Here is a 142,253-nt window from a genome sequence, read left to right on the forward strand (position 1 = left end):
TTGCCCCTTCCCCTTCCTGAACTGTGCCTTTCATTCTTTAGCCTTATTGCCTCCTGCCTCCGCTGTTCCTCCGCCCTGCTCTGTATCCTTGACTTTCTCTAGCCCTCCAGTCTTCATAGGATCATAGAAATGTAGGACTAGATGGGACCTTGAGAGCTCATCAAATCCACCCCCCGTGCTGAAGCAGGACCAAGTAAACCTAGACAAACACCTGTCAGGGATGGTCTAACTTGTTTCTAAAAGCTTCTTGTGATGGTGACTCCACGAACTCCCTCAGAAGCCTATTCTAGTGCTTAACTACCCTTACAGTTAGAAAGTTTTTCCTAATATTAACCAAGATCTCCCTGGCTGCAGATTAAGGCCAGGACTTCTTGTCCTACCACCAGTGGACATGGAGAATAACTGATCACCCTTCTCTTTATAACAGTTCTTGACATGTTTGAAGAGTATCAGGTCCCCCCTCAGGCTTCTTCTCTCAAGACTAAACATGCCCAGTTTTTTCAACCTTTCCTCATAGGTCAGGTTTTCTAAACCTTTTGTCATTTTTGTTGCTCTTCTTTGGATGCTCTAATTTGTCCACATCTTTCCTAAATTGCAGTGCTCAGAACTGGACCCAGTCCTCCAGCTGAGCCTCACCAGTGCTGAGTAGAGCAGAAGAGCCATCTCCTGTGCCTTACATATGACACTCCTGTTAATACACCCCAGAATGGTATTAGCCTTTTTTGCAGCTGCATCACATTGTTCACTCATTCAATTTGTGATCCACTATCACCCCCCGATTGTTCATCTCTCTCCCAATCTCCCCCAACCTCATCCATGATTTTTTTGACGCCCGGACTTTGACAGAGCACTGTCATCCAGGCAGAGCTCCTCCTCTCCTGCTGCCTGTGCTCATGGAGAGGTCACTACTGCACGTGGTTTCCAGCCCAGCCTCTGTACCCCTTGCCAGGAGACTGCCACACATGGGCCTGGGAGGAGAGGACAGCGGCAGCAGCAGCCACCAGAGCTGGGAGTTTAGTGCAGACGATCTGGTATTTGCTGGAGTGGGGAGCTGTGGGCTTCTGTGAACAGTGCTGTGAGCATTTGGTGGCTGCAAACATGCCAGGAACTAATAAGCACTCCTTACTCAGACCTCCACGCACATCACAAACAATAATTAACACTCAACACAGACAGGGGGCAGGTAAGTGGTTTACAAATGCAGCAGCTCCTTCACCGCATATGGCAATGCTACATATCAGCGTAGGATCAGAAAAGAACACTGTAGCCCACTGGAAATGCAGGGGGCATTTAGGGAGACAGGACAGTGCAGGTTAACACCCAACCACCTGGCTAATGCTGCAGGATACTGAGAGAATGTCTTCTCTGAAGAGTTAACTCAAGTTACCTACCCTGGAGTGGCTACAGCGGGAAGTAACACTAGAGCCGCTGCATCCACGCTGGTGCTGTACTCATTCATCTGTGGTGCGAAGACTTCTGGGGGGCATATCCACGGATCTTCGTGCTGCAGGAAGCGGAGTCCCTCTGAATTGTTGGCCAGTACGTTGTGGGAGAACTCGTCTGTGCTTGTCGCATGGGGAAACTGCAGGAAGGCACTGGAGGACCAGTGGCACTAGCCTACATCCACACTGCAGAGAGGTTGTATTAGCACAGCTCACCAGCTGCTGACTCAGAATTTAGGCTACACCCCATGACAGGCCAGCCAACTCAAGCACCACTGCACGCTGAGTCAAGGGTTTGTGTGTGAGGATGGGACTTGAGTTAGGGACAACACTCGAGTTAACTTTGAAGTGGAGACAAGTCCTTAGGGACCACAGCCAAGACATCCATTTCACATTTCTTCTGAAAGACACCACCACCGTCTAGCAGCAAAAAGTCCCCCCCGCAGTGCCAGGCTGCAATATCTGTTCAGTACTGGCATGGGAGGAGAAGAGAGCTACCTACCTAATCACCAGTACTAGTTTCTAGAGCACCTGGGCTTCCCCTGGAGGTGATCCATCCAAGTACTGACCCGCCCAGACAACACTTGGCTTGTGAGCTAGGATGGGATCGCGGCACAAGGTCTGATTTCTTATGCAACTAGACAAGTTATTAGCAACAGGGACAACCTGTGAAATCCTATAGAACGTTCTGGTAAATCTATTTGGTAGAGTATGAAATTAAGATTACTTTACACAAGGCATAAGAACCAGAAGTGGAAACTGAACATTAAATAAAAGGTTTGACTTTTATTTAAAATAAAATGCATTTGTACATAGTCTTTAAACCACAGACTATCGGAACACAATACTGGTTATTCCTTGGCATTGGGCAGGGCAGGAGCTCCCTTAATAGTGTTAATTCTGCACTGGTGCAACATATGGGGACACCCAGACTCCAGGCATTAGAGTTAAGGACAGTGTGGCACAACTATAACAAAAAGTCATACTTAACTTAGATAAAAATGTATTGTACGGCAATTTTCCGCCCCCCTAAATTGCTATCCATATCTTTTAAAAGCACTATATAGTTAATGCTGACACACTAGATCTATGCAAAATTCTAGTTGGCTTGTGAGACTAGTTAAAAAAAACTGTACAATTTTATAAAATTTGTGTTTTTACATAAGTTACACAAAACCTATACTTCATAGACCTTTACTTCATATTGTAATGAAAAAAATTGCATATCATAGGCAGACAGTGAGTATGCTGGTGAGTACTAAGAGTGTTGTAATACAATACGGTGTAAAAGTAAAAAAAAAAAAAAAATAAAAGACAATATAAATGATTATCCAAAGGAAAAAGTTAACACATAAACCAAATTATAACAGACTAACAGAGGACTGTTCTTCAAGGCCCCACATAACTATCTTCAAAATAATGTCAGGCATCTGCAACTGTCCTGATTCATGTAGTGTGAAAATAGAGATCAAAATTCTACTCAAAGGGAGGAGGACTTCAAAAACAGGAGGTCAAATTTACAGTATTAAAAAAAAAAAACACTAAAGAAAAAACATGCATTAAACATGATAAATAGACTTCATATAGTTTAAGCCCTGGATAGCTTTATAGTAGATGGCTTAGAATTCTCTTAATAATTTGGCTATCTTAAATCAGTCAACTCTGATAGTGATCTGCCCACTGCATCTAAAGACCAGAGACAGAATTTGCTACATTATGTAGCCTATAAACTGTCTCTTCATAGCAGATTAACGGAAGTGCTCGTTAGTGCACATACATTAACTGGTCTGGTAATGCAAAAATGTCCATGATTTAAAAAAACAGATACATTTCAAGCTTACTTTATTAAGCAGCATATTTCAAATAACAGCTTTTAAAAGTTAAATATTAATATGGCCATGGGGTTTCTCTCAGTATACAGTACATCAAACTCACACCCAACCACTGGTAAGTTTGTAGAACATCTCTTCGTCTAAACTTTCATTCTGGTCTTTTGCTCGCGTTGACAAGAAGATGTAGCCACCAATGAATTCATGAACCACTTTGCAATCCACCTCCGTGCAAATGAAGGACACTCTTACATCATCTGCAAACTCTACGGTTACCTACAGTGCAAAACACACTGGATTAGGATCAACAAGATGGTCACGTTATATTATACCAACTTCAGGAGTTCTCCCTCTCCACATTTCTATGCTTCTCCATTAGCCCAGATGTATTCTGTATTGTCTAAGCAAACAGTTATGTAGCTTAAGATGAAGCAAATATTTTTCTTGTCCAAACATTTTAAAACTCCTTTGCCCGGATGGAATAAGTCTGCCTTGTAGCAAACAACTGTTTAAAGTTTCATGCTTGATATTCTGTGTCTATTTTCTGAAGAGAAAAAGTGATTGGATACGGAACTATTAGGGGGAAGGATTTGCCCCCCAAATTACTAGTTCCCCCTCAAGAAGCCTATTGTGGTTCTATTAACAAAGTCTCTAATTTGAAGTCTTCAGAAAAATTTCCTTCGGGTGATGTACGGTTTATTAACTCGTGAGTGTTGCTAGCCCACACCAGTCAGACTCTGGGACAAGTGAAGCCAACAAGTTCCTTGCAGAGCATCTAGTCTGAACAACCTGAGATACAGGAACTCCTCACTTAACGTTGTAGTTATGTTCCTGAAAAATGCAACTTTAAGTGAAACGATGTTAAAAGAATCCAATTTTCCCATAAGATTTCATGTAAATGCGGGGGGTTAGGTTGCAAGGAAATTTGGGGGGTGGGGGGCCGACAAAAGGCATTATATACAGTACTGTATGGTGGTGGGGAGGTGCCCCGTCTTACCCCTGGGGTTCAGGGCTGGGGGTGCAGGGCCTGGGAGGGAGTTAGGGTGCAGGAGGGCACTCAGGGCTGGGGCAGGCAGGAGGTGCAGAGCACTTACCTGGGGCAGCTCCTGTTTGGTGCACGGGGTGTGCAGCTGGGTCTGCGCAGAGTGGCACCGCCCCATGGCTGTGATTCTGGGAGCTGCCCCCCGGCAGGCAAGGCCACCCGGAACACAGGGGCTTTAGGAGCTGCAGGGCCCTGGGTTAAGGGGGCCCCTGGCCTGCAGCTCTAAAGCCCCTTTTGGAATGCGGCCCTGCGAGCATGGGCTGGAGGACTCAGGAGGAGCAGGGGCAGCCGTGCAGCCAACGGCCGGAGAGAAGCGTTGCTGTCCCCTTCAAAGGAACTTGTGCAATGCTCCCTTGTAAAGTCAGCCAAACAATGTTATAAGGGAGCATTGCTCAACTTTAAACGAGCATGTTCCCTAATGGAGCAGCGACGTAACTTTGAAACAACGTTAAGCGAGAGGATGTTAAGTGAGGTGTTACTGTACTGTGGCTTAAGGAACTGGCTAAAAAAATCCAAACCGCCCCAAAATTAAAAAGCTACTGGGATGTATTTTCAGCCCTCAGCCTCTAGTTGTGCTTGGGTATTCACAGGGCACGTGTCCTTTAAATAATCTACCACAACAGTGGGAAGTTTTAACCAAGCGTTGCACCTGCAAAGTGCTGGCGGGAGTTTGTGCATGTATGAGTAAAAGCTGGTTAGAGGACCAGCCCAATGTTTACACAACAGCATCTGATACTGACTGCCCATTAGTTCCACCGAACTCTAAGTTGGTCTGCAAATAAAAAAAGTGAAAACTAAAACAACAAAACAAAATCTAGGTAATTTAGCTGTATGCAGTAAGCAGTCCAGCATTACCCTCTTAGACCAGAAATTTGATTATGCTTAGGTATCGGGCTGCGTATTTGCACACAGACTAGAAACATCTGCGGAGTAATAAGGGTCTAACTGGGGTTTAGTGAAAAAAGGTCACTGAATAGTTTTTAAACACTGTTTTTTTTAAAGATTCTCTTGTTGGAGTCAGAAGGAGCTTTTTTGCTGACTTTAATGGAAGTAGGATAGGTCCCCAAATGATAAACATTGATTATACATTAGAGCTAAATGTCTTCCTAGAAATAGCTTCATAAAAAAATAAAATCAGAAAACTTTACTAGATCACCGAGACACATAGCCACCCAATCTAGACAATCACCAGGCCCACTTAGGTGGGGGAGGTGTGATACAGTCCTTATTTCCAAGAAGGTAATAAAATCTTAAGTGGATTCCTTATAGTGTATAAGAAACTCTTGGGGATGCTGTAAATGAATTAGCTTACACAAGACTGAATTGCACTCAAAAACCCTACACAAACTATAACTAGTTTAAGAAGAAATCTTGGACTCAAAGGAGAGAAAGAGAGAAATAGTTTATGAAACCAGTGTCCTCTCATGTAACAAAATCATGAGGAACCCTCAGGCTAAATCTAAGTCATGTGTAGTTCTTATCAAAAAAGACGCCTTACAATGGACATTTGGGCAAATAACAGTGTCTCCCCAGCTCTGTAAATGCAACCTTGCTTACCATTTTTATTTCCCAGTTTACATTCCACTGTTTCATGTTGCTGAATCGCCACGTTTTAATTGCATCTCCTGTGCTTGCATCCATTCTGATCAGTCTGTTGTACGCAATTCCAATCAGCTCTTCTTTCTTGCCCCCTTGGAATCTACGACATTTAGATTTATAAAAGGGAAACCTTACACAGATGTAGAAATGGTGTGTGTTCAATGATTGAACTGACTCATAAAACAACCTGAACCAATGTAAATTTAATTTTTCTTTCCAGTGCTGACGCAACTTATTACTTCAGAGCTACAGAGAAAGAATCAATAAATGCAGCAATAGAATAAAATTCTTCCCCACACATTTAAATCGAATTCTAACTATTACATGCAGATAATGTTGCATGTGAAGTTGTAATTATGCATACTGAAGCATTTTACAGAAGTTGTTTGTCTAAATGACACCGTTCCCAGCTAGAAATATCTCATGGTAGCTTCAAATATAAGAGAATAATCTACTCATTTGTACATGAAATTTTACCTTATTACTTAAGCAGAACCACTGACCTTGCAATAAAGTGTGTGATGCCAAATTCAGGTAGAGACTGCCAAGCTTGAATAAATCGCATCTTGGCTTCAATTAGACTCATCTGAGCTACATTCTGATGGGCCTCCAATATCCTGGCTGTGATCTGAATGTGATTAGACACAGTCTTCAGGCAACCGTTGTACGTTTGAAATATAGTGTAAGCCATGCCCCCACCCAAAACCATAACCAAACTAAAACAAGCAAAAAAACCTACACATCCAAAACCACTCATAAGATGTCAGACTCCCTGTTGGGAATTTTAGTAAGTTAATTACACTATCAAAGAGATGTTCTGCAGTTTCTAAACTGCGTCATATGTCATCGGACATGAAATGGAGTATGTCACAGAAAACAGCTGCCATTCTTGCCATAGTTAATAAAAGATAAATATGGAGCTGCTTTTACCTAAGCACCACTAAATATTTGTGCGTATTATTTTTATATACCAGGTATGATTATAGATGCAAACGTTTTGGGCACACATTCAGTTTTAAGATGCACAATAGGAATCAACTCCTGAAATGTACATTTCTAGTATAAAGGATTCTTATTAGCAGATTGACAGCATAAAATCACTGGGGATCAGCATTAAAACTAAAAGAGTTATGTTCCTCTAGGTGTTTTGTTTTAGGACTACTCTCCATGTGAAAGGGTTTTAAAACTATTTTTTAAAATTAAATTTATCTGAATTTTATTTTATTTATTTTTACTGTCACTTACCAAGTCTCTTATATAGCCTGGCTGTAGATGACAATGCGAATAAAGGAAAAGGAAGCAGAAAGAAAAAAAAAGCAAATCAGAAATATGGCAACAAGCAAAGAAAAAAGTGCAAATTATCTGCAAACTGAAGTTCAAGCAAAAAACATGCAAATTTTCTTAGGAAGGAAAACAGCAAAAAGTGAATGCAAGCATGAAAAAGGGAACAAGGAAACAGAACCATCCCTCATTCTACAGCCATCAAAAATTAGGAATGTCTCATTCATCTAGAATGATTCATGTATGTTTTATAGGCGTTTCAGAATTCAACTGGTGGCCAAAGTCAAAAATAGAGTGAAAATTCCCATCATCAGCCTTCTTTCAAGGTCTTTGGTTGAATGAGATTCAGGTTTACTTCTCTTCAGTGTGCAAAGCCATTTACCATTTAAAAACCCAGTAGCTTCTGTCACTTTAGATATGAGGAAAATATCCCCATAGTACCCTTCTCAGAGAATAAATTAAAAAAAAGTGCCCCAAACAGTTCAGTGACTACAAAGATTCTAAAATTATACAAGGAAAGCAAAAATTAAAATTGCTATCTGCTTTATGCATCCTCTTTCCTGAAGATACAACTACACTAAGGACTGCAACCGTCAATGCGGTCTTCTGTTTATATTGGACTGAATATTTCTTAGATGTAAAACCACAGAAATTCATTGCTCTGAGCAGAGTAAATGCCACAAAACCAAATCAGAATTCACACATTAATATTTAAAGACTATGAACCTATTGTGTTTCTGTCTTAGCACTTCCTAAATCCATTTGCAAACCTGTAATATTGCAAATATGTTAGTTTACAGTAAAACCATGAACCAGTTAGAGGGCTGGTTTGTAAACCAAGTGTCCATATCACCACAGCCCTAAGCAGACCAACTCATCCAGCTGATACAATATTTAACATGATCAATGACATTCACATTATATTGACCTACTGAGATCATTAGTCCAATAATGAGACTATATGGGTTAGTGAAAACTTCACATTTATCTTTAATGGATCAATGGATATTGTAAATGTACATTTCAGATAAATCTGCACTTGGTGAGAAGTTTTCCCCTCAAAATTACCCAATTGAATATATTGCAGTAGCTTGGTGTTCTTTTTTAGCTGGCAGTCTACATTCCATGAATTCCCTGAGGGGAGCATTTTCTCCATTCTCCATTACTCCCCCATCACATGATGCTGTGGGATAAACAGCCTCAATGCAACTTACACAACCTCCAGGACACCAAGAAGAAGGAAACTAATAAAATGCAAAAGGAGCAAAACTGCGGAACATTCTTGCTGCCTTTCTAAATAAAAAGATCTATTTATACTTAACTAATCTTCTAAAGGGATCTGTGGCTTCAGAATTGTTGGCCTGGCTTTTTACAAGTATTTAACTGCTATCTCCAGCGTTGCGCCTATTGCTTCTTAACCAAGATATAAACACACTGGGTAAATAATACAAGTTAATATTTTCCCCCAGTGTCTATTTTACTAAGCTCAAGTCTACAATGCTTTATATGTTGTTATTTGTTATATATGCAATCCTTCCCCATCCCCATGGATATAAAGGCTTATTCGGAGAATAAAAAGGGCTATAGAAAATGAAATTCCACTGCCAGGAAATCATACTGTGCCAATAAATAGCTACATTTTCCCGCTTCTTTGCATGGCAACCCCCCTTCTGATTTCCAGAGACAGGATTCAGACACAGTAATTTAACTACAGATTAACAATCAGTGTACTTGAGTTTACTAAACCTTTAAAGAGACACTGAGCAATGCTTTAGTTATTTTTGCAACTTTAGCCAAATACTGTGTGACTTTGTGCAACCCATGTATTTGTTTGTTTTGTGGTAGAAATAATTTGATTCTACCATGCACTGACTAGATATAGATTACGACTCAAAAATTAAGTCACAGTTCTTTAAAAATACATATTTTCAATGGCTGGTATTTCATCTATTTACAAGTGTTGGAACAGTGTGAATAAAAAATACAGACTACATTACAGCAAAGCCTGCATGGAACACTTTGTAAACAATGGGAACCTAAATTAATCCCAAGAATTCCTTCGTGAGCTTTGAGCAAGTAAACTGAACTAAAAATCAATTCCTGCTGTTGATTTACTCTGCCACAAACATCCCATTACACTAATATTAAGAGGTACACAGAACTGACCAATGTACTGATGTGCAGATGTTCTATAATATGGTATATAGAAAAGAAGTTCCAAAAATGTGCGTAAAATAACTGACTCCCATTGTTCAGACTCTGGGAGACTGTCAATGTCTGCTATCTCATTGCAAATTTGACATACGTACTCTGAATAAAACAGTTAAGATCACTGGGACCACATGCTCCAATCACTTGATATTGGACCAAAACCACAAACTAGATTGACACACGATTTAAGTAGTAGGATTGTCAAATTCTGTTAAAATGCATCAATATCTGATGTACTTAGGATGAAATCTTAACCCCACTGAAGTCATCTACTGACTTCAGACATAGGTTAGGGGTTTGTTACAGGAGTGGATGGGTGAGATTCTGTGGCCTGCATTGTGCAGAAGGTCAGACTAGATGATCATAATGGTCCCTTCTGACCTTAAAGTCTATGAGTCTATGACAAAACTCCCATTGACTTCAGTGGGGCCAGGATTTCACTCTTTGGGTTAAACACAAGATTTCTGGAAAACGACTAAACCCCAGTACCTGTTTGTTCTTGTACTTTTTCAGGTAGCGAGGTGAAACCAGACATTCTGGATTAATGTCAGTTGTGACTTGTTCTGGGATTAACTGTGGATCTGGGTTCAAATGCTGCATCTTCAAAAATGACAGAATATTCTGAACTTCTAAGTTGTACGAGCTGTCCGCCATGGTCTTGCCCTTGGAAGCTAGCCTGCAGGCTGCCATCCAGTGTGCATACTGCTTCTCCTGCAATTAAAGGGAAAGGGGCACTCAAAAGGAAGGCAAATCTTTCTTTTTTCTGTTCAAACAAAGCTCTGTCGAATTTTTCAGTACAAGAATCGAACTGAAACATACCAAGAGAGGTACAATGGGCCAAAAATCCGACCAAAGTGTAGGATATAACAACGGTACATAAGGAAAAGGAGTAAGGGCCAGTCTTGTACATTACATCTATATATGCACAATGCTGTGTGTGTCTCAAAAGAATATGAACAGCCTATCAAAACGCAAGCCATGGTGGAGCAGTATATTGGGGGCAACAAGAAAACACAACGCCAATCACAGACTTACATTATCACAGCGAAGCCAGATTTCATTCATACCATCTGCAACTGGAATCAGAAGTTTGATATTAAACTTCTGACCAGAGATGTTTACATCAGGAGTAACCTCGCACCCTGTAATAAAAGAGCTAGTGATTAGTGTGTATGGAGACACACATGCTCTAAAAAAATAACCACCCCAGTCTAATAGTATTAAAACAAACAGTGTCCCAGGGATATGATGTGTTAGAACCTGGCTGAAGAATGTACACCATGCTTTGTTTTTAAAGCAGGTAAAAAATTAAGGGAAATCAGAACATGGTGTTAGGAGTAAACTGATGTCTTGCAGCTAAAGCCAGAGCTATCTGCCTGGTTGCAAAGGGTGTGGTACTGCAGATAATAACATAAGACCACACTGCGGGATTTAGCTAACTGTTTAAATTACAATCTAGGCTATAACATTTCAGCTTCTGTGGTGAATCATCTCCAAGATGATGGAAGGAAAAATGAAAAGCAAGATCTATTTCGAGGGAGAACAACAAAAACCCGATACAAGTTCAATTAAATTTGGCATTACACAATTTGCTTGACCCTTCATTTCCTCTCAAAATGGACCAAAATTTTGAACGGAATTACCTAGTCTAATAATTCCCTTATAACAGCAAAACCAGGTGTCAGGTTGGGTGTCACTAATCCAAAACTATCACTCTGTAAAAATTACGTGGGTTGGGTGTGCTGCTTATATCTTCAGCGGTGAGGCGCTAGTTTTCTTCAAATCTAGTTGCTGAAAAGTCTTAAAACGTTTATATTAAATGTTAGGCATTCTGAGAACTCCAGTTTCTTGAAAACATCCAAGTTAACGTGGGCTTCATTTCAACTCAGTCTCCAAGATTCTTTTAAAATGCAGTCAGGAGCAGCAACGTCAAAAGCTCCCAAAAAGGTATTCCAGGCTACACATCTCCGTAACTATAGTCTGAGGTCATTTGGCAGCCTGTCTGTTGTTGCTTTCATGGTAAAAAAATTAAAGCTGTCCGTAGCTTCTGCTGTTCCATAGCCCTCTGAGCTGGAATAGTTGACTTGTGAATATAAGAAAGGCCAGCAGCCTTAGGAATTTTAAACATAATGTGCAAGTCTTGCAGACCGTGTTTGAGTAAGGGCTTGTCTACACTGGCACTTCACAGCACTGCAACTTTCTTGCTCAGGGGTGTGAAAAAACACCCCCTGGAGCGCTGCAAGTTTCAGCGCTGTAATGTGCCAGTACAGACCGTGCACCAGCGCTGGTTGTTGCTACGCCCCTCCTGTAGGTTGTTTTAGAGCGCTGGGAGAGCTCTCTCAGCGCTGTGCCGTGACTACACAAGCCTTGTTAAAGAGCTGCTGTGGCAGTGCTTTAACGTTGCCAGTGAAGACGTGCCCTAAGACTTGTGTGTTTACATAATAGGGGAAAGGAAAAAAAGGTTGCATTTGAAGAGAAAATAATGCTATTTACAACTCATTTGCTGAAGTCTAAAAACTTGTTTATTTCAATAAATCCATCACAAAAAAAATAGGATTACAAAATACATAGCTCCTATATGCTCTAACTTATTTTTGCTTCACTCTAAAAGCCAGACACATGAACCATCAATTAAAATAAATGCAGATCTCAACAGTGAACTTTTAATATTTTTACTGTGTGAAAACATGCGAAGTTAGGGTGACCAGATGACAAGAACAAAATATCGGGACACATGGGGGGGGCAGCCACAGGCTCACCTCCCACTGGAGCCACGGGGGAAGGGGGGATACAAAGCCTGAGGAAACCACGGGCCAGGGGTGCACGGCCCTGAATCTGGACACAGCCCTGTTGCAGGTTGGGGGTGCAGGGCCCCAGCTTCTGCTGCAGCCCCACCACAGGTTGGGGGCACAGGGCCCCGGCCGCATCCCTGCTGCGGGTTGGGGGCTCATGGTCCCCACTCCAGCCCTGCTGCAAGCCGCGGGCTGGGGGAGCATTGGCCCCGGCCCTCGCCACAAGCACACGGCCCTGGCTCCCGCTCGCAGCCCAACCGCAGGCACAGTGCCCCCGCCGCAGCCCCACTGCTTACCTGGGGGATGGGTTCCACCCACTGGAAAGCACCTGGCAGGTTCCTCTGGCTCCTAAGGTCAGCTGCGGCCAGCAGGTCTCCACTCCACGTGCTGCACCTGCCACAAGCACTGGCTCCAAGCTGCCATTGGCTGGAAGCTATGGGGGTGGGACTTACGTGAGTAGCACGCAGCACCCCAGGGTCAGGGGCAGTGAGGGGGGGAGAGGGGTGTCTGTGCCCTGTCCGCGCCTGCCGCTCCCATTGGCCGCGATGGAGCCAGTGCTTGTGGTAGGTGCAGCATGCAGAGATCCCCCTGGTCACCCCTGTGCCTAGGGGCTGCAGGGTCCTGCTGCCTGCCGTTTCCTGGGAGCCGCCCCAAATAAGCACTGCTCGGACCCCAGGTGAGTGCTCACCAATGTACTCCTCCAGCCCCGAGCCAAAATATCAGGACAAATGGTGTCCGGTCAGGACGTGGGACAAACAACTAAATATCGGGACAGTCACAACTTTATTGGGACGTCTGGTCACCCTACGCTAAGTTTTCCACGAGCCTTCTGGTCCATACAGTATTATTTGTGCCATAATCACAATCGCTTATTTAGAAGTGTATTTTTACATCATACTTAGAAACCTCAGTCACTTTTCCTTTAATACTCAACACTAGAATGACATCTGAAGTGTAAATCGAAAGAAATAAACGTCGAAATAAATGGTGACAATGACAGACTTGTTTGGATAACGTTACTAGAACGGCATGCGTCTCTCCTTACCTCTTAAGTTCATTTGGTGAGCTGGAGTCCCACTGGATTCATCTTTGCTTTTATAGCAGGAAATGGATGTATCTTTGAAGGTGCACCAGTATTGCTTGTAACCTTTTAGCGTCAGTTTCTTAGGCCTGCCAGACAGGTTGATGATATTACTACATTAGATCTGCAATTCACTTGGGTAATAGTGCTTAGTTTAAGGGACACCACAGGTAGCTGGGCTCTTAAGCTGATCTTCTGTACTTTGAACATGTCCCACATTGAAGTTCTTATATTCAGAATGTCAGATACGCAGCTTTTCCCTTTGCTTATCTCCCCAACCAAATCTTGCTTCAGCTGCCATTTGCTGCGGATTTAAACCCCCCCACCTTACAATGATGTACAGTAAACAAAATGATGCACGAGTGATCCCACTGGATCAGTAACTGAGTTGCACAGTTATATGTACACTTATTTTCCGTTACCCTCTTACAGAGAAGATTTGTTCAAGAAAAATAAAATAAGGTTACAGTCTTGGACTTTTGAATCCAAGTACTTCCATAGGGGACAAGTATCAGGGTAGCTCCTACTAACGCCTATAAAAAGCTTCCATGAATCATGGAAAAAGGTTTTCTCTTCTGTAATATTAAAAGAAAGTTATTTATTACTTTGAAAGTTAATGCTTTGATAATTAAAATCACAATGCTTGTTAAACAAAAAAAATCAGCAGCCAACCATATGTAATCTCTTTTAGGCACCTGATTTCACATGGTTTATTACAGCTTGTCTCTCTTGCTTGCCCCTTACAAAGGGGTCAGTCTAGTGAAAGGTTTTGGTTCCCTCTCTATGGGAGTCATGGACGCTAGCTCCAAAACTGGCCACTTCACTCAGCAAATGGCAGCTGAAGCCCTTCATGATATTGTGTCCCACCGAGCCACAAGGAGATGTAGAAGCAGCCATCCACACGAGTGAAACCCACAGAATTCTAATCCCCACCCCACTGGATTTTACATTTCACTCCAGTGGATCAAGTTATTTTAGTTGCTAACGAGTGAACTTCGAGAAAGGTTTAGGAGTCTCATTCCAGCCCCCTCCGGCTTGCTCAGCCGCTGTCCTCAGAAGCTGAGCCTGGGCAGGGGGCAGCCTACTACTGCTGCAGCCAGGCATTCTCCCAGTCGCCTGGGATGCTGCACTGCACCGGGGAGCACGGCTGGAAGAGGCTCTGGCCCTGCCCCTTCACCTCCCAACCCGGAGCTGGCTGCTGGGGGGACCACTTGACTGCTGGGGGGCGAGGGGGAGGACAACACTTGACCCTTTGTGACCCTCCCACGAGTCACCAGCTACTTCTCTGCTTGTCCTACTGCCTCCATTTCAAGGGCAGAGAGCACTATGGCGCTCAATGAGCCTCGGACTGCACTGTTCAATTCCCAACATGTGAAATGTAAAGAGGAAATGCCCAGGAAACAGCAGGAAAACAACTGACTCCTCCTGTCAAGTCTAAAGACTGTAGGGAGTGAGTCGTTCTTGGTATTGGAGGAAGCCTGGAAATGTGGGGGAAGGGTTAGGAGGAAGTCAGGAGGTGTGGGAGAAAAGCACAGCCAAAGGCCCAGCTGTCTCAATGATTTGTTCCCAAACATTTAAATGACCTTTTGGTTTCGGGATGAGCAGATGTCTGGTCTCGTTCATATTTTGCCTTTCCAGTTTTCTCCATCCTAAAGTTCTAAGACACCACAATAGCCCTGTGTGTGGTTGTGGGAAAGAAGGCTCAGTTTCAAAAAGTTTGCCACCGCCCCCTCAGTTTTCATTTTAAGATGCTCAGCCTCTAGCCAGAGAAGAAGAGTGAGCATGTTTTTCCGTTGTTTGTCTGTGTGCCTTGGATCCACATTTCCTTTTGCAACTCTCATTTTATTCCTTTAACCTGCAAGTGGCAAGGCAGGGCACTTTGGCTACTAAGCTTCGTCATCAGGCTGGTAGGTGTGAGATAAGTCTCTCAAGCCCCAGGGACAACAGTGCTTCTTTCATGAATTAGTATTGCAACTTCTACACTGTAAAACATGCCCGAAGAATGCAAAGGACATGTCCCATCCAAGACTGGGCCAATTTATACATAGTCATTTCAGTATATTTCTTATGACATACTGCCTGGCCCCATTTTTTTAAAATAAGTTCTCACAATACACTCTAGTCTCTTTATAGGTGAGGTAAGTCTTTTACATTTAAGATACAGATGCTCCCTGGGTTACGCAAACCCAACTTACGGAAATTCGCACTTACGGAAAAAGTTCCGTAAGTTCCGTAAGCTCTTTTTTTTTTTTTTTTGGCATAATTGTCGGAGATATGTTCCCGACTTGCGCAAAATTCGACTTACGCAAGGCGTTCCATAATGGAACGCCTTGCGTAAGTCGGAGAGCTTCTGTATTCTATTTAAGAAACCAGATGCATATAGGAACACACCTTGGTTTCAATCTATATCATCTACTGCCTGTTGAGTAGTCGCAGCTTGAGCTGAAGCCATTCTCAGCACCTCAGACACACTTGGCTTTTTCTTTGGTGGAAGGCTAAAGAAATGTAACAAAGCCCCGGTTTGTCCAAACTGCAGCAACAAATTTGACTGAAATGCAACTACTTAAAATGAAGCAGATGCTGTAACTCAAGTGAATACAAAGATGATGATTATACCACGGTCTGGAGAATTTAGGATCCTCGACCACCCAGTGCTTTGTCTTATAGATTTTTTATATTTGTTTAACTTTTCTGTATATTAAAAATTCAATTCAATTCACCTCCTCTTTCCTTAGGCACATGGATCCAAGAGAGTCTAGTGAGTCTAACACCTTCCAAAAGGTGAACGATGTTTGTCTCAACTGGAATTCTAGTTAGCCAGTCAGCTAGCTTCCCAAGTTATGCCTTTTTTATTAAAAAGTATATCAAACTATCAAAAACCAAGACTCTCTTTTTTAAAAGAGAATTCACATAGATGGATAGAGACACTAGCCCTGAAACTGTGCTCTAGTAATCAAAATACACCACAGATACCCCGATTGAGTTAGGTACTATAGTAAACTTGATAAATATGCATTACAAGATGGACAAAAACTTTTTCAGTAAACAAATGACAGGCTATGGTTCAAGAAAACAACTCATTAGACAATAAAGGTTAATTACAACCCTGTTCTCATGCAGTTGCTTTTCTTCTGTTCCTAACCCATGAAGTTTCACTGAGATCTATGCAAAGATTCCAGAACTTTCATCATCTCCCTAACATAGTGCATATTGAATTGCAAGAGACGGCCACGACTGCCAAAATATTAGTCAAGATTCAAACATGACTATTCCCAGTTTCCATATGCCATGATCCAATTTACAACTAAAAAAGCACTACATGAGCTGTAAGAGGCTCCTTTTGGCAGCCAGAAAAGAACAGGCAGATTAGAAGGACGCTTGATTATTATTATTCATCTAGTCTCTCAAACCAAGAAAAGCACTTGAGTAAGGTTTCTAGTTACATGACACAGTTCTAATTTTAGGATAGCTTGATTAACTTACTGGCATAACATAATATAAACATTTCAGCACCAGCTACCGGTGAAGAGTAGCCAAAGCATGTCCCCTCCCCCAACTCCAGTGGGGTATGGGTGGAAGGATGGGGAGGGGTATGGAGCAATGAAAGACAGCAGTTATACATTTGAAGAATTGAATCACTGTACTAAAAAAATGTAGTAAAGCTATACCTGAGTCCTTTAAATAATGTTAAGTGGCCAGTGTATAGGATAGGTGCAAAATAAAGTGGAAATAAACAGGAAGTTTTAATATTTAGAGCACTGTGGTATTTTAGCTAGTCTGCAACGATGAAGTCAATGTGTTCGAAGACATTTCACACAAATCCAAGCAGTGGCATGCAGCAAAGAATCCAGACAGCAGGGTAGAAAGGGAATTATGCAGTGCTGTCATTATTTATTCATTGACATCAGTTTCACAAGCGCCTCTTCCCCATCAGTACTTACTTGAACACTTTAATGTAGTCAGCAAGCTCAGGAATCGAAGTGATGTCACCCTGAAAATAAAAGATCATTCATTTGATTTGTCTGCCTGATACAAGACTCAGTTCTAGGCTGGTAGGATCCGAAAACGGGGCACTGGGGACAGTGATTCAGTTTATAGGACAATGCCACGCAATTACTCAAAGGCAATTTCCTCAGTGATATGGGGGGAAAAAAGCTTGATAAAACTTCATTGTCAAATGTCAAGGGCTCACAGATCACAGTCTACTTTATTAGACTACAGTTTATTTCACAGACTGAGAAGTAAATTCATTCCAAAGAAGTGCTGCTTTGAAACTCTTTTTCTCAACACACAAGTAGTAGAGAATTGACTCATTAATATAGGTTTTTAAAAGGTCAGTACTGCACTTCAAGTTCTAGAGTGGATTCTACACACACACACACACACACAATTGAAGTAGTTTAGGACTGGCCTGGTGTTTGAGAATAAGCATAGGTTCTTTACAACATCAGAGCTTTTTCCTTGAATCCGAGCCCCAAAAAAGATGCTGCTTTAAAATATCACGGAGGGTTGTTTAATTGCTTTCGAATTGTTTAAAATGGCAATCTTTCAGTATTTTCACATTTGACTATATCCCCAGAACATATCTATGGATTTCAGATTAAACAAAACAAACAAAATATTCATCCCGAGGCAGATACTGAAATGGACAGTCTCAACCAATGTTTCATTTCTAAATTTCTTAATTCTTATCTGGCAGGGTAGGCTCCTCAATATTATGGTTTAAATCACTTTCAGTGGCACTGAAATCTGAAGATTCCTCCTATTAAAAAGCCACTATTTATGTAGCATCTGACAATTTTCTTCTTCCCACTGTACATCCATCAGAAGCAGCACAAGTTAATACTTCTAATGCTCTGTTATCAATGATACCTCAGCAAGCAAAAAAATCCATGTTAATTTCAAAGATCACTATAAATAGTTTAAAAATATATTTAAGATGGCTGCTAAAAGAGAGAAAAAAAAAACATTTGAAGGTTTTGGTCTTTTGTCTCGGAAGGGTTAGAACATAAACACGTGAATTCAGAGCCGGCACAAGTGTGTGATACTCCACTGACTGGAGTTGCCCCTCTGAATGAAGATACCGAAACCTTTCAAGATCGGCATTTGGCCTTAATTCTTCTTTCACAGTTCTAGTCTATGGAAGAGCCAAATACTACAATATTACTGTTTTAGAAGTTTTATCATTTGAAACTAGTCCTGGTTGGACTAGGGCTCCTAGGTGCTATGGTAATACAAACATGTGATACAGAAAAAACCCCAAACAACTCTGAAATATATTAAGCTACTTAAAGCCAAAAACACTATCCAAATTATATTTTCACCATAAACTTATTATGAAAGTTATATGTGAAGAAGCACGGTGGCTATTTTTGGCACTGTAAAGCTTTGTTAATTAATTAAGGAATAGTGGAAAAAACCGAAATCTATTCAGAACTGAGTATTTTCTAAGCAAGTAGAAGAAACAGAAATTCATGTATTTCATTTGAGTTTTCCTTGAGACTGCTGTATTTCACACATATTATAATGGCTCAAGTTTTAGTGAGGCCATACTTCACCAAGTTTTCCAGCTGGGTAAGCTAAAGCTTATGGAGGCCACTGTGACTCGCCCGTGGTCACACGGGCAACTTGTGGTTCATATGGGATTAGAATCTAATAATCTTCATGCCTCACAGTTTGTTGCTATAGCCACAAATGTATTGTTATACTTAATTTCTACAGGAGGATCTTTATATGCTAGCTGATTGGGCAACACTGTGACAGGTAACATTTGGTGTAAAGGGATACACATTAGAACAAACAACTTGAACTATTGATACATGTCAATGGGTTCTAAATTAACTGTAAATACTCAGGACAGAGAAAGGAGGTATCTGAACAGCTCAGTGAAATCATCTGCTCAATAACAGTGTTGGCCAAAGAGTATTATATTCCATTTAGGGTTAGAGCACAATGCCATAAATACTACACCTTCACACTATGTGGCAACCCTATGCTTATTTCTAATCAATCCTTCTTGTATCCAATACAGCAGAAACAGCGTCCAGGGAGGGATAGCGAAAACAATCAGAGGCATGGAAAAGATTTCCAGCCGAGGAGCAATTAAAAAGATTAGGCCTATTTAGTGCAGAGAGGAGACAAATAAGAAGGGACCAAAGAAGGAATGTTGCTTCATCAGCAAACTTCCTATAGTACCACTGTTAAGTCTGTCTGACCACAAGCATTTATTCAACTTTAAGAAGAAGTGATTAACTCTTACCAAAATTGTTGATGTTTTACCACCTTCTAAAGTAATTTCCAAATCAGACAGGGCAGCGTCAACTTCATCAACTTCTTTGTCACTGTTGTTCAAGTGATTTTCTGATGACATGATTGATAGTTTGTTGATGTGGTACTGAAACACAAGTTAGAGACCTTGTTGATTTTAAATATACTGTATTTAAATTTAACAGACTAATAAAACACCTATCTGACCTAGCAGAAATCTCACTACCGTCACATTCATTGTCACCCACTTAAATAGCTGTAAGGAAATACCAAAAAGAAAACCATGGTACAATAGGATAGCCCCAGGGATCACACTGCATGACCAGAGCAACGACATTCAGAGAAGAGACTGGCAATCCATTTGAGATGAGTGCTGTGCTGTTCTACATTACAGTAACCAGAAGATAATACAGCTAAGTTATTGCCCTATGCTCCCATTTAAAACATTGTACTACAAGCACAATTGCACAAACTTCCATAGACTCTACTGGGCAAACAATGGACTAGCCAGTTACAAAACCAGGCTACATTCTATCACCAGTACACCAGAGTTCACAGGTGGAGGTCTGAAGCACAGAGCTAATGGGTGGGATTTCTAAAGCATGCTCCACATTGGCCTAGCTCAGCTCCCACTGCAGTCAATAGGAGATTTACCATTAACTTAAATGGGAGCCGAGTCAGGCCAATGCTAAGTGTTTTTGCAAATTCCACTCAAAGTGACCTGGCCAGGATCACAGGGAAACCATGACTGAGTCAGAAATTGAACCCAGATCTGAGTCTCAATCCAGGACCTTAATCACAAACCCATCTTTCCGTACTCAGCTTATAGTATGTGAATGACATAGTTGGCTCTACACAGGTTTGGGTCCAGACAACATGGTTAACATGTGGCAGACGATGGCATAAAGCTCTTTGTGTAACCATAAAACACTTTGCTGTATGGTGCTAGTGAAACTAGTCTGGCTGATCCTCATCCCTTCTAGCTTTCCGTGTGACAGAACATCTCAGAATGCACTGCCTCAAGCGTTGCTGGTGCTGCTTTGTGAATTCTAGGAGCTATCTCCCAGGCAATACGGGATGGCTACCAGATTGCTTGTCCCAGTTTATTTTGGGAAAAGCTTAACTAGATTGTGTGATAACTGAACATGCAAGCCCAGCTGACATGTGACTTTGTTGTGAAAAGACTGCTGTGCAGACACCGCAAACATGGACTTTGTAATAGGGTCCAATGATTACAATTCTGGTTTGTAACTAGGTCATGCTATACTCAGTGTAGACATAAGCACATCTCAACTCTTGTTATAGACTTCTCTGGATTTTGCAGGACAGACAACCAAAAACCCCCCAAAATGACAACCTAATAATCTATTCTAGGCTACTACAAAGTTTATCCAATTACTCATTCTATACCAGAAAGGTGCAATGAGAAATGCAAACTTGAAATGCAAATGGCTGGTCTTATGACATTATTACATCCTTCCCACACCAATATTGGGGCACAGGGTGGAAACTAGTCTCTTCCATTCCTCTGTCATTTGTGGCTGCTTCCATCTGCTCTAGGGTGTTGGGAGATCAACTGTTCTGCCCTCCTTGCTAGGGTTCTTAGTTTTCTCTTCGGACCCTTGTTTCTTCACATCAGTTGGCTTCCACTTGACAGCCTCACGGGGAATCTGTGGGTTGGCATCCACAGTGCATGCCTCAAATATGTCCAGCAATTCCTGAAGAGTTGCTGATTAGTGATTTCTCAGCTCTCTCCATTGGTGATGAAGTCTTTCCAACAGTGCCTAGAAAAGATTCTGGGCACTTGTTTTCAAAGGCATCTGGTTTACTATCTAATATTTTGGTAGATCTCCACCTCACAGCCCTATGCTAGCACTGAGATTATGTTTACATTAAAAATCCTCGGTTTTGTTCTAGCGCTGTATATCTTTGATTTCCATATCTTGCTGAGTCTAATAAATGCCGGGGGTGCCTTTCCTATCCTTGATGTCACTTCCTTCTTGAGGTCTCCATTAGCCAATATGATGCTGCCCAGGTATGTTCTATTTTCTTGATATTTCTGTATTCTAATTTTATATTACTGCTTGATGCGTGGGTTTCAAGGATGTTTGTTTTAGCATAACTAGTTTTGAGCCCTACTTGGCTGCTATTTTTGCCATATTGTATGTGTAATTTTTTGGGGAGGATGTCATTCAGTTGCACAATATCAGCAGCAAAGTCTAGGTCTTCTAAGCATTTGCCACCTACCCACACTATACCAGTGTTTGTATTGCTAATACACTATTATTATGCATTATTATAACAAAAAGAATGGCTGGGATTGCTATTTCAGCAACTGCTACTATCTACAATTCCTTCTTTGTATTGTCTTGCAATAAAAGCAGCATTGTGCACATTCAGAAAAGTATTCATGCTCCTTAAAGATAGTGGCATAGAAAAAACATTGAGATCTACAACAAATCTATCATACTAGAAGCAATTCTTCAAAGCAGTTAGTGGATCAGCTGCATTAGAGATTGCATCTCCAGCTATGTAGCTCTAAGATGGTTGCGCGCCTCTGGGTCAATTGAGATCACAGAGCCCAGCAGAAAGCACACAAAGCATCTCAGCTGAGGGGATATGGTTGTGGAATGAACTTCCAAAGGAGTATAGACAAATCTAACCAGCTTCAGGAAATGTTGCAAAATCTATTTGATAAAGCTTTTTTTAATCATAACCAGAATGGCATTCATAGCAGGATCTGCTCCCTCTTTTACCGCACCAGAAAAAAACAAACAAAAAATCCTACACCCCCAGCATTTATAATAACCTGAGGAAGAACAAGAGCCAGAAATTCCATGAAGTCCACTAGGGACTTTGCTACTGCCAATCTATTTCATGCAGCAGGCACTCACGCACTAGGGCAATGAGCAGCAGTACAAAACCCTAAAATAGAAGTGATCTTTCTAGGGGAGAGCTATTTTCTCTGGTGTTCATTCAATAAGTATTTTTGAAGGAAGAAACTTGTGACTAAGTAGTATAATCCAGAGAGGATATAATTGCCACAGCAATACCACACTTAAATCTACAAAGCTGAAACTGTTAATGTCACAGTGGATGTCAAACATCATGCATCTTGGGTTGCTCTTACAGGAAAACTGGAGGATGAACTTATACATTCTTGCTTTCTTTATTCTTTTTTGCAAAATGACTACTATGGATTGAAATCCATATAGCCCCGGATCTGCTAGGCCAGGGATGTTTTTGCATGGGTGAGGAGGAGAGAAGCAGCCTGGCTGCCAGACACAGACTTAGGACCACCCTTAGACTCAGTTTACAATCAGTCTTATGGAAATGAATGGTAAAAGCATTCATAGGTGTATTACCTATGCCAAATTTGCACATAATATTCTCCACAACAGATAAATAAATAGTTCTGGGAAACCCACAGATTATCGCCAGCTGTTCTAGAGGCAAAGAGCCAGAAACATACAGTTCAGTAACCTAATGTACTTGTATTTTTTTTTAAAAAGGCAAAAATTAAGAGTCAAGATAGATACAAACAACTTTGGGGAAAATAATGTAAATTCCTTTTCATGTGAAGTAATAAGAAGCAAATATTTAAATTACCTAAAAAGTTTAAGTAAACACTAGAGACTAGGAAACCAGCCAAGTTTCATTAGAACAGAAAGTTCAGCTTCCTGACAAAGATAGAGCAAGGCTGTTAATGAACTAGTTGCAGGGCAGTTTAGCTTCAATCCACCCCTTGATTTAAAGCCTACAGAAGGCTAAAAAATTGCAACTGAGTTTGATTTTTAAAAAAGGTCTTTTACCTGCAATGCTGCGAACATCATCATTTCTTCTTCCGTACATTCTATTTCTTCTAAAAGAATAGCCCATTTAGATTGCTCATAAAGCTGGTTGATTCTGATTGCATCGTACTATAGTGAAACACAAACACACACAACACACATATAAAGCACCTGCAAAAGAAGGCCTGGGGCCCTTTACACTTCAAACATATCTAATTAAAAGAGAATAAACATCACAAGAGACTTATTTTTACATCCAAATTTCTACTTGAGATTTAAATGCTAAACCACTTTGACACTGAAACAACCAGAATTCCCTGAACAGATGCTCAGGCAACCACCTGATTTTGTTCATTTGGCAGAGTCTTGATGTGTAAACAAACAGAATCAAATGATACATACAATGTAAGACACAGGATCACATTTTCAAAGACCGGCCGCTGAGCAGTTGCCCATACAAATAGGCATGCAGGCATTCTGAATGCAGACACTGGTCTCCACTTTTTGAACGTTTGGCCATATGTACAAGACAGAAATAACGCAGTACCTTTGGATTCAAGTCAAAAAAGTTGTAGTACTTGAACCGGAGCAGTAAGGCCTCATTTTCTTTCACATCTTGTTCCATGAGCGATCTTGATGAATCCAGCCATCTGCAAGTTGTCAACAATAGAGAACAAAAAAGGTCCGGTTGAGTCTTTGTAACCGTTTTAAGAATACAGCTTAAGTTTTTAAATACATGTCTTTAAACTCACCCTTGGTTGATCTTGGCTTTATCGAGAAGTGCTTGTGGCTTGTACATTTTTGCTAAGATTTCTGGGGATGTAATTGGCTGGCTGACAGCAAGTATACCAGGATTCCCTTCTGATAAAGCACTATCTCCAAACCAAGCTGAAGTTGGAGACAGAGGGCTTCCATCATGAGAATCATAGGTGGGCGTCATGGTTTTGCTATAAAGTCCTGGACTTGAATATATGCTTCCTAACAGAACAGGAATAAACATGTGAAGTTAGCTTATGTTCTGTACACTCAATGCAAAACTAATACAGTAAATAGATTTTAAAAATCATGTGACTTAAAAAAAAACCCCCGACGCTGCACTGCTTGTTTTCCTATAAAAAGCTAACCTATTTTAACTATCCTTGATAAACAAGACAGATAGAAAGTTCACTTTACATTTAACCCATGTGAAAATTCTCAGAAATCCATTCTTAGGGGTATGAACTGTGCCTGCTTATCTTTCTCCAGCACCTAGCACATTGGGGGTACTACTGGAGACAATCATCATAGGCAATCCGTTGCTTATGAATTTTGAAAGTTAAAGTTTAGAGGAGTAGGAAAATAAGGAGACAGCCAAAGAAATCACAGGAGACGGGGACAAAAGTCCTAATGAGGTGGGGCTCACCTTTCACTGGGCCGATGTAAAGAACATCAGTGCCTACAGAGAAGGAAAGAAAGGAAATGAGAAGGCAAGAGGGAGACAATGAGAGAAGTCAGAAACAAAAAGGGACAGAAGGTGAAAAACATGCACAACTGTAAAAGACTTAGAATATTCTGGTTACGTTATGTCATAATCGTTTGTTTTCACAAGTTGGATTTCAAACCAAAACTACCCTGTTTAAATCATGCCCTAATTAAGCCAATTTTGACAGCCTCCATACATGTGAGATGTATCAGTAAGAGTAGCTGTTGCGATCTCTGACTGAACTTACTGCTGCTTACTCTTCAGAACAGTGTGTGGTCGCCTAGCCTTAAGACCTGCCTTTTAAAAATAGCTGATAATTATTCCATTGAGTCTGGTAAATTTTTCAAGCCCACAAATTCTATTTGAAGGAAGTTTTCAATAACCCGGGGAGTGGTGTATGGGTCATTCACCACATTTTTTACGTTCTGACTCCTCACCTGTGTAACAAGTTATGAAAGTCTGTTAGACCTGATCATCACTTGCTCTCTTCAGCAGTGATCACTCTTCCCATTGTGTTTATTTGTACTGAACATTGGAACAAAGGTGTAAACCTGAGAAGGGTATATTTAAATAGATTCTTGGTCTTAAAACTAGAGACGATATGGTGAATTGGATATACAAAAATCTTTATTTTTTTATTAATAAAATGTCTTTGATTATACACCAATGGCCTGGATTTTCTGAACTCTGTAATGACAATCTGAACAGTTTATTGAACTGCCAAGACACTGGGAGTTAAGATTTCTCAAAACGACTGCAAATTGTCTTGCCTCTTTACTGCGCTTAATGCCGATGAGAGTCCAGCTACCCAGATGCAAAACAGTTCCTATTTAGTAGTTTTCAAGATACTTGTTCACCTTGCCACAGTGTGTTGATCATCTCAGCTGTTTTTGAAAGGGAAGAAATATGCAGTTGATCTGTATTCTTTGCCTTTCTCCAATCCTTGGCATATCTCTCAAAAGCAGAATTTTAAATAAACCAACAGGTCACTTTGTAAAGGCTGCTTATTTTCACTTGAAAATGTGCGAGTCAGATTATGTGTGTATTAAGTGGGGTTGTTATAGGTTTTTTGTGTAGAAAACAGTAAATCTGACATGCATATTCCTCCAAAGTGTGTAGTATTTGGCAGGTTTGAGCTCAGCATGAAAGCTGCTATATAACAATTAGACTTTTCAACCAAGTCCCAGCAAGAGCAGAGAGAAATTGAATCTTTTGGTTCAACTATTTGACTTAAGACTGCTGGTTCCTGCAGAACTTTCAACAGTACATGGAAGGGTTTTCTCTCACTGTACGTTCAGGCAAACCTGATACTTGGATAAAAAATAAAAACTCTCTCCTTATTGTTTTTCTAGAGAATGTTCATAAATAAATGGCCAATGTTTTGGCAGGCTGGCTTTCATCAGGGCACACAGACCAAATGAAGTCCCAACTTCAGAATATTATTTATGCTGCAATTACAGGAATCAATCCTCAGGGGGTTTATTTGAGAAAAAAATATCTCCTTCTAAAAGAGTGACAAAAGCTGTAGAATTTAAGGGCCAGCTTAAGCAGCTCCCTGAAAAGTTAACAAAATATTCCGACCTGTTTAAAAGCAGGATGTCAAGAGTACAGAGGTTACTTTACTCATTCATTTTGTGAGTTAGGGGAGGGAGACTTTTTTGCAAGGTGGCGATGGATGGAGAAAGTGAAGAAATGAAAGCAGAGAGAGACGAGAGATTGGATTTGTATTAAAACAACATCTATTTCCGCCTTCAGTTAGGTTATTCATTCATATTGCAAGATGCTTTCCTCAATTCAAAGCAGTTGGTCCAGAATTCTTTAAAAAGCTGTTCTGTGTACTCCAAATCTCGCTGTCACAGTACTATCCTTTCTTTAATTCACCAGTGTAAAATACCTGCTCTTCAGAATAAACTTTTCTTAAGTAAGATATGCAACTGGCCCCTATGTCAGATTCAGGAAAAAAGGGTGGTTTTCCTTTTAAAAAGGAAACAAAGTTTTCTAGCTCACAAGGTTACAAAGGAAAGATTCCAAATGTGAAAAGGAGGAAACTGCTGTAGAGCTAGCTTCCTAAGTCTGCAGATATCTGGAAATAACTGAGAAGTAAACCGTCTCCATCTCTCTCACTGAGGTATTCCTTTTAATTATCACACTAAGATCCAGACTTTCAAAACTGAGGTACAACAACTACACACCTAGTTTGCTAGCATCCGAAGAAGTGGGTATTCACCCACGAAAGCTCATGCTGCAAAACATCTGTTAGTCTATAAGGTGCCACAGGATTCTTTGCTGCTTCTACAGAACCAGACTAACACGGCTACCCCTCTGATACTACACACCTAATGAGTATTATTACAATTGTGTCTGCAAATCAGGCAAATGAGTTTGATATATTTTATTTATACTAAAACAATATTACCAACGTCTTGTACCCATTGGATAGCTCTACACTGGCACAGCTGCACCAATGCAGCTGCACCGCTGTAGCATGTCTGGTGATGATGTGCTATGCTGACGGGAGAGTGTTCTCCTGTAAGCAGAATTACTCCATTTCTGTGCGAGGCGGAAAGCTATCTTGAAGGGACAGCGTCTCCCGCCAACATAGCACTGGTGTGGACAGCGCTTAGATAGCTGTAACTTGCATCGCTCCTGGGGGTGTCTTTTTCACACCCGAGTGATGCAAGTTAAATCGACTTAAGCAGTAGTGTAGATCTGCCTACTGTTTTTCTTCTCTGAGGATTCAATTCCATTATTAGCTCTTTATTGCTTCTATACCAGAGGTGGGCAAACTACGGCCCGCGGGCCACATCCAGCCCGTGGGACTGTCCTGCCCGGCCCCTGAGCTCCCGGCTGGGGAGGCTAGCCCCCACCCCTCCTCCATCCCCCACTCTGGCTGGGCGGCGTGGCTGCCAGACATGCTGCTCTGAGCAGCATGTTAAGTGGGCCAGGGAGTCCGGGGGGGCAGTCAGGGGACAGGGAGCAGGGGGTGGTTGGATGGGGCGGAGGTTCTGTGGGGGGGCAGTCAGGGGACAGGGGGTTTGGATAGGCATGGGGTTCGGGGGGGGTGGGCGATTAGGGGATAAGGAGCGGGGGCAGTCAGGGGGTGGGAAGTGGGAGGGTGAGGATAGGGGGTGGGGAGGCACAGCCTTCCCTACCCAGCCCTCCATACAGTTTTGCAACCCAATGTGCCCCTTGGGCCAAAAAGTTTGCCCAGTGCTGTTCTATACTGATAGCCCAGTGGTCAGTCTCTCTGTTCAGTGTTTTTCATGCCTTCTTTTAAAAGTATCACCATTGTGAAATGGAAGTGCAATTTAGTCACTTTCGTACGGCTACACTGGTGCTCCTGACACTCAATTAAACCACATTCAAAGTGCTTCTACGGTCACAAGAATGACTGTGTAAAATCAGTGCCATTTAATGCAGAAGATCCACACCCTGTACTCAGTCACATCCCCTTGATTTCTGTCACACATACATCCTAACTACTACTATCTGTGTTGGGGAGGAGATCCTTCTACAGCGGAGTGAGCCAGCTTCTTTTCATGCCTGCAAATGCCATGGACTTCAATGGCATCAGGCACCAACCAACACTGACTACTGGAGAAAATCCCACCCTAAAATGTCTCAAGCAATCAGTTCTCCACTGCTCTTAGGAATTTAAAGCCTTGCCTTCACTAGGAAAAGAGGTGTGTCTTAACACATGCTAAAACCCTAGTGTAGACAAGGCAGTTTGTTAGTTTTAATACATTAGCTGGCTGAAAGGAAACCGTAATGGGGAGTTCAGGTTTACCTTGACCAACTACTACAAATTAAAGCTACAAACTTGTGTTGTTTACACTAGGATACTGTTCACCAACGGGTGCTAAAAATACACCTTCTTAAAATACATCACCATCAAGTTTACACATTTGTTCCAATGTGCAATACAAATATACACAACGGGAAGCGTGCTTACTGCTGGAGCGAGTGTGTGCAGTTATTCATCGAATTGCTGCTTAAGAGGCAAGCCTTGTGCTCGTCTTCCTCCCTTCCCGCTTTTTCGGCGGGCATGGAAGATCCTTGAGAGTACAGCTGCCAGTGGAGTGGGATATTGCTGGATACTGGGAACCTGCATAGGGGATTTACACTCAAAGCCTGCCACAGAATCGCAGCTCCTAGATGATCCTTTCTCAAAAGGCTCCTAGAATGCAGAAGGATCAGGGCATCAAAAATTACATGGAAAAGCTGGCTGCATCCCTTGTTGGAACGGCAAACAGTGAGGAAAGAAGCTACTGCAGCCACAAGGTAGTAACAGCAGCTGCAGTACAGCTCTACTGTCACACTAGAGCCTAGGGGATGATTGCATTCCTTTTCTCCCTAGCTCAGGGCCACCATCTGCCCTTAAGGGATTACAATATATATAAAATTGCATCCACACACACGGGCGAGGACACACACACACACACACACACACACACACACACACACCCTCCCCCCTCATTAAGGCTGCAAAGTCAAGCACTCAAATAGTAGGAAATACAATTCAATTTTTCTGTACAAAGTTTTTCCTGCCTCCGCGCATCCCTGCCTCCTGCTGAATCCATGTTTAAACAGAAACATGAGAATGACAAATGGGAATGATAAATGGGAACTGTTTAACAACATTTTGCTAGGTGCCCAAAAAACAAACCTGGCTAAGGGAAGAGAGCAGCAATAATAAAAATTATATCTGTAAGACGCAGAAAAAATGGGAATTTGATAGCAATTAATAACAAAGAGTCCTGTGGCACCTAATAGACTAACAGACGTATTGGAGCACGAGCTTTCGTGGGTGAATACCCACTTCGTCGGATGCATGTAGTGGAAATATTTCCACTACATGCATCCGACGAAGTGGGTATTCACCCATGAAAGCTCGTGCTCCAATACGTCTGTTAGTCTATAAGGTGCCACAGGACTCTTTGCTGCTTTTACAGATCCAGACTAACACGGCTACCCCTCTGATACTTGATAGCAATTAATGTAACTCAGAAGTTAGAAATTATAGAAAATTGTTAAGGGGTACAAAAGAACACAGAATTTATGGCCAGTAGAGTTAAGGACAGTAAGAAAGCAGGTTGTTTTTGTGTGCTTTTGTTTGATTGTTTTTTAAAGCATACAAGGAACAAAAGGAACCCTGAAAATGGCACTGGTCCACTATTAAATGGAAATGGTAGAGTTATTGATAATAATGCAGAAGAGGCAGAAGAATGGAAAACCTGTCATATGAAAGGAGACTCAAAGAGCTTGGCTTGTTTAGCCTAACCAAAAGAAGGCTGAGAGGAGATATGATTGCTCTATATAAATATATCAGAGAGATAAAAATCAGGGAGGGAGAGGAATTATTTAAGCTTAGTACCAATGTGGACACAAGAAATGGATATAAACTGGACATTAGGATGTTTAGATTTGAAATCAGATGAAGGTTTCTAACCATTAGAGGAGTGAAGTTCTGGAACAGCCTTCCAAGGGGAGTAGTGGGGGCAAAAGACATATCTGGCTTCAAGACTAAGCTTGATAAGTTTATGGAGGGGATGGTATGATGGATAACCTAATTTTGGCAATTAATTGATCTTTATTAGCAGGTAAATATGCCCAGTGGTCTGTGATAGGATGTCAGATGGGGTAGGATCCGAGTTACTACAGAGAATTCTTTCCTGGGTGCTGGCTGGTGTGTCTTAGCCACATTCTCAGGTTTTAATTGATTGCCATATTTTGGGTCGGGAAGGAATTTTCCTCCAGGGCAGATTGGCAGAGGCCCTGGAGGTTTTTCACCTTCCTCTGCACGGGTCACTTGGAGGATTCTCTGCACCTTGAGGTCTTTAAACCACGATTTGAGGACTTCAATAACTCAGACATAGGTTAGGGATTTGTTACAGGAGTGGGTGGGTGAGATTCTGTGGCCTGCGTTGTGCAGGAGGTCAGACTAGATTATCATAATGGTTCCTTCTGACGTTAAAGTCTATGAGTCTGAGTCTCACATGCTAATTTGGGGCACCCAATCTGAGACACTGAAAACATGATTTTTCAGGGTATGTAGTATTATAGAACACGGTATATGTTCAGAGCATTGCTCCCACTGACTTCAGTTACAGTTATGAGTGCTCAGCACTCCTGCAAATCAGACACCCAGAATAGGTGTAAGGCACTCAGAGTAAGACACCCAAAAAATGAGGAACACACAGCTAGTGGCTACCTGTGAAAAGTTTGGTTTAAGTGACTTGCCTATAGCATCACACAGAAATTGTGTGACAGAGGCAGGCATAGAACACAATTGCCCAGAGCAACATTCAACTGCCTTAACTACTTACCCATCCTTTCTCTTCCTGCAACCCCTTGCCTCATTCACCTTACACCTTCCAACTTCTGCAACAAATGAGACAGCGATCCTTCAGACAACTGACTCTTCACTGTACAACTCTGAGCTTGGGCCTGCCTGTCTGTCCCAGCAGTTGCAATGGGTATACATCCCATTGCCAGGGATACACTGTGCACTGAATGAAACAGGGCTCCTGTGGAAGAGAGACTATGTGATCACGTAACTAAAGATGGTATCGTAATGTATCTGCACAAAGGGGTAAATTAAGGCAACCTTAGTTCTGGCATTTCCTAACTTCTGAGTGCTTGACTTTGCATTCTTAGGCTTTGGCTACACTTACACTTCAAAGCGCTGCCGCGGCAGCGCTTTGAAGCGCTAAGTGTAGTCAAAGCGCCAGCGCTGGGAGAAAGCTCTCCCAGCGCTGTCCGTACTCCACCTCCGTGTGGGGAATAACGTACAGCGCTGGGAGCCGCGCTCCCAGCGCTGGGGCTTTGACCACACTGGCGCTTTGCAGCGCCGCAATTTGCAGCACTGGAGAGGGTATGTTTTGCAGCGCTGCAGCAGGGTGTGAAATTTGTAAGTGTAGCCAAGCCCTTAATGTGCTATTTCCTTTCTTCAAAAAAGCATTCGGTGGTGTGTCATCATATTGTCACCCACAAGGGACATCAGCAGGGTTGGAATTTTTAGATCCACCACACAGACCTTGGCTCTTGTGCTAATGGCATAACTGACAGCAGTACCATGTTGTAATCATTTATGTGCACCAGCAGTAGAAAAAGGTGAGACTCTTTGCCAGAGGATTTCATAGACACTTACTGACTGTAGAGGAACAGTGAGATTCAGCGATTGTGGGTTTCATTTCAAGTTCTGTAGTGGAGTGTACTTTAGTAGGCAGAGACTCTTCTGCCCATTTTCTCTCCCTCTCCCCAGTCTCCAATCATCCCCTTGTTCCTCAGCCTCACGGACTCCGAGTGCCAGTCTCCCTCCCCCAGACACCTCGTCCAATATCTCAGTGCCTCCCCCAAATCCAGCTCCTTGTCCCACTCTCTTCGCCCAGCCTCTCCCTGCACCCTGGCTCCCTGTAAGATCTGGCTCCCCTCCCTCCTAACCCACTGATACCCAGTCTCAGTCTCCTTGTCCAGCCAGTAAGTGTCTCATCTTCTGGTTCCCAGTTCCCCTCTTCAACTCCCAGTAACCTCCAGTCTGGGTCTTCCCAGGGTCCTAAATCTACTCGCCCCCTCACTGGCTCTGGTCCCCTCTCAATTTGAATCAGGTGGATTCCTCTTCTTTGCTGACTGGGTGTGAACAAAAGGGGGCATTAAGAGCAGAGAAGAGACAAGCTCTCTGCTCTCATTTTCTGTGTCTGGACCCACTACAGTCTGGAACTGCTAGGAATTTCAACTACAAGGAAGTTCTGCTTAGTCTGCTGCAGCATTGCCTGAAACATGTCCAGTGTGAACAGAATCTTCAGGGAATTAAGCTGCAAAGCTCTAGCAAGTCGCTACTGAATATGTCTGAACTGTGATTTTTCAAATGCTTGTAAGTAGGACAAATTTGAGCAGATTTTCTCAGGGATGGCAAGAAGCACAGTCCTCACAAGGCCATAACCTCTGCCAAATGTCAAGTTCCGGCTCCAAATCATGGGAGGCGCTAGAGTTTCCTCTGTAATAAATGTCGGGCAACCTTAGATAGCAGCAGCACTATCAGCTTTGCCTACAATGATCTGCCTATAAGCCCAGCATTTACTGGTCAGGGTATCTCAATGTGCAGAATGTACCTCTGTAAATCCATAAGCACAGAGAGAGGCATGACCTGAAATGATTACTCACATCATGTCAGTACTCAATAGCACAGAAATGGTATCAGTGCAGTACCAATGCAAACTGAACAACAACAACTGTTAATTACGGCGAGGTTATTCAAGTTAAATATATGCAATTTCTATTTAACGGGATAGAAATTTACAGTTAAATGCATTTAATTAAATCGCAAACAAAACATAGGTTCATACACTGAACTAAAGGCAGCAATTAAAGATGCAGAGATGCCTTAACTCTACACCAGACCTGGATAGCTAATCACTTTGGAGGGAAGGGGAGGAAACAAACTATTTTCCCTTGATTCCCTTGCTAGTCCAGAATCATTGGCGGTTCTGATACTGTCAGGGTTATGTCCACCTCTGGTATTTTAAGACCAATTAAGGAAGATGTTACAAGTGTAACTTCTTGTCTCCACTTCCCTTCCTTTGCTTGATTAATAAGCAACATCTTTAGAAGACATGCAGTTCTGAAATATGCAGAGAGCTAGTATGTACTGCTGAAAGCGTTTGTAAAGGTCCATTCTAGTTTAAGGTTCTCATGACTGGTGCAATATTCTCCTTCAGCTACTGGATTTACACCACCACCAAGGTGAAAGCAGATCTGATGAACAACAGTTCAATTTTTCGAACAGAGACTGTATGTCTGGCTCAATTTACCACTCATAGTAAGTATACTTTCTCTGTAGCGGCATTGTTCTGTTTCTGTAAGCCACTGTTCAAACTATCTACCAGATATGTAAACTATTCCACCATTAGAAATTATACAATGAACAAAGAACATGAGGTTACTTTTAATATTAAAGTCTGAAGCTTGTGCCTTTATATAAGGAATACTAATACAAGTAAAACTCTTTCAAGCTTTCTGGAATCTGCTTATAATAGAGAACACCCATTGTTCAGCCTTTCATAATTCATACAAAGACATAATTCCTGCAGTAACACAGTGACAAAGCCAACATGTAAGTCATTCTATATCCAAGTGCAGCCAGGTATTTATGATAATATGGGACAAGAAAAAGCTTAGAAATTAAGAAAACACATCAGTAACATATCCTAGACCAGGGATGACCAACCTGAGCCTGAAAAGGAGCCAGGATTTACCAGTGTACATTGCCAAAGAGTCACAGCAATACGTCAGCGGCCCCCCATCAGCTCCCCCTACCCCCGCTTCCAGCGCCTCCCATCCACTGGCAGCCCCACCGATCGGCTGTTTCGTGGCATGCAGGAGGCTCTGGGGGAAGGAGTGAGGGGGCGGGAAGGGGTGGAGTGGGAGCAGGGCCTGTGGCAGAGCCAGGGGCTGAGCAGTGAACACCCCCCAGCACATTGGAAAGTTGGCGCCTGTAGCTCCAGCCCTGGAGTCGGTGCCTGTACAAGGAGCTGCATCTTAACTTCTGAAGAGCCGCATGTGGCTCCGGAGCCACAGGTTGGCCACCCCGCCCTAGACACTAAAAGAATCAGGCTCAACTTAAAAAAAAAAAATTGGCATTGTTCTATTTTTACATATGTAAAAGCATTTAGAATTCATTCATAGAACAATTACTATATAGCTCTCAGATGACTTCTGCAGAGTTTATTTGCAATGTATTTCTTGTGCAGGCATCAATGGATTAGGTGTGACCAATACATCTTTCCTTTTAACATCTGCTCCAGTGTAACTACTTGACCTTCCCTCCCCCTTCCTCTTGCTCCTTTCCCTTCCCAGCCACCTTCCCCCAAATAACTCCAGAAACAAGCCTAGGCTCACCTGATCCTGGAGTGATTAATGGTCCCTCCAGTTCAAGCGCCTCATCTTCACTTTGGTCATCTATCTTTCTCTTTTTCTTCTTTGTTGGATCCCTGGGTTTCCTCAAGAGAGAGAGTTCTTCTGGATGTCTGATGTCTGAGGAGAAAATTACCAATTTAATAAAAAAAATTGTTTCCACTATTGACAAATTCAAATAACTTGCAGACTTTAACCTGGGAAATTGTCCTGCAAACAAGGCTGTGCATGTGGAAAGAAAGATTTGGTAACACTTCTCAGTATGGAATTTTCAAATTAGCCTTTTTTTTTTTTTTTCCTTTCTTGGCTTAAAAGGAAACAAACCTGCAATTGTTTCCTGGCCAGATTTCCTGATGGAAACCCTTTCATTTTTCTGACCACTAAGAGGCTGAGGATGGATTTCTTATGAGCCAGTCCAGGTGCAGTTTCTGGGTTTGACTCCTATTACCTGAACCAACTGTGCTATTTGTACAGGTAATCACACCTTTCACATAAATAGGTACAGTACATTATGCTGAAACATTTCAAATACGCGTAAGTCAGACTGGTTGCTGTGGCAAAAAAAGACTCATGGTATGATGCAAAGCATTTCAACTACTGACCAAGATTTTAAGAAATGGTTTAAATGATTGGCCAGAGCAGCACTTCTGAAAAATCAAACCACTTATTTAGGTGTCATACAGATTTAGAAACCTATCTTGAAGAACCAAGTTTTAAAAATCTTGGCCATTGTGTTTATTTTCTATTATAGAAGTAACACTCCACAATACCTATAGAATATATACCCGCATTTTATAGAACACTGACTATTATGCCTCAGTTTGATAAAGCCTGTATATCAGCAAAATGTAACATGGATTTACAGATTTCCCATAATCTCTAAAGCACATTATACAAAGAAAAGGGCTAACAAAACCTTATGATTTTTTTTAAATGAAGCCCCTCTAAGAGTCAGAATTTGTGTCTCAGAAATTATGACCATGACAAATATGCAGGCTTTACGTCTACTCTTATATTAGTTACTTTGAGTTTTGGCTTTGTTCTGGGGCAAGAGATGTTTTGGGGCACTACATTTCTCACCGGCTGCAGAGGAGACCAAGGGATAGATTCACAAAGGTACTTAGGCACCTACATCCAATTTTTAGGCACCACTGAGATTAAAAAACCCCACTCAGCCATCACCTAGCCCTGTAGACACTGAAATTCACTCGGCACCTATGTTTTTGCCTGTGAGCATGCATACTGCCTCCCTCTAGACATCCAGGCGCCTGCCTAAACCCCAGAGCGACCCATGCACCAAGGGAAGACAGGCACTCCTCCATCTAACTCGCTTGCAGGGCCTGGGCCAATAGGTGTATTCAGAGGCCACCTAACTCCACCCAAAACATCCAGAGCCAGAGAGAATGAGTGTACAGCCTGGTGGGTGGGATGCTCACCTGAGAGAAGAGAGGCCCAGGGTCCAGTCTCTCTGCTTCAATGACTATTTATCCAAAGTGGAACAGTTTCAATGGGAGACTGAGGTAGACACACATGAGAATATGCCATATCTCAATGGTTAGGGTACCTACCTGAGAGGGGGCAGATGCAGATGCCTCGTCAAATCCCACCACTTCTCATGAGGTGAAGAGAGAATTTCAACTGGTCTCCCACATCCCAGGTGAGTACTGAATCACTGGGCTAAAGGTTATGCAGGAGGTCTACTCCTCCTCCTCCCCCCACTGGCCTCTTTCAAGAAGCTCCTTAGGCACCTAACTCCAGGAGAAGGTTCACACCTGAGAATCGCAAGCAGAACCAGGCCCCTCCCTGCAACCCAGCCTTAAGCACCTAGCTCTATGAGAGGGATGGGGCTTAGCACACACCCTTGTCATCAGCATCTCCCATTAGGTAGCCTGTGAATCGCAGTCTAAGGTGCTCTCGCTCTACCTTCACTGTATAGGGAATTGAGGTGCCTAACTCAGGCTCTGTAAGTCAGTGTTGTTCCTGTGACTTCTCGCCTGAGTCCCTTTGTGAGTTTAGTCCCTAGAAATCAATACAAGCAAACTGACATCTGAAAAAGGGAAAAGGTGGATGAGGTAATATCTTTTATTGGACCAACTTCTGTTGGCGAGACAGAGAAGCTTTTGAGCCACACAGAGCTCTTCCTCACAGACCTGAAGCCACAGACCTGTGGCTCAAAAGCTTGTCTCTCTCACAAACAGAAGTTGGTCCAATAAGAGTTATTACCTCATCCACCTTGTCTCTCTAACATCCTAGGACCGACACGGCTACAGCACTGCATACATCTAAACAAGAACATACAAAGATGGCTTATTTTGATGAACTGGACAAGAATGTACAGGGAAGGATTTCAGGTGGGGCTGACAAAATGGAAAAACATAAGAACAGCCGTACCGGGTCAGACCAAAGGTCCATCTAGCCCAGTATCGGTCTACCGACAGTGGCCAATGCCAGGTGCCCCAGAGGGAGTGACCTTAACAGGCAATGATCAAGTGATCGCTCTCCTGCCATCCATCTCCATCCTCTGACAAACAGAGGCTAGGGACACCATTTCTTAGCCAGGATGGGTAACAGCCATTTATGGACTTAGCCACCATGAATTTATCCAGTTCTCTTTTAAATGCTGTTATAGTCCTAGCCTTCACAACCTACTCAGGTAAGGAGTTCCACAAGTTGACTGTGCGCTGCGTGAAGAACTTCCTTTTATTTGTTTTAAACCTGATGCCTATTAATTTCATTTGGTGACCCCTAGTTCTTGTATTATGGGAATAAGTGAGTTTATCAATTAATTCCAAAACTTCCTCTAGTGACACTTTAATCTGTGACAGTTCCTCAGATCTGTCACCTACAAAAGCCAGCTCAGGTTTGGGAATCTCCCTAACATCCTCAGCCGTGAAGACTGAAGCAAAGAACCCATTTAGTTTCTCCGCAATGACTTTATCATCTTTAAGCGTTCCTTTTGTCTCTCGATCATCAAGGGGCCCCACTGGTTGTTTAGCAGGCTTCCTGCTTCTGATGTACTTAAAAAACATTTTGTTATTACCTTTGGAGTTTTTGGCTAGCCTTTCTTCAAACTCCTCTTTGGCTTTTCTTATTATACTCTTGCACTTAAATTTGGCAGTGTTTATGCTCCTTTCTATTTGCCTCACTAGGATTTGACTTCCACTTTTTAAAGGAAGTCTTTTTATCTCTCACTGCTTCTTTTACATGGTTGTTAAGCCCCGGTGACTCTTTTTTAGTTCTTTTACTGTGTTTCTTAATTTGGGGGTATACACTGAAGTTGGGCCTTTATTATGGTGTCTTTAAAAAGCGTCCATGCAGCTTGCAGGGATTTCACTTTAGTCACTGTACCTTTGAACTTCTGTTTAACTAACCCCCTCATTTTTGCATAGTTCCCCCTTTTGAAATTAAATGCCACAGTGTTGGGCTGTTGAGATGTTCTTCCCACCACAGGGATGTTGAATGCTACTGTATTATGATCACTATTTCCAAGCAGTCCTGCCATATAGTTACCTCTTGGACCAGCTCCTGTGCATTAAATCTAGAGTTGCCTCTCCCCTTGTGGGTTCCCGTACCAGCTGCTCCATGAAGCAGTCATTTAAAGTATCGAGAAATTTTATCTCTGCATTTTGTCGTGAAGTGAAATGTTCCCAGTCAATATGGGGATAATTGAAATCCCCCACTATTATTGGGTTCTTAATTTTGATAGCCTCTCTAATTTCCCTTAGCATTTCGTCATCACTATTACTGTCCTGGTCAGGTGGTCGATAATAGATCTGTAATGTTATATTTTTATTAGAGCCTGAAATTTCTATCCATAGAGACTCTATGGAACATGTGGATTCGCTTAAGATTTTTACTTCATCTGAATCTACATTTTCTTTTACATATAGTGCCACTTCCCCCCACCCCACCCCACCCCCCGCACGACCTGTTCTGTCCTTCCGATATATTTTATACCCCGGAATGATTGTGTACCATTGATTGCTCTCAGTCCACCAGGTTTCTGTGATGCCTGTTATATCAATATCCTCCTTTATCACAAGGCACTCTAGTTCACCCATCTTCTTATTTAGACTTCTAGCATTTGTGTACAAGCACTTTAAAAATTGTCCCTGTTTATTTGTTTTCCATTTTCTGATGTTCAGATTCTTTTTTATGTGACTGTTTATCATCTGATCTGGCCCTTACATTATCCTCTTCCATCCTCTGCTCCTGACTATAACCTGGAGATTCTCTATCATTAGACTCTCCCCTAAGAGAAGTCTGTGTCCGATCCACATGCTCCTCTGCAGCAGTTGGCTTTCCCCCATCTCCTAGTTTAAAAACTGCTCTACAACCTTTTTAATGTTAAGTGCCAGCAATCTGGTTCCACTTTGGTTTAGGTGGAGCTTATCTCTCCTGTATAGGCTCCTCCCATCCCAAAAGTTTCCCCAGTTCCTAATGAACGTAAACCCCTCCTCTCTACACCATTGTCTCATCCACGCGTTGAGACTCTGAAGCTCTGCCTGCCTACCTGGCCCTGCGCGTGGAACTGGGAGCATTTCTGAGAATGCCACCATAGAGGTCCTGGATTTCAGTCTCTTCCCTAGCGGACTAAATTTGGCTTCCAGGACATCTCTCCTACCCTTCCCTATGTCATTGGTACCTACATGTACCACGACCACCGGCTCCTCCCCAGCACTACACATAAGTCTGTCTAGATGCCTCGAGAGATCCGCAACCTTCGCACCAGGGAGGCAAGTCACCATACGGTTCTCCCGGTCATCACAGACCCAGCTATCTACGTTTCTAATAATCGAATCTCCCATTACTAACACCTGCCTTTTCCTAGAAACTGGAGTTCCCTTCCGCAGGGAGATAACCTCAGTGCGAGAGGCAACCCCAGCACTATCTGGAAAGAGGTTCCCAAATACAGGAAGGTTTCCCTCTGCTCTCATTGACTGCTCTGCTTCCCTGGGCCTTTCATCCTCCTCAACAGTGCAGGGGCTGTCTGAGTGGAGGTGGGACAATTCTACAGTGTCCCGGAAAGCCTCATCAACATACCTCTCTGCATCTCTTAGCTCCTTCAGTTCCGCCACCCTGGCCTCCAAAGTCCGTACGTGGTCTCTGAGGGCCAGGAGCTCCTTGCACCGACTGCACACATGCGCCACCCTGCCCACAGGGCAGGTAATCATACATGCTACACTCAGTGCAATAAACTGGATAGGCCCCACTCTGCAGCTGGGCTTCCGCCTGCATTGTCTCCTAGTTAATGGAAGGGTTGTTTAAAGCAAGAAGTTTTGAATGTAGTTTGGTTTATAGGTTTTAAGGGGACTAAAGGAACACAGATAGGACCGACAAGGGACCCCTGCTCCCTTCCCACTCCCTTGCAAAACTCCCTGTTAGCAGCCCCGGTCGCTTGTGCGCGGCTTTATAAAGCCCTGGCCTGTGTGAATGCCCCGCCCACGGATTAAGGCTCAGCCAATTACCAGAGGCTTCTAGCTTTCAAAGTTAAGCCCTCTACTCTGCTCACACAACTGAAGATTTACACATCTTCCAAAGCACAGAAATAACAATTTGTTCCTTCAGTCATGTGTGTGACAAGGATACTGGATGATTCTGAATTAGAGAGGAGAGGTTGATTTAATTTGACAATTAGTAATTCTGTTACACAGAAAACCCTCCCAACCCAGATTTAAAGCAACAGTGAACATAAGAACAGCCATACTGGGTCAGATCAAAGGTCCATCAAACCCAGTATCCTGTCCTCTGACAGTGGCCAATGGCAGGTGCCTCAAAGAGAATGAACAGACAGGTTATCATCAAGTGATCCATGCCCTGTCACCCAATCCCAGCTTCTGGCAAACAGAGGCTAGGAGCACCATTCCTGCCCATCCTGGCTTATAGCCATTGATGGACCTATCTTCCATGAATCTATCTAGCTCCCTTCTGAACCCTGTTATAGTATTGGCCTTCACAACACCCTCTGACAAGAAGTTCCAGAGGTTGACAGGGCGTTGGGTGAAAAAATGTCAATTTAATTTTTTGACTTGACAAATTTCAAAAGATTTAATTTTCTGATATCAAAGGGGCGCTATGGTACGATAAAAGATTAAAAGAGTAAACCCCTGAGAAACATGTTTTTTCTGTTTCCCTATTGGTGTTTAAGGGTCTTCATTTAGCCAATAACTTCTCCCTTGTTAACTGACTACAGAACTGCACCAAAAGGTACCAATAGTGAACACACTAGACAGGCTGATGTTAACAACCTGTTATCTACACCCATCCTGAGCAGGGTTAATTAAAATGCTGGCAATATACACTAATACTACCACAGGCAGAGCTGCACCACAGGAAGAGTTTAGAAATAATGATAGCGCAGGCACAGGCAAAGTGTCTAACCCAAAGCAGCTGTCAGCAAAATATATACACTAACTAACCCATAAGATCAGTTCAGACAAAGATGGTGCTTTGCTAATACCTGTCTGCACCAAACTCTTACTGGGAAACACCTCTATAAGAAAATGAAGTCCACTATCTGTCAGAACATAGAACTAATCCATAAACAAATTAGATGGCATTCAGAATTCCCTTGCTGAAACCAGAAGGAAAAAAAAGAAGTTATATGGGATTGATATTTGAGTAACTAGAGCTGGAAAAGCATTCACCTGGGCATGAAGCCATTTTAATGTAAGGATCAAAGACAGCAACATGCAGATCTAAGCTATAAAATATGTGTGAAGATTACGAATAAGCATGGAAAGTGGAGTTTCAGCTGCAGAAGAGCTCTATCTGTGCTCTGAACTCCATTGATTGCTTTTAACTCTAGTTTCAGCAGACCCTGCATGACAATGGCAGGTAATACGGAGATAGCACCATGCAAGACTCAATTCTTGGAGTAGTAACAGGTTTCAGTGGTAGCCATGTTAGTCTGTATCAGCAAAAAAACCAAGGAGTAAATTGGACACAAATCTGACATCAGGAATCATAACATCAAAAAACCAGTAGGAGAACATTTCAATAACAGACCTCAAAGTGGCAATTCTTCAACAAAAAAACTTCAAAAACAGAGTCCAATGTGAAGCTGCAGAACTGGAATTAATTTGCAAACTAGATACCATCATATTAGGTCTGAATAAAGACTAGGAGTGGTTGGGTCATTACAAAACCTAAACGTAATTTCCCCAATACTAATTTCTCCCTACTGTTACTCACACTTTCTTGTCAACTGTCTGTAATGGGACACTCTTTTACCACTTCAAAAGTTATTTTTCCTCCCTTGGTATTCTGCTGTTAATTGATTTCATCTCGTTAGACTGACCTAACACTTGGTAAAGCACCCCCATCCTTTCATGTATTTATACCTGCTCTTGTATTTTTTACTTCATACATCTGATGAAGTGGGTAGAAGGTTACCCCAGCCACAGCACTATAATTAAAATCAGAATTTGGCCCTCACCACATAATGAGTTGGCACATCTACACTATGCTCCATTGAGACATAGGTGTTTCTGGATGATTTCCATACTTATTGGCATCTTCCTGCACTAGAAACTTGCTAGTGAAACACCAGGATAAAAAGTAACAATCACGGACACATTCTGAACTAATTGCACAGTGTTTGATCCTCAACTATCATTAATTGCTGTAAAGCAGATTGCAGCAGAGTAGAGCAGCTGACTAGCTATAGCTGTCTAACTAACCTGAGGGTTTGTCTACATTTACAGCACTTCAGCGGCACAGCTTACTGAAGACACTATGGCGGTGGAAGAGCTTCTCCCATCGGTGTAGGTATTCCACCTTCCTGAGAGGCAGTAGCTGTGTCGACAGGAGACGCCCTCTCGTCGACATAGTGCTGTCTATACCAGGAGTTAGGTTGGTATAAGTGTGTTGCTCCGAGGTGTGGATTTTCAAACACCCCTCAGTAACACACTTATACTGACATAAGTTTGTAGTGTAGACCAGGGCTAGGTGTTTAAACCCCAGGACTGCTCCTTTTAGGCCTGATTCTCCAGTATAAATATCCGTGCTTGTCATCACATTTGAAGTAAGATGACTAACAACTTATTCACATTTTTTGTGTCTTGCATTTTAAATATAGTGCTATTATGATGCTGTTGGGGTTTTCCCCTGTGCAGTACTCAGTGAAAAAGAGTGAGGAAAATACAAATTAAATAAAGAGAAATTACAAGTTACAAAGAAAAATATTTGCTGCATTCTCCTAGATAAGATGGCTATTATTGGTCTGCCTTTTGATATTTAGTATTTGTATTTTATTTTTGTTTGTTTTTTTAAGCTACAGACCCAGTGACAGGATAGATCATGTTTCCTCTGCACTGCTGGGGCTTCTTGTGCCAATAATCTGACTGTTAAAGCACCCCAAATACTGACTTCAATAGTTATGCAGAAGCTGTTCTGTTCCATCACATCAATTTAAGGATTAAGCGTTTCCTGCAGCACACATTAATAACATTGTAATGCTCCAACAACCAACTGTGTGAATGAAACACACTTTTAGAAGCTGAGTTTCTTTTATGTAAGCCACTGTGAACTATAAGCACTGTGTGTTTTTTTGTTTTCAGGCTCTGATTTAGACAAAAACCACAAGGCGACCTTCTGTCCTAGATTTTCTCAAATCTCTAAGTGAGAATTTGCTTAGCATACACAAGGTATTCCCAAAACACTGTCATTGTGTGGACCACAGCATACAAGATTGTTTCAGACCACCATACATCCTATTTATGATAGTCCAACATCCTTGTGGTAAACACTGCAACTGCTTCTATGGAAAATGGTAAAGTATTTCTGAGTTTTAGTGGTCTTAAGCCTTTTCAGAAAGGACTAAATATGTTAAAATCAGTCTACTTTTGCCACTTTCCCCTCTTCCTTGACTTAAGCCTCCTTAATTTACTTATTCTTACTTAAAAAAAACAAAACACAAATTAAACACCCTAAAGAAACACCCACACATGCTTTAGATACCTTGATACAGTTAAGTTTAGCATCACTAAACACATGTATTTTGTGACTTATTCAAAGTCACTAGGTAAAACTAGGGTGTATATGTATGACAAATTATTGTACACAGTATAGATACATACACTATGCAAAATCTGTTGGAATATCTAAGATTGTGATGCCAGAGATAGTTAATCTAGAAATAGCATTAAAAAAAAATCAAGGCAACTGCAATTTTACATTCCTATGTTTGTTTACAGTACATTAGCGACCGGTATTCCCTTTCAGCTGAAAGCTAGCATTCGTTTCTGGAGCAAGAAATCATTCAAATGAGATTCAAGAGACAAATAGAGGCTTCCAAAGGATGGGCTATAAGCCAACCTAGTCTTCTGAAAGCAATTCATTTTGGAAATTAACCAACTTTGACCATCTGATTTCAAAGCAAGTTTTTACAGTTTTCTCCCAGTCACTTATGATACTCTCTTCAGATGTCAAGTATCAGAGGGGTAGCCGTGTTAGTCTGGTTCTGTAGAAGCAGCAAAACAAACATCTGTTAGTCTATAAGGTGCCACAGGATTCTTTGCTGCTTCTCTTCAGATGGCAATATTATTGAGATTACAGATAGAAAGTTTTAGGAAGCTGCCTTAAAATGTGTTACCAGATCACTAGTAAAAGGTAGATATTTATTTCAAAAACTAAAATGGAATTCTTATTATCTTATTACCCTTAAAAGTTTGACAACTTCTAGCACTGTTAAACTACTGGCACAGATTCCACAGCCATTATATCCATTTCTCAGTAGCCTCATAAATTTAGCATTGCTTACCCAGAACTCTAAGAATTTTTGCCCATTAGATAGCCATTTTAAGTGTATTTTTTTCCACCTCAGAACCTGTAATAGGTTCAATGTGACTACTAAGTCAAGTCTTCCCCCAAGAGTAATTCTAAAGGAATTCCTTAAGGAAAAACTAGCGACATGATTTTAACTTAAGTTAGAAGTATGAAACAAAATTGACGTAGAAAGCAACAATCAATAAAAAACATTTTATTGAAGTACTTTTTAATCATTCAGTAAATTACTGGTGGGTTGGGGGGAGGGGGAAGGTCTGTGTTCTATCACGTATGATTAATACATTTACCGAGGATCCTAAAACATGTTTTGAATAAAGAAACTGTCTTGGCAAACATGATGTTTAGTTTCTGTAGCTAAAGCAAAGAAATTCCAGGAGTTTAAGGACTACCAGATGGCAGTACTGTAGTTAATTAGAAACTGGGACAAGGAGTAGCTATATAGCTCCAGATCCAGATACTAGTACTTATTTTAACCATATAAAGCTAGAGAGACTCCCTTAATGAGCAGAAGTGGTATAAAATTCTTTAAGCCCTTCAAATAGGTTTCCACTTTTAACCAAGTTTCAGGTCATTTGACACCTGTATAGGCTGGTTTGCTGAAATAATTTGCTGTTAAATATATCCAGTGAATGGGGTAAAATATATCAAAGCCATGATCTCAGTGGGAAGTGAATAATTAAAGTCAACTGGATTTCTTCACTTTATTTCAGTGGAAGCAGGATCTCACCCGCATAAAGTCACTTTGAAGGGACAGTGCTCCAGTAAACAGTAGGCAATTCAGAATAAATGTCATTGTGATCATCTGTGAGGAAGCTGTACTGAAAGAACTAGTATTTTTAAAGCTATGCCAGTCCTACTCTATGATCTGTAATTCTGTAACCATGAGGTTGTGGGGTTTTTTAAGTCTATCATTGTGCATAAGAAACAACAGGATTGTACGAGACAAAGTTCATTCAGAATTGGCTTAAGTTCAAACTAGATTTTTGTATGTTTCTAAAGTTTATAAGGGCTTGTTGCTTTACACTATATGATTATTCTTTTAAGTAAATGTACTAAAGCCCAGCTGTTAATTCGCTCATACAGATATGCTGGCAAACCCTGCAAGATTATGTTGTGAATGTGCCACTAAAAACAGTCTTCAAAATTATGTTGCAGTGCACATGGAATATGAAAAAGTTGTGGATTGAAAACTAGACACAGGTTTCTACAGATGCCTATATCAGTTATTTGTTTAAAAAAAGTCTCCACTATACTTCTGTAAAGGTCTATGATTAGTTTGCAACAGAAATAGTGTCTTAGAACACTACAATTTGACAGTTTCACCCGCTCCGGCCCCTAATAGGAAAAAAAGCCAGATCCCTTTAGCAATCAGCCATTTGGCTTGGGTAGAATAATCCATGCTACTCAAATATTTTAAAAGAAGGAAAAACAAAACAAAAAAAACCCCACAATGATTACCAAAGAAGACTACACTCGTGAGGACTGTTTATTTTTCAATCAAGAAAGATCCCTCTTGTAAAAAAGTAGAGTACAAACATTTCAGAGTGTTTATTTCAGAAATATAGGTGGGAAAATGTCCCACCAACTTAAAACGCTCATGCTTTTATTATCCTCTTCAGCCTGTGGGTCAAGTGGCTTAACCTTCCCCTTCATTGTATCTTGATTTCCAAGGGCCTGAAATAGCTTGTCACTGACCAGAGGCTCCAACTCCGGTGGGAGACATTTCCTTAGTCTTTGCCTTTTGTTTAGTCTTCATCTTCTTTTCGAGCCTTTGTGGTGGGAATTTCTCTTCACCCACACACCTTATATATTAGACAGAATTTCAAGTACTCAGTGCTATTACCAATATTTGTAATTTCATGGACCACTACCCCAACTAGTTCCAGGGGACTGGGATTTAAAGAAAAGAAAAATGTACCTTCAGAGTCTAGACTTGGTATATGAACTTTAGACAGACTCTACCCAGAAGCAATAAGGTGTTGGGATTAGGACTTTTAAAGTTTACACCATTTGGGACCTGCCTAGCTAAGAAGACTGGTCCTTCTCTCACCTCCCTCCACTGATAGCAAAGTAGCTTACATCAGTAGAAGGATTTAAGCAGAAACCCTTGGTTTAAATGGGAAGGGGTGAGTGGCAGGGTGTTCTTTCTACACCAGCTCTCCTCCCCCCAATCTGTTAGTGCCTATATTGGTTAACTTTCAGGGCACATAGCAAAGCACTGACACCCCCCCCCCCTTGCCCTTCCTCCCCAGGTTTTTGAGGAAACATTGTTTGAGGAATATGAAGGGAGAGTGATGAGAGGACTGTGTTTTTTTTAAACTGAGCCTTTAGGCTCACATTCTCCATGGTTTGAGAAATCCCTGCCTGCAGACTTGCACGGTTCTCGTATTATTTGTGATAACAGCTTGGGAAAGGAGAGGTGAAAATAAATGAATCATGGGTTGTCTGATCTGAACTGCCTGCCTGAAGAGGCAAGGTTATCAGTCATGAGAAGATTAACAGAACTCTAGTTGCAGATTTTAACATGCTTGATAAGATTTTTGTCTTATCTTAGAAGCTCTGCAAACATAAGTCACATCAGATCTAAAGGGGGGGGGGGGGGAAGAGCTACTTTTAAATAAAGGATACAACTACACAATGTATTTCTATTTCTTACAGAGTTTTAGTCTAAATGTGCATGCACAAATCAACGTAAGTGATGTTGAAAATATAGATAAACATTCAACTGATGACACATTTCTACAGTCTGAGTATGTACTAAGAACCTCCTTCAAAACTTTGAAATTGTTAACATTTATGCTAGTTTTCCATAGCTTAAAACCTAGTTAGAAAAATGAACTGAGAAAAATCTTTTTCATGGTATGAATTTATTCAGACTCCCCATGCCTGGGATGTCTAAAGGACAAGAAAGTGTCCAGATATTTAGACATACAAAAACCTCTACAAACTTTATTTTTCAAAGCTATAGACTACAGCACAGTCAGTCAGTGCCTAGGAGAAATCCTCGCTTTAGTGCTGAAGCCATTCCCTAAAGTAGGAAGTGTGTTTTGGATTTGGAATGTTTCTCAGCTACGTCACCATTGTCTGGAACCAATGAGTCATAAAAGTTACGCTGTTACACATCAGCATGACAATTCTTGGAAAAATGAAACCTCAAAAGCCACCCCATCTCTATTTCAGACTTAAAACTCTGCTTTTTCTGAATGCAAGTGAAGTTCTATGGATCATATTTCATGGCTTAAGTTTATGCAGTTATGGACTTGTCTTTATAATAAAATAATACTGGATAAAGTTTTATAGTACATGCCAAGGGCAAAAAAAATTGCTTTTCAAGTCACTTGAGGTGATAAGACTGTAGCTATGTTAGAAGTTGTATGGTGTAATAATGTACAACAGGTCAGAATATGCTCTTAATGAGATTTACTAGCGTCAGAGATAGTAACAGACAGGGCTTGAATAGACGGTGGGGCAGTGCACGTAAGTGGGGTGTGAATTCTAATGTGCACCCAGTCCTGCATTAACTGGCCCACGTAGACCTTGCTGGCATGCACTAAAAGTTCCTCAGTGCATCATAACAGTCCCATTTTGAACAGTACTATGTTACCACGCACTGAGGAACTTTCAGTGCATGCCAGCATGGTCTACCTGGGCCACTTTGTGCACAACATGGTGCGCTTTAGAATTCACACCCCACTGATGCGCATGGCCTCACTGTAGTCAGTACATTTATTATAGATTGTGCAGCTGGCCAACTGTTTAGATATTTATTTAGGCTTAGGCCAATTGTTCCCTTGCCTCTAAAGTAGAAGCAGCAATCTGAGGACAGTTCTCCCAAGGAAAGGTCTCTTGAAGTGTCCAATAACCTCTGAGGATGCAGGACAAATTGGATCTGGTTCCAACCCTCTGAAAAATGTGGCAATAAGAAATTAAAAAGACTGATGAGGTTAAGGAGAGCAAGAGAGGGACTAGAACAGGTACTCCTTCTCTCCAGCCTCTAACACTGCAGCAACCATGCAGCTCCTCAAGTCAATTAAAAAAAAAAAAAAGCTATGGCCATCATATTCCTAGCCCATCGCTTAGATCATTAGGAGGGGAGGAGATGATCTCATGAACATCAGGTTTTTATTATGGGGAAAAGTAGTTTTGTCCTTGCTATCCTTTCATATAAAAATAGCAGGTGTTTTGCTCAAGCTTCAACACACAGAATATAGTTCACACCTGGGCAGAGATCAGAAGTGGAAAATTTTAGCCCAAAAGGCTTAAAGTTATGAGACTCTAAACGGAATGAAAATGCCTAGGGAAGTTTCACTACAGCTGTTGTAATACACCAGTTATAATATAATTTTAAATGATTTTTATTAAGATACCTCCCCGTTGCTCCATACTGAAATCTTCCATTCCTGCCACTTACTGTCTATGAAGTGATGAAAGAAGCCATGAGCCATGCAGAATTAAAAGGGGCTTAGGAGGAGAAAAGAAGGACTGCAGCAATGCCAAGTGTATTATGTCACATCATAAGAAGGTCCAGAAATAGAATAGTCTGCTATTGTTAAACATTTTGATGATTTCCACAAGTGGGATAAGATCCCCATTTTACCTCAAGTTCTCTAAAGGCATCTAGCTAGCACACACATCCCTCCCTTCCCCACAAAATCCCCTTTTGCTTAAAAAAACCCACCAACCAAACCTCTTAAAGTGTAGTGAAGAGTTTAATTAAGCACTTGTTAGAGTAAACGAAGTGAATAAATCCAGTTCTTCTCTGCACCAGACCATACAAAAAAATTTAAGAACTGCAAAAATACCAAGTTTGCCAGCATTTACTGGTGCCTTCAGAACATGATCCACACAGTCTATTTTAAAAACAGGCCATGTCAATTTCACAGTAAGGGAGAAAAAAAAATCCACTGATTCTTGTTACATGTAACCTAAGGTTACCTGACAGGAAGAAGAGAGGGAGAGAAGGGAAATCTATTTTTGCTCCCCACCTTGGTTGCTTTGTGGATAGTCAGTTGTATTATTTTCCTTTGTCAGTTTTGTATGTTTGCCTGGGATTATCACACAGCAATACATATGAGAAAAGCCATCTAAATATAGGAAATAGGAAAATGCAACTGCAAAAGCCCACAAAAACTGACTGGGGCAGATTTAGTACTTAGAATTTAAAAAACCGACTACATTTAAAGTTGACAGTGACCCTTTAAATGGAAAGGGTCTCTTCCATTCCTATCCCCCTCCAACACATTTGGGGATTGTTACACTATTACCAGATCCTCTCCTGGTAGCAAGACTGCAAACATATGCTTTGTTAATTCTTCATTTACGCTCGGTCTAGAATGGATACTGATAAACCAGGGGTTGGCAACCTGCGGCACGTGAGCTGATTTTTAGCGACACTCTGCTGCCAGCCGGGGTCCCAGCCGCCGGCCCTGCTCAGCCCACTGCCAGCCTGGATGGATGGAACCCTGGGCTGGCAACGGGCTGAGCGGGGCTGGTGGCCGGGACCCCAGCTGGAAGGAGCCGGGGGACGGAACCCCAGACCGGCAGCGGGCTGAGCGTGTCAGCCCGCTGCCAGTCTGGGGTTCCGTCTGCTGGCCCCTGTAAATGTAAAATGTATTACTGGCATGCAAAACCTTAAATTAATGAAGACTTGGCACACCACTTCTCAAAGGTTGCCGACCCCTGTGGTATACTCTTTAGTTCTCAAGTGCTTTTTTCTTTGAGCAATTAATGACACTGGGAAAGCCTCTAGAGTCATAAGGACTTTCATTAGATCCATGCTGTATACCCTGGGGCACTCAAAAAGCTCTCTCAGGATTCCATTTTGGTCCTGACATTTTAAGATAAATACTACCTCATTATTTTGTAGCTAACAGGTGCCTTCTTCCTAGAAGGAATTCCAAAGAGCATATTTACAACCATGAGCAATGAAAGACAGAAGCAGTGATGGTACAAGAACTGATCACTAGATACAATAGGAACATGTCCTATTATTGAGCAGGGAAGGGAAGAACAAGGCTATGGTCATTATGGCTTTCCAGCCTCTCTCACTTTGCAATGGAAGTTTAAAATTACCTCTGCAGAAGAGCAGAGGGGAAAGCCTTATATTTTTGTCTCCAGAAAGCAACTGAAAGACGGGAACACCAGGACGAGGCTGCCTTTGGAGCAGTTTTAGGGAAGGAGCTGCACTTATGATCAGTTAGGCCATTTGCAGTCTTTAAGAAAAGTAGAGACTGAGCTAGTGTTGGAAAACCCTAAGATATACAGACGCAACAACATGCTACTTAGAGATCAATGACAAGACTTCTTTATGTTTGCAACAGAAGCAGGACAAGTACTATATAAACATTCTCCCCCACCGCACTACTTATAGGTCAAATTTGGTGTCTAGACCAGGGATCGGCAACCTTTGGCACACGGCTCACCAGGGTAAGCACCTTGGCGAGCCAGGCCGGTTTGTTTACCTGCCGCGTCTGCACGTTAGGCCAATCGCTCCTGCTGGCCGCAGTTCGCCACTCTAGGCCAATGGAGGCTGCGGGAAGCAGCGCAGGCCAGTGGGGGCTGCGATTGGCCGAACCTGCGGACGTGGCAGGTAAACAAACCGGCTCGGCCCACCAGGGTGCTTACCCTGGCGAGCCGCATGCCAAAGGTTGCTGATCCCTGGTCAGACTACTTGACTATATCCCTTTGAGAAGATTTGTGTTCCACAGCCCCGCTTGCATCATTGCCCTTCAAAATGCCTGTGCCACACAGTATCAGGTTGCATTTAGTGGTCGTATGCAACAGTAGTTTGTTAGGAATGAACCAGATTTTAGTCCTCTTAGCTTTCCCCTTGTCCATCAATCACACAGTGTATGGCAGCTTGTTATATTAAATTAAGTGTCCTCTCCCAATAGATTGCAACACCAGAACTAATAAAAGAACAGACATGTCAGCAGTGAGAATTTCAGCATGAGTAGACTGCAGTCATTTAATTAACCTGTATTGCTGGATTAAGTTAGCGTCTCTGCAGAATACAGGAGGATGTACATTTTAATAGCAATGTATTTGAGTTCTGTCAAAGAATCGCACTAATACAGATAGCTGAACAAACATGGAAAGTGTCCCCCTTATGTGCCTTTTCTGCACAGCTTCCCTTTCCTTGTGCCCATGCATCATCCCTCTCCAATTTCATTTCCTACTTCGGGGGGGGAGCGTATAGCCAAACGCTCCCTCCTCCCAGTGGAGAAGTGTGACATCCCTGTAGTGTTCAGTAACTTCTGACCCAGGGAACAAATGACATTTCATCTTCCACCAAGGATGATACGTTTGGGGGCTGAACTACTGAAGGATAAGAATTTTTCAAGGCTGCGGTACCCTTACGGTACATCTCCTCACTCTAGTTGGGTCAGTCTCCTCTTATATTTTGGTTCCCCCAATGATAGTATCTCCCCTTGTGTAGAAGATAATGGTATTACAGTCAGCCTCACTCTACTGCTCCAGGACCAGACTATGGGCAGGAACAGCAGAAGCACTGGAGAAATCCTTTGCATTTGCAATTTACTGTTTGCTTTTCCTCTCACATGTGCCCACGCAGCAGCAGACAAGTTTCCTGCCTTAGGCCTCTTATTCCTTCCAGAATACTGGCAAATGCTGTAGGCAGCCACAGTGTAAGTGGGAGCCTCCTGCAAGGAGGCTGTAAAAGGGCATGGGAATACGCAAGGTTTCCATGGCCCCATAATCAAATAAAGCCATTATGCAATGCAGGCTGTTTCTGTGAATAGTTATATGATGCATTCAGCCACCTAAGACTTCTGCAATCTTATATACAGAGTTATTTCTCTTTGTGCATCAGTAGTGCTGTACAATGCATGGCAGTCATGTTCTCTGCCCTCAAGAGCTTACAGTCTAAATTGGAGAGAGATTTTCCCCATTCACACTGCAAACTCCTGCACAAGAAAGGGCTGTCCAAACTCCACAGCTATATCCTAAAACGCATCGGAATGTTTTAGGAGTTGTTTGCTGTATAGAAAGGTCCATCAGATGAGGCTGTGATAGGAGAAGGCACATACTCTCCTTATCTGACTCAGAAGTATAGTGTACCTTACAATACTGCATCTCCCATCAATCTGTATCTAGGGTAGGGCAAGCTAAGAATACAAAACTGCAAAGGTGTTATCCTTGGAGGCAGGATCTCACACAGGCACACAAAAATAGTTTAAAAAGCAGAGTTTTAAACTTTCTCTATAGTCCTTACTGGGAGATTGAAATCTGCACTTGAAAAATTAGTCTTCAGCACCCTATTGCCCTACAGGCTCTGTTCCAAAATGAACTGTCAGCAAGAACACCTGCCTGAGAAATGCTATCGCTGGACACGCACAGTCTATTTATCAAGGGCAAGCAGAGATTAGGCACACACACAAACTGTTACATAAAGTTGCTTGAACTTTGCTCGTTCAGCTGGAGAAGCAAAACCCTGTGCCCCTGTTTTAGTGTTCTAATGGGGAAAAATAGGATGAGGCAGAAAGCCTGAGCACTCTTTTCACAACTCCCCCTCCCCCAAACAGCCTCAGCTTTCAGGTCCCCACCCCAAAACAGGAGGTAGGTATAGACACTCCGCTGCCCAGTCCTATAGATAGGACTCACTTCTATTCTCACAGGCCCTACTCTGGGAATTATATTCCCATGTTTTGAGGTAATTGGGGAGGCATCTGGCAGATTCTACCCTTTGGGCCATTAGACCCTTCACTTGTCTGGTAAAGCCCATTCAGTTCTACAGGGCCTTCAGCACAGCAGGGTGGCAGGAAGCCAGATCATGCAAATTGCAGCAGCAAGTTCTACTCACTCCTGCCACTAGAGGCCAGAACTGAGAAGTTTAAAAAAAAAAAAAAGGGTCCCAAATCTCTTGGGCAAGCTCCTAGGAAGTCCAAGTCTACAGTCTAGCACCCAGACAAAAGGGTCATGATTCCTGCCATACCTTCCAATCTCACAAGATCATATGTGCATAGCTGCTCTCATGAGGTGACCTGGCCACCAGATCCAATGGGGGAGGAAGCAACACCTGCTGTCTCAGAAGAGCATCAAAGGAAAAGAAGAGAGGGTAGAAGTCACCTGTCAATGACAGTAGTAGTCCTTGGGAATTACTTTATCCTATTTATCTTGTGCAGCCTAATCAATTACCTGTCTATATTAATAGACTAGAAGGGTACAGTGGTTTTAAAAGTGGAGTTTAAAAATGTTTCTAGAAGTCTAGAGGACAACTAATACATATCACAAAAGACTTTTGTCAAGACTTCATGAGCTAGTCTACTAAGTTCCAGCTCTTGGTTTTTTTAAACAAAGTGGCTACTGTAATAGATATGATGCTGCTCGCTATAAGAAACTATAGCTAATTGACTGTATTGAAACCAGTATGCTAGGCCCCTTGAGACCTTGACTGCAAAGAAGGCTGTAATTGTAATGGAAGCAGTGCCAGAAGTTTACAATGCATTCATTTTATAAACTGCTGGAAGACAATAGTTCCCTACTATTAAGGCCTGTTCCAGAAAATGGGTTCATAGCAAAAATCAGTCATGCACTGCATCATCACATTCACTGCAAGACAGAAGAATTATGGTAACACTGACATAATAAACATCCAGGTCCAAGTAATTAATTTATATTCAGTGAAATTGCACTGCCAGCCATGACACGTAGCATACCTCAAAAAATAATGGTAGTTCACAAGGTACTTGCACTAACAGTATAGAGTGCAACAGCTAGTTATTCCATGCCTAGCTACGCAGTTCCATTGATTAGAAAACAAACAAAAACACCAAAAAACCCAAACCACCACATTCCTGGTCTGTTACTCTTTGACACATTTTCTTCTAGTGCAGTAAATTCTGCCCAAGATTTTTAGCCTTACCATTTTTGTTCTGAGGAAGAAATCTCCCCTTTCGCCCTCTCAACAGTGACTAAAAACCACCTAAACAAGCCACTTAAGGTAACTGCAAGGTACAGAAGAGTGGCCTTCCCCATGTTCCAAGAGTCAGCTTTTGAACATTGCTGCCCATCACGGAGTCTTCAGATTCAAGCAAGAAATATCCATACTAGCTAAAGTGGATCTTTTTGGCCCCTTTTCTTTTTTCTGTTCTGTAACACTCTCTCAAGCATGGCTCTCTTCTCCCCCCCACCCCCCGCAAAAAAAAAAAAAGCCATGGAAATTTTTGTGTCAGGCCCTCACGTCTGTCTTATTGGACAAGCTTAGCAAAATTTTGATGACCTGAATAGCAATGACACGTGGTGCTATAGCTCTCCATGGGAGAGGTTTAAAATAAATATCCCCTCCCTAAGGGAAAAGTTACCGTTCAAATTACAGCTTTTTGCCATAATTATTAAGGTCCTTCTGAACAAACATGGCAAGAAGCTAAATTTCTAACAGGAGGAAAGCAAGCAGAAAATATTCTTGCCACAAAAGAGAGGCTGATGTCAGGGGAGTTACTGTGCCAGGTACATGCCCGCACTCATGGCTCCGTGGAGAAGCTGCCTACTAATATCCCTATAGGGCTGTGGAACCAGTGTGGAGTAAAGGCTGGTCCATAGGGGTTCCTTACCCTCCTCAGGTGGCAGCAGGTCCTACCAGTTGGTGTCAGACAGGACACGACGGTGAGGAAGTGGATGGTAAGAAGCACACGCACTCTCTCTCATCATAGTCCAGGAGGTCAGAGTCTGGTACCACCAACCAGAACCATCCTCTGGTGCACCAATGGGGGCTCCGCCACCTGCACACTACAGTGTGGATTGTGTAGCAGGGATCCTGCTAGGAGTTCCTCCCCCTCAGCAGCTGCTATGGACCTGGTTGCTGAGACTAGCTTCCAGGTCCTGATAGAAGGACCAGCAGCTCAGACAGGTCTCCGGCTGGAAGACATGTAGTGAATGACACAGGGGATTAGAGGAAGAGAAAGAATGGTCTCATGGGTAAGGCAGTTAAATATTGCCCTGGGGAACTGAATCCTATCGCTTCCTATTCCAGAGTTCCTATGTGATGCTAGCCAAATTGCTTAAACAAACAAGAACTTTCCAGAGATGGTCACTATTTGTGTATTCCTCATTTTCTGGGTGCTTGAATTGAGACTGTGGGGTCTGATCTGCAGACATGCAGAACACTCTCAATTGCACCTGAAATCAGTGGGAGTTGTGCTCTGAAAGTGCTCTACAATGCTAAGTAAACCCAGGGGTGGGGGGAGGGAAAACAGATCCAAGAGATTCCAAAGTGGGTGCTCAGAATTAGTGGATACTTTTGACCTTTGTCTTCGTGCCTCAGATCCTTATCTATAAAATGGGGACAGTAATACCACCTCATCTCAAGGGGGCCTGTGAAAATAAATGATTTGTGAAGCACTAAGATACTGCAATGATAAGCACCACAGAAGCCCTCATGAGGAAATTAATACTTCTGCTCTGAAGGCAGGGATTGTATAGTGTGCAATCAATAAGGGATGGAGACACACTGAACACAGAGAAAACAAAAATATCCTATTACTGCTCATTAAGTGAGCACTGACCATCCTGTACATGGAATTGAACAGGGGTCATTTGGAAAAAGAAAAAAAATAGTATGTGATCACGTAATTAAGAACTGTATCATAATGCATGTATGCATGCAAGGGGCCAAATTAAGGTGCCCTGTGCAACCTTAATTCTGGCATTTCATAACTTTAATAAATAAATTCACCTTTCAAATTCACCAACAATACACCTTTTCACATGTAATGTTCTAAAAACATAACTACTTAACTTACTCACTATGATTCACAGCATCAAGGATTACAGCCACTTAATCATTCCATACTTAGCTATACAATTCAGTGAATCTTAAGTGTTCTGGGGGTTAAAAGAGAGCATACCATTACAGCCAAAACAGAAAGGAGTGATTTAATCATTAAGACAGTTTTTCTCCTGCACTCTGATTCAGACAACACTGGATTATAAATTGCTCCATTTTTAAAGTCAAATAAAAAAAGGGACACTGCAGGTAGGTAAGTACCACTGGTGTGATTACTATCTGCTGTTTTCAGGGCTAAACTGGACAAATCTCAAAATAATCAGCAAAATACTGGCTACAAGAATTAGCCACTCCCCCATCCGCACTCAGATACTACAAAGATTGGCAGCAGTAGAAAACTGCAACATAGGAAATGCTTTTTAAGCCATGATCTCCTTTCTCTTTCTCCTGACCTGGGAAAAGGGGAGGGGAGATACTATTCTGGGGAGCAAAGGAAGCTCAATGAAAAAACAAACAGGATACCCTTGGGAAATGATGGAAAATGACTCAAGAAGCCAAGAAGATGGCTTCCCACTGGGTTGAAAAATAAAATGCAACCTCTTTCAGACTTGCCTTGATGCAAGTAGAAGGGAGATAGCCGATTGCTCGAAGCCTTTGAGCCCATGCTTAGGGCTGAGAAGGAAGGCTTGGGCTTACTACCTGGTATACAAAGGAAACAGTTTCTGTTTCCCAAAACTGGAACCAGATGTACGTTTCTTTTCTGGGAAGCTAAACTTGGTGCCCGACATGTCAATTAGGGTAAAATCCAGGGGGTTCTTTAAAAAGAGAGGAATCTCCTCCACCCACAACTCCATGCCCCAGGAGAAGAGGTGTTGTAAAAAGCTGGGATGAGCTAGCCACCCTAATGCAAAGTCTAATGCTCAGCGAGCCACTAGGGAAGAAAAGAGGATGCTGGTGGAAGCCCTTAATGTTTTGAGCAACATAGTTCAGATTGTTCGCCCAAGGGGCTTAGTTAGATACCTGCTACTCACACCCTTTACGGGAAGTCAAAAACCAGAACCTTCACCTCATCTAGCCAGCTAATAACTAGTTTGGTCACAAAGTGGCCAGACAGATGCCAAGAACAGCAGGGCACTCGATCTTCTAGTGAGACCCCATTCTCACACCCAGGGGACCTTTCAGATTCTTTTCTGAGTAAGAAAAATGTGAATCCATGCTTGGGATAACTGGCTCTCTCCCCTCAGACATTCAGTAACAAAATACTCCCTGGGCAGATTTGACAAGACAAAACAATCAGCCCACTTACCCAGTGGGCATTCTCTGTGGTCTCTTGGACTGGGAAGAAATTCTGCAAAAGCAACATGCCTCAGTACTCAAACTCTTCAAAAGCTTGAGGGGGGAGGGAAAGAAGAGAGGCAGGAGATGCAGGAAACAACTCCCAATAACTGCATAGCAGCCAGTTACAATGAAGTTACCTCTCACCTCACAGAAGGTTGCAGTTGGGTTAGTTGGGTAGGATGGAGGAAAAGTTATTTCCCAACACTCCCTTAGTTTGAGAATTTCCTTCTTAAAATATACCCAAAACCAACAAAATAAGTACTACAATTTAAGTCCTTTTAAGGTTCTGAATGTTCTGTGGCACTAGCTAGTAAGAAGAAATCTTTTCTTCTGTGACTGTCTACATCTGTATTGCCTGGTGTGACTCATTGCTACAAAAATTCACTAGCAACAAAGCAGGAGCTCGTCACATCTTTAGCCAGAAAAAAGTTTAAATACCTGAATAGATAAGGTATTAAAAAAGTAAAAAAGGAGGTCTTTATTCTAAAATAATGCTGGTTAGCTTTATTTTTAAAAAAGTGACAATTTTCAGTTGCCATTTAAACAGCACTAAAAAGGCTACTATAAAGAATCTTAAATCAGCTTCATAATTTGTGCATAACATTGTTATTTATGCACTGGGGGCCATGTCATAACAGTCCACTTATAGCTGAACACTTCCTGCGTAATGACATGAATGAGTCAGCCCAGAATAATCTATATCTTCTTTTTGAAAACCAGAATAGATTTACTATGACAGAGCTCAAATTGCAGACTCCGATTAGGAAGACAGCACTCTGATACTCATTTCCTTTTGGAACTGAGACTGCGTTGGAGTGAAGGAAAACAGCGCAATCCTCCCACATAAGCAAGACTAACAGACTGCTATGAGATGGTAACTAGAAGGCGGTAACCATTAAAAACTAAAGTAGAAAACCTAAGTTAGACATTTACAGATATCCATCTCTTACACATACTTCCACCAATCAGAATGTATTACTAATATGCACAAGTTTGGCGAGTGAAGAGAGAAGGACTAGACCCTGGAGACCATGAACACCCAATAGCCAGGATAGGTAGGGGGGGTTCTCCACAGGAGCTTTGAAGTGAAGTGCAATCACACAAGCGGTAAGCCTAGTGTACAGGTACAGGGTTCCTAGAGCCTCTTTCCCAGCCCGGGGGAGGAGGGATAGATGTATTCTTCAATGCCATTCACAGGCTTTGGGAACACTCTTCTACGTGCATCAAGCAGGGCAAAGCGAAAGTACTTTCAGCAAGACAATGGAAGATGGAACCAATGCTTTCACTGCACCGGACAGTTTTGTGGTGAAATACCCTCATTTGGTCACTAACTTGATTCTCCACTGGAGAACCTGAGAGCCTGGCAGATAAACAAAGCCTCTAAATTGAAACTGGCTTATTTATTTATTTAAGTTATCCAGTGCGCTTTTACATACAAATTAAGAGGTAACTTCGACAATTTTCACTAAATGGCAAAGTTTGAGTACATCCTTGTTTAATAAGGACTGTTTCCCTAGGTTGTATTTGTTAAAAATTATGTTTGATCTTGATGGGCAAAAGATAGTTGAAAGTCTACAAACTTATGGACCATCAGTTAAGTAATTACACTGACAGGACTGGATTTTCATAAAAAACAAGTTATCTTATTCCCAGGCAGTAAAACAGACTAACATCAGGTAGCATCAGCATGTGTAACCCAAGACAGGAGAAAAAGTTAAACTTCATGTTTGATTTTCTACAAGGCTGACATTGCAGATAAATGCCACTTTAAACTGACTAAGCACTTACAGCTGTCTAGATACCAGAAGAAGGCCTCTTAGTTTTCTAAGTATCTGATACTTACTGAACGTCTTACAGATGTCAGAGACAGCTTTGAAGACTCTATCAGAGAAGTTCACTTTCACCTTCACGTACTTCATATTCGGAAGCTGAAGGCGGAGTAACTTGTGTTGAGGAGTGAACTGGAGCTTAGCATCAGCTTGTATGCCATACTTATCCAAGGTCCAGTGAGTTTTAAGGAGCCAGGTTCTCTTCTTTTCCCACCATAGTGCATGATCTGACCAATCTTTCTTGACATCTAGGGGGGGGAAAGTAATTTGAAAAAAAAAATAGATTAAGAACTGTTTTTACTTCTACTTAAAAACGTATTCATTAAAAAAAAAAAAAGTAACAGTCATGAAATCTGTTGTTAAATGCAGTGTAGATACCTTTCCCAGACCAGATGAGCTCTGTATGGCTCAAAAGCTGGTATCTTTCACCAACAGAAGTTGGTCCAATAATAGATATTACCTCACCTCAGCTCTCTCTAACATGAAATCTAGTCATGATTTGTGAAGCACTAAGATACTGCAATGATAAGCACCACAGACAACTAGTTCCAAGTAAGTATTTTAAGATACGTTATTTGTATTCCAATAGCACACCTAGTAGCCACAACACACACAATGGGACAGCGATTTCAGATGTTGTAGAAATACAGTGAGATTACACATTTTTTTCTGGCAGCACTTAAGCAGTTAGCAAACTGGTGTGTCGTAACCACTTGCTTTTTGAGCAAGCAGTATTGTCTCATTGTTTCTTTGTGCTTCCTTTGTCTGTTATATGCCTCTGTTGTCTATTCTCTTCTACTTCGATTGGAAGACACTCCTTGAGGCAGGGACTGTCTCGGTTATGTATTTGTACAGCACCTAGCACAGTGGGCTTCTAGGCACCACCACAATATTAATTATTAGTGACAAGACAAAGGCTAGGAGGGAAAACAGAGGCACAAAAAAGTTCAAGTGACTTACTAAGGATCTCACAGCCAAGATCTCATACTGAAGGCATCTGCTGCTCATTCCCCTTGTCAATTTTTGAGGTTTTACAGTCATTGACTATTTTTCTCTCCCACATTGCAATACAAGAGATCTACACAACCAAAAGGTGAAACTGGTCACCTACACAGGGACGTAAGTGTAACTGATTCTACACAAAGTGCCCTTAAATGAATAAAAACAAAGATACTTTCCTCACTGATTACTTATAAACAATAAGGGTATGATGTTTTCAAACAGAAGCATTGTTTTTTTTTAAACCTCCCTTTCAGAGTAATCTAGTGAAAAACAGGTAATTTAACCCCATACCCTACCCCTAACAATTACAAATAGTGCCTACTAACATTAAGAGATCACTGACCCTTTGAAAAAAGTCAGGCCTCTTTATAGAAGAGGTCAAATTGGGACGGGGACACCCCCCCTCCCCAAAGGCATCTCAGATAAATAATAACTTACACACATACCTGCAGCACATACTGTATGTTGCAAAAAACGCAGAAATGGAAGTCCACACTCCCACTTGCTGCATGACACTGCCTCGGATTCTTTTGTGCTTCAAACCTGACAAATGCTGTTTCCCCCATTATAATTATCTTTAAAAGTGTATCAACAACAATGCAAGTGCTACTCTGAATTACTTTGACATTTGTCTACAGTTCCATAGGTGGAGACACTACATAGAGAATAATGACATAGCTCCTTCCTCAGAATCCAACAAGCTAGTTAGATTTACTTGACATGAGGCAAGGGAGAGTGCAATTCATGAACCATGTTAGGATTTTGATTGCTTACAGGGTAGCCACTATTCTCTCCTTCTTCAATCCTCCTATTATCACCTTGTCTTTCTTGACATCCTGTGTGGTAAGGCAGATCCTTAGTATAGCCAATGCAAATGAGATTTGGCAAAGTGGTGCAAAGGGGACTTAAAGCTGCCTTAAGTGGGCAAATGAGGATCTTCCAAAGCGTGGGGGAATCCCTGGCTGGTTCAGAACTGGTTACACACTTCTAAGCCCTCCCCTCTCACAACAACATTAGCAGCCGGGCCACACAGTGTGCTCTGCCAGCAAGGATCACTGGAGCAAAACGGCATGTAAGAGGTTTCTGAGGCTGCTCTAAAATTATGGGTCAGGTCAGCTGCCAAGACTAGGGACAAAAATGCTCCCCCCACTCTCAACGGGTGTGCTGCAAGCTGCTCCTCTGCACTTGAAGATTCACTTTTTGAAGATGGTGGGCTATGTGTCAGCATAAAATAGTTTCTTCAAAAATGAATGTCCGCTATATAATTTTTTTTATTGCAAATAAAATGCTTCCACAGAAGGTCATGTACATGTATGCATGAGATTCCTAAAAAGTTTACCAAAGTTAGAGGTTTACTCAAAGTAAATATTAAGAGTATGATCACCTGTGTATTTCATAGACTGATAGACATACGCTTAGAGTCTACACTACCTGCTGGATCGGCGGGCAGCGATTGATCCAGCGGAGGTCAATTTATCGCATCTACTCTAGACACAATAAATCGACCCGAGTGCTCTCCAGTCAACTCCTGTACTCGTTTGGCAAGAGGTGCAGGCAGAGTTGACGGGGGAGCGGCAGCAGTTGACTCGCTGCAGTGAAGACACCATGGTAAGTCCATCTAAGTAAGTCAACTTCAGCTATGTTATTCACTTAGCTGAAATTGCTTAACTTAGATTGATCTGCCCCCCAACCCCCGCCCCCAATTGTAGACCAGGTGTAAAGCTAGAAGGCATCAGAATGATCATCTCACCTCTGAACACAGGACATAGAACTACCCCTCCAAATTCCTGTGTCAATTAGATAATGCCTTTTAGAAAAACATCGTCTCTACTGAAAATTTTCCAGTGACGAAGAACTCTTTCGAGCTTCTGTTAGGATTTCAGACTTTATCAACAATGAAAAGGAAGCTAACTAAAATTACGCTGCAAAGTACATCCATTGACGGAAAGGCTTTGCCAATCCTTTGGTGTTATATTAAAAGCAGATTCTCCTGTGATCATATACTGCTAATGTACAGAATTAGTTGACACGACTTACAGCTGATAGCTAACATCTACTGTAAAAAGACTGTCTTCTCCACCTCTAAAATCTGGGAGTTTAAAGAACTAGCTAACAAGCAAGCACCAAAACAAGCATTTTTTAAAATAGCCAACCTCAAAAGGCAGTACAAATGCCGTATACTGAACAATATATTCTAGCAGTTTTATTAGAAAAACAGTTCCACATGCACATCTCTGAACTTCTGATGCTCAGGCAAGGAGAGATGGAAGAAGAATCTGAATTACAATGAATCTCCCTTCTCCTTTATACCTTCATACTATCTTTATCTCAGGATCACTAAGAAAGTTCACAGAATATAAAGGGACCGTTTCTTTAAGCGTGAAAAAAAAAATCCTATTGGTTGAATACTGCAGCCAGAAAGTGGGAATGTCAGCTAAACTTTTCAGCAGCTTTGTACAATCAAATTAAACAAAGCCAAATATAGAAAAGCATGCAAACTTATACAAGCCTTGGCTACTCTCAAAAATTTGACATATTACAATGAACTTTGGACATGAAGTCCAGCTTCTGCTATCCTGAAAGTTTATGAAGTTGGCACTGAAAATAGAGATTCAAAATGACTCTAACACTTGTGTAATTTCAGTGCTACAAAAGGTGGACTTTGTCTTTTGGGCTGAGACGAATGCTCTGCATACAGTAAGAAATGGTGTGCATTAAGAAAGGTAAAAATCAAACAGCTATGAAAAGAATCTTGTGACTACCTTACAGATTGTTATGTTTCTTTATTCAAACAAAACTTGTTGATTTACAAATGCAGTTCTATACGTAGTCATTTAAAAACAGCAAGTTTCTAAAAAGACAGCTTGGATAAAACTATATTTAGCAATAGCCTCATTAGGTCAGACTTCAATGACCATGTTAGGTTTAGGAATTTTTCGTGCTTTCTGATGTAACAAAATGTGAGATCCAAGTTATAAAATGCAACCAGTTGTTAAAGTTAGTTTTGCAGAGAGACACTTGAAAGTGTTTCAATTACATCCTATCATAGGTTTCTAAATGTTCATTAAAATGTCTCAATTTTCTACTGGCTAATTTGTCCTACTAGTAACAGTCGTGTGACAGCAGGAGAAGGGTTTTTGCTTTTATGCACTGCAATTATTAAACACATTCCTACTACTATTCCAAATACTGAATCTGAGTGTTTAACATGGATCTCAGAATTACTGTTTGCAAGCATTAAGACTCCCTACAAACCTAAGAATCAGATATGTATTTTATCAATTTTAGAGAGTTACGGACCTTGAAGCAGTGGTGATCACACATCCAGAGTCCCACAACAAATCACAGCAGAGGTAGGAACAGAACCAGAAGCCCTGACTTGCAGTAGCATGCTTTAACTATTAATTTATACTTGCTGCTACTTTTAGCTACGAAATTTACTCGATTATATTTTCCTTATGACACAGTTGCTGTACAAACAATTAAACTCAATAAGACTTTATTGGCATAATTAGCTGGACAAATATCACCAAAGGCACAGACCCCTAAGATCAGGATGGATCAATTTTCAAAGTGATTTTAATTAAGTTAAATCAACAAGCAGGAAGTCTTGATAATAAATAGTTGATTTTAATCATGTTTTGTATTTGTACTTTATATAGTTATTTTCTCCAGAAGTGCTGATTCTCATTAGTTGGTAACCAATAAAACATGCTGATTTGCAACTAAATACAGTTTTCAACTAAATTGGTGCTTCTTTTTTCTACCAGAAAGAATACATTATAGCTATCCTTAAACAATTATATAGCTTAATTTACATTTATTCAGACTCTTAATTTTTTACTTTATGTTAAATGTGCTGAACACCTACAAAAAAGGTTAATCAAAACATGTTTTGCATTTAAAACAAACGGATTTGTTAAACAAAAAGGAAGCATTATCTGTAGTTAGTGAATTGACCAGATAATGACCAGAAATAAATGTTCAAGATACTAGTTTTTAATATCTTCTCACACCTAGTTTTTATTCATAGATTAGAGGAAGAAAAACAAGCTTTCCTCTTTCCCACTCACAATGGGTTTCTTAACTTTGAATTAATCAAACATTGACCTGAACTAGTGGCATAAACTGAAGTGAAGAAAATATTCTCTGTGCATATGCAGAAGATGCTACTGTGGTCAAAATCCAGCTTAGCACTTCTAACTCTGGTTCCAGGTACATGGCCAGTGACTTCCACCCATTCGGTGGCCTGACTTAAAAACAAAACAAAAAAAAAACTTGGCAAATATGTATGATATATTTATTTTAAATCATTACAGTAAATTTAGGCCTTGACATAAGTTGTCAATTTCAAATAAGGTTTATTTTAAAAAATAAGTCATATTTAATTTAAGGTTAAAAAAAAGATTGGATTTTTGATCAGTTTGTATTCACCCTGCCTAAAGGTGCTAGTCATGAGTAGGCAAGATCCCGCCCAGAATAGGACTACATGCTGCATCCATTTGTCTGCAATTACAATGCAGATCTGAATCAGGTTGAGCCACTGGTGCGATATAGCAAGGATACATGCATATGCACACTCTCTTTCTCCTGGTCTCTAACTCTTAGTTGACCCAACTTCCTAGTGTAGACCAGGCCTAAGCTGCCTTGTGTTGACCTTGTTGTGCATGTGTCTACACTCCAATTTGTCTCTCACCCATGTAAGTGCCTGATTACAGCAATGCAATAACATCACCTCCCCAAGTGGTGTTGAGCCACAGCTGACCTATTAAAGGTCTCCACTCATGCTGCATTGACACTACATTACTTTTGTCAACACTAATAGTTGCCCCATGACGTTTAGAAATACCTTTTCCTGATTGTCCAGTTTGACAAGCACACCTAACAGCTCTCCATTGTTTGGCGCAACTGCCTAGCTGACCATGCTGGCTACGTGCTAGAGACATACTTTGACTTGGAGCAGACAGGAAATATTAGATCCCCTGGGCCTGTGGGGAGAAGCGGCTGCTCAAACACAGTTAAGTACCAGCCTTAGGGTATGCCTACACAGTAAAGAAAAACCCACGCCTGCCGACTTGGGCTTGTGCTGTGAGACTGGTTCGTTGCTGTATAAACTTCCAGACTTGGACTGGAGCCTAAGCCCTGGGACCCTCCCACCCTGCAGGGTCCCAGGGCTCAGGCTCCAGCATGAGCCTACAAGTCTACACAGCAATGAAACCCGTGGCCTGAGCCCAAGTCAGCGGCCACAGGCCAGCTGCGGGTTTTTCTTTGCTGTGTAGATATGTCCACATTCCTATGGGTATCTATGAGCAAATTGCATGGGGGATGCAGGAAAACAGGTACAACAGAGACCAGCAGCAGTGCTGCGTGAAAGCAAAGGAACTGCATCAGGCACACATCAGAAGGCCAGGAAGGCCAACAGTCAGTCTGGTGCCGAGCTGTAGACCTGCCACTTTTGCAAACTGCTGCATGCCATACTTTTCAGAGACCCCACCACTACCCCCCACACCATCGTGGATACCTTAGAGGAGCCTGAGCTGCAGATACCTAGCATGAACTGTGAGGAGGAGGAAGGAGTACATGTGACCAGAGGGTCCCACTATACTGCAGGCCAGGACCTGTTTGCAGTGCAGAATGCCCTGACAGTTGAGCACAGGTAAGGCCGATGCAGGGGAAGAAATCACAGTAAGTGTATAATTGTATTCCCTGTTACAATGATGTGCTGACCGTGTCCACAACTTAATAGGGTACAATTATCTATTTATTTGTACAAGAAGTGCAGCAAATACCGGTGGGAGAGAGGGAAGCTGGAGGGTTCCTGGCAGCTGCAGTTCCCCCCACACCCTGAAGGAAGGAGGGGCTATGCAGGAACAAAACTGTACAAGCCTAGGACCCAGCATCAGGCTGTTTCTCCTCTGATCCCTGGGCTTTGTGGGGGAAGGGGGGTGAGAGTGTCTGCCCCCCCCCCCCAAGCTCAGCTCTGGAGGGAGGGGGCAGAGAAGCAGGAACTGGGCTGTTGCAGGGGTTTCCTTAACTCTCTACTCCTGGATGAATTTTTGGGGGTCTGTATTGTTACCAAATTACCAAAATAATTGAAACCGGCGTGATTGTATAGTGTTAGTTTGACAAAAAAATATGCAGAATTTTAAAATATTATGAGCAAACTTTTTCATTTTTGGCACGGCGTTCTTTCAGGAGTAAATAAAGACATAGCATTGTTATAGGCTTTTCATTCCTCTCTGAATTAGGTAAGGGATCCATGTGGAGCAGTTTACATACACCAGGATGTCCCTTGAATGCTCCTGAGACATCTCCATGAAACCATCATGGAGGTATTTTGTAATCCTCTTCCGAAAGTTTCTAGGGATGGCAGCCCTATTTCTCCACAGTAGGACTTTCTCCCCCACCAGTCAGTCAATGATAACTTTGGCAGGCACCATTTCAGTACACCGCCTAGCAGCCAGGGGCGAAAATAACTGAAATTTCTTATTGGTACAGTCGTATCGCAACCCCCCCTTCCCACCTCCACTCCTACACACTTAACTTCATGGATCCCTTTGCATGACTGATACAGTAGTTCTCTACTAGTTTTATTCTAGAGCATTGGTAGTAACTTTAAAGGAATGTCTACACAGCTGACAGCGCTTTAACGTAGCGTGTAGTCACAGCTCCAATGCTGGGAGAGAGCTCTCCCAGCACTGTAATAAAACCACCTCTGCAAGGGGAATAGCGCCTCTTCTTTTTGACCAACAATCCCCCATTTCCTCACTGTCACGTTTCAACATGCCCGCTAGTGTGTAAGACGGACAGAGGCCTGGGGGAAGGGGGCGGTGTCACAGACCAGCAAACAGCAGCAAGCTGCTCCAGTGGGAAAGAGGCATGAGACAGAAGTTTCACCTGGGGCACCAGCTGCTTTGGAACCCAGCTCACATGCTGCCAAGCACCAGGCCTTGCCCCCTGCGCCCCTTGCTGCTGGCTCCTGCCTCTGGCACCCCACAGCCACCTGCAACAGGGACTGCTGCAGAGAGACTCTCCCAAAGAGCCCAGGTACAGGAGAAGGAAGGAGGGTCCCTGGCTCTGGTTCTTCCCAATTGCAGCCAGGTGAGCTCTCTGTTCTGCAGCTAGCTGGATAATGAATGAACCCAAGAGCTGGGAGCAGAGCGCAGTGCTCTGGGCACGGAGTGCAAAGCCATCGCTCTGTCCTGCAGCGTGCACACAACACTCGCTCTCCAAGCTGCCTCGTTCCCCATGGGCCCGTGCGTGTGGATCTGCATTGCTGGAGAGTGGGCAGCCCGCAGCAGAACCAGCCCAAGAGAAAACTGGGTGGGGAGCAAAGGGTTCTCTCACAGGCACCAACTCTATGGGTGCTCTGGGGCTGGAGCACCCACAAGGGAAAATCCCCTGAGTGCGCTGTGTGCCCACTTTTCCCCCCCAGCTCCCTCTGCTTGTGCTATGAAAGCACTGTTTTGCGCAGCAGGCGCTGAGAGGGAGAGGGGAGAAGGGGGAACGCGGCCTGTTCGGGGAAGAGGCGGGGCCAGGGCAGGGATTTGGGGAAGGGGTCCAATAGGGGCAGGGAGGGGGCAGAGTTGGGGCAGGAGATGGAATGAGAGTAGGGCTGGGCTGGGGAAAGGGTGGCGTTGGGGCGGGGCCGGGGTGTGCGAGCACCCACCAGCGCTGGAGAAAGTTGGCGCCTATGGGTTTTCTGCACAATCACACTGAGTCCTGCTCGCATTGCCCTCCTTGCAGCAGACGGGGCAGTCTCTTTCAGCTCCCCTAATCTCCAAGTTCAACTTGGATTCCCTCTCCAACTATGCTTAGGGGAAGTTGGTTAGCTTGCAGAGAGGGATGTTTACTGTAATCCATTCTGCAGGTGAGTTGCTCCCTCTTAGCAAAGGCTGAATTATGCAGTATGTGATTCTGCAATCAACTACATTTAATTACCTTATTCCAATGGAGGGGACCGTCACACTGGGTGCTTTCTACTGTAAATTGCGTGCCTGACATGACAGACGTGAGCAATACGAAGCAAGCGGTTACCATGCTGGCACTCAAAAGCTAACGTTCAGAATCACATGAAGGTCTTCCACCTGATGAAGTAAAAACTGAAAAGGAGCATTTTTCTTTCTAGAGAATGTAAAATATATTTAATTCAAGCAATAAATCTGATTTTTTTTATTACTACAGTTAAACAGCCTATTTTACCCATTTGTACTGAATGCTTCAGCCACTTCTTTACTGGTACGCTGTACCAGCCTGTACCGGCTTACTTTCACCTCTGCTAGCAGCATACAGGACCAGGGAGCTTTGGGATGCCAGCAGCAGCTGCACACTCTCTGCCTTTGTTCCCCTCAGGAGTGAGATAGCAGCTAAAGCCATCACCACCTGTGGAAACTGGTGCCAGCATTTAGTGCTATTACTCTACTCAGTTTCATGCAACCGAGCAATTCCCTCCTCCTTGTTTCCCTCACTCCTGGAGGGCCATCCTCACCAAGGGCTGGTGCTGTGAGCGGCACTGTGCACAAGCACTCCAAAGCAAAAAAAAAATGTCAGTAGGCATGTCTGGTTTAACAAGTTTACAGGAGCAAAGGAAGGGCGGCCTGAATCTTCACTTTCACTTTTCATTTTGACTAGATGGACAACGGTAACTGTGTGTGTTATCTGCAGCTGCCCCTCCACACCCATGCAATGCCGGAGGCCAGATAAGAGGGAGAAAGAAGAGAACTTAGGATAACATGTTTGAAGACATCCTACAAGCAGGGCTGGGCGGGGGGGGGGAAAGGGGGGGAGAGAAAGGAAGAAAAGCCGGTACAAATTACTGGGGCCCGGTGGTCCGGAAGGGGGCCTGGCTTCATCGGCCTTGTTTGGCACTTGCTGGGGGGCCTGGAAAAAAAAAATTTCACTGGGGCCTGAACCCGCTCTCAGCGCCCTGCCTACAAGTCAATGCTGCAAACCATTGCAGTGATCCAGCTATGCTAATCTGGGCTAACTGTAAGGAGAGAGAGGAAAACCACAATACAAAACAAGAGAGATAATTTTAAGTTTTTAGAACTTAATAGGAGAAAACCCAAAAGCTGTACCAGGAAGATAAACACAGAACAGTGGCTCTCAACTTTTCCAGACTACTGGACTCCTGTCAGGAGTCCCATTTGTCTTACATACCCCAAACTTTCAAATTTAAACTGCTTGCTTACAAAAAAGAAAAAAAAAAAAAAATCAGACACACAACTGTCACAGCACACTATTACTGAAAAATTGCATACTTTCTAGTATTTACCATAATTATAAAGTAAATCAATTGGAAGTACAATATTTCCTATTCCATTTCAGTGTATAGTATATAGAGCAGTATAAACAAGACATTGTCCGTATGAAATTTTCGTTTGTACTGATTTTGCTAGTGCTTTTTATGTAGCCTGTTAAAAAAGCAGGCAAATATCTAGAGGAGTTAATGTACCCTCTAGAAGACCACTGTGTACCCCTAGGGGTACACATACCCCTGGCTGAGAACCATGGGTACAGTCCATTACCAAGTACTTGCCACTTACAATAAGAAGCTTCAGGTTACCAACATATTAACCTTTGTGAGTTTGTACATGGTACGCTTCCTTACTCTCTTCAGTTAATGCCAAAGGCATTGTTCTTAAGAACAAAAGATTACTCAACAACATGCTGTTTCATTTCAGAGAAGAATCAACTTTTCCTCTCCTTGGCTGTAAGTCCAGCTTCAGTCTCGCTGTCCTGATCTTTGCTACTCTTTGGCCTGAAGTGCTGCACAGATTCAGGGTTCCTGTGACTGTACTTCTTTGCATCAACTTTATCCACTTTATCTTGGAAAGTGTAGGGGACAATTTCTTGGTGCAAGTGCTGGAGGAATCAACTAAGGGCAGAGCTCTTCTATACCTACTGCTCACAAACCGGGAAGAATTAGTAGAGGAAGCAAAAGTGGATGGGAACCTGGGAGGCAGTGACCATGAGAGGGTCAAGTTCAGGATCCTGACACAAGGAAGAACGGAGAGCAGCAAAATACGGACCCTGGACTTCAGAAAAGCAGACTTTGACTCCCTCAGGGAACTGATGGGCAGGATCCCCTGGGAGAATAACATGAAGGGGAAAGGAGTCCAGGAGAACTGGCTGTATTTTAAAGAATCCTTACTGAGGTTGCAGGGAAAAAAAAAAAAAGCCATCCCGATGTGTAGAAAGAATAGTAAATATGGCAGGCGACCAGCTTGGCTTAACAGTGAAATCCTTGCTGATCTTAAATGCAAAAGAAGTTTACAAGAAGTGGAAGATTAGACAAATGACCAGGGAGGGAGTATAAAAATATTGCTCAGGCACGTAGGAGTGAAATTAGGAAGGCCAAAATCACACTTGGAGTTGCAGCTAGCAAGAGTGTAACAAGAAGGGTTTCTTCAGGTATGTTAGCAACAAGAAGAAAGTCAAGGAAAGTGTGGGCCCCTTACTGAATGAAGGAGGCAACTTAGTGACAGAATGTGGAAAAAGCTAATGTACTCAATGATTTTTTTGCCTCTGTCTTCACAAACAAGGTCAGCTCCCAGACTGCTACACGGGGCAGTACAGTATGGGGAGAAGGTGACCAGTTCTCTGTGGAGAAAGAAGTGATTCGGGACTATTTAGAAAAACTGGATGAGCACAAGTCCATGGAGCTGGATGCGCTGCATCCGAGGGTGCTAAAGGAGTTGGCCAACGGTTCTGCAATCACATCCGCCATTATGATCTTTGAAAACTCATGGTGATTGGGGGAGGTCCCGGACGACTGGAAAAAGGCTTATGTAGTGCCTATCTTTAAAGAAGGGAAGGAGGAGGATCTGGGGAACTACAGGCCAGTCAGCCTCACCTCAGTCCCTAGGAGGGGGAAAAAAAAAAAATCATGGAGCAGGTCCTCAAGAAATCAGTTCTGAAGCACTGAGAGGAGAGGAAAGTGATCAGGAACAGTCAGCATGGATTCACCAAGGGCAAGTCATGCCTGACTAGGCTAATTGCCTTCTATGAGGAGAAAACTGGGTCTGTGGATGAGGGGAAAGCAGTGGATGTTATTCCTTGACTTTAGCAAAGCTTTTGATAAGGTCTCGCACAGTATTCTTGCAAGTTAAAGTAGTATGGGCTGGATGAATGGATTATAAGGTGGATAGAAAACTGGCTAGATCGTTGGGCTCAGCGGGTAGTGATCAACGGCTCCATGTCTAGTTGGCAGCCGGTTTCAAGCGGAGTGCCCCAAGGGCTGGTCCTGGGGCCGGTTTTGTTCAATATCTTCATTAATGATCTGGAGGATGGTGTGGACTGCACTCTCAGCAAGTTTACAGATGACACTAAACTGGGAGGAGTGGTAGATACACTGGAGGGTAGGGCTAGGATACAGAGGGACCTAGACAAATTAGAGGATTGGGCCAAAAGAAACCTGATGAGGTTCAACAAGGACAAGTGCAGAGTCCTGCACTTAGGACGGAAGAATCCCATTCACTGTTGCAGACTAGGGATCGAATGGCTAGGAAGCAGTTCTGCAGAAAAGGACCTAGGAGTTACAGTGGATGAGAAGCTGGATATGAGTCGACAGTGTGCCCTTGTTGCCAAGAAGGCTAACGGCATTTTGTGCTGGATAAGTAGGGGCATTGCCAGCAGATAGAGGTACATGATCATTCCCCTCTATTCAGCATTGGTGAGGCCTCATTTGGAGTAGTGTCCCCAGTTTTGGGCCCCACACTACAAGAAGGATGTGGAAAAGTTGGAAAGAGTCCAGCAGAGGGCAACAAAAATGATGAGGGGGCTGGAGCACATGGCCTATGAGGAGAGGCTGAGGGAACTGGGATAGTTTAGTCTGCAGAAGAGAAGAATGAGGGGGGATTTGATAGCTGCTTTCAACTACCTGAAAGGGAGTTCCAAAGAGGATGGATCTAGACTGTTCTCAGTGGTACCTGATGACAGAGCAAGGAGTAATGGTCTCAAGTCGCAGTGGGGGCTCTACACTGGCAGAGAAGCAGGGTGTGGTGTACTCATGGAGGAGGAGAGGGGGTATCAGGAGGGTTGCAGTGAAGGAGCGATGGGGGGGAGGTACAAGTGAAGAGGCTGCGAGCGGGATGGGGGGTGCAAGGGCTGAGAGGGGCAGGCGCTGACCGCTGCTTCCCCAGCCCTGTGCAGGCAGAGCGGAGAGGGTGGACACTGACCTCCAGGTGCCTGAGCTGCAGGGGTCCCCTGGCGGGGCAGTATCCCCCGCTGCCCTGCTCGGAGCCGGGCTCTCCCTCTGCCCCCAGCGCTGTGAGGGCCCAGGGCAAGCAGCGCGGGGCTGAGGCAGGGGAGGTGCGCAGCGGGCTGGGTCCAGGGGCAGGAGGGGGCAGCTCCCTGGCAGCTCGGGCTGCCCAGCCACTGACCCGATCAGCCTGAGACCCGGGATCCGCGCCCCCTGCCCAGCCCAGTGGCACAGCCCAGTCGGGCGGTGAAACGCCGCGCCACCCGGGGGAGACTCAGAGCAGCAGCAGTGGCAGTAGCGGCAGCAGGACCCATCCTCCCTCCCTGGATCGCAGGCCCCGTTTCCCTCCCTCCTCGGCTCCTCACACACTCCGGGAGCCCCTCTCACCGCCACAGCCCGGGCTCGGCTCCAGAGTACGATGTTCTGGCTCTCCAGCAGCTGGGCTCTGGCCAGGGCTGGCTCCTGGCTTTTTGCCGCCCCAAGCAGCCCCAGAGTTTTGTCCCTGGCAGGCATGGGGCTGTGGCTTCTCTCCCCTAGGGCACTAGGCGGGCGCACATAAATGCCCTGGCGGGCGCCATGGCACCTACAGGCACCATGTTGGGGACCACTGCCCTACACACTGAGGGACCTTAAGGACAACTAGAGCATCACATATACAGCAACCGTGATTTTCACAGGTGAGCATGTGTACGTAAGATGAACATGAATGTTCTGTCTCAATAAATTAGTGAGCAGAACTTATGTTTTTAAATGGATGTGCTTTTAAATTGAAGATTTTTCTTTGCACTGGTTTTGTTAGGGAGTAAAATTCTATTTGGAAAATGGTTAATCTTTACGAATTCACAACAAATGCTGCAGAGTGCCTGGCAATTCTGAAAGCACCTTCTGACTTGTTACTGTACAGAGTGAGAACTCATAGGTTCAGTGAGAAAGTGTAATCAGATGTACAGCAGGGGATCTCAAACTGGGGGTCAGGACCCCTCAGGGGTCACAAGGTTATTACATGGGGGGGGGTCACGAGCTGTCAGCCTCCACCCCAAACCCTGCTTTGCCTCCAGCATTTATAATGGTGTTAAATATATAAAAAAAAAGTATTTTTAATTTATATGGGGAGGTCACACTCAGAGGCTTGCTGTGTGAAAGGGGTCACCAGTACAAAAGTTTGAGAACCACTGATGTACAGCAAGCACCTCAAAATCAAGAGGTACATGGTCAGAGTTATAGCCATAGATGCACCCAAGCACTCTACAATTCTTAATGGGCCCCAAACCACCAGGGCAGGTAGATCACACTACATCACAACACATTACTATGGCTCACTGTTAAAGTGCGCTTTCAAAGCTTCCCGGAGCCGTACAGGTCCATGCTGAGCTCCAGCCTTTGGGTCTGGCTGTTCAAATGCAGACAACAGCTGCTCCACCTCCATCCTGCAACCCAGAAGCAATGTCCCCCACTCTGCTTCACAGATATTATGCAGGACACAGCAGGGAGCTGTAACCACTGGGATTTCTCCCCCACCGAGATCGAATCTCGTGATTAGACAATGCCAGCATCCCTTCAGTCAATCAAAAAAGAGCATTCAACTGTCATTTTGCACCTGCTAAGCCAGTACTTGAATCTTTTTCTTGGTGTGGTCAGGGTGTCCATGTAGAGCTTCCTGAGCCTGGGGAGCAAGGGGTAGGCTGGGTCACCCAGGATCACTATTTGCATTTCAGCATCGCCAACAATAATCTGCCAGCTGGGAAAGAAGTTCCTGCTTGCAGCTTTCTGAACAGTTCTGTGTGCTTAAAAGATGTGAGCGTCATGCCCTTTCCCTGACCAACTGCTGTCGATGTCAGTTAGCCATCAACACTTGTATAACCGTAGGAAAGTAGCTCTCTGTTGATGTACTGTGGCAAAGTGGTTTTGTGCCAAAATGGGGAAAGACCTGCCACCTATTGCTCCCCATCTACTATGCCCTGCACACTGCAGGGAGTCACAGTCCTACATAGCAGCAAACGATTAATGGCTCTGAACACTTGCATGACAGCAGCTCCCACAGTGGATTTTGCCACTCTAAAATAAGTTCTCACTGACCAGTTGCAAGCCAGCATTTCAAGTATCCAGTGTGATCACCACTTGCTTCTCCACTGTCAGTGTAGCTGTCATTTTGGTGCCCCTGCACTGGAAGGCTGTGGCAGGCTCAGCGCACAGATCCAGAATTGTGGCCTTTTGCATCCAAAAGTTCTGCAGACACTACCTATCAACCCAAGCCTGCAATCAATACAATCCCACCGGTCAGTGCTTGTTTCTCAGGCCCAGAAGCAGCACTCCACCATCTGCAGCTGCTCCATCAACCTCACCAACAACCTTTAATTGGTTCTTGCTATGTCCCACAGCAATCTGTCCTCCAGGAAATCGTCACATGTTCCCCACCAATTCAGCTCTTCTTATGGCTCTGCAGATACCGAGGATCATGCTTTCTGTGCTTGTGACCCTTATGACAATAGTGCAGAGCTGTACCGGCTCCATGCAACTGTAAGAGATGGCAGAGACAAAGGAGGGCTGCATGGGTTCATGGGATTTTTTATTTTTTAATTTTTTTAAAAAGGCAGAAAAAATTACAAGATAGAGATGACATGGGGTGAAGACAGTTGCATCCTGGGAAGTTGACCCCTTGCTCCTAGTCACCCCTGCGCAACTTGTTTCTGTCTCACTATGCATGGCCAGAACTTCCCAGAGGTTGGTTGCACATTGGCACACTGCACTGTGCACCAACAAGAACTTCTGATGACTATGCACATCTCCAAGTATTGAAGCACACAAGCAATATTCAAACTGCAGTGGCTTTACACCAGCGTAACTTGCATTGTCCAAAGTTTGTAACATAGACAAGGCCTTAGCACAGAGATGTCCTCAGAGAAAGACAGCCCTTCAGCATGCCCTTCTTAGGGAAAAGCTATCCCTAGAGCGAGCTCAGATTGTGAGCGTGTGATTTGTCTTACTAGCAAAGAGAAACGTGAAATTGTCTTCAGTGGCAATTGGCAAGAAAACTGTGATAAATCAGTCTTCTAGCCAAGTAATTTCAAGGGACAGTGCTGCAAAGTCAGGCTCAACCATGCACAGCCTCTCAGGCAGATTGTAGATACCTGGATCCCCCAGCTGTAAACTGAAGGTGCTCAAACAGCAGACCCACTTATGTTCCATGCTACTGAGGAGATTGGGTCAAAGGTGGGAGGGAAGGAAGGAAAAAACAAAAGCTTCTTTTCCTGCATTAAAAGGAATCTCAGGTCCCAACTTTCTCTATTTTATTGGATGCTTCTTCTAGAGACTTTGAGCAAGAACATGACATCACAGTAGTCTGAAACTTGAGCATTTCAAGTCCCAGCCTCTCTGCTTTTCCTCAAGGGAGAAGTGCGGAAGCTGCATCTCAGGTTCCAGCCTACTGTGAGGTCTTACTCATTCTAGTTCTTTGGAGCACTCCAGAAAACAAGAGGAAATACGGATCCAAGGGAAAAAACAAACAAAAAAAAAAAACTTAAACTAGGGCATGTGCCTATGGTCCAACATTTATTTTTGTGTGTGCGCACGCACACACACGCACAGACTGAAAGAAAGAACTTTGTTGACTTGACTGGCAATGCCACTCGGAGCACAGGCCTGCAATGCCACTCAAATTCAGCCCAGATTTCCCCCCCCGCCATCATGATTAATTGCACCTCGAGCAGCAGGATGAGCAATAGCTCCAGAAGATCCACCCATGTAAGTGCCACATTACAACAATGCACCACCACCACCTGGTCACAAATTGTGAATTCCACTGCCCCAGGGGTCACAGGAGACTTAAAGGGGAGGGGGACCTTCCAAGCACCATGAATTTTTGAAATTCCTTTTCCTGATTGTCTAGCTTGGCAAGCAGGCTTAGCAGTTATGTGTATACTGTATTGCTGTTTGTTGTTTATATTAGAAGGTAGGGCCCCAGACTTGTTTGTGCCTAGAGCCCACTGATGATGGTTAATCCAGCCCAGGTCCCCATTGTCTCCACCCCATAGTGTGTTTAATGGGGTTTTCGGTTAAAAGACAAGCTAAATTTAAGTGTTAATCTGCATTAGCTGGTTCTGTTCCTGTGGCTTTTCAAATCCTATTAACTCAACTGGATTAACAAAACAAAAACAAAAAAAAACACAACATCCACACAAACAAAAAAAGAACCTATGTGTTTTGCCCATCAAGACCAGGCTTGTGGATGGAAAACTGTATAGAGACACAACAAAAAAAGACTTGAGGCCATCTTTATATAGTAAAATAGAACTAGTGGCAGACTTTGTTGCTGTTCACCTTGAAACATAGAATATATCTAACAGTCTTTCAAATGTGAAAAGCATTAAAATTCCCACAGTAGTGCTAGAGACCTCCCCAAGGGCAGAACATTATGACAGGAAGACAAAAAGGTGACCGTTTACTGCATAAAATATTAAAAAATTCATTAAGTCATACTGGTGTCTGCCACTGCCGTCATAGGCATGCTAGCCCAATCCATCATCTCAATGAGAACAGATAGTGGTGGATTTAAGATAGAACTATTTCATATCCAGAATTCATGTAGTAGAAAATAAACCTAGATTGCCAATCCCAGAATTAAAATCATGTACAACATTAAGCTCAGAGTGCAGATATAAATGGAGAAACATGAACGCACTGGGTACATTTTGCAGGTATTTCAAAATTACCTCATTCAAAAAATTAGCTTGTGTGTGTGTAAACTACCAAAATATCATAATTAAGATGACTTTTTAAAATGGTTTCTTCAGCTCCAATGGTTGCAGTGAAAAAATGAGCAGGAATATTTCTACCACGAAAGTAAAAAGTTTTATTGTTCTACTAGTGGCACTTTAGAGATTTAGAAGTGTTTTGAAAGTTATATTGACTTGTTCATTACCTTGCATGGTTACAGAACTAAACTCTAAGTTACTCATATTCCCTTGCATGGCCTACAAAAAAAGGCCACTGCCTCACTCTTCTACAAATCAATATATGCAAAGAGCTTTCTATTTATTCCAGAAAGACTAATTGTTCAAAAACAATTCACGCCAGCCAATTTACGCCCCTTGTCAGAAGTTTAGAGAGCCATGGTATATACTCAAAAGAAACCTTTCCTCTCCAGTTCAACAGGAGATATTAATACATCCTATAGAAGGAATGAAAATGTTAGACAGGCACTCTTATGACTTCTCAGTAATTGTATACAATACTCTTGCATTAAACAGACTGTATTTTCTCATTGTTTTGGGACATCCCATATTTAAAATGGGAACATCTTACTTGTGTGAAAATAAATAATCTAAGTATATCATAACCACCAGGAGCTAGAATTGCCATCCCCCCCATGCATGCTGTGTCTGACAAACTGTTAACCTCCGCTATATCAATATGTGGATTAAGATAACAGGAAACTGCAATAGCCATGAATATTACCTCAGGAAGCCATTTCTGCAGAGTAGCACTAGGTTCCATTTTACGCCTAGGCCTCTGATGAAACCATTGCTATACTATGAATCCATTAGACAGTTTAACTCACCAAATGACTTACGGGATTTTGAACAAAATGCCACTGTGAACTATGTTTCTGTATACATTTGAGTAAGTATGTGTTATGCCTACTAGAAACTTTTTTAAAAATCCTAAGAATAAAACCCAAATACTTTCCCTTCACTGCCCCTACCACTGACTTCCAAGCTTGAGTGAAAATTTTAAAAAGCTGCAAGACAAAAGCCGAAAAAAAGTTCCCATTTAATTTTTGAATTGTAAGAGAGAGAGAGTCAGGATCTAGGGCAGCAGATTCCTTTTCTATGTTCCCAAAAGAGTGATGTAAAAAGAGCTGTCATTCCCAAAATCCCAATCTAAAAACAAAACTGCAGTGGCCACAGTCTTAGCCCAATTGTTTGTCCACAGAATTAATATTAGAAAAGGTTATGGGTTCCCCGATTCCAGTGTTCACAAATACTGAACACCATGTACCAGACCTGCCCTTGAAAGCATCACTGTACTCAGTCTAGTCAGCCTCAGAAGTCAGAGGAATGTCAATTTATATTAGCATTTAACAGAGTTTTCAGCCAATCCACAATTCAGATACACAATCATTCTCATACGTATTCGGTGACCAAGGTAAATGAGCCTGGCTCATCCCCTCCATGAACATACCCAGCACAGGGGGATTGCCATTTCCTCAGTCTTGTTTCCTTACTACTCCATATGGAGCAAGCAGGGGCCCTGTTGCTCTATGACCAGGAAATGTTGTAGGAATGTGAAGGGGGCAAAGGCTTGTCACAAAGAGGACCTGTGCATTCAACCCCATTTCTGCAGCCTGTTGCACTCCTTGGTGTTCCACTGACTTCTAGTGGGGCTCCATGAAGTAACAGAGGTCCACAAACATGCATTAAGTTGCATGATCAGGGCCTTTATTCAGAGGCAGTTAAGGGCATATATGAAGTTATGCTACCCTGCCGTACATATTTCCACTTACAAAATAATTTAAAAAAAAATCACTTTTACACCTTATATTTGATAGAGACTACAGTACAATCCATGCAAAGGATTGTTTTGCAAGTATTGCGACAGTGCTTTTTTAAAATAGACTTTCTTATCATTTCAGGCAGAATTAAGTGATGCAGCAATTCCAATATATGTATTGATAGTGACAGGAGGGAATAGTAAGTCCTTTGAAGTAGGATACCTTCTTGAAGGCATCTTAATAGTTTGTATTTTTAAATTTTAAGCTGGGCTTGTGCCTTTTTATAACTTTGGTTTTGCCAAGAGGTCCCTGAGGAGTCTCAGGGAAGTTTAGCGTTAACTCCAACGTAGGGTTACCAGATAGCAACTGTCAAAAAAATGGGATGGGGTGGAGGGTAATAAGAAAAAAAAAAGTCCCTCCAAAATGGGACTGTCCCTTTAAAAACAGGACATCTGGTCACCCTACTCCAACATGAACTGAAGGAACAAGGACGGTTTGTAATTAGTAACAGTACTGCTAGATGGAAAGTTTATTCTAAGGGGTAAAAATTCTACTCTAGCTCTTGAAGAGGCAGTGATAAATATGACTGCTGCTTTCCTAAAATATTTTAAAAGGTTCATGGACAACATTCAACAACAGAGGCCAAGATAAATATTTAAGGTATTCACTAGGACAAGCAGACAAATTTTGTCTTCAAAAGTGCAAGTACCTTTTGATCAAAGAACTAGCCCAATACCTGCATTATAGATGAAGCAGGTTGTTTTGGGGTGGTTTTTTTTTTAAAAATACATTTTAAAAAAGTGGCAAGTTGGCTGCCTAGGCTGTGTATACTCTTTGCTGAGAAGTCCAGAGGGGAGAGAGATGTTTTTGCATGCATGGAATGGGAATGGGGTGGGAATGAGAGGGAGTTGCAGGCTCTTTCTACTGATATTACCTAAGAGAGTGCTGACATGCAGCTGTTTAGGGTGGGGCAGGGTGTGGGGAAAGAGATGGATTTTTGCTGCCAGAGATCCAAGGGAAAGAACATCTCCAGACAACCAGGAGCTGAAGCCCCGCTATTTGTTAGTAGCACAAGTAGCCACTCTACGCCAGAAAGAATTAGAAGATGCAGAACAACCTATAAACACTCTGGATCTAGAGTGAAAACAGTTTAACACTTATCAAAAGCAACTGTGTTCTTACATCGGTGTTGCAGAAAATCTTTTTTTTTTTTTTAAACAGTGTTACATCAATAAGTCACAGTAAGGTTGTGCATGCGTGTGCGTGCACACGCAAGAGAAAAAATGGGAAAGCTTATATCGCCAGGTCAAAAAAAAAAGCCATCTGAGAATATTTTGAAGAGATTCTCGCATCATTTGGCAACGTTAGAAAATGATTACATATCACTTGAAAAGTGCAACAGATGCAAGGCTTGGTAGTAACAACGAAACATTTTAATGCCAAGAATGCTAATGCTGTTTCAGTCAGTGAGAAGTCTGGATCTTTTGGTGATTAGTGTAGACTTTTTAATTGACTTTAGGAAAGATATTTACATATCAATAGTTATTTTTAAATACTGCTGGGCTCTTTCCTTTCACTTGTGGGTTTTAAAGGGCTTGGCTACACTTGAGAGTTGCAGCGCTGGGAATTATAGCGCTGGTCGTACAGCTGTGTAGGGAAAGCGCTGGTGTGTGGCCACACTCACAGCTACCAGCGCTGCAGTGTGGCCACATTTGCAGCATTTGCAGCGCTGTTGGGAGTGATGTATTATGGGCAGCTATCCCAGCGTTCAAGTGGCAGCAACGTGCTTTTCAAAAGAGGTGGGTGGGGTGTAGTGTGATAGGGAGCAGGGGAGAGAGAGAGAGAGAGAGAGTGGATTTTTGGAGCCAACACTGTATCAGCTCCCTGCCTTGCAAAAATCAGAAAATTTTCCTGACCCCTTACTCAACTGTAAAGAGCCTGCAGACCAGATAAGCAGCTGTTTCTCTCGACAAGCAAACACTCATCCCCCTGCCTGCCTCATTCACAGGGGTTCTCTCATTTACAGATTGATCACAGCAAACAGGAGCTGTGTTTGTTTTTTAGATAAGCAGCTCCCGAGTTCACAACAAAACAAAGAGAGGCTGCATAACAAAACAAAGAGTAATTTAGTTAAAAGCATTCTGGGATATCTCCTAATACCCTGGAGGCCAATAACAGCGCTGGTGTGTGGCCACACCCGACAAGCAGCGCTGCATCACCAGCGCTGCACTCGTTATACCCCAAGCAGACCAGGTGTACAGCCAGTGCTGCAGCCAGGGAGTTGCAGCGCTGGATGTGCCTTGCAGGTGTGGACAGTTACTAATTGCAGCGCTGGAAAGCCTCCACCAGCGCTGCAACTCTCAAGTGTAGCCAAGCCCAAAGAAGAGTGAAGCTTATACAGATGTTACTGGAATGGATCCATATTTAAATTTTTCTCTGAAGGTTAGAAATTTGTCATTAAAAGATTATCAAATATGGCAGAGGGTTGAGTTTCATAATGTGAGTGGAGATGTGCAGACAATCAACCATTCTGACTGATAGCCTTTGACACGGAGATGCTAATCTTTTAACCTGACCTGAACTTTTTCATTTTGAGCTAACATACTCCGTAGACAAATGAAGTAAGCAATAAGCAAGTTGATTTACTGTACTATCAGCAAAAAATCACCATTTGAACAAAATTCTGTACTTCCATTGCCGCATATTTCAATTACCGTTGTAAGCCAAATTCCTTCAAATATGCCAGAGGTACAAAGTCTTCATTGACTACCAAATCCACAAAGAGTCAGATGCTTGAAAACCTATTTGAATCATCTTGGGGAAAATTTAAAAAACCAAAAAAACATTTTTTAAATGTGATCACATTTTTGTCATGTTACCACCAAGAGCCCAATCAGTTTAATTGAACTATTTCAAAACCCCTTTGGGCTGAGACCAAGCATGAGTCAAAACCCAAGATTATAGTTTTAGTTGTTATGGGATGAAGTTAGGAGTTTGGGATGGATTTAGGATATGGAAACACCTAGGGCAGTGGTTTTCAAACTGTGAGTCGGGACCCAGTAGTGGGCCATGAAATGTAAGGCACTGGGTCGCGGTGGCTCTGGTCTTGTAAAAGTCCCATTGGTGGTGCTGCGGGGCCCGGCTAAGGCAGGCTAGTCCCTACCTGTTCTGACACCGCACTGTGCCCCAGAAGCGGCCAGCAGCAGGTCCAGCTCCTAGGCACGCTGCCCCTGCCCTAAGCACTGGAGGGGGGAGGCAGTGCCTCATGGCGAGAGCCACGCGCCTCTGCCTAGGAGCCGGACCTGCTGCTGGGGCGCAGTGCAGTCCGTGGTGCCAGGACAGGCAGGAAGCCTGCCTTAGCACCCCCACTATGCCGCTGACTGGGAGCCACCCTGAGGTAAGCCCGCACCCCAATACCATGCCTTGAGGCCCCTCCAAACCCAGAGCCCCTTCCTGCACCCCAAACCCTTCATCCCCAGCCCCACCCCAGAGCCCTGACCTCCTCCCACACCCCAAACCCCTGCCCCAACCCAGAGACCTCTCCCACACCCTGAACCCTTCATTCCCGGCCCCACCCTGCAACCCTGACCCCCACACCCAGCCCTGAGCTTCTCCCAAACCCCTCATCCCCAGCTTCATTGGGTCATGGGCATCAATTTTCTTCAACTGCGTCGCCAGGAAAAAAAAGTTTGAAAACTACTGACCTAGGGTACGTTGATACTGCAGCCGGAAGCATGACTCCCAACTCTGGTGGGGAGACACGTGCTAGCTCAGCTTGAACTAGTGTGCTAAAAAATGATCGCATGGGCATTGCAGTGTAGACGGCAACACAGACGAGCCATCCAAGTGCGAGCCTACCCCACCCCCTCAGTCTAAGCACGGGTGGCTAGCCCATGCTGCAATGTTTAGCACACTAGTCTGAGTGGCGCTAACGCACCTCTATCTATCTGGTCTCAGAAGCACTCTGAGCTGCAGTGTAGACATATCCCTAGATGCTTCAATCAGGGACTCTTATTCGTACAGAATTGCTGGATGCAGCACACAACGACAATGAGATTGGAAAGCTTTTGCAAATGCCTAAGGGGAAAAACTCTTGAATCTCAATGGGTGGAGGGATATTGAGAATGATTCTTGTTTTTTCCCCCCTGTATACAGTGCCCAGCACAATGGGGACCCAATCCCAATAAGGGCCTTTTGGGCACTATCATAAAATATTTAATCATAGTCATCATAGTTCAATAATTTGTGCAAGTGTGACAACAGGAGATGAGGATGTATATTTAACATCATGATATGCTGAGTTCGGAAGAACTAACATCAGAATTCTTGTTCAGTATGGGTGCATCTTAGATGTCAATAATCCTGCAAACATGGAAGAAAAGAAGAATCTTGTAGAGAACAATGACAAAGCATGAAACTCACTGCATGTGGCTGTAATGCTTACTTGACATCTTTAGCCAAAGATCTTGATACTCCAGTAAAGAAAATTTTTAATGAAATTGTAGAATACTTAAAGTCGACGTTAAGTAATTAGAATGTTTTTACCTATCTGCTCTAAGTGAAGCCATCTGAAGATATGCTGTGTGCTGGAATTTCATGAGCAAGCATTTTGAACAGTTTAAGAACTAATCTGTCTGACAACCTGTAACTGAAACATTGCCCTCTGTTTTGACACTGTCATTGCCAAATTAGTAAACCATAGAACTAGAGACAAGTGTGTAAAACATGCAGATTAGATTGTTTCAACCCCTTTAGACAGGCTCCAAACTAAACAGATCTGTTAAATTTTCAGCTTGGGGGGTGGGGTGGGAGATCATTGAGTTTTCAAAATCTTGACTAGCTCTGCTAAACAGAAAGCTGTTATACTGCTACTACTGAAATGCAGAAAAACTTCAGGAGAGACTTTGCAGAAAGACATACCCAAGGACAAGTCTACAACACAAGCAGTGAGTGAAGTGCTTGTTCATTTCTTCAATCTCAGATTCTCAACCCATAGTATCAGTCTAAATGCCACAATGCAACAGAAATTTTAGTGATCACCCAATCATATTTTTTAAAAATGCACATCAAAACCCCACCCTCAAGCAACCATATCTATTTCTTATTGATGAATAAAAACCTTTCACTGATGGATATCAGTGGCCAGACATGTCAATGCAGTTTACAAGAGAGAAACCAACTTTTCCCCTGCACTGGTCTTTGCCGCAGGTGAAGAACAAATGTTTTCAATATTGGACTACTTCATTACACAGCAGGCTTCTCAAATTGAAATGATCAGGGAACAAAAATAGGTGGCAAAAAGAAGAGCTTGAAAAGTCCACTTGCAGTTTCTTATTTAGTCAGCTTATTGAAACCTGTTTTGCCTTTACCTAATGTTCACGGATTCTGTATCACCAACAATTCCCCCCCCCCCAAATTAAAAAAAAAAGCCACAAGAATGCAGAGCTAGCCAAGTGACCTGAACTGCCACAAAAAAAAGTTTTAGTGTCATAAGTTGTATTAGCAATTAAAAAAACCAAACCACCACACACAAACAAGTGTGTGGAATACTGTTGTCCAATAACCTCAAATACTTAAAACAAGCTACTGAGAATTTTTAAATTTCAAATCTAACAATGTTGCTTTCATAGAGTATAGTTTGATAAGTTAATGTCAAATCAGATTTTTTTTAAAAAAAGTCAAATTCTCACTATTACTTGAGCCATGTTGTTTAGTAAAACAAAGGTAGTCACTGCTTGACTAAGGCATGCACCTGTTACCAGAGAGCAATCACTATTACTTAGCCTAACAGGGCCAGACTGTAATACCCTTAACTCACTCACATAGTACCAATGGGACTACCCACGGAGTAAGATAATATGTTTACTCAGGGTGTAGCACGCCTTACGCCTTGAGGAGTGGATTACCTAGAGAGTATACATACTGCTGCGGCCAGACCTTAGACTTTAGTCCATCCCGTGCTTTGCCACACATTGGGCTACTCACATTTGCCATCCTTGCCTGTCAACTGCCCTTCTCTCCAAATCTTCCCATTTCATGTTGAGGTGCTTGATGTCGTTCAGAACTGTTATTTGCAGTCTTCCTCTCTTTCTTCTTGTGTTTTCTGGTTTCCCTTCAAAGATGATATTTGGCACGTGTTCCAGCCACTGATGTCTTCTTTTGTAGATTAATTGTGAGAGGGTACCTTGTCCAGTAATTTTTCTGACTTCATTCATCTTCCTAGCTCTATAGGTTATTCCCAATATTCTTCTCAGACATTTGTGATTAAATGCATCCAGCTTTTGCTCATCTTTCTTGGTAAGTTACCATGTCTCACTGGTCTATGTTGTGAGGACGATAACAATTGCTTTGTATACATTCAGTTTTTTGTCTTGAGGGAGATGTTTGAGTTGCCAGATGTTTTTGAGTCTTCTAAATGCAGCGTTTGCCTTCCCCATTCTTCTTATTTCCTCGGAACTGCGGCATGGTCTACACTCAAAAGTTAAGTTGACTCAGCTACATAGCTCAGGGATGTGAAAAATCCACCCCTCCTTCTTCTTCCCCCCCCCGCTCGCAACATAGTTAAGCTGATCTACCCCTGGAGTAAACAGCACTAAGTTGACAGAAGAAGTCTTCCCTTAATCTGGCTACCGCCTCTCATGCAGAGAATTAACTATGCCAATGGGAGAACCCCACTGTGCCATCATAGCATTTCAATTGCAGACTAGCCCTTAGTAGCTCAACCTGGCATTTAGGTTGATTGCCAACATTTACAATATATCAAATATATTTCTCATTTCATGTGTTCTAAGTTGCCTTTTGGAAACACATCTTTCCTATTGCAGATTAAAACAGTACATTTTTATGTTAAAAAAAGTCCATACTGTACATAGTTCTGTAACAAAAGCACTTAATGCTATTTGTGACAAATGTCAGGATTCCGAATTCTGTCTTGCTCAGGGGTGGGGGAAAAAAAAATACAGCCCGTGGGCTGGATGCGGCCTGTCTAACATTTCTGTCTGGCCTGCCCCCACATGATCTCTGGGCTGCTAAAAGTCCCGTGGTGCAGCGGGACACTCAGGCAGACTGTCTGCCTGCCATGGCCCCACACTGCTCCCAGAAGCGGACGGCTGCTGGCAGGTCTCTGTGTGCCCCTGGCTGGGGAGGGGGAAGGAGGAAAAAGGGGAGGCGGCTCCGTGCGCTGCCCCCCACCCCCAGCACTGTGCTCACAGCTCCCATTGGCTGGATGGGAGCCGTGGGAGCAGTGTTTGTGTGGGCGGGCAGCACATGGAGAACTGCTTCCCTCCTCCCCCCAAGGGGCGCACAAAGACATGCCACGGTGCCAGCAGCCGGATGCTTCCAGGAGTGGTGTGGGGCCACAGCATGCAGGTAGCCTGCCTGAGTGACCCACTGCACCGCTGGCTGGGAGCTGCCTGTGGTAAGCACCTCCCAGCCAGAGTCTGCACCTTGCACCCCATCCTGCACCACAACCCCTGCCCCAGATCAGAACCCCCTCCCCTCCCTTCACCCAAACTCCCTCCCAGACTCCGGACCCCCTCCATTAATATAGTAGAAATATGCAGCCTGTGAAGACTTACCAAAAATTGTGGAGTGGCCCCTCCTGCAAAAAAATATTGCCCACCCCCAGTCTTGCTGATGTTTTTATAGTCCGTTTGTAGACTAAAAAACGTAATGCATAGGTTTACATTTTTAAGTATATCTATCTATCTTCACAACCACCAAGGTTAGAAGCTTAAAAGAAAAATCTCAGTGACATTTTGTAACAAGTATGCAACTATCACCTTGCTGAAGTGTTATTTATGACCATGGCATATGGGAACAAAACATCAAAACTGTAAGCCACACCATTTTTTCTAGAAATGGATGGGGATTTTATCACATTGTATGTACTTGTGTTGAACATTTTGTGCACACAGCTGGGAGCACACAAAATGCCTTTGTTCACAGTCAGAAATGCTTTAAGAAGCAGAAGAGGAAATTTTGTTTAAAAAATATTGAATACAGAAATTCATTTTAAAACTGGACAAGTATTTTGATGCTAAAATGAATACTGAATCTGACATTTCACAATGCTGCCATGGTTTATAAAAATCATAATTTTCTACCAGCTGTCATTAGGCTGAAGGAAGCTCAAATGCTGCTTTCTATTAGTGGTAACAATACACACAGTAACAGAACTGTATTCTACTGCACTTAAATGGGCCAGTTCATGCAGTACTTCAAACACAAGCTTTGCTAAGAAGCTTTATCAGTACATTTAGGTACATTACTTGCACTTTTGGGGGGGGGGGGAGAGAAGGAAGGTAAAGTCAAATGAGAATGATGGTTACTTTAAAAATAAGCTATAGAAAGGAAACATTTTTTGCATGTTAAAGGACTAGTCACTTCACATCTGGAAATCAAATTCACCAAGACACTAACAGGTCTTGCTTCAATACACTCTTTGCATTACTTGCAAAGAAGCGAAATACAAATGCCACATCACATAAAGAGAGCCATAAAGATCACTAACCTGTGTTGGTTATCTTGTTAAACATGTTTTGTCAAGAATTAAAAACCATTTATCCACTTTTTAAGAGACAAATACAAGTAACAGAAAATACACGGGTTTGCAAAAACCCCTGTATTTTGTTATGTGTGTACTTATTTAGCATATGCATGGTCCTCCAGCCAAGCGATGGCATCTCCAGTGGCGTGATGCAGTTCTTCTAGCCCACCGCTGAACCTAGTCAGCAGGCATTCATCGACACTGTGCATCATCATCTGTGTTGTGCCACAGCTGCACAAAGGGCTGTCACGAAGGCCCCAGTGATACTGGTTGGCTGCACAGAGACCTTGCCCGGTCCGGAACCTGTTCAACAGGGACCACTGATGACAGGGCAGGTCAAAACCAGGCGGCCAAATTGTGGGGTCGGGAGGAGGGGCTGGTTGGGGATTATAACCTATCTATTCCTCTCAGCAAGAATGTTTCTGCTGTAACATCCTGGCGTGGTGGATGAGACCATAATGGGCGATGTGACAGCAAACGTGCAGCTAGTGGTTTAAAAAGGTCGTTGTGCAGCAGTGGGCTTGAGTTGGCACGTACTCTTCCCAGTAACTTGCTAGTGGCAAGCTCTCGTGTGATATGAGGAGGCGCAATATTGCTCAGAACTGGAAGCCATGGGAGTGGAGTCGGATGCAGGGTGCCAGAGATGTTATGCATGGCAGCATGTAACTGTGTATCCACCAGTTTGGCGTGAGGCGATCGACTGGTGTGCCGTACTCTGCCACCGAATAGGAGGTGGCAAGAGTTGATGTCCCCAAAGTTGGAGCACGAGCACCCCATGATGAACCTGCCAGTTTGCTAAGAAGATTGCTGTGCATCTTAACTGTAGCTGCTGTCTTCTTCAGGTGGGCACGGTAACTCAGTGGGGGCATGACTTGGGAAAGGAGGTGTGGCCAGACCCTCTCTCAGCTATAGCTATTCTTGGCTGCTGAAGTAGTCTCTTGGGGCTGCAGGTACCCAAGCATAAGTTAGAATGGTCTTCAGGGTGGTTCCTGGCAGGCTCAGAAATCTGGAGCCACAAACATGGTGCAAAGCCATGTTTGCATTACCACCCCTCCTCTGGGTCTCTGTCACACCCACAAATCTAGCACAGCATGAAGTTTTATGTTACTTGTTGTAAAGTCTATAGTACAAAGTGGTCCTTTAATGTGCCAAAGCAGGAGTGATGTTCCAGCCCAAAAACTTTGAAGTTGGATGTTATTTTAAATCAGGCTCTATGTAACATCAGCATTTGTGGAGTTCAGTAAGATTATGACCTTTCAAATTTCACTTAAATTTAAGCAATTAAGCCTTCCCAAAAAGTGCACGCATGCTGACAGCGCTAGTACAGATTAATATTTAATCAATAGTTTATTAGGTTGATTTTTGGTCTATAAAAGTTCCCAAGAAATAGGTCGTATTACAAACACTGCCCCTCTCAGAGGCCAAAGACTGAATGGCTATGGAGAGCAAGCAGATCTCTCACCTACACCACTACCACAACTGTTTTGTGTGCACTACACTGTCTTGCAGAAGGACAGCAATGCTGCTGCCTAGGCTGTTACTGTTCTCATATTCACAGAATGTCAATCTTGCTGTCTACATGGGCACTAGCAAGTCTTCAAGTCGCCTGCAATTCCTAGCACTCACTCAAAGTATCAACTGTCAGAGTGCTACTGTGGACAGGCTGCTACCAGCATCTTTGCCACAGTGTCTGAGCAGGTCTTGACAACGCAATGGTGAAAACTAGAGCTTGGAGGGAAATGGTTCTCTCAGTGCACAAGAATTTAAGATTGAGACTTCTTTTGTCCCATGAAAAGTCAAAATCTTGGAAGTTTTCACATACTAAAAGAAATTTCAGATTGGGTCAACCTACACTTTCTCCTGAACTATAAATTAACAAATTTTAAAATGCAAAGGCATTTTGAAATCAAACAAAACAACCTCTAAATGAAAAAGTTAAGATGTGTTGAAGCAGGACATATATGTTTCAACAACTTTGAAACTCTTCCCCCCCCCCCTTTTTTTTTTAAACCCAGGAAATTCATCAAAACCAAAACTTTTCCCCAAGGACAGTGTTCAACTAAATCAGCATTTTCTAATAAAAACATTAGTAAAAAAAAATAATCAAATCCCAACCAGCTCTAGTTAACACACTAGGAGCCAGTCTACATTGGTGCTCAAACCACAGCTACCAATGAAGTTGTAATGGGAAGTTTGCAGAACAGTGTTAGTGTAAAACATCCTTCCACCCAACTCCCAGAAGAATTAAAGTCCTCTTTCTCCCTCCCCCCTCCCCTCCCAACTCCATGAGAGAACAAGTCACAATGTTTAAAATCAACCAGGAATGGATAAAGACGCCAGTCAGCTGAGATGCAGACTGAGACAAAGTTTGTCTGAAGGAGAAACAGATTTTACATGGGTGGGGAAAGGGAAGTTGCAGTCTGTTAGTTTTTCCTTCCACTATCAGTGGATGTGCATTTCAATTTACTTTCCAGCATGACATCTTATATGATGAAGCATCAGCAAAATAGCTGCCCTGAACAAGCCATATTGATACACATCTAAAAAGTGATTAAATATAAATCCATATTAATCAAATCATCAAAGAGTATGCCACAATGGAGACAGCTACACTTCAATAATTTCCAAAAAAATTCCAGCCAAATATATATCTAGGTACAAATGTATTTATATGGTCCCACAATGAAATATTTTTGGATATATGTTTCTAAACACACAGAAAGGTATGAAATACCACTAAATACACAAATTTCCTGTAACACTAACTCTACTATTTAAAAAAAGGTACCAGTCACTACAGTATTCCTGTAAAACATAGTATTTTTGCCGGTTTGATAGAAATTTGTGCTTTAGTAAACTAGAAAATGCAAAGGCTAGATGTGCCAGTGGCTAGGGAGAAAAAGGGAAGTATGTGAACATGGATTGTTTTAATGAGGGTTTTTTTAAAACTATTTCTAAAATAAGTCAGACTCTCTTAACACATTACATAAAACAGAAACCTAAAAGTCTTAAGAGGAAACTACTGATTTGGGTTGGGTCTAAACTGTAACCCAACAATTTCCTGTCTGTGGTATAACCAACTAGTGTTTTGGTATTCGTGAGAGACTATAGCAACCTATTTAAGCCAAGCAGCTCCCACTTTTCTTTCTAACCCTGCAAGTCTTTATGTTGCAGAGAAACTACAAGACCTGATTGCTTCAAGCAAGCAGTTAATCTGCTGTTAAATAGATAGCATTTGAGATCTTGCTAACAATAAAATGAACCAAATGCAAGCAGACAACTGAGATCTGTGGGAATTCTCCTCCCACCTCTGCAGGTGGTACAGGGAGGAGGGGCTGTTATCTAAACTCTGAGGCACTTCTTTTAGTCTGTTTGGCTCCACTTGGATTGGGAAAAGAAAAAGGACAGATTACCTAAACCCAAACCTGTGTTTATTAAAGGTTGTATACAGACATCTGCAATATACTGGTGAAGTCACTTAAAACTTTGCCAACATTTCATAGCTTTGCTAAACTAAGTCATTATTTGAAGAAAAATAAAAAAAAAGGCATTCAGTTTCTCAGACATTTGGGGACATAGCAGAACAATTCCCCTTGTGGTAAGAAAGTCTGGATTTAAGTAACAGTCTACGCAAATCATTGTGCCTGCAAGTCATCAAAAGGGTTCTGTGTGGGAGCCCCACCTGGATCCATTTCAAGGATCTAGCCCTAAGCATGTATGATGAACTGGTTACATTAAAGATATACTTCCATTTTCTCATCTCACTCTTTTAGGGGTTATAAAAATAAAGCCTGCCTTGTTTATACCATAAACTGAAGTGTTTAATTCGAGGGAGAGATTCAGCATGGGTTAGAAGCAAAGATAATTAGTTGGCAATATTAAAAATTCATTTTATATTAAGGTCATTACTGTGTGGAAATAATGGTTTTTTTCTTGCCTGAAAGCAAAAATTGTTTGCTTAAGTGCTACCTGACAGTAAAGAATTTTAGAAAATACCATTGCCCTCAAAATAGGCAGTGTTTGAAAGAAGACTAATTTGGTCCTCTATAGCAAGGCAAACCCCATTCCTGGCCTTTGGTAGGTGTCCTTTGTAGTCATTAACATACATCTTGACAGACCATTTTAACCACTGTTAATTAAAAAGTGACCTAATTGAGATGAAAATATATAGGAAAATCCAAATCACTACAAGTACTGAATCTTTCAGGAATGCTTTTTGCTCAAGACAGATTCAAAAGCTAGAATTGTGTTTAGCGGCAAATACGGCTTGAAGAGTGAGCATGCCAAACTGCATAAGTCATTTCCTGTTTAGGAAGGAAATTTATGGAATTTTAGCACGTTGAGCCATTTATCACATTATACTGAAACAACTTACTACTATGCCTCAAACAGAACATAAGCAGTTCTTTGCAAATATATCTACGGGGCTCATATACAGCAGTTTTCTTTATATCTACAAGATGTTTAGGTACACAATATCAGTCTTAAGGTCTGACTAAACTGTTAGGTCAGAAGGAAACTGCTTTAAAAAAACTATGCTGATGATCAGCTTATGAACAAAAGAAAGACGTTTGCAGCTCTTGTAACACCAAAAAAACAAAAACAAAAAACCCACCACTTGTCCAAAGTTCAAAAGTGTAGATGCTTTTACTCCTAAGCCTGGTCTAAACTGGGGGGGGGGGGGGGGTTGATTTAAGTTATGCAACTTCAGCTACGAAGTCAACATACTTCGATCTACTTACCGTGGGGACTTCACTGCTGTAAGTCAACTCTGATGCTCCCCTGTCGACTCCGCCTGCGCCTCTCGCTCCGGTGAAATACCGGAGTTGATGGGAGAGCACTTGGTGGTTGATTTATTACATCTTCACTAGACATGATAAATTGACCCGTGCTGGACTGATCGCTTCAGAGGTAAGCATAGACATGCCCCTAGAAACAGCTAATCTTTATTGAAAAAAAAATGCTTTGGCTCATTCCACCAGGGCAGAGTACCACAATTTAATTACACAATGTACAAGAAAGTTTTTCCTTTGTAGCCATAATTATGTTTGTTGCGTTTTAGATTTCGAGTGCCCCACTGCTCTTGTATTATGGGAAAGTACACTTGATCACCCAACTAGTCCACTTAAGTCATCTTATAGACATTCAAAATAAATGGTACATATATGGAAAATAGAAAAAGTGAGTATTTTTTATTGTATTCTGTAACCCATGCAACAGAAAAAGTGTTATCAGTTCAGATTCTGTTTTTATTACTATTAATCTTAAATAATTGTTTAAAAGGGATTTATTACAAGTTCAAGACAATCTTCTGAATTAAGTCTTAATATTTGCAAGCACTTATCAAGTACTGTAAAACCTCAAATACAAAATTGGTAAATCAATAACGTTGCGCTTTCTTGGTGTTTTATTGATAACCCTCTAAGTGCTCCATTAAGACAAAAATGAACATGACACCAAGTACGCTAATGCTTTGAATTGCACAATTGATCTTCCTAAAGGAGGTATAGGTAAACTTACTGGCAATGTAATATGCAAAAAGAACAAAGTTCTATCTCCAAAGAACAGATTCTCTGCTGTATTTTTCACGGATTTCATGAACTGAGGTCACATTTCAAAAGTTTTAGCACCCAAAGAGTACCTAGTTATGCTGATAGAATGTTTTACAATTTAACCACCACTCATTTTGGGAACAGCCTTGCACAAATATAGCACCAGTGAAGAGCGACAACCTCACCAGTGACTATCAGCATAACTGGTACTCTTTGGGTGCATCAAGAGATGAGACAGGGCAAAATTTTGCCAAGGTAGAACACCGGGTTTTAAAGAGTGCCCCATTCACCTAATGCACCTCTGATGCACAAAAAGCAGAGGTCTTAGAAGACCTTATCTTTTCCTCTGCCCAAAATGACAGCCACTACACAGTCAACAGCATGGGACTCAACTTTATATTGGCAGATGCACACCCAAGATGTCCATATAGACTGAGGTACTAGGACATACATAAAGACTATGAGATAGGACTAATATGCATGCCCTCAGCACATACACACACACACACACACCCAGGATTATCCTCTTAAATCACATCTGTCTGCCTGAATGAGAAATACTTGGAGGATTTCAAATTTAGACCTTTTACTTTCAACCCAAAAAAGAACCAAACTTCCAACGATAGTTCTCTTTAGTCCACACCCTACTTTTTAAACAAAACAAACTGTTTTTATCAGACACTAATGCATTCCCACCCCAAAACACAGACCCTCAGATTCTAACATGCATGTACATCCACAGACTCACTGTCATGACCTTAAAAAAAGGACCCAACAATTTCTCATTGCACAATTCTGTAAGTATAGTTTATAAAGCTAATCAGCATACATTTAAGTTATCTGTCTTAAGTCAGTCATCTGCCAAACATGACTTGTCCACTTCCTGTTTCTGTCGGACACAATTTATCCATTAATTATACTTCTCATTTTGAGCCGTCCCTGAAAGATTCTTGCATGCATTTGCAGTTGGGAAAGTTTTAATCTGCAAGTATTTTAAGTGCATCATTAAGTTGTCTCAAATCTTTGTTCACTTCTCCCCCTCTTTTGCGCTCACCGACACTAATCTTAACTATACGCAGAAAGCTAGATACTGCACAATTCTCAAAAGCCACTGAAAAAGCGGCCAGCATGAGCTTCCTGCCATTTTGACAGCAAGTCCCATCCTCCACAACGAGATCATGGTTCTAGTAAACTGAAGAATCAGTATGCCATGTTTATAGCACTGAGGGAAGAGTTGTGCAGGGTTGCTTCCTAGCAGAGGACAGCCTTTTCAGACATTCCAGGTTGTTTTTTGTAGTATTCTAGGGGGTTACCAAACAGATGTTCTGTAAACAGGATGGATACAAATACTTTTAAAAAAAAAAAAAGGTACAGCCAGGCCTAAAACTGGACTTCACAGTCATTTGTGGCAAGGGCTCAACTCGGTATGAGCTATTATTTAATTAATAAAACCCAGGATCATATGCTGAATCAAAAGTTGATTATGCATAAGGTGTCACAATAAGATTAGATTAATGAACACACTTACTGTACTACAATTTATACTTTCACCTAGTATTTATAATGCTGGTTAGAAGCATATTATAGTCTGGACTACGCAGTAAATGCTGGTATTCTTAAAGTGTCAGTATTTTCATTTTATTTTGCAGAGAAGACTTTGCCAAAAAAAAAAAAAAAAAAAAAAACCACATGGCATGTTTCACATTACATAAAATGACTGAACCCACGTGGGGGCCACTAATAGCAGGGAAGCAAACTGACTGTTGTAATTCATTTGGGTAACCAGGATCTTCATCTGCTGCTCGGATTTTTTTTTTTTTAAATCATTGTCTGGAACAAGGCAGGCTAGCTTTTATTCTGTGCATACTCCCAGTGAGCTTTTCAAATTTGAAAACAGTCACGCAATACTTGCAGGCAAGGAATGAATTTATACAAGCCACTAGGACCTACAGGTTTTCAGCTTATAAGAAAGAAGAATCCTCCCTACACCACCCCCAAGCACATATACAGACCTCCCAGATATTACAAACTGTTCCCTTTTTCACCAAGAAACTCTGCACGGACCTTGCTCTCAGCCACACTCCTCAAAGACTCATCAAGAGCCCACTAGTTGTGGTGAGATATAAATATGGTGCCTCTGCAGCCTTCCTCCCCAAGCTGCTGAGCAGAATAGAAGAGAAGCTTTCCTCTCCTACCTTGCTCCTCAAAGAAGACAATATGTTTAGTTCTGCTCCGTTACTGATGTTTAGACAAGTCTTTTCAGTTAGGCTCCCATCCTGTAACTGGATGGGTGCACTCTTACACCCATACTGAGCCTCCTTAACTTCAGCGGAACTCTGGATGAGCATCAGAATCCACTTGCATGTCCAACTGCAGGATTAGAGAACTAGTTTCTCTCAGCTAAGTGACTAGACAAAAGCCTTGTCAAATACACAAAGCCGAAAGACTCTGGAAAACAGATAAGACAGTGTATAGTAATTTTAGACATTACTCATAACAGAAGCCTCAAAATATTCATACAGAATGTGATTTTTTTAAGCAGAGGAAGTTCCTTTAAGATCTCCATTACCAATCTGGAAGAAGGACTTCAAAGCATGTTACGAACATTTGGATGTTACTATCATTGGAGATGTTGCAGATACCAGCAAAGACAAAGAAATTTATTAAGGAAAAAAAAAAAAAGAACCTGCAGAGTTTAAAAATATGGGCATAACATGATGAGAATTTCAACTTGGAAAGACACAAGCTAATACATCTGGGGGGAAATAATCCAAGAGACAGAGAAGTCATTGGAAGGGAGGCATTAGGAAAAAATAATACTGAAAGAAACCAAGGGCTGATAGTAAGTCTATGCTAGCCTGTCCACTATGAGCAAGGGAGACTGGGGAAGCCAATACAATTTGGGGGGGGGGGGGGGAAGGAAGAGAGGGTGCTACACAGAGAAGCAATGATGTCAGAACAGAAAGGCACTAGTGCCTTTTTCGTATCTCCCTGCTGTGACTGCACCAGGAATATCACCGCCAGTTCTGTGCACCTCATGGCTAGAAAGATACTGACAAGTTGGAGGGAGTTCAAAGAAGGAGTTAGTGGGCTAGAAGAACTGCCTTGCAGAAAGATTAAAGGAGCTAAATATGTTGTTACTTAGTCAAGCTATAAAGGAGATGGGAGGAAGAAGACAATCTAAAAAGACTGAAGGGCGTGACCATTGGAGTAGGAGTAGAATTATTTAGATTGGTGTATGTGCACCCTCCAGAAATAAGCCCATGTTCAGATATAAAATCCATACCGTTCTCTGGGGGTCTGAAAGGTGACAGTTTCCACTCCTCCCCCCACACTGTGGTTCTGAATAAACTGCAGTTTACACAAGACAACTCATTGCTTGAGCTATGCATGTTCTGAATCACTTCAACCAGTGAGGTTACTGATTTTAGATCCCAATTTAGCCAAGCACTTAAGTATGTGCTGAATTTTAAGTATGAATAGCCCCACATAAGTCAATTTGGCTTGGGGGGCTTTAAGATGCTTTGAATTGTATTTAAACAGCTTTCTATCTTTCTTGTAAATTTATAACAATTCTAATCAATGCAATATAAAGATAGAGGGAAACATTATTTATTCATTACATGATAGTCAGTGGTTTTCTAGAAGCTAATTGACTGGTTTTTTGAGTCCTAAAAACAGCTGCAGTCACCTTCAGTAGATCCCTGTGTATCTGGGGCACAAAAATAGCTTATTGAAACTTTCTACAGAGCCAAAACTACTTCAAGAACAAGAATGCTTCATGCAAACACTTGCTTCCTTTTGAAGCAAATATATTTATATCTGCCTTTTCCTTCCTTCAACTTCAAATCATTAGTATATCAGTATGAAAAATCTTACTGTTGTGCAGGATGGATTAAAAAAAAAAAAGCAATGCAGATATATCGTATGTGTAAGTATGACTTGTAGGCATAGCCAAAAGAGTCAGCTCAGATAATCAGACCACCATAGCCATGTGCCAGGCAATTCATATTAATATTTTCTTTGAATGATTGTACTAATCTGCCTCAACCATATTGTTGAGAAAAAAGTAGTTTCACAGACAGTATATTGTAAAATGGCATTCACCCCAAATACAAAAGCTCATTTCTTCTTTGAAATACAACAAGCTATTCTACGCCTCTTGGTTCAGATTTTCCTTTTAGTGTATCCCACACAAATGGGCCCTTTGTCCAGGTGTGAAATTGAAGGTTATTTGGATGTTGTGATGCTGCCCTCTATTAGTGTCCATTTGATCCTGGAGGATTTGGTCCTAATTGAAATCTTTATTCATTTGAACTGAATGGACTACTGCAACCCTTACTCCGAATTTGTATTATCAGCCTAGGACTCATGGACCAGGAACCCATTGTGCTAGGATAGAGGTGGGCAAACTTTTTGGCTCAAGGGCCACATCTGGGTATGGAAATTGTATAGCGGGTCATGAAAGCTCACAAAATTGGGGGTTGGGGTGTGGGAGGGCTCCAGCTGGGGGTGCGGGCTCTGAGGATGAGGGGCTGGGGGTGCAGGAGGGTGCTCTGGGCTGGGACCGAGGGGTTCGGAGGGCAGGAGGGGGATCAGGGCTGGGGCGTGGGAGGGGGTCAGGCTCTGGGTGGCACTTACCAGAAGCAGCTCCCAGAAACAGCGATATGTCTCCCCTCCGGCTCCTACGCAGAGGTGCAGTCAGGCGGCTCTGTGTGCTGCCCTGTCCACAGGCACCACCCCTGCAGCTCCCATTGCCAATGGGAGCTGCAGGAGCAGCGTGCGGAGCCCCCTGATTGCCCCTACACATAGGAGGCAGAGGGGGGACATGCCACTGCTTTTGGGAGCTGCGTGGAGTAGGGCAAGCCCCCAACCCTGCTCCCCAGCTGGAGCACAGGGCAGGGCAAGCACTGGAGTGGGGCAAGCCTCAGAGCCTGCTCCCTGGCAAGAGCTCGAGAGCCAGATTAAAAAGCCGGGAGGGCCAGATGCGGCCCTCAGGCTGTAGTTTGCCCACCCCTGTGCTAGGACCTGTACAAACAGAAGAAAGACAGTCCCTGCCCCAAAGAGCTGACAATCTAAATATAAGATAAGACTCAACAAATGGATACAGACAGACGGGGAGTTCCAGGAAGCAAGACAAGACAACACTGGTCAGCATTACAGGCAATTGTCTCTAGCCACCAGCACCCTAACAGGAATAAGAACTGGAAAAGCCTGAGGATATGGTCTAATTCAAAAAATTGGATCAGTGTTGGTTATAAAACCAGGAAACCTTCTACAAAAATTTCCTAGTAGTTAATGTACTACTACTCAAACCATGTGTAGTTGGAACCCTCCAGAACAGTCAAAACTAGTCAACTGCTGCCCCACCCCTTCAAAATACCAGCAGGCAGAAAAGAAGGAACACTTTAATAAGCTTAATAATTGCATACAACAGAAAGCTTGCATCTTTCAACAGAAGTTGGTCCAATAGAATATATTACTGCACCCACCTTGTCTCAAACACATTCCTACAAAATTCTCATTAAAGGTTTGCCAGCCCAGCCACAGAATGGTCTGCCTTTTACCATAGAGTTTCATAATCAGAGACAATTTACTTGCCTAAACAAAACCACAAAACCCCACCTATATAACAGACCTCCCTCCCCACTCAAAGCAAGTAATATTAATAATACCTTGCAAAGTACTATGATTTATAACAAATATGGGACCAAGTGAACTTTCTAGTTACAATATGAATGGACTTTCATCTACAGCAGAACCTCAGAGTTACAAACATCCAGGAATGAAGGTTGTTCATAACACTGAAATGTTCATAACTCTGACCAAAACATTGTGGTTGTTCTTCCAAAAGTTTACAACTGAACATTGACTTAATACAGCTTTGAAAACTTTCCTATGCAAAAGAAAAACGCTGCTTTTAACCATCTTAATTTAAATGAAGCAAGCACAGAAACAGTTTCCTTACCATGTCTAATCTTTTTTTAAAGCTTACAGTACAGTATTGTGTTAAATGTATTTGCTCTCCCCTGCCAGTCTCTGCTGATGAATTGCATACATCCAGTTCCAAATGAGGTGTGTGGCTGACCGGTCAGTTCAGAACTCTGAGATTCTACTGTTGATTTGATCTCTAATACGTCAGACACATTTCACAATGTATTCAGCGCCTTAAAGTTACAAAACTAAATCTACCTCTTGGAGTGTGTTAAGCATATAGAGTAAAGGAGTGCACACACGTCTACAATAAGTTTCCCCCAATTCTATGCATCAAAAAGTTTTCTAGCAGATTAACAACTGAGAGAGATCAGGGGCACATTAAGTTATTCTGAGATATTATTTAGCAGAGGTAAGAGATGCAAAAATTAATTTCAATATTAAGATTTTAAAATACACCAATATGGTTCACTTGTAAATGACAGTTTAGTATTTACACGTACAAGTGAATATTACGCATTCTGAAAAGAAACAGCTTGGGCCATTTTCATTACAGACAACATTTGAGATACAACAGATTTCTCATTTAAAAAGAACAAAAACCCTGAGCTTTGGTAACCAGATTTGCAAAAAAGAAATTTGTTCCATAAGTGACAGAGATGTGTAAACCCCTCCATGCGTGGAGAGGAGCCATTCAGCTACATGGAGAGCCACACCTTTTCCCCTAATTACAACTTACCAAGTTTTTCCACCAACTTCAGCATTACCCCTCCAATGTGCACCTCCCCTGTGACTCTCAGGGTAACATCTCTGTTCAAGTCCGTCACATGGACATTTAACTCCCACGTCCCATCTGCATAGCAGCCATCTGGCATCCTTATACCGTCCAAAGCCATCGTTCCTTCTTCCTGTGAGAGTAAAGGAAATGGCATTCATTAGCCAACAGAAGGGCTTGCTCTGGGGATGGGTCTCTTCCCTCTCGCACAATCTAGAAAGTAAGAGAGTTCCCTAATGGAAAAACGTCATTTAATGTCATCACGATAAACTGCAAAGCAAAGGAGAGAAAAGAAAATCTGTGCGAAGGGAAACATGCCCAGGGAACTGGAGCTCCCCACCCAGGGCTGCAAAGAAGCATCACAGCTCACAACAGGGTTCCGTTTACAAAAATCTGAGTTATGCAGTGGACACGGGTGTAGAAAGCACGTTTTGTTTGACTGCCACCAAGTGCATAACTTCCAACTACACAAATACAGGGACAAAAATGCAAAAGCCGAAGAGAGCGAAGAGCAAGATTATCTGCCCTACACGGCGTAAGAAAACAGTTCTAGCAGATTTACATCTGCATCACAGGAGTCACTAGCATTTTCCTAGGTCTTCCTTAATACTCCCAAGCCTCTCATCGCTCTACTGTGCAGTCTTTCGCCCCATTCGGGACGGCAAACACTTGTTAACCCCTTGCTGGGGTTTCCCCCATTTGCTTCTTATTCCCACTACTCACCCTCTTTGGGAGGGCGGCTAGAAAGCGCTTTGTTTAAGGCAGCAAACTCCAGTAATGCTGATGCAGCAGCAGGGATGTGTGTGCCTGCGTGTGCATCCACAGGCAGGACACTGGGTTGGAGTCCCAAATCCTCCTGTTCTGCATAATGGGGGCAGGGAAACGGTGACGCTCTGGGGCTCCCACGGGTATGTGTGTATGCTCCTCTCAGTGCCCCCCCACACCCCTCAGCTGCCTCCAATGGGGCCCCCCTCAGTGCCCCCCATACACCCCCTCAGCTGCCTCCAGTGGGGGCCCCCTCAGTGCCCCCCATACACCCCCTCAGCTGCCTCCAGTGGGGGCCCCCTCAGTGCCCCCCATACACCCCCTCAGCTGCCTCCAGTGGGGGCCCCCTCAGTGCCCCCCATACACCCCCTCAGCTGCCTCCAATACCCCCCCCAGTGCCACACACACACACACAGCTTCCAGTGGGGTCCTCCCTCAGTGCCCTCCCCCACACCCCGGCTGCCTCCATGGGAGACCGGCCGCCGGGCCCCCCCACACCGACTGCCTCCCATGCGGTCCCCCCTCAGCGCCACACACACACCCCGGCTGCCGCCAATAGCGGGAGGGGACAGAGCGGCCCCAGGGCCGGGCTGCGGCTGGGTCCCAACCCCCCTCGGCTCCAAAGGCCGCGGCTCACCTCCGCCTCGGCGCCTGGAGCCCGGCTCGGCCCGGGCCGTCCGGTCCCGCAGGAGCTACTCGGGAGCCGTCCCGCCTCCTCCCCGCGCCGCCCGACCGCGTCCTCTGCCCCCCAAGAGCCGCTGCCTAGGGGCCGCCGCGGGCGGGGGGGGCGGCTCCAGCCCAATCCCGAGGAGCCGCTGCCCTTTTATGGAAGCGAAGGACGGAGCGCGGGGCGCGGAGCCAACATCCGGGCCTGCAGCAGGGGCCGGCCCGGGACCCCCGGCGGGCACCGAGCCTGGCTGCGGGGGAGGAGGCGTTGGGGTCATGGGGGCTGTGGGGGAGAAGGAGCAGAGGGGGGTTGTGGGGCAGAGGGGGTCACGGGGCTGTGGGGCTGGAAGGACCGGCGGGGATGGGGGTGTTGGGGAGGAGGAGGAGGAGGAGGGGGTCATGGAGGCAGAGAGGGGTCCATGGGGTGTGGGGCAGGGGAAGGAGGAGGAGGGGTGGGTGTCACAGAGGGGGCCATGGGGGTGTTGGGGCAGGGGGGTCACAGGGGCAGAGAGGGGGCCATGGGGGTGTTGGGGAAGGGGAGGAGAGGGGGCATCGGGAGGGGTGAGGTCATGGAGACCATGGGGCTGGGAGCATTGGGGCAGGGATGGGGAGAGAGGAGCTGGGGATCATGGGGGCAGAGAGCAGATATAGGGATGGGGGTCATAGGTGTGTTGGGGCAGAGAGGGGAATGGGAATGGGGGCATGGGGCAGTGAGGGGAAAGGGGGAATAGAGGAAGAGGATTGGGGTCATGAAGGCTGTGGGGTTTTGGAGCAGGGAGAGGGTGGGGGCCATGGGACCTGTGGGGGGAATGAAAGGGGGCATGGGGAGAGTGTGTTGGGGATTTGGGGTGTCACCGGGCTGTGTGAGGGGAATGCAGGGAGATGGGAGGAGGAGGCACTGGAGATTTGGGGAATCATGGGGGCTGTGGAATGGGGAGGGGCATTGGGTATTTGGGAGTTATGGGGGCTATGGGAGGGCGCTAAAGGGGGAACAGAGGGAGGGGGATGGTGGGGACTTGGGAGATCATGGGGAGTGGGAGGGGGACATACAGGAGTGTCAGGAAAGTGTTGACAAGGGAAAGTGGGAGCAAAGGGGCCAGAGGACTGGTTAGGGGACAGGGACGTGTGGGGCAGAGGAGAGGGGATGGGGGAAGCAGGACGTTGGGGTGGGGCGTGGGGGCTGTGGTATATGCTCTTTGTGCCTGTGCAGTGTGGTTATTTGGTACTTTCTAACCACTCAGCAGTGCTTCTCAACCTGTTTACCACTGTGGGCCGCAGGTTGAGAACCACAGGGTGTCTCTTCCTCCCCTCCCCCATCCCTTCACAATCCCTTATGCCTAGTGCCCCTGCCGAGAGTGGGGCCAGGAATAGAGCGCTTGGCAGGGCAGTCAGGACCTGGATCCCTGCGTGGGACCGGGCAGCTGGATGCCAGACCTTGCAAAGGGGCCAGACACCAGACCCCCATGCGGGGCCGGGCAGCCAGAGCCCAACCCTGGAACCCAACTGCATGGAGCCAGGCAGCTGGAGCCTGGGACTCCACTGCGTGTGGCGGGGGGGCCAGCAGCCAGACCCTGGGACCCTGCAGTGTGGGGTTGGCTGTCCAGACACGGAAGTGCGGGGCTGGGCATCCAGTAGCTGGACCAACACCTGGAGCCCAGGACCCTGCAGCACAGGGCCAGGCAGCCAGAGCCCTGATCCCTGCCACATGGGGTCTGGCAGCTGAATACTGGGACCCCACTTGGTAGGGCCAGGCAGCTGGACCCTGCAGCGCAGGACCTGGCAGCTGGATCAGGACCCCGCAGCATGGGGCCAGGCAGCCAGACCTTGGAACTCCACCCTGCAGGGCCAGGTGTTTGGACCCCAGGCAGCCCGCAGCCGGACCTGGACACCCTCCCACCTTGTGTGGGGCCTGGCAGCTGGACCCAACCACTGCAGCTGAGCCCCACCTAAAACCTGGCCGTGGTGCAGCACCCCAGCAAAACTCTAAATTCCAGCGCCCCCTATCTCCTCACTGCCCAGAGCCTCCCTCCCCAACCTACCCACTGACCCACTCTCTCCTGCCCCCTGCTGGCAGCAGCACTCCTGCAGGCTGCCTTACTCTTTCTCTCCCTCTCCCCATCTGCCAGCCCCACCCCCTGCCAGACCCAGGGCTGTCCTTAGGCATACTCAGCATACGCAGCTGTGTAGGGCACCATGAAATTTGGGGCACCAAATTGCACCAAATTTCATGGTGCTCTAGGCAGCTGCGTGCTGCATATGCAGCAGCACCAGCCCCGTCAAACAGCCGTATCCCTCGGCCGGCCCCACTTACAAGGGGCAGGGCTGTCCCTGGGGGGGGAGGGCCCTGGACAACTCCCTCTGCCCTGCCTCTTACCTTTCCCCCCTGCTCTGCCCCTGGCCTGCCCCCATTCCACCTCTTCCCCCAGGCACCCCACATTCACTGGCAGTGACAGGAAGCAGAGCTACCCGGCCCCAGCCCGCTCTACTCTGCCAGCTCCCAGCCGTGGCACTCCGCTTCCCTCCGCCGGTGAGTGTGGGGAAAGGATCACCCCCCGCTCTCACTGGCGGCGGGAAGCGGAGAGACCCAGCCCCAGCCCGCTCTGCTTCCGTTGCCCCAGCCATGTCGCTCGGGTTGGGGAAAGGACCGCCCCGGCTCTCACCTGCAGCAGGTGCAGCTGGGAGCTGGTGGAGTAGAGCAGGCTGGGGTGAGGCTGCTCTGCTTCCCAACGCTGCCAGTGAGTGGGGGATCCCTTTCCCCCAGCCCCCTCCCCCCAGTGACACGGCTGGGGCCGGGACAAGGGAAGTGGATCGGGCTGCTCCCGGCCCCCCACTAATCCCCTGGGACTCTCTGGGCCTGTGGGGCCCCCAAAAGTAGACCCCACAGCTCCTGTCCCACAGACCCTCAGATGGGGAGGCCTGGGGCCCCCCACAGCCTCCATGTGGAGGGCTGCATAGGGCACCAAAATGGCTAGGGAACGGCCCTGGCCAGACCAGACCAGCAAATTTTGATTTTTTTTTTTTAGCACACAGGTGTGTGCTGATTGGGCCACATGCAGCCCAGGGGCCGCAGTTTGAGAACCACTGACTCAGAGAGATCCATGGATCAAGTTGGTTGTGAGGGGTTTGGGGTGTGATGGACTGAAATGTCGACCAGTCTAGACCAGCATAGGCTGCCAATGGACTGGCGTGACAACCTGGCTTTCAAGGAAATAAAGGACTGCCTGAAAAGTATGAGGGTGAAAGGCAAATTATCTGCTTCCCATTTGGCCCCAGTTTTAAATTGATCAAGGACGTGCTTTTATAAAACCTTATGGCAACACAAACAGGCTTCCACAGTTTGTACTTTAACACAGTTGCTTAAAAGCCACATTGCCACAAAATTCCAGTAGAAATATGTTTTGAAGCAAACAAATAGTGCCCACGTGGGGGGGTGTAAAAGTTGTAGGCTGCAGCAAGCAGGACCTGAAAGTGAAACTGACCATAAGCAAAACAGGATTCACTTTTATTGTTATGCACATTGTGGGGACACCCACAGTAAGTTAGGCGCTTTCCAAACACAGAGGAAGACAGTCCCAGCCACAAAGAGCTTACAGTGTGAAAACGACAAACTATAAAGGAAAGGGATGTAGTACACAAGCAGAATGATGAATTGTGTGTTTCGCTGTAGCTTATTTTTAGATTTCCCTCTGATCATCCTCTCACAGGTTAGCCCTCTCTGCTTTCCCCACAGCATTTCCCACCTTCATATCTAGTGGTCTTTTATGCCCCTCTGTACTTGTTACCTCCCTCATAAAGATGACCCTATTCAATCATGTAATAAGTAAGTAGATGGCTTAGGCCCAGATCCTATAGACTTTTAAACTTTGCAGGCTTAGAGACTTAATAAACTGAAAATTATACCGAGCTAACTCTATGAATTAGCGTTGTGATTGTTTTAAGTAGTTATACCAGTACAAACCTATTGTGGACACAGTCGTATCAATATAAAGATGTAGCTTATTGGTTTTCCTGTGTGGAAATGTGATATTGGTATAAGCACTTTTATACCATCATAACTGTCATAAGAGGAGAGTTGTACTGCTTTAACTATACCAGTGTAGTTCAAGCAGTTTAGACAAATCCTAAAATAGTTTCCTGTGAGTGTGTGGCAGAATTTTATCTGCAGGAGGGATTTAAGAAAGGAGAAGGAAGTGGTTTTGTGGGCTGATCCCAAAAGGGTGGTTTTTCTTGAAACTTTATTTCGTGTTTGTGGGAATTTTGAAAGCATGCTCATGCCATTGTTTTTATTTCTAAATTAACCAGCTTTTCAGTTTCTGCAGGTTTTTAAAAATAATTTTTCCCTGTTCAAAAATCAACAGCTTTCAAAAAATGAAATTATCAAATTTCTAATTTTTTTTAATGTGTATATAAAATAGATCCGATTTTTGCATTATAGACCCCTCTTCTTTTTTCAGTTGGTCATAAGTTGCTGGGACGGAGAGGGAGAATGTTTGGGGCTGAAACTTTCCAGGTTTAGGCTTAGCTCTAAAGGTGACTTTCTTTTCTTTTTTTAAAGAGTGAGCTAAATTGTTTTTGGATTGTGAGCAATTGGGGTGGGTGGAAACACTTTTCTACTCAAAGAAATTTTTCCCTCTCTCTCTCTCTTTCTGTGTGTGTGCACGTGCATATACACACATAGTGTTTGAATTAGGCCATCTGTGGATAATTTAGGCAATCTTAATATACCTAGGTATAAGAATAGCCAAATTATCATTGCTTCAAATTCATGACAGATCAGAGATCATTGTGCAAATCTATACTTTAGAAGATTATGTTTCATACAACATATGGCACAACCTTCAGCATGTATTATTTTGGAGCGGTTCACATCTCCCCCCCAATACATGTATTCAGTAATTCAGATTCACAGAAACTGTAAACATATAACAGATAATGATATCTAGATGTCAGTACTAGAGGACTCAGAGGTGTAGAAAGAAATTTTTTAAAATTATTTCTTAGTAGGCAAAAACCTCACCTTAATATAAGATTCTATGGTTAGAGCCCTGCAAATCTGCAGATATCCACAGACCATGTTTGTGGATTGGATGCAGATACAAATTTTGTATCTGTGCAGGGCTCTATCTATGGCCCACGTTATGCAGGAGGAGACTAGACGAATTGTTCCTTCTGGCCTAAGACTCTATGAACTATGAACTGTATTTAAATTAGAGTTTGAATTGACATGAAAGGGAAAAAAAGAAATTCTCTGCTCCCTTTACTCCACCATCCAATGACACGTGTGTCCCAACAAGGCTACTAACTAGGCAATGTAGTCTGGGGTGACCCTAGCAGGATGTCAGACTGATGGGCTTTAGTTTTAATATATAAAATCAGCTATGTGGATGTTAGACAGGCTGCACTGTTCTTCATAAGAGAAAACGGAAGAAGGGAGGGACTTGGACACCTCTCAAAAGTCCTTTTGTGTCCAAAAAACTTTGTCCCCACCAGCTTCCAAGAAGGTCTGGCCTTTCCCAGAGAATATACTTTCTAAAGGAGTGTGGGCTTGATCCTGCACTATTAAAGTTAGTCAGAGTTTTTCCATTGATGTGAATGGATGCAGGATCAAGCCCTATAATAGAGGCTTTAATCTGTTATAGCATTTTTACTATTACTGTTACACCTCAACCTCACTATAACGCTGTCCTCGGGAGCCAAAAAATCTTACCGCGTTATAGGTGAAACCGCGTTATATTGAACTTGCTTTGATCCCCGCCAGAGTGCGCAGCCCTGCCCCACCCCCGGAGCACTGCTTTACCGTGTTATATCCGAATTAGTGTTATATCGGGTTGCGTTATATCGAGGTAGCGGTGTACAAAAATTAGTCATATAAGATATGTCTACACAGCATCTCGGAGCGAGCCTCACAGGCCAAGTCCACAGACTTGTGGTAGTGGGGCTCACATCAATGCACTAAACAAAAGACATGTAGATGGTGCTTTGATATTAGCTTGGGGGGTAGGTTTTAGAGCCCAAGCTCCAGCCCGAATGGCAACGTTAAAGCGATGTCTGCATGGCTGTTTTTAGCATGCTAGTGCAAGCTGTGCTGACATAAGTCCAGGCCCAAGCTGGGAGGTTTGTTCCCAGATGCAGTGTAGACAAACCCATATAGGTTTATAACTTTTTTTTTTCCTGTTTCCCCTGTAGCCTTACAACAACTGTGGTTTCTGAAAGCCTCTAAGCAAAAGTCATCCTCAACCTCAAGCCTCTCAAGGTCTGTGTACTTAGCCCTCTGCTTTGTTCTAGGACTTGTAGAATTGTGTTTACATGGCGAGTGACAAAGAAAAAGGAACAATTGTTTTAACATTTAGGTGTTTCGAAACATTGCATTATGTTGAGTTGCTCCAAACTGAAAACACTGGGGTAATAGTATTACACATGGGATAGTGTCAATTTAAAAATTTGGACTCGATCTTCAGTTGGTGTAATTCAGTGTAGCTCTATTGAAGCAAACAGCGATGCAGCCTTGTCAGCTTCATACTATGGTATGGATGGGCCATTGTATTCCTGTACTCCCAAAACAATTTTGTATGTTTGTTTGAATGAAATTGGGCAAAGCGCTGATCTGAACAGTCTTATAACTTAGTCTTGCATAGAGCTGGTGTATGACATTTTCCCTAATACTTTTCCTTTCCTCCCAGAACTTTGTTGCTCAACCATCTGAGCGTAGATATGCAGTCAGTCTTATCTCAAATCCTCTACTTGAAACTCAAAAGCAAGGTTGAAAATGTAAAGCTGAGGCACTTGCGTCAGCAGCAGTAAAGTAGCTGTGAGCTCTTCTCCCCGTTCCTAACAACTGCTCGCTCTTGAAAAGCAGCAATAGCCAAATAAGGTGCCGAAGCACAGGCCTGAGATTTAGACATAAATGATACCTACCAGATCTGCCTTCAGTTTAGCTCCCACGCCTGACACTTCTTGTGGACTTCTGCCTTTTCTTTCTGCGACTCTAGGTAGAATGCTTTCTCTGTGACTCTATGGGAAGTTTTATTTACAAAACAGCTATCCTCGTTGCCGCTGCAACAATTGGTTTGTTAGCTAAATCTAGCCCACTTTTCTGTTTATAAACAATACAACGCAGTTCACGCAAACAAATTACAGCTCCTGGACTGTGCACAAGCTATGGGCTATTTGCAGTCTGTGTCTGGTCACCTAAGTCAGTTGGTGTAGTTTCTGCTCTCTGATTAAATGACTGAGGCAGGAAAATTGTGTGTAAGGAATAGACAAATACCTACATTCACATGCAAATACACTAATTTGTGCAGAGGAGAGCAATTCCCTAAACATCGATGCAGACAAAATCTTGTTTGCTCAAATGTTCATGAGCAGCAAATTTAACAGGGCACAGACCTGCTCAAAGTAAACAGCTGTTTCAAATCCTAAGGAATGTTCATGAACACTGCGCTATTCGCTCAGCTCTAGATTGTTGCCTTTCTATTTGAGCTGAGTTTACTCTTCAGCAAAGGCAACATTTCCGAAAAATCCTAGAAAGGAGAAGACAGGAGCAATCTTTTTCTCTGTGGCATTTTTGCATTTGTAATGTTTTCTTTCCTATATGCTTTTAATAATGATTATTAAAATAATCATTTCATTTGTGTGTTTCTATTTCCCGTACATAACACCTTCCATCTGAGGATGTCAGAGTGCTTTACAGACTTTACTTAATTAGCTTCAACCATTACTTACCTCTCTCAGAAACATTTTGAAAAAAAAATGTAGTACTGAGAGTAAATTCTGAAGCAGTAGCAAGTCCAACATTATATGGCAGCTAAAAAGAGCTTAGGCATGGGAATGGTAGCACCCACCCCCATCCGATAGAATGAGAATCAATAGAAGACAATTCTGCAGCTGTAAGTGGTTTAGCAGATCTGCTACATTGCTCCCTGTCCCTTAAATATTCCACCTAGCCCTCCTCCCCTAACAATGCCCTGGCTGACCACAGACCTAGGCTCCCTTGCCCTCCAAGGGAATTACTGCCTTGTCCAAGTACTCTCAGATTGCAAAACCCGCTTTCTCTGAACCCAGAAGATCTCTGCAGCCTGTTTATATTCTGCTGCCCACTTAATTGCAACAGCACTGACACACAGTTGAACTGAGTGCCATTGTCCCTGGGATTGACTGGAACACGGACTTGCAGGGTGGAATGCAGCAGCATAATAACAGAGCTAACCAGTAATATGAAAACCCTACTCTTAAACCTGCCGGGGGGAGGGAGCGGGAGGAGGAGAGAGGGAATGGCTCCATCTATTACCTGGCAACTGCCTGGCATGAGAGTACTTGCCAGAAGTTCATAGTATTACTGACAAGAGCTGGTGAATAGTGAAAAATTTTTGAACATGAGAGCTCATTTGGTCCAGCCCGATTTGTCCCCTTTATACTTTGCCATTTCACAGATGTTTAATGACTGGTTTTTGTTCACCTGAATATTAGGGGAGGGTCTTTTACTCTTGTGCTCAAGCATATTCATTGCTCTGCCTACATACGCAATTATTCAAGGGTTAAAGCACTGGACAGGGGTGTGGTGAATTTTGTTTCTATCCCCAGCTTGGTCACAGGCTCCTTGTGTGACCTTGGGTATATCACTTATCTCTGCGTGTGTCAGTTGCCCATCTGTAAAATAGGAATAACGCTACTTCCTGTCTGGTTTATCTACTTAGGACATAGAAGGTCTTACTGTGTTTTGTACAGTATGTAGCATAATGGGGCCTTGATCTCAAGTGCCTCTAGATGCCACTGTATTACAAATCATTAATAATAATTTTGACACAAGAAAAATAAATGTGAAATCTATTAGATAGACAATAATTCTGGTTGGTGTCTTCCTTAGGAAGGAGTTCAGTTATATTTAAATATGAATCTATAGCTATAATAATGATGCTTAGCTTATATATAGTAAGATCTCATCAGTAGATCTTAAGTGCTTCAGCCAAATATAATGTTCTTTCTTGTGCAATAGGTCAGGAAAATAAATATCCCAACATTTCCAAGGCCTTCTCATCTTCTACAGCTCTCTCCACAAAAGGGCCCCCATGGGCTCTGCCTGCCTCATTCAAAGCTCTAATAGTTTCTTCAGACATCACCATTGTTTATATCAGAACAGAAACCATGCCTTGTGACTTAGGGCTATGGCTACACTTGCACTTCAAAGCGCTGCCGCGGCAGCGATTTGAAGCGCTAAGTGTAGTCAAAGCGCCAGCGCTGGGAGAGAGCTCTCCCAGCGCTGTCCGTACTCCACCTCCCTGTGGGGAATAACGTACAGCGCTTTGACCACACTGGCGCTTTGCAGCGCCGCAATTTGCAGCGCTGGAGAGGGTGTGTTTTCACACCCTGCTGCAGTGCTGCAAATTTGCAAGTGTAGCCATGGCCTTAGGTGACCAAATGCCTACTTCAAAATACTGAATATCCAAAGGATCGCTTGCTATAGACAGTTCATGAAAACCCAGCCAGGTTCTTCAACAGTGTCAAACGTTGACAAATTGCCGTGGACAGAAGACAAGGCCAAATTCCGCCAATAAATTGTTCATAACAAAATAGTTCAAACAGCTCTATTGTTTAGATTTTTCAGACATTTTACTGTTGAAGTTAATCTTCAGTCTAGTTCTTTTGTCTTTCACATGCTGTCATATGAAAAGGATGTGAGCTTGCACTTCCAGCACTAGCTCAAAAATCATGAAAGCTAGAGAGTGGGTCTGTTGCAGTTTCTCAGAAGGGAGTCAAGTTATGAGCTTCAGCCAAACCACCTTGGGTCAGACATGATGGACACACACTATCAAAGGACAGCCCATAGAATCACAGAATTTAAGTCCTGATGGGACCATGATGATCATCTAGTCTGAGCTCTTGCATAACACAGGCCAAAGAATCTCACCAGCTGGTTCTTGTATTAAGCTCAAATTCCATTTGAGCACTGAAAGACACTGTGCCTTGATGTAAGGATGTCAAATGAGAGAGACTCCACCTCCTCCCTAGTTGTTCAAGTAGTTAATTACCCTCACTGTTAAAAATTGCACCTTGTATGTGATTTGTCTAGCTTCAGCTTCCAAGCATTGGTCTTGTTATGCCCTTGTCTGCTAAATAAAGAATCCTCTCAGATCAGAAATGATCTCCTCACGTGCTGCAGGAAGTGGTGCTGATGTTTGAACAGGTTGCAACACTGCCCCAATGATATAGCACAGGGATTCTCAACATTTTTAACAGTGAACCACCTCTTCAGAGAGATTGTTGTGTGGACAGATTCCTCTCCTGTTCACAGTCCCATAGACTGCCTTCCCCCTCTTTACAATAGCATAACATCTCCAGTGAAACTACAGCAATGACTTACATGGAGAAGTAATATTAAGATGGTATTTGTATATTCTTTGCTGGGATCTAGGAGGAGAGCCAGCATTGTTTCACCAGCCATCTTGGACCATAGTTTGAGAACCACCGCTCTAAGCTGTCTGATATTAGAGCGCACCCTGCTAATGAAGGTGCCGGCTCTAGGCTGAAATACAAAACTGAGGTCCTCATCACGTTGCAGTTATTAAAAAACCTCCATGGAATTCTTCATAGTAGATGGGGTGTTCGCTTCAGCTTTCTGGCTAAATTCCACATTCTGTCTACCTACAGTTATTACTATGGAGTATTTTTCAAAGTCTGTCTTGCATTATTGTGTATTCTTGCTACACCAACCATGTAAAGGCTGCCATCTTCCACCCCAGAGAGAGCTGCATTTTGATGATGTAATCCCTCTATGGAATCAGTTTGTTGCACTCTCTGGCTAAAGGGAGTGTTTAAATGCCAGTCATGGCCATTTATTATGAGAAGATAAATAGCAGAGATGCAGCTCAAAGCTGATTCAAAGAATGCCTTACAGGGTGACTGATTGGAATTAAAGCTGGAAGGTCAGCAGAAATGCCAACCCATGTTTTTAAAAAAAGTGATTTTTTTGTTTGCTTTCTTATTTTTGTACCTACGACCGTCACAGTTTCAAGCTTTTCTCCACAGCCGTAAGGGCTTCCTTTTATCTGACTTTAAAAAAAATAAAGTTGAAACTTACATCCATAGGAGCAGGGTCTTGAAGAAAAAATACCAACTATTGTGAGATGCACACTAAAATTCCTGGAGTTGACAGTACTGGATTACTGGAAAAAATATCAATGTAATTATTCACCAACCATCAGGAAAAAAACTTCACCAGTCATTTGCTGACTGTTATTCTACTATCGAAAGAGCTGACCAAATTGTTTACAAATAGATGTTTTCCACTATTTTTTGGGCAGCCAGTGGAAAAAATGCATCAAATAAATTATTCATAAATGCTATGCAACCATTTCCAGTGCGAATGCTGTGATAGCAACCAGTGAGAATGCTGTGATAGCAACCAGAGTATCTGCACGTCTTCACACCAATGTATTCTTCACCAGCATTGCAAAACAAAGCAGCCTCCAGCTAAACAACAGAAGTAAAGTTCTATTCTATCAGATCCAGCACCCGTCGCCATGGGATTTGCACCCTATCTTCCTCCCGTCAATCTGTTATTTGTAATGTGTTGTTAACATGAAAACCTTGGTGTCCACTTAAATGCTGACGTTATTAAGTACAGCAATTTAACACACACACACACGAGACACTTAAATCAAACCACATTTTCCTTTATCGCTTTTCTTCCCCCACATTCTTCTAGGATGGGCTTTTTGCCCAAGTTCTTCCAAACAGGGCTTTTTTCCTCACACAGTTAGCCCTTGACTGGAGTTTTCCCTGGGTTGTTAGCAGGCTACCCACCTTTGCAGAACATGCATTTAACTTCAGGCTAGGCTGAATAAATGTTTCAAACTGTTTACACACCTGGAAGGAAGCACTGGGGAGAGCCAAGCCTAGGAGTTGTTCCCAGAGACTCGCAACTCAGCTCTCACGTTGCCCTGCTGCAGACTCAGGGATGAACTGGAAGCCAGAATCCAAGTCTTAATTTTGATCTTTGGTGCGTGCAGAGCTGGGCTTCTGCTATTTTAACAAGTGACTCCCACAAAAAGCCTCCAAAACCCTGTCTCCTTAAAGAGGATAAACGTTGTGTAGTAGGGTGCCTGTGTTTGCAGAGGAGAGAAACTAGGGACTTGGGGACAGTTTCCCTGTGTAAACAGAAATGCTTTTTTCCTGGCTGTAATCAAGGAAGGAGGCAGACAAGCTTCTATCAGTAACCGCACTGACTGGAAATGTTTATCTTTGCTGGCTGGGCAAATCCCATGGTGGAGCCCGCTGTCCTGTTGTGTAATCTGGAGGTGGGGCAGGGGTGGAGACCTTGTAGGCGGCTCCAGGAGGCCCATTCACCCCATCAGTGCTTTTGAAAATACCTGATGCCTGGGGCAATCTGGTGCATTCCAGAGCAAATGTTTGTCATGGCTGGGAGCAGGCCCATCTGTGGTAGGGATGTAGCCACATCCAGAGAGGGATGACCACACCAGAGGCTCACCCCACCTTCCCTTCAATTAGGGACTCCTTGTTATATTTGTCCTACAGTCTGATGTCGAATGTGTATTCAGAATCTCTCTGGGAGGAGGGGGCACGTGATGTCCAGATCTCACCCTCGCATGCAGAAGGGTGGTAGATGCTTCCCTAATCTTTTCATACTTGTGCATGTAGCTGTTAGTCCTGCAGTCATCATACTCAGGCTGAAATAGACAAGATAGAAGGTTAATGGAAAATTCCTCAGTATGGGAGGTACCGCTTTAAAGTACAAAACGTCCTACAGCATTAACAAAACTATTCCCCACTCCCCCAACATTTACCTTGGGATAAGGACTGTAGAATTCCTCAGTTTAAAAGGTCTCTGTAGAAGAATTACGAACAATCATTTGGGTTCTAAAATGTTCTTTCAATGCATGCCAGGAATGGTGGTGCAGCTACTGACCCTGGCTTCTTTGGGGATGTTAGTTGCAAAGCTTCTCTCCCTCCTCCCGGGGAACTTCATCTATGATGTCACTTTTCCTCTTGTTGCCACTGCACTGGCTATAGTTGGTGGCTTTTTAAGCCCCTCCTGTTCTGATCACGAAGAGGTGATCTTGTGAGGAAGGTGAAGATGTCCTGGACTCTTCTAGGAACTAGTCAGCGGTGGATTGTGCTAGGAGAGATAGCTCAGTGGTTTGAGCATTAGCCTGCTAAACCTAGGGTTATGAGTTCAGCCCTTGAGGGAGCCACTTAGGGACCTGGGGCAAAAATCCATCTAGGGATTGGTCCTGCTCTGAGCAGGCAGTTGGACTAAATGACCTCCTGAGGTCCCTTCCAACGCTGGTATTATATGATTCCATAGCAAGCTATACATTTTGCACTGGGGAAGCAGACTACAAGCACTCACCTTAATAATGGGAGTCTTTCCACTGACTGTAGTGGATATTAGCTTAGGCCCCAAATGGGCTACCTCACCTCTCCAGGAGCATCAACAGAGTGAGGGGCCACCAGTCACTTTGCCAAGGAGACGTACAGCTGAGGAAGGATCCTTTGGTGCATGGAGCTGGGAGTCTGGCCAAGAGAAGAATTCTGTGAATTCTATACTGTGGAAGACTGGAGCAGAGCCCTGTATGATGTGGGAGTGGGATCTGAGGATTCATGTCATTTGGCTTTTAGGGAGGCATGGGGGAGAGATGGGGGATGGTGCTTCTGGTATTTGAGGGCAGGTGAGGAATCAACAAATATGCATGTGAGCATTTCAGATCAAAAGTTGAACAAAAACCCAAGAGCAAGTGCAGAGGTTGTTAATCTTTCTCCCCCTCTTTCATGTAACAGCACTGAACCAGTCCGTCCTAGTGATGGCTGCTTGGGGAAGGTACAGCAGCCAGAAGAATAAACCACTGGAGCAGCAGCTCAGCTGAGAGAAGTGCTGTTCCTTTAAGGACTGGAAAGAAAACAAAGCGCTCACGTAGGCTGCAGCTCAGCAGCAGGATGAGGTCACCTCTGCGCATGTAATGTAGCATGCAAGCAAATTAACTGCTCAGGCACAGCAAACAACAAGCCAGGCTGCAGGGAGACCAGTTTGATTTGCAGACAGATTTCAGCTTTAAGCTTCCACGTTATTAATGGCTCATCTAAGTGAAAGGGATTCATATTAGAAGATTATTTTTAATACTTTGCAATGCTATTCCCCTCATCCAGAGATCCCAAAGTGATTTAGAAATTTAAGTAACCGAATGTGATAGCAGCCATCCTCGACGTAGGTATTGCAATCCCCACTTTTACAGAGGCACAGAGAGGATTAGATTTAAAGTTTACAAGAAGCCTGCAGCAAAGCCACCTGTGGAAAGAACCCAGATTTCCTGCCTTCAAGTCCTGTGGTTTAACCACAAGATTATAGTTCTTCTTAAGCATTGACAGTGCTGCCCCTTTAACAAATCACTGTCCGCATTAATTTCATATAACCACTAATCTTAAATGACACACAAAAGTTTGTGGGGCTCTTCAGTTTGAAGGCTTCATGTAACTCAGAACCCTGGCTATTAAATTGGGAAACCGTCCCCTTTAGGCAGAGTTAATAAGTGACTGTTTGGAAGTTCAGCAGGTTGCACTGTAATGCCAGAACAGACTAAAGCTGTTTTTTTTAACAGAATAAACATGCTCTGCAGTGTGGATGTTTAGAAAACTAACATTGAAATGCTACATAAGCAGATTACCCATGTTTGCTCAATAATATTGTTTCACGCGCTTCAAAATGGGTGCTGCAAGCCTTAGATAAACGGTTTAAAAGACTGGTCAGTTTCACAGATCCAGTGATGTGGGGGCAGCTGGTCAAAGGGATGTTTGGGATGATTCCCAAGTCCCTTATCCCCACCCCCACTTTGCAGCCCATATGTCCCTAGTACATCAGGGTTATCTTAGGCTAAAAGCGAACATTTTTATAGGAAGTGAATATATTGGCAGCACATCACTGCCTGCTCGGATGAGTTCATGTCTGCAAAGCAATGGGAACTGTCCCCCTTTAGGCAGGGGTTCCACTCTCCAACCAGTCCTGCCCATCTTGAACTGGGGCTGAGGGCCAGCCCCTGGGAAATCCGGCCAGGATGTTCATCTTCCAAAGCTGTAAACAGGCAGAAATTAGATTCCCAACCCCCCCTTTCCCCCATTTACAGAGCATTTGAAAGGGCCTGCGCTACTAGTCTGTAAACAAACTCGTGAAGGTTTGTGGTCATTGTAAGGAAAGGAGGTACGTTAAGAGGTAGTTCTCCTGAGGCGCTGACGCATCTGGGCTTTTCCCTCCCTCCCTGGAAGATGCCGTGAGCCCCGCTGAAGAGGAAGCCTGGAGCATGGCAGTTTCCCCATTGCTATCTGGCAGTAGGGTGAGTGGAACAAAGGGATAATTCCCCCCAGTTTGCAGGCAACTATGACAAGACTCTGCCAGATTCAGCGTGTGGCTATCGGCCTTCTCTGCCATGCTTCTGAACTCACAGCTCATAGGTCTCCAAGGAGGACTTGTGCACCAGGGCACACGCTTAGCAGCACATTGCAGCTCCCAGACCAGGCACTTGGGAGTGCCTTGCTCTAGGTGTCTCTCTAGGTGGTTATCCCATGCTCGGCCCTACAGTATCAGCTGCAGCTGGGACCAGCCATCCCTGAGCTGTACGAGCCCTAATGCAGGAGGTGGCGGCAGTGGTTGAGTTTGCCTCTCAGATCTCCTCATGCTGTGGCTTGCTATGAATCCCTACAGGGTGCCAGCCTGCCTCCCCAGCCCAGGAGAGCAGCAGCGCCACATCAGGCCCTTTTTCTCACAGCTTCAGCTTCGTTCCTTCCAGCTAACACAATTCAACACATCTATTGCCTCTTCCCTGCTATCCTGGGATCTTCTGCAGGGGGCCGATCGATTCCTAACAGGTTCCCACTCTACCTGTCACGTGTCAGAGAGAGTCACCATACTCCAGGGCCTGACATGACAGGGGTGCCAGGCACCAGCCTGATTCCTGTAGTACTCTTCCCCCCCCTTGACCCAGGGGCTTCCTACCAGATCCTGCCTGCTCCTGGCAGCAATCTCCCCAACAAGCTTACTCACTGGCTTTTATAATCACCTGATCCCTGGCTGATCAGTCTGTTCTATAAGGAGGCTACATGGATCATCACCTGGAAAGCAAGCATGGTTGCACTGCGTCTTCGCCTCACCTGGCCACACATCCAATGGCAGCAACTCACAAGCTTTCAGTGGCTGCCACAACATCCAGCATGACACCTGGGTAGCTGAGTACCTGGTGCAAGAGCCCCATGTAAATAATTAAATTCAGGGTCACTTTGATTGCCTTTTACAAACAGACTTCCTGGTCGTGGTGACTTCTACACAAATGATATCAGAGCTAGCAGCGTTCCATGCTCCAGAGATCTCAGTACCCCACCTGGTCCCAGTGGCGGAGAACACTACCCAGGCTCAGAATAAATTCTATTTCCTAGAGAACTCAAGACATAATCTTGCCATCCTTCTGTCTGTAGCTGAGATAAAGGAACAGTACCAGTAAGATCTCAGCTGGGCAGTCAGGGCCACACACTCATAGAACTCAGCGCTATAGAAACCATGTCTTCACTTAGCCCACCTGTGACGGGGGCTCTACTCACTGCTGGACGGTGCCGCTGTCTGGCAGTTCTGGGGATTAGCTTTGCCAGGTGGATGCCCCCTCCAACGGTTGCACGCCATCACACTGTCTCTTTTCCCCTGCAGCCCCTCTCTCGTGCCAGGGACTGCGGCTTCCACCTAGTGACCCTCCTGCACCTTGCTGCCTTTCCCAGAGCCTCGTCCTTACCTCCTGCCCCATGCCTCTGGGTTTGCCAGCCGCTCAGCTCCCTCATCCCAGGGAGTAACCGGGGGGCTACATGTCCCTGTAGCCTCCAGACACACCTCCCTCCTCCCAGGGAGCGACTGCAGACTGCCTGGCTGCCTGCAGCCTCCATATGGTTGCCAACCTCCCGGCTTTGTAGACACCCCATCTGTGCCCCCACAGGTGACCCTCCCTCCAATTAACTTCCTCCAGCCTAAATCTCCCCATTTTGTAGCCTAACTGGGCCCATCTGGCCTAGTTCAGCTCTTGCCAGGAGTACGTCTCATCGAAGCCTAAAAGCAGAAAACGTTTCAGCAGCATGAAGGATTGACAAGCCTGCGTTGCAGATGCTTCGAAGGCAGGACATTCCCGGCTCCCACAAAACGTAGCGCCCAATCCTCTACAGCAACATCTACCTCAGCAACACCCTTTGCCCTGCTGGTTGTCTGGTCACACGGTGCTGGCTTCTCCTTTTTTCCAGGTGCTACATCACTTTAAAAGAAGCTAAAAGTACATTAAATACTTTCCTATTGTTTTTTCATGCTGGGATGTTGTGGAATTGGAATGAGAAGCGAGGTGGTTCTAGTATCACAGTAATAACAATATCCAGCTCTTAACCTCGCTCTTTTCAGCCTTAATTAGCAAGGTGCTTTACAGAGGTCAGTACCATTAGGCCCATTTTCCAGATGTGGAAACTGAGGCCTAGGGCAGGGCAATGACTTGCCCAAGATCACCCAGTCCAATCTCCTGTGTAAGCCAAGCCACATGCCTCCCAGAAGTGGGGGAAGAGGGGGTCCTTGCCATTGCGAATGGGAGAGGCAGTGGTCTAGACAATCTTGGTGTTAAGATGTGGTTCACCCAATGGCAAAGTGCAACAGCTCCCCTATCAGACCAAACCTGCTTCTCTGTGGCTCAATCACTTAAAGCCAATTAAAAAAGCCTCCCGGGTTCTGTGAGCAAAATGATGCCACAAAGCCACTGCTGAAAATGGCCCCTCACTCTGTGTGGCAATCATAGGTTGAGTGCCCCAGTTACCTAACCCCTTTGCAATTAAAATGCTGCGTGCTAAAGCATAGTGCACAGTCAGAGTGCAGCACCCATGGCTCTTCCCAGGAGCCCAGCCCAGCGAAGGGCAGATCGAAGTGACCCGCACCATCCCCCCAGAACAGCTAGGCAGGGTGCGGGGAGGTGGGAGCAGGGGTGAAAGTACCTTACAGGACTTACCGGTACTGCCGGAGTCCTGAAGGGGCGTGGCCTCAACCGGAAGAGGCGTGGCCTCTTGAGATTTAAAGGCCCTGGGGAACTGGCTGTGGCTCGGAGCCCCAGGGCCTTTAAATCAACCCGGGGCTCCCAGCTGCAGAGGTGGCTGGGAGCCCCCGGGGCTCAGGGGCAAATTAAAGGGCCCGGGGCTCCGGCTGCCATGGAGCTCCGGACCCTTTACATCCCCACCACAGCTCCAGCTCCTGGAGCTGCAGGAGGGATTTAAAGGGCTCTGGGTTCCTGTAGTCGTGGCAGCTCAGAGCCCTTTAAATCCGGCCCCAGCCTGGCCGCCAGAGCCGCAGCAGTGGGAGGGGGGCAGGATTTAAAGGGCTCTGGGCTCCTGCAGCCGCGGCAGCCCAGAGCCTTTTAAATCCGGCCCCAGCCCAGCTGCCCAAGCTGCGGGCGAGATTCAAAGGGCTCTGGGCTGCCCGCTGCGGCGGGGAGCCCAGAGCCCTTTAAATCCCCGCCGCGGAAGCCGGTGCCCTCCGGCACGGCGTACTGGCTCTTGCTGGTACGCCGTACCAGAGGGGACCCGCTTACTTTCACCTCTGAGTGGGGGAGCAGCTTCTTAGAACAGGGAACAGTTTCCATAGCCTCAACTGGCCCCACAGGAGCTCCAGGGCGAGCAGCTGCAGAGGTTACTTAGGGCTCGATCCAACCGTGGTAACAGTATGTCTGATTTCTCTGATCTGAATACGTTTTTAGTTCCTGCTTCAGCAGGTGTAAATCAGCATTGCTCCTCCATGTCAGCAGAGCTACTCTGCTTTATGCCAGTTGACCATTAAAATGCGACATGACTTCTTTCAGGAAAGAGAGCACATCTGGGGAGGCTCTATTACCTAACTATGTACATCTATGGTAGCATCATTGCATCACCCGCCGACCATAGATGGGGGTTTGTGACTATAGAAGGAAAACCGTGTCCCCTTTAACAAGGCCTTCTGGATCCCGGAGACCACTTACTGCCTTTTAACACTCTGAGGACAGCAAGGGTTAAAAACTTTACAGCTGCCTTTCAGAACACAAATATCTGGAGCCCACCAATGATGTGCCAGTGAGCCAGCTCTTGTGAAAAGTTTTATGAGTCAAAAAGAGAGACTATGGGAATGTTCCATCAAAAATACAGGAGTCTGTAAAAGAAAAAAAAAAATACCTCTGCGCCTCTCATTCTCCCCCCGTGCTTTTCAAATCAGAGAGGATTGATTGGAATGAAGGTGATTTAAATCACCAAGTGGAAAGCCTTGATTTAAATCATCGATTTTAATCAACTTTTCCATTTGTACTTCAGTTATTTTCTAAAGAAAGGGGCGTTCCATTGCTTGATATAACCATTCAAACATGTTGATTCAGCAGCATATCTCGTAGATCTAAACTGCCATGAGGAATGTTCCATTTTCCTTTTATTGGACTCAAATGACAGATGGTCCATGCGCTTTTCAATATCGCCTGGACAGTTGGGTCTAAACAAAACATCCAAACCAGCTTATTAGTGAGTTTCTTGCAAGGATGTTCGTGTACAGTGTAACCGGGTGAGGTTGGCTAGTTTGGACCTAAATTACAGGGTTTGTTTTTGCAGCAAAGGGAAGGTGAAGGGGGCTGGATGAGTTCACAAAGCAAGGGGCCAGATCCTCAGCTGGTGTCAATCAGCAAAGCCCCACAAATGTCAGTGGAGCTGTGAAAAGCGACAGTCTATAATGTGCCACAGAAAGCCTTGTTAGATCTACGAGATACGCTGCTGAAGTCCCTCAGCCTAGGGGATGGCTGCACTGGTCATCCTGCTGGAGACAGTTTCAGGATTGTGGGTGGGATTTTTTTAGAGATGGTTTCAGTGACCCCGACCTGCAGCCTGACTGGAACCCACTCCCAGGCTGCCCTGGCATTTACGTGGACACTCAAACAGCTGTTCTCGTAAGCCCAGGCATTTGGCATGGCCGATGTGTTCTCCTGAAAGGCCACAGTAGGAATCTGGCTTTTAACAACGTGTATCACAGCCCTTTTACAAGTACAAACGCACGGGAACACAGCCAGCCAAGAAAGGGCTCCATGTAGGTGAGGATCCGCATTTCCGCCTTAAAACTCAATACCCTGTATTTAAAAAGCAGCTTGCTAGCCTGGGCTAACAGCTTATAGAATCAAACAACATACATGGAGCTGTCGCCTCTTCGCAATGAAAACAACTAACGACCGTGGTGCACCGCTGCCGTTCCAGTGTACCTGTGGACTGGAACATCACAGATTAGCTGAGCTATGAGATCAGGAGCGGCAGTAGAGGGGAGATCTGTATGGAGCACAGCTGAGTCTGATGAAGCTGAGGTACATGGGCATTTAGTTTGCAGGGGACCAAGTGGCTGGATGCTACCTTTGTGCTCATCCAATGGCAGGAGGGAGCAATGGGAGACAGTTTCCAGAGTAACTTAGAGCAGCCTGAGGGCTACTCTAACATATATACCAGCTAGGGACCTCCCTGCCCCCCACATGCTCCCTTTTGGTGGGGCTGGAAGAGGATGGTACAGAGCTAGCTGGCTATGCCAGTTCTGTACCATGTAGGCATTCCCCCTATACCACAGCAACATTTGAGTCTCTGGGATGTGTGGAGCAGGATCTGAGCCACTTGAGTAGAGTTATTTACATGCCAGTTTTTGCAGGTTTGTGGCTCCAGGAAAGCCCCAATTAATGACACAACAACAACATACGCAAAATCATGGTCAGGTACATTGTGTGTGCCTACCTTGCCCTGTGGTCAGTAGAAAGGACTGCAGGATCAGGCTAAAGTTAATGGAGTCACCAGTCAAAGGACAGGGCTTCTGTTTCCGAATATCCTGAGTCCAGAATGGATCTCTGTGTTCAATGCCATATTGCCTTCATCCCTGCCCCAGAAACATCTTTCTAACAAACATCATGTGTATCAACAGCGCAAACATTAAATACTGTTTCCATAGAACTGCTCTCCTCTCTCGCAGCTCCTGCAAGCTGCTCTTAAACAAACGAGTTCTTCATCTGCCTGAAACATCCGCCAGGAGGGCAGAACCCTAAACCAGCTCAAAACTGTTAAGATGGGGAATAAAGTAGCTGGAAGAGCAGAGATTTGTTTCAGATATTTTGCTTCTCGTGATAAGAGCAGAACATTCCACGGTGTGGCTGAAAGGGCTTTTCCAGGGCATGCAGAGCACAGACGGTGCTGGAGAAGATCCAGACCACATATTTCCTGCGCTGTCATTTAACAAAGGAGAGCGAATGGATTTAGTGCACGTGGAAGGTGCCAGATTGATCAATGTCCTCAATTTCCCCTGCGCGCCAAAGAGCCGGAAGGCATCATACCGCTAGGGTTAGAAACGTGTTCATCCTCTGTAGGTGCCTCCTCTGCAGCGATGGAGTGATTGTTTGTAACAGCCACCCCCGCGCACTAGACTGAAACTAATGTCTCCTTTTGTATAGGCCACTTAATGGCCGTCCGAGGGGAATGGCTGCTTTGTGGGCCAAAGGCAGAAAGGCTTGTTGTACTCCACGCCCAACCCCCCAGAGCCATCCAATCATCTCTCCCTTTCATCATCTATTCCGAAAAGAGGATTCCCGTTTCCATCCCTAGCCAAACGAACATTGCTCAACCTCAGCCTATTTCCTAAGGGCAACATTTTCAAAAGCGCCTACGTGATTTCGGAGCCCAAGTCCCCTACATCCCCTTTGGAAATGGGACTTAGGCCCGTCTGAAATGTTTATATCCTAGACCCCTGGTAGTTTCCTAGAGATTTGTGGTGCTTAAGTAGTTTCAGTTACAACAGCATCACCTCGCTCCAGTTTTCTTATCAGTCTTCACTAGCTTTAAACTGACCCCTTCCGGTTTTTGCCCAGAGAGATAATTTTGCCCCCAATCACAACATACGTTTTTGTAATGTCCTCAAAGATCCTCTTGAATAAATCAACCCCCGTTCTGAAGAGCCTTCCCATTGCAGAGGATATAAACCTGTGAGCTATTTGTCAGCACCACGTGTGCTTATAACGGCCCGCACCACTGTAGTGTCTGAACCCGACAGCCTCATGACAGTCCTGGGAGGTAAAGAAGGGCCCCAGCCCCATTGTACGGATGGGGAACTGGGGCACAAGGAAGCGAAGTGACTTTCCTGGGGTCACACAGGAAGTCTGGCAGAGCAGGGAAGTGGCCCTGGGTTTCCCAAATCCCAGGCTAGTTTCCTCACCGCTGGAGCACCCTTCCTGTACATCCTGGAGCCCCTGCCAACTCGTGTCTGTTTCTAGGCATGCTGGGCTGCCTTCTCCCAGTGATTTAATTAATTCAGAAGAGAATTGAATTCAACATCCACCACTTCCTAACGATTTACATTCTACTTGGGTCTCTCTGACTCCAAAAGGATGGACAAGAAACGGGCAGATGCACACGAGGCGCTCTGGGTCCCAACCCACCCCCGCCCCTTGTAGCTGCAATGGGAAAGTTCCACCCAGAACCCTGAATGCCTTGCAGTGATGGGAATGGAACAGGAGAGGTGGCTCGAAGAATTCTCAATGGAAATGGAGGAATGCAGGTGCTAAAAACAATTCCACAAGCAGAAAAAAATTAGACTCAGCAGCAGTTAGATGGGAGGTTGCAGATTGCAAACCCTTAGGAGCAAGGACTGTCTTTTGGTCTCTGTTTGTACAGCTCCTAGCACAATGGGATCCTGGTTGATGACTAGGGCTGGTAGGTGCTATGGTCATACAGATGAATACCAGTAATAAAGGAGGGGGGTGAACTGAAAGGGGGAAGAATTTCGCTAAGTCACAAGTCTAGACTAGTGCTTTCAGCAACTATTAAGGAAACAAGCCCTTCATAGCGAATACACTAAGGCAGTCATCTTGCAACTGTGCTCCATGGACCTTTGGTTAGGTCCAGAGACTTTGCTAGTCTTCCACTGACAGCTGGCTAGTCATGTGGTGCTGGCTTCCCTCTCGCTTCCAGCCGCTATGTCATATTCAAAACTGGCTAGAAATAAGTCAAATAATTTCCAGATGTTGCTTTTCAAGGTAAACGCTTGTGATTTTTGCCCAAGGGGGTTATGGGAGCTGTCCATCAGGCAATCGCCAACAAAATGGGGTCCGCATTGTGAAAACTGGTGAGAAACCCCTGCGGTAAGGCTGAGATTTCAAAGTACTTAAGGGAGTTAGTTATAGGGGTGCCAATTTTGGTTGGATGTATTCCTGGAGGTTTTATCATGACAGTCTTTAATTAAAGATTAGTCTTCAATTCCTGGAGACTCCAGGGCAACCCTAGCGAATTAGGAGCTGAACCGCTATAGGTTGAAGCAGGACTTAGATGGGGCCTAGGCCTAGTTAGTTGGGCTCCTAACTAACTCCTTTTGGCTCCTATAAACTCCCCAGCCACAGCCATTATTTAGATTCATTATTCCTGTTGAATTGCACCTTCCTCCATGAAGGCAGTGGGACTTTTGCGAAGGAGATTGGCTCGTAAAGTGTAAGACTCACAGCTACCAACGTTGGTGAACCAGTAAGAACCAAGTCCGGTGACTAGGCCATCGTCCCACAGAACACCCATTGGTAGACTTGAAAAAGACCAGACAGTAACCTTAAATTTTGACAACAGGCTATCAGCAATGGTCGTTTAAATGTAACACTGTAGCAGAGTGCTCTAGGAGCAGGATGGCTGGTGTGCGTACAAGAGGAATGCCAGTATTTTCTGGCCACACTTGTACGGAAAAATCCTTAGATAGCAGCACCGGGATTACTACGCAAAGGAATGTGCAAAGTATCTTAGTTATATACAGTAGGCTCTAGGGTCAGCTAGTTTAGTAAAGGAAGCCAGTCCTCATGACAGTGAGAGAGGAAACAGGCCAAACAAATCAAGAGGGTGGAAAGGGGGGAGGAAATCATGTCACGTACCATCTGACTGTATCAGGCTGCAGGAAAGCTCTGGGTAGAGAGGCTGCAAAAAGCAAGACCTGAGTGAGAGATGCCACACAACAGGCTTCTCTCATTGATCCTTCAAAGGAAAGAAAGAAATGCCTGATTATTACTATTTGTGAGCTGGTAGCACCTGGAAGCCCCAGCTAAGAGCGAGACCCAGTGCGCTAGGCGCTGTACGTACACGTGCCCCAAATTGCTCACAAGCTCTATAGACAAAAGGAAGAACGGGAGAAAGGATGATTATCCCCATTTTACAGATGGGGAAGTAAGGCCCAGAGAGATTAAGTGATGTGCCCGGAGTCACACAGGGAGGGTGTGGTCCAGCTGGGACTTGAGCCCACCGTCCTGAGGCCCAATGCCACCACCCCACAGGTCATCCTTCCTCTCGGTTAAGAATGGGGACAGGAAGAAGGGACAATGCTAGAAAATGAGGCTTGCAGTTATCCCATTAGCTGTGTGCATGCAGCTCCCACTCGCCGGCTGGGCCCCAGGGGAATGTGGTGATAAATGGAGTTTTTTTCTGAGCTGATAGTTTCTACAGCTCCATCCACCGAGGGCTGTCAGGACCATTTGCAGTGGCATGAACTCCATAGCTAGAGCATGTACCTCAATGGATGTGCCAAGTGCCTGTAAGTCCCCTTAGGGTTCAGTGTGGTGACCCTGTGTCTTTGAGGATGACTAAGGTAAAGCTGATGTGGCGCCTGGCTAAGGCTAGCGGCAATCTGCAGAGCACCCCTTCTCTGCTCTGCTTCCTCTTTCACAGGACGTTTAATGCCGTCCCTGGGGACTAGATTCAGGAGCCCTGGCCTGCCAACAGAAGCATGGAAAAGAAAGCCAGACAATGGGAGATTCAAGGGCAGATGGAAAACTGGACTGCTCTTGGGAAAGAATATTTTTTATTTCACTTCTTGGCTGGAGAACCATTAAAAGGAAGTTCTTTATCAGGGAAAAAACTGCCCAACATCTCTTACGAATGTACAAAGAACTAGAGAATTCCCAAGAGTGCTGTTATTCTGACAGCACAATTAGCAATGAGAGGAGAAGAGACCTAGTGTGGCCATCCGATGCAGTATGTCTCCTGACAGGGTCTGATTCAAAACCCACTGAAGCCGATGCGAGTTTTTTCATCGACTTTACTGGGATTTGGATCAGGCCCCTGGCCTCCAGTTCTTTATTTTGTGCTGTTTTAAGTAAACACAAGTAACAAGGTTTCATCATTTCCTTTAGGAGACTGTTAAATAAATTATCCCGTCCAACAGATCTCGTTGCCAGAATATTTCCCCCCTCACACTAAGCTTAAATATCAGACCCCTCCCTTCTCCGTAGTTGTTTGGCCAAACTCTGTGTGGGTAGCTTTGGATTTCATTTTCTGTATTAGAAGGACTTCCAGCTGCGAAAGAAGATTCCACGGTCCAATTCCATCCAAGAGGACACTTGAGTTTTGAGCATGGGGCCTCCAGATGGCGCACACGACGACAGCGCCAGGGCACAAATCAACAGTGCCAATGGAAAAGCTGCCACCAAATGGAAAGGGCTTGAGAAAGATAAGGAGAACAGAAAGATCATAAACCAACGCTAAATAAATGATGTAGAATGCACATGAAATTAGGGCAATCCTAGAAAACGAGGCTTGGGTGCTGTCTTCCTACCCCCTTCCCATCTTAACTGAGAGGAAGGCTGACCCATGTGGTCATGGCATTGGGACTCAGGAGGTGTGTGGGTTCAGGTCCCAGCTCAGCCATAATAATCTAGTCCCCAAAGATGACAAGCATTACCTCTGCATGGAAAAAGAAAAGTTTGATCAATCTGGTATATTGGTTGTAATGCAAAAAAACTTTTAAAATATGCACTTTTTATTTATAATGGTGAGTGTAATTAACCATTGGAACAAATTATAAAGGGTTATTGTAGACTCTCCATCAGTGGAAATTCTTAAACCCAGATTGGATGTTTTCCTGAAAGATCTGTTCTCGTTCAACCACGGTTATTGGACCTGAGACAGGAATCAATTCAGGGAAATCCTAAGGCCTGTGTTAGGCAGGAGATGAGCACAAAGGTCCCTTCTGGTCTTCTAATCGGGGGGCTGGGGGGGAAGAGAGTCCAGAAAACAGATGTTCAACAACAGTAATTTTGCTCATCTGAGGTTTGTGGATCACTGCCTGAATGCAGAGCACAGCGTACCTGTGACAGAGAGTGAAAACACATGCAATATGTCCAGGGAATTGAATTCTATGGCATGGGATGGGAGGGTTACCACAGCTCCCCCAGGAACTAAAAAGCAATGTGTGTGTGTGTGTGTGTAACTCTGGCAGGTTGCTGAGACTGTAAACGGTTTCAGAGACATACCAGCATGGGAGGGGCTGCCTAGACTGCTTCAGGGCAATCGTAGAGGAGACACAAGAGGCAAAAGACAAGAATGAACTTGGAATATAAAGGCGGAGCTTAAACAGACTCAGGGACTCCTTTCTGATCCAGCAAACGGATGGGACCTTTTCTCCAAGGGAGAGCTTCAAACTTTGCTGAAGGTTTGGAAGGGGTTTGGCCTGCCAGAGCCCCGCAGGACCAATCCATGACTAGTGGTATGTTTAAGTAAGCGTGTAGATCAGTTTATCGCTCTTTATATGCTTTCTCTGGGATGCTTTTGTCCTCAAATGAATGGACTTGCTTTGGCAGAGCCATGTGATCACTGGTAAGAAAACTGTCCTTGTCCTTGCAGAGAAACTACAGAGCAGTGGGCTGGATGTTTGGCAGACCTGCCTGGGATAATCAGTCAAGAAAGGAGTGGGACATTTATCCATGCCCAGAGATGGCTAGATGTCTCACACCCAAGAGGACATTCCTTGAGCAGCCTATGGAAGGTGGTTAAAGGTGCAGTTACCCAGAAACACTTAATTTTGAGTCCTGCCAACCAAACCCTCCACTTTTGCTGGCATAATTATTCCCCTTCCTCAAGCGACATAAGCCCTCTACCAGTAGAGTTCTGGTGGCATACTGCCGGTGCAGATGCAGAAATTAGAAGCAGTTTTCCAGAAACAAACCCTCAATGCAACTGTCCCTTCAGTGGTGTCTTGTCTGGTCAAAGTTTTGAACTCTGCTGCTCAGGGGTCACAGAGACCACCTCCCATTTAAAATGCCGTTTGTGTAGGGTTGCCAACTTTCCAATTTCTGGAAACTGGACACCCCCGCTCTCCCTGAGGTCCCACTCCCGGATTCCCCCTCCCCCCCATGCATCACCCCTGCTCCTGCAGGTGGCAACCAGACTTTTGGAGTCCGGTCAGTGTTTCTGACTGGACACTATCAGGTGTCCTTTTTGACCAGACCTGAAACCCGGACACCTGGCAACCCTACACTTCTGTGTTTTGAACTGATGCCTCTTCCCATGTTTCCTCTACATGGCAATTACAAACATGGCTCAATCTTGCCCCCTGGTGCATCACAGTCCAGGAGAGAGGTGCTGAATTTCCTCTGCTCGGCAGGGGAATGGAGTTTCTGCAGGAAAGAGAATGTTTGCTGACCTGATGCCAGGCAGGGGGAGCACAGAATGGGGATGTGGGTCCCATCTGTTGCGTCAGCTCAGTTGGGGAAGCCCAGCTTACTGAATCCATCTGTTATTTCCTGCACATGGCCCAGGCTGACAGCCTTGTACAGCAGGATACGCTTAATCACCTTGCACACCTGGATGACGACCGCCTCTGCCATGAATTTACCAACACCCTGAGTCTCCGCTCACCCTGCGCCACTCGGGGCCGACAGCCTGAACCAGGCTGCCCAGCGCCTCTTGTCGCTGCTTGGCACCCCCGCAAATGTTCCTTTGCACCCTCATAGGGGGATGCTTGCCCTTTTTCGGCAAACTGGGCATTCGCTCCATTTGCTCTTGCTAACTGATGATCAGTTGGCAAGAGCAAATGGGACAAATGCCCATTTTGGGCAAAAAAAATCAGGATGTCCAAAAAGGGAACTGCCTGGCCAAAGTGGGACATATGGTCAACCTAACACTGAACACTAGCAAGCCAAGCTACCTGACAGCCATTGCCACCTGTTTCTCCACTGTCAGAGAAGTTCTCCTCTTCTTGTCTGTGCAGGGCCGGGGTGAGGTTGGCCCACAGCTCCAGGAAAGCAGCCTTCTACATCCAAAGGTTCTGCAGCCACTTCTGGTCATCCCAGGTTTGCATCTCAATCATGTCCTCCCAGTTGATGCCTCAGTCCCCACTCCACCCCGTGCAGTCAGCCAGTGAATAGCTGCAATAGCTGGTCAGGTTCACTCACTATCCATTGGCCCTCAGTAGCCAGTGGGCTTGCAAATACAAAAGAATCCCTTGTCCTGTCCTTAAAATGGGCAAGAGTCCTCCTGCTCAGGGCAGCATCCTTGTTTCTGGAAGTGAGATTGAAAACAAAGCGAATTATGGGATAGAACAGTGGGATTTATGGGAATTTGTCCCCCAATCTCACACTTCTCTGAGAGGTGTGAGGGCATGTAGCTCCAGAGCACGCCAGGAAGACTTCCTACAAGGCATCACACCAGGAAGTGGTGGCTCCAGGATGCCGATTCACGTCTTTTGCTGATACAACCTGATGCTGTATGGACACACACTGTCTCAGCACAGGCAGCCAGACGTGAACGTGCTTTGCTGGAATCATTGTGTCAGTAGCCAAGAGCTGGCTGCATTTTTGCTAGTAAACGTTTCTCATGTAGACAAGGGCCAAGAGAAGTTATCCCAGAAAAGAAAAAAATGTGAAATGGGAAATACGTAAAATCACAAAGGACTTAGTGAAAATTGATCCATCTCTCGTCTTCACTCAGTCGCCTGATGCAAGAAAAAGAGACACAAGATTATACCAGAAGTAAGGCTAATTGGAAATCTGTTGATGACTTTTTTTTTTTTGGACAAAAGTGCCATTTTGATCAATACTGAAATGTAGATTTCAATCAAATTTAATTTCAAATGATTTTTCAAAACAATTTTTTTTACCTTAAACATTAAAAAGGTCAAAACAGAAACAAAACATTTTGATCCACCCAAAATGGATTTTTTTCTTCCCAGAATTTTGTTTCATGGGAAATTCTGAAACTTTTTGCTGACGTTCTGTTTTGGAACAAGAGAAAAGAGTAGAATTTCCTGCAAAACAGAAAACCGGGCCCCCTCCCAGCTCTAGTTAGAAGGCAGTGCACTTAGAACAGATCCAAGGAAATGCGTTTTCACAGCAGGCTGGATCAATGGAATTTACCAGTACAGGAGTTCCCAGAGACAGACGACTTTGTGTTTAAAGCATTGGGCTGGGAATCAGGAGCGCTGGGTTCAATTTCTGGCTCTGCCACAGATTCTCTGTGTGACCTTGGCCAAGTCATTTCTTGGTGCCTCAGTTCCTTATCTGTAAAAAGGGGATAATACTTTTCTCCCACCTTTTGATCTGCCCTGTCTCTTTAGATAGCGAGCTCTTTGGAGCAGGGCAGTCCCTTACGTGTGTGCATGTACGCTCATGATTGGGGTCTCTAGGTGCTACTGTAATACAAATAAACAACATCCATCAAATTCCTTGGCTGGCTTTTAAAAACGGCTGGTGACACAGGTAATAGTGTCTCACACTTGCAGGTGTGAACCTACTGCCGCTGAGGTCACAATCACAAAGCACAGTGTAGATAATTTATGGTTTGCTTAACAGGAAGCAGTGGAATGTTTCCCTCTTTCTCTCAAGCCCTGGTACTGCTGCAGACAGGATGCCAAACTAGACGGGTTAATAATTTAATCTAGCACAGTAAATTCTGTGTTCCTAATTTACCGTGCAGCGAAAGCTTTGACTCAGAGACAAACGTCATGGCCCTGAGAGTTCTGTGGAGCTACAAGTGGAAGATGAAATTCATTTCCCAAAAATATCCCTGAAAATGGACAACTGTTTCTCTAAAATTCTTTATAGTTGAGCCAGCAGAGTTCCCAAATGTGATTGGTTCACATTACCACTGCATTTACATACCACAGTTTGGGAACCAATGAATGCAGATCTCCCGGGTTGCAGAGAAAAAAGACCCCCCATGTACTACTTGAAGTGTGTGGGAGCAAAACAGAGATGGTTCCAATTATTTAAAACTAATTCCCGGAGGCGGGGGAGGGCAGAGTGGATTTCTAGAATTTACTTCAGAGAACAAGAATTACAGTTAAGTAACTTTCTGCTCTGCAAAAGGCATGTCTGTTTCCCAGGAGATCCCCCGCTCCTGGGACCTAGAACGTTTGAGAGATAAGTGAACAATTTTCAATGTTAATTACAAACACTGGAAACAGAAAAACCTTATGTCAGGAGGAAAAAAAAAATCACAAGACACCCTGACCAGAAACATACTTGGGGTGTGAGCCAACCGGTGGGTGGGGCCGAGAAAGTTGTGCCCTTTAACTTAATGAAAAAAGCATAAGGTATCAGACAATACTTTGAACTACAGTTGCCCATCCAAAAACAAGGCCAGAGTGAAAACACATGACTCACTCATTATTTATACCCAACCCTAAAGAAAAAACATGCCTCTCTAAAAAGTGAATCAGAGATAATTGTTTTAACAGGTTAATTAATACAAGAACCTGGAGCAGATAAGATTCTGTGTATGCAACATATGCTTTACACCAGGGGTGGGGAAGCCTTTTTCTATCAGGGGCCACTGACCCACTGAAAAAATCAGTCGCGAGCCACACACAGCCCCGTAGGGGGCTTAGGGGAGGGGGCAGAGGCTCCGGGCTTCCCCCCGCAGCAGGGCGAGCTGGTGCTCGAGGCTCCAGCCATGCAGGGAGGTGCAGAGGCTTGGGGCTTCCCCTGGGCTCCGGGGTGGGGCCAGAAATGAGGGGTTCAAGATGTGGGAGGGGGTAAGGGCTCCGGCTGGGGGTGCAGGCTCTGGGGTGGGGCTGGGGATGAGGGAAACGAAGCATGGGCTGGATCTGGCCCATAGGTTCCCCACCCCTGCTTTAGACGTATATTAAATCAAACCCTGTTTTTTAACACTACACTCACATAGAAACATACGTACATATATATATATATATAGACAACTGCATACACACACATGCTCCAGGTATCCCAGAATAAATCCATGAAGGAAAAATTACAAGACTTTTTACTATCCAGAAACAAGTCTCACGCCCAGATCTTTTTTTCCATATGAAGTTTCAGAATATAGAACTGTAAACTATATATAAAAATGTCAATAGTATAATTGTGCAACATAACCAAGTTTGACAAAATATTTACTACAAAATCTTATATTTGGGATTATTTTCCCCATGTGGCCGGAAATGGTCTTAAAATCCTTAATGATGCACAGCAATAGGAAATACCACGTGTATGGCATGAATATGAATATAGCTGCATGAATTTGCCTGGCTTTCCAGGATCAAAATTTATTGAAAAGAAGTGTCAAATAGTCCCAACATTTGCAACCACAAAGTCTTAAAAAATGCTTTTTAATGCCTCTTTGGCCCAGTGACTAGGGAATGAAAATAAATACTTTTTAAAGAGCAGCCCAGTAAAGCTGGGAGCAACTCTCTGGCCTGTGCTATGCAGGTCAGACCAGATCATAAGGGTCCCTTGTGGCCTCAGCATCTCTGAACTTCTACATTTACCCAATGCCAAAGAAACCCTCTAAGGTTCATGTTGTCATCACATGGAATTTTGGCCCAATTTCCCTGCAGAAAAAGCCTACTGAGAGGCTGAAAATAGAATGAACAAGGGACAGTGGATGAGATAATCCCCATAGCAGGAAAAGCCACAGGAGAGCACGCCAAGTTCCCACCCAATTCCGTTGGGGATGAGGAGGGGTTGGGCCTTCACAAGCCCAAGTTTCCATGAGATTCTGCAGAAGCAGAGCTCCCACAGGGGTCCCCTCGTGGTGTGCTGCCCCTGAATGTCCCTCGGGAATGGCTGTGGTCACCTGGGGAGTTGGCTCTGATTGCACCCCCCTTTTCTCTACGGTAAGATTCCACTGCACCCAAGGGTGGCAGAATTCTCTGCAGGGTGTCATACCCTAGAGCAAGCTGTGATCCCACCCCTTTCCTGCCCACTGGGCCCAATCCGCTGCTTTCATGGGGTTTGAAGGAGGAACAAGACCAGCACTCCCCACAGCCAGACCAAACTTCCTTCAGGTGGCAGGACAGAGGATGATCGGCCCTAGAAGGGTGTAGAATTAAGACCCAGTTTCAAGACCCACCCTCTTGAACGGAAATTTCTTAGGGATCACAGCAGCTGCACCATTGATTTCAGCAGGAATTGGGTGGGGGTGTAATGTCAAAATGGAGCCCATGCTTGTGGGTGAACAAAATTGCTACCTAAAAATCAACACCCTTGAAGCTTACCATTTAATCCTACTTAGTGGAGGAAGGTCTGCAGCTGTTACTCCTTGTTCACATCTGTATCGCATTCAGACCTCTGACCAAAGCAGCAGGGTGAAACGTGCATTGAAGATGCATCTCCTGATGCCCATCACATTATTCCAGTGGCAAATTATAATTTAATTTTTTTTGCACTGGTTAAACTTGAGACAATTTTAAGCACAGATTGGATCGGTCACCCTAGGACTCCAGATACTGTTTTGCCATTATTTAATCAGATTTTTCCCTTCCAGCTTTTAAATACAGACACCTCAAATTCTGTCCCTTTCACAAATGATAAAGTCAGAACTCTCCTCCCATTGCAGGGCTGCTCTCCTCTCTCCCTAGTTGCACATGCATCCTACTTTCCCTTATTTACATCTAAGGCCTTGTGTACATTAGGGCTGTAGTATACACACACAGAAACTCCTCGCTTAACATTGTAGTTGTTCCTGAAAAATGCAACTTTAAGCGAAACGATGTTACGCAAATCCAATTTCCCCATAAGAACTAATGTAAATGGGGGGAGGGTGGGGGTTAGGTTCAAGTGACTTTTTTCACCAGACAAAAAAGACACTCTCTCTCTCTATATATATACACACACACACACACACACACAGTATAAGTTTTAACAAACAATGTAATACTATACACAGCAATGCTGATTCTGAAGCTTGGTTGAGGTGGTGGAGTCAGAGGGTGGAAGCGGGTGGGCTATTTCCCAGGGAATGCCTTGCTGCTAAATGATGAACTAGCAATCGGCTGAACCCTCCAGGGTTAACATGTTGTTAATGTAGCCTCACACTCTACAAGGCAGCACAAATGGAGGGAGGGGAGACAGCATGGCAGAGAGAGACACATACCATCTGTGTGAGAGATGTGCATTGCTCCTTTAAGTACGCTGACCCCACTCTAAGTACATTGCCTTTTTAAGTAGATCAGTAAGTTGAGACAGCAGCTGCTGCCAGCAAGCTCCCTACATCCTGAGCCCTGTCATGGTCCCTCCTGCTCTATGGAGATGGGGTAAGCAGTGGGGAGTGGGACACCCTGACATTAGCCCTTTTCTTTCTCCACCCCACCCCCGCACACCAAGCAGGAGGCTCCCAGAAGCAGCTCCAAGGCAGAGGGCAGGAGCAGCACATGGCAGTGGGGGGAGGGACAGCTGAACTGCCGGCAATTGATAGCCTGCTGGGCAGCAGCCGCACAGGGAACTTAGGGGAGCTGATGGGGGGCTGCCGGTCCACCCTGGTTCCCAGCCCCCACCAGCCAGCTCCAACGGGCTGTTCTTTCTGCAAGCAGTGGACAGAGCAGGTGGCTGCCTAACAATGTCATAAGGGAGCATTGTGCAACTTTAAACGAGCATGTTCTCTAACTGATCAGCAACAAAGCAACGTTAACCAGGATGACGTTAAGTGAGGAGTTACTGAGTAGTCAAACTGTCCCAAACCACTGGTTGCAGGCACTCTGCATGTGATGTAAACTGTGCCTTCATTGTCACTGCTGTAGCCGACCCTGGCTTCAGACAATACTTGTTTCAAAACTGAGTGAGCTGCACTGGTACACAGCCCAGTTCACGCTGGTGCAACATACCTACGCTAGGGGTGGCTAAAACCCAGTGTTAACAAGGCCCATGGTTTATTTCTCTGGCAGTAGCACAGCGCACACACCTTCTGAAATAACATTTTTATTTTGTCATTTTCCCTCATCTCTTTACTGCACTGAATCCACGAACTTCTCTTGGGACACTGCCAGGAGCTCATCTGTAATACTGCTTGAAGTTTATTTGAAAATTAAAAACAAAAACCTTAAACAGAAAGTGAGAACTTCATGTCACTGGAAACAGGTGCAGCCCGTGGAAAATGCAAATGAGAAACTTTGTAACAACTATTTCAATAGAAGCGGCTGTCTTGTCCTACCATCTTGTCTCATGAACAAAGGAATCCAGCTGAGACTTTTGATCGAAAGAAACTCAACATAAACCCTCAGTGTAAAGGGTGTATTAGTAAGGAGAAATGCAGTCAAGATTCTTCAGCTAAGGCACTTCTTTTCTGCACATTAAATCAAGTTGTGTATCGGACGCAGAGATTAACCACAGATTTTTATTCTCATTCCAGCATAAGAAAGCTAAGGGCCCTTCTCATTCCAGCATGTGAAGAGCTACCTCTTGAAAGTCCTAGTGGTATGCAGTCATGATTTTCCTGGTATAAATTCCTTTAATTCTGCAGCCATGGAGGAAACTGACAGCTGAAGATCTGGTGCAACATTCCAAACCTCAGAGCAGCTTTTGACCAGCCACTATTTTGTTTTTCCAAAGAAACTGGTGAATCAACGTTTTGTTCTTCCCCAGACCATATGGATCCTTCCCACACAACAGTTAACTGGTTGAAGTCCAGGAATGAAATTACAGGTGTAGACCAGTGAGTGACTAAATTCCTGAATTACATGAAACAGCAGGGCTAGAAATCCAAGTTCTCTCTCATGGGAGAAAACTGGGAGTGCAGACTCTTTCCAGTGGTTTCACAGACTCATTTCTAGGTCTGGCTAGTCACAAGACAGTGCTGGACATTTAATTTGAAACACCTTGATTGATAGAGAAGATCATGATCTTTTCTCCTGATGCCTATACACAGTTGGACTCGTTGTTAAGGCACTTTGGCTTTACAGACAGAGGGATGTGAAAAAATAGCAATAAAGATTTTGCACTAAGTATAAACTTTGCTGCGAAATGTTTGGCAAAAGCAAGATACATGTTGTGGTGTGGTGGCCAGAAGGTTACTGGCAACAGATGTCTGGGTTGGCTTGCCGAACTGATTCAGGGGTCTGACACTTGCAAAGTGACTAACTCAAATGCCAATGCAGCAGCTTTTTCTTTTCATATGTGGACATTAGAGCTTGTTGTGCAGGTGCTGTAACCAGAGGATAGACACTGAATCAAGGGAAGCTAGGCATTGTAAACTGCCCTCCAGATGTCAAGTGAGGCACTCTTCCACCACATGAGTTATTGTTTGCAGCCCTGCCCCACAGTCACCACATGGGGAGGAAATCAGGCCAACCCACCGCATAGTTGCTGCAATTCCAGATGAGCCAGAAAGTAGTCTGTTGAGCCTGGTCTGGATCAAGTGGACAAGGAGAGAGGTGCAGTGATGGACTTCTGAATTTACTTGGTGTGTCAGACTCTCTTTTCCACCAATGCTTTCACTCGTGCCACCTTTGCTTCAGAAAAGGCCAGTAGCGCTCTTGTCCAGGAGTGGGTGAACTGCTGTAGACAAGGGGTGGGGGTTGAGAGATCAGCTGTGGTGGCATACGCTGGTCCACAGGAGCAGGATTCCTCCCCGAATATGTGCAAACCTTTGAGTTGGTGCCACATTTCCTGTCTGAAAATGGGGAATACATCAAATAGAGATGTAATACGTTGGTTTCACCGGTCACAGCTCTCCAAGCAGACTTAACAGTAATAGCATCTGGTCGAAGGTCTGGCGGAGCTATGTGTTTAGCACATATGAACCGAGACTGGTGGAGAACTCAAGCAGCCACTAATAAGAAGAGTGGACGAATTCAGCTCGTCAACAAGCTTAGTGTGGCAACTACTCTCCAAAACTGCAGAGCAGTATTCAGTTGGAGCAAACAGGCTCAATACAGATGTACAAAAGACCAAAGGGTCTGGTCCCCAGGAGGTTCCCTACACTCTCCTTCATCTTTCTCTTTGCTCCTACTGTATTTATAGAACCTCTTCTTCTTGTCTTATGTCCCTTGCTAGGTGTAACTCATTTTGTGTCTTAACCTTTCTGATTTTGTCCTTATATACTTGCGCTATTCTTTTGTACTCCTCCTTAGCAATTTGACTTTTTGAAGGATTCCTTTTCTGATTTTCATGTCATTAAAGAGCTCCTGATGGAGCTATATTGGCCTCTTATTATTCTTCCTATCTTTCCTTCACATCTGGATAGTTTGCTGTTGTGGCTTTAATATTGTCTCTGAGAAACTACCAAACTCGCCTGAATTTTTTCCTTTAGCTTTTCTTCCCATGGGATCTTGGCTACCAGTTCTTTAAGTTCATTAAAGTCAGCTTTTTTTGAAGTCCATTGTTCTTATTCTGCATCTCTAATGCCTTCCTTTTCTTAAAATCAGGAAATCTATTATTTCATTATCACTTTCACCCAAAGTGCCTTCAGCCTTTGGATTTGCAGCCAGTTCCTCCCTGTTGAACACAGGCATAAGACCTACAATAATAAATTGGAGGAAGCATTTACACATCTGGAATGTTATTAACAACAGCTACTATCTATAGATGAGGTAATATTGTGACAAATTTCCACGTTTATGGCCAAAGAAATACAATTTCATAATGAAGTCAAGAACAGCAAAATGCAGTACAATTTGGTTAAGAAATTAAAAGAGAAGTTAATCAATCCGTGGCAGACATTCACATAACTGGAGAACGAAAATGAAAGCCTCTTTCTAGATGAACTATTGAGGAATTCAAGAGCACAAGAGATTACACATGGGACTAACTCATGTTTGCAAGAGACACACTGACTCCTTGTACTCTTACCAAAAGATCAGCTGAGATGTGTTAGCTGGCAGTCCCTACAATTTCAAGTGTAGGATAATTGCTCTCAGAGGAAGATTTTTATTCTGGAATTTGCTTCGCAAGAGCAGCAGAGTTTACTGAACTTCAGAGCTTTCTGCAAACCTATTTGCCCAGGCATTTCTCTCCTCAATATTAGAGTTTTAATTTTTGGAAGATGAAGACAGATTGTTGACATTTTGTCAGTGTCAGATTTTGTGTGTATATTTTTAATGGTTTTGTAATTGCACTTGGGGAAGCATACAACATTGCAACAAATGCATCTAAAATGTTAAACAGATTTATAAATTAATGTACAAGAAAATCTCAAAAAGGTAGAGAATCCAGCCTCAAGGGAAGCCACCCCAGATCTCCTGCTTACCAATAGGAGAGAATTGACTGATGAGAGTGTCAGAAGGAAGTTTGATGCCTCCAATGACCTCAAAGTTGCTTGAATTCAATACATATAGGTCCCACCTGAGCAAAACATCTAAATTCATGCTTAAAGTTAAGCACATCCTTAACTGCTTTGCTGAATCAGGGCTTCAAGGAATAAGTTTTATAGTATACAACAATACAAGGCTATTTGATTTCAACAAAATCAATTTTAGGAAAGAAGAAATCTGGCACATAGGTAACCATGAAGTATTTGAGTCCATGAATTTTGAAGACACAGGACATCCTCGAAGATACCACCATAATGCAAGCTACAATTCCAAGGCGCAAGAAGCAGCCAAAGGCACCAGGGGAGATTAATTTAAGAACCACAGGTCAGAGAGAACTTGTACTGGAGAATATACGTTGAAGACGGAGAGAGAAACTAAAAGGTTTAGTGTTGAGGAAAAAGAAGAGCTTTTTATAAACTCATCAAGTGAAGGGTGGGGCGGGGAGAAAAAGAAACAAGAGAAAGTAGGTCTGTTCAATAAGCTGGAACACAAAGATTCTAACATGGATGAGATTGTGAATTGCTTAAAAAACCTTTCACAAGAAAGAGAAGACAAGTATAGGAAAGAACGAAAATCTGCTCAGTATAGTTGTTGAAGAGTGCAGTTGGTAGGGTAATACCTGGAAAAATAATTCAGAAGGTCTAGATACAGCTCCCTGGGGTCTTAAGGCAAGTATGTAGTGAGCTTACTGAACTAGTGTCAGTTTTTGAAAAATCAGGGAAATACAGCAACCGAAGGTAGAGAATGGGAAGATGATTTTGTAAATTACCATCAGATAAATTAATGTCAATCCTAGTTAAATAAAGCAATGAAGAGGGGAGGTTAAAAAAAAGTAAGTGTCTTGCAATTAATGGAACCATGAGAAATAAACAAAGAATAAATTTTGAGACAAACTTGACTGCTTGTTTGAAAGTCACAAATTCAGTGGAAAAAAGACATTAAATAAATACGTTATTATACCTGATTTTAGTAAAACATTTCATATAGTGTCTCATGAATTCTTACTTGGCAAATAAATTCAAATTGACTTGGATTTGGGCAGTCACACTGACTGACGACTGGCTGAAGGAACAAATGGACAACAATAAATCGCAAGTGAGAAAGAGAGGCAGACCAGGAGAGTAACGAAAATATGAGAGCTAGGCCCAGTTTTGTCTAACCTCTTCATTAATGGAACCAGAAAAAGGACTAAACTAATTGGATGGTTTTGCAAGTAACAGGAAAGTGAAATAAAATAAAGGGATTTTGAGGTTAGACATATAGGCAGTAAAACCAGAAAGTAACAAAAGAAGAGCAATTGCCTAGGGTGGCCCAAGGAGGTAGAACTAGGAGAAAGGGATGGAATAGAGACGAAGGACCGTGGTGGTGGTCGAGCATCCGCCGAAATGCTGCCGAAATTCAGCGGCATTTCGGCAGATGCTCAACCTCTGGCCAGGACTGCGCCTGCGGGTACCGTGTTGGGAACCCCTGGAATAGAGTAAAATAATATTTAAGCTGAATACCAGGAAAAATGACTTAACAGCAATGACAGCAGTGAAAGTCCTGTGGCCAGAGTAATTTAAAACTGACAGAGCTCTCCAGGACAGAGTGCTGGAAACAGTCATGGATTGTTAGGGAGCTAGACATGACATGACATGTTAGTCAGAACAGGGCTTAAAACCTGCGGACTGGGGCATGCCGCACCTGAGACAAAGTCCCTACCAGGACAATAACTTACTAACTACACTACTTACTAACTACTGTAAACAAACTATTTACAAGACACTTAAAACTCAAAGAAAAGAGAGAAAGTTGCTAGGCAAGGGAAAAAGGTGCTCTGACCAATTGCCATGGGCAGTAAGAAGGAAATTATACCGATGCACGAGCACAGCACTCCAGATGGCACCACCGCCGACCCTACGGATACCGCTAAGGCAAAAATCTCCGAAGACTGTGCACGTGGGTGTGCACACAGATTCCCAGCAGGTGAGGCAGCGCTTGAATCTCAGAGATCCTGGCATACCCCAGCAATGCCAGCAATGAGCCCCAAGGACAACCCCAGACAAAGGGGGAAAGGAGGAAGAGAAAAGATTAACAGAGGAATAAAAAAAAACACATTGAATGAAGTCAAAGAACTATAAAACTATACATAAGAGAGGAAATTCTAAATAACTAGAAGTAACAAATACTAGAGAAACCTAAGGCTAAGTTAAAGGTTAAGTTAGAAGTAGGCATGCTAGACACTCCATCTCAGGCCAAAGCAGCTGAGATGAAATTGAGGGCGGTTTGCCTGCACAGCTCTACGTATCCTCGGTGTGGGGCATGAGGATGGGTTGAAAAGGCACTGCTACCAAATATCTGACTAAAGCCACGTGGACACATCTGGACATGGAGTACCCATAAGGACACTACTCGAAGACATGGTCTTCCAGAACAATGATGTCAGAGACAAATGCCTTTGAGGGCATAATTCCATTTTTAATTATGGTCCATGGGCCAGGGTAAAAATTTAGGATTATAAAACATCCTCAATCCACTGAGATAAATGGAAGGTTTTCACAGAGATCAAAATTAGAGCATAGCCTTTTGTAGGGATGACATCAATGGGAGACTACACCTCCTTTAAGACTCTTCTATTTCTGCCTCCCCATCCTCCATTTTCACCATCTTTTCTGTCTTTGTGTCTCTTCTCCTTTCTTCTCTCTAGCTATTACCAAATTCTTAGTCCCAATCTGTGGGCTTCCTTTCCAAATTCCACCAATAATATAAGCAATGAAATAGCTAATGCTCACATTAAAGTGTCTTCAGATTTAACACCCCAAGGGATGCACATCTCTCAGATGTCGTTTCATAGAATCAAAGGACTAGAAGGGACCTTGAGAGGTCATCTAGTCCAGTCCCCTGCTCTCATGGCAGGACTAAGTATTATTAAGACCATCCCTGACGGGTGTTTGTCTAACCCGCTATTAAAAATCTCCAATGATGGAGATTCCACAACCTCCCTAGACAACTTATTCCAGTGTTTTACCACCCTGACAGTTAGGAAGTTTTTCCTAATGTCCAACCTAAACTGCCCTTGATGCAATGTAAGCCCACTGTTTCTTTTCCTATCCTCAGAGGTTAAGGAGAACAATTTTTCATCCCCCTCCTTGTAACAACCTTTTCTGTACTTGAAAACTGTTATCATGCCCCCTCTTAGTCTTTTCTCCGCACTAAACAAAACACAATTTTTTCAATCATCCCTTATAGGTCATGTTTTCTAGACCTTTAATCATTTTTTTTGTTCTTATCTGGACTTTCCCCAATTTGTCCATATCTTTCCTGAAATGTGGCACCCAGAACTGGACACAATACTCCAGTTGAGGCCTAATCAGGGCAGAGTAGAGCAGAAGAATTACTTCTCATGTCTTACTTACAATAATCCTGCTAATATATCCCAGAATAATAATATATATTGGCAATAGTGTTATACTGTTGACTCTCATTTAGCTTATGATCTACTATGACCCCCAGATCCCTTTCTGCAGTGCTCCTTCCTAGGCAGTCATTTCCCATTTTGTATGTGTGCAACTGGTTGTTCCTTCCTAAGTGGAGTACTTTGCAGTTGCCCT

General features: G+C 43.9%; 1 protein-coding gene and 1 long non-coding RNA gene across 7 annotated transcripts; one reads left to right on the forward strand and one right to left on the reverse strand.

Moving 5' to 3' along the window:
- Positions 1–3,267: 3,267 nt before the first annotated feature.
- Positions 3,268–113,307, reverse strand: FERMT2 (FERM domain containing kindlin 2). 6 transcript variants are annotated; one of them, XM_039536625.1, is made up of 17 exons: positions 113,205–113,307; positions 99,876–100,044; positions 59,423–59,656; positions 34,695–34,829; positions 24,738–24,770; positions 24,088–24,313; positions 23,883–23,985; positions 23,357–23,464; positions 19,537–19,671; positions 17,219–17,268; positions 13,242–13,366; positions 10,440–10,546; positions 9,894–10,115; positions 7,158–7,178; positions 6,416–6,540; positions 5,871–6,012; positions 3,268–3,547 (listed from the first exon to the last, which is right to left on the reverse strand). In XM_039536625.1, the coding sequence occupies exons 2-17, from the start codon at positions 100,030–100,032 to the stop codon at positions 3,374–3,376; spliced, it is 2,097 nt and encodes a 698-aa protein (XP_039392559.1). In that variant the 5' UTR covers positions 100,033–100,044; positions 113,205–113,307; the 3' UTR covers positions 3,268–3,373. The 6 variants fall into 6 exon arrangements, with proteins under 6 accessions (XP_039392559.1, XP_039392557.1, XP_039392558.1 ...); XM_039536623.1 differs by lacking the exon at positions 113,205–113,307 and adding an exon at positions 101,314–101,481; XM_039536624.1 differs by lacking the exon at positions 113,205–113,307 and adding an exon at positions 100,635–100,768.
- On the forward strand, positions 104,458–115,790 carry LOC120404329. The gene is made up of 3 exons (XR_005597941.1): positions 104,458–105,872; positions 107,529–107,595; positions 115,137–115,790. It is a non-coding gene; the product is annotated as an uncharacterized LOC120404329 (long non-coding RNA).
- Positions 115,791–142,253: the final 26,463 nt, after the last annotated feature.

Source organism: Mauremys reevesii, linkage group 4, assembly GCF_016161935.1.
Source record: "Mauremys reevesii isolate NIE-2019 linkage group 4, ASM1616193v1, whole genome shotgun sequence".
NCBI lineage: Eukaryota > Metazoa > Chordata > Testudines > Geoemydidae > Mauremys > Mauremys reevesii.

Bases quoted from the DNA above. Each gene is read 5' to 3' on its own strand.
- FERMT2 (XM_039536625.1), bottom strand. From the start codon at position 100,032: ATGGCTTTGGACGGTATAAGGATGCCAGATGGCTGCTATGCAGATGGG. The intron at 59,657-99,875 runs GTAAGTTGTAAT...TCCCCCCCCTAG, and splicing joins GAAGTTGGTGGAAAAACTTG to ATGTCAAGAAAGATTGGTCA. The intron at 24,314-24,737 runs GTGAGCCCCACC...CTGTTCTGTTAG, and splicing joins TTACATCGGCCCAGTGAAAG to GAAGCATATATTCAAGTCCA.